General features: G+C 47.8%; 2 protein-coding genes across 5 annotated transcripts; both read left to right on the top strand.

Annotated features, from left to right (window-relative positions):
* Window positions 1-15,237: 15,237 nt before the first annotated feature.
* On the top strand, window positions 15,238-57,520 carry med13a (mediator complex subunit 13a). 2 transcript variants are annotated; one of them, XM_023832965.2, is made up of 30 exons: window positions 15,238-15,982; window positions 20,551-20,785; window positions 28,768-28,936; window positions 38,935-39,080; window positions 40,549-40,746; window positions 40,842-41,036; window positions 41,119-41,281; window positions 41,630-41,749; window positions 43,103-43,807; window positions 45,305-45,521; window positions 46,429-46,501; window positions 46,629-46,750; window positions 47,104-47,194; window positions 47,876-48,087; window positions 48,420-48,628; window positions 50,434-51,329; window positions 51,420-51,587; window positions 51,666-51,889; window positions 52,038-52,224; window positions 52,569-52,968; window positions 53,072-53,288; window positions 53,382-53,573; window positions 53,670-53,893; window positions 54,179-54,321; window positions 54,508-54,666; window positions 54,983-55,168; window positions 55,262-55,413; window positions 55,503-55,667; window positions 56,154-56,254; window positions 56,459-57,520. In XM_023832965.2, exons 1-30 carry the CDS (start codon window positions 15,917-15,919, stop codon window positions 56,589-56,591), a joined length of 6,468 nt encoding a protein of 2,155 aa, XP_023688733.1. In that variant the 5' UTR covers window positions 15,238-15,916; the 3' UTR covers window positions 56,592-57,520. The 2 variants fall into 2 exon arrangements, with proteins under 2 accessions (XP_023688733.1, XP_023688734.1); XM_023832966.2 differs by lacking the exon at window positions 15,238-15,982 and adding an exon at window positions 16,043-16,621.
* A 2,632-nt stretch (window positions 57,521-60,152) lies between these two features.
* ints2 (integrator complex subunit 2) lies at window positions 60,153-78,486 on the top strand. 3 transcript variants are annotated; one of them, XM_023833137.2, is made up of 25 exons: window positions 60,153-60,553; window positions 61,099-61,399; window positions 62,137-62,275; window positions 65,827-65,929; window positions 66,046-66,159; window positions 66,596-66,726; window positions 67,208-67,378; window positions 67,615-67,838; window positions 68,504-68,629; window positions 68,946-69,017; window positions 69,223-69,337; window positions 69,638-69,706; window positions 70,548-70,682; window positions 70,778-70,954; window positions 71,734-71,842; window positions 72,378-72,482; window positions 73,159-73,323; window positions 73,810-74,011; window positions 74,498-74,623; window positions 74,806-75,007; window positions 75,439-75,726; window positions 75,939-76,046; window positions 76,146-76,251; window positions 76,452-76,628; window positions 77,782-78,486. In XM_023833137.2, the coding sequence occupies exons 2-25, from the start codon at window positions 61,107-61,109 to the stop codon at window positions 77,937-77,939; spliced, it is 3,615 nt and encodes a 1,204-aa protein (XP_023688905.2). In that variant the 5' UTR covers window positions 60,153-60,553; window positions 61,099-61,106; the 3' UTR covers window positions 77,940-78,486. The 3 variants fall into 3 exon arrangements, with proteins under 3 accessions (XP_023688905.2, XP_023688904.2, XP_072569835.1); XM_023833136.2 differs by having other exon boundaries at window positions 61,095-61,399; XM_072713734.1 differs by having other exon boundaries at window positions 61,017-61,399.
* The last annotated feature ends 46,146 nt before the right edge of the window (window positions 78,487-124,632 follow it).

The raw sequence follows: 124,632 nt of genomic DNA, 5'->3' as shown, positions 1-124,632 counted from the left end.
TGATGAATAAGCTTGTGTTTATTTACCTTGATGACATGTTAGTCTGGTGAATTAGTCCAGATGGACCCTGAGAAGGTCAAGGCAGTTGCACAGAGGCTGCAGGTTAATTGATGGGGGTGAGGCATATATGGTCCATTGCAGGGGTCTTGGGCTGCAGTAGTTCATGGATTCGGAGGATCGGTCTTGGGCGCCGGCGAGACACATCCTGGGCCCTTCTGCCATTGCTGATTTCCTGCCTGTTTGCCCATTTTTCCTGATTCCATTTCTGCCCTTAGATTATGAGACCTCCCTAGCCTGCCACCTGACTACACACATTGCCTGACCTTTTCCTGTCCACTGACCACCGCCATTACCTTCAGATATGGATTCTTTTTGGATTGTTTTGGAACTGACCTGGACTGTTGAATTTGAATTTGCAGTGACCCCAATAAACCAGGTTTTTGGGAACCTGATTCCACACAAGTGTTCTTCCTATTGTGCACTCTCCTCACATGTTTAGGATAAACCAAATGGTGATTGGCATTACATGTGGTAATTCTGTGCATTGTAGGTTTTGAAATTTCCTTTTCCAGCTGGCAATGATAAACCTGAATAAACCTGCACGTGATGTGGGTGCTGGGTCAGGTCCTGATTCAAGCATCTAGTCACCACACATTTCCTGGGCAGAAGAAATAACGTGAAAAGAGGCTATAGACTTTGGAAAAAGACTTTGAGTAGATATCCTCACTAGACTTTCAGCACATTTATCATTCATTTGCCAGAAATTGGAACAGAAATATTCTAAGCTCTTTTTTCCCAGTGATATCTCATCAACAGACTGTGTGTGTGTGTGTGTATCTTTTACAGAAGGGTTTGTTGATTTCTGGCTTTGATTCCATAAATGTCCCCCTGTCTATCACTAAGTGCGAAGCAGTCACAGAAGCGTAGAGGGCGCCACCTCACGTCCATGCCCATGCTGCGATGCGGTGGCCCCATCTCACCTGGGCGTGGAAGCCTGAACACAGGTCTGAGGACATCTTGTGTATTTCTCATGACTAATCATGTAATTGATCATCGAGGCAGGTAATTACTCTCCTGCCAGAAACCACCAGCTACGAGAGCCTGAGTAATTAGGATACATCTCCTCTAATGCAACTTAAAAAAAATGAATAACAAGTCCTAAAATATCTCTTCTTTTTTACTAAAATAGTGCAGTAGAACAGGAGCTCCCTGTACCATAACTCTTTAAACACTGTGAGGCTTCCCTTCCAAATCAGATGTTTATTTTTAATGCGGGTCGCCTTCTGTCCCCATAAGAATGATTTGTTCTATAAGCATGGTCGTTCAGATCGATAAGGAACTACTCAGGTATTACCATGACGAAATGGCTACAGTGTAATCCTTATATTTTTTTCTTTTTAGTAGCTAATTTGAATGTGGCCTTTGTTGCTGATTTACACAGAGACCAATGGTTTTCATCTTACGGGAAGCTTTTCTGAAGCTATTTAGTAAAAAAGACCAGAGGAATTTGACCGCCAAAGGCATTCAAAACAAGTTCGAAAATTTGAGAGGGAAGTTTAAGGAAATTATATGCATGAATGCAGTAATCAAAATAAAAAGATTAAAATAACACACAGTGTCCATCGGTTCTGTCATGATTTATGCTGCCAGGGTTCTGGGATATATAGTTACAGGGAGAAAGAACAATATTAATGGACCAGTCAGACTGTAGTTCATTATGCTGCGAATTGCCAGTTTCATTTGCCAAGACTGGGTTCTTTTTGCATGCTGTCATTTGGCTGAATATTTTTAGTTCAGGGTAGTGTTTTTAAATCTTATGCTTCTTTTTGTTTGTATTTGGGGAATCTGTATGCAGAGTCTGTATTTTCAGGTGCTTATTTTGGGTTTTGGAGAGTTTATGTGTTTGTTAAGTACTTCTGTGTTTGTGGTTTGATAATCTAAATGTTCACTCTGGCTTTCATGAAGAGAAACATTTGGACAGCTGAAATTCAGGGGTCGGACTTGGCTGTTTGTTTTCAAGTCTAACTAAATGTTTACAAAACCGTCTTGTGGCACCTGATGGGAGATGAATTTCAAATTGAAAAACATTACACTTGCTTGGCCAGACAAGTACATTACCCCAGTCTAGGAATTAGACATTCAGAAAATGAGCAACAGTACTGTAAATCGGAGGTTTGTCTGTTCCAATTTTGAATTTGCACTTCTGTTTGTGGTAGTAACCGCTATGTGTGTAATTTAGTACAGTGCTCGGGATTATTTGAATACTGGATCATTATTTCTCAAGCTGCCTTTTTGGTTCTCATTGTGGGGGGGGGGGGTGAACCTGCCTTCTGCTCAGGTGTTGTTTAATATGGTGCTCTGGGTCATTTTATTATTTTTATTTTATTTTATTTTATTATTATACTATTGTTTCTGAGGCAGCCCTTTTTGGTCCTTAACATCGGCGGTAAACCTGCCTTCTGCTGGTTCAGACCTCTAAGCTTCCTGGGTGTCATTCAGGTTTATTCTGGGTTACTAGGTAAACCAGTTTTCTTCTACAGCCTCAGTTTTGCTGATGCCTTGATTCCTGACTTGCTGATAGTCAGTCTGTCAGGAGGTGCAGTTTATTTTCTGTCATCAAGACATTCTGTTCTAACGTATTGCGTGTGTGGGTGTGCACACGTGCGCCTTATGACTATTGATTCGATTTTAGGCTGAATGTTGTGTTTATTGAAAGCTGAAGGAAAATCTCCCCACTGCTGTGTTTGATTCCTGTGTAAACCGCCTCACTACACACTATGTTGGTTATTCTGCTACTTTTTTCCTGCTAAATTTGCCTGATATTGCAGCCCATGTGTTATGAGAACCCCAGTGTTGCCACAGCAGTGCCGTGAATAATTTTTCCATATTTTTGAATTCACTTTCTTCCTCCCTTCTCCTTCTCCATACCCATCTGTCTGCCCCCACCTCACCTCCCCCCCCCCCTTTTGCTAAGTGACTGTGCAGATAGAGACCCGTAAGAGCAAAGCGCATATTTGACTTCAGGATGAACCAGTCAGCTGTCAGATGGAATTGCTAACTCTGGCGTGAAACCCAGGTCATAGGAGACTAATCAGTTATTGAAATGCAACAAAAATAAAGGCAACGGCACAAATTTCATTTAGCCAGCCTGCAGACAGGCTGCCAAAGATGTGGCCTGAATTTAATATGCAGGGAATACCGACGCTGTCGAGGTGAGGGCGGTGGGGGATTCAAAGCTGAAAGGATGAAGTCTCTGTTCTTGTAAAAAGACTGTAGACTTGTCATTAATTATGTATTTCTCCAATAGAAATCCTTCTAATTACGTTCGAAGGACACGCCATCAAATTGGTTTCCTCTGAGCTTTATAAAAAAAATAGAATGAAAAAAGAAAGACAAGGAAGGAGGAAGGAAACAGGAAAGAGTGAAAATCAGCCAGAAAAGTATTTTCAGGTTTTACATAATGGTTTTCTTTTGTGAGTCTCTTAATTACAGGAACACTACTTTTGTGCAAGCTGAGGGTATTTTAATCTTCTTATTTCTGTGAAAAAAAACGGCATTTAGCTGCATGCTGAATACTTGCCACGTCTGAAAAGAGCACCATGGGTGAGACGCAGCTGTGGAGTTTGTATCTGCTGGAGGTGAATCGTATCTGACACACTTCAGCACTCAACTGAATGTGTGGTAAATACTGTATATAGGTAAATATGTATTGTTCTATTTACTACTAAATAAAACTTAGTTAAGTCTGGCCTATTTCAAAATATTTTTTTTTACAGAAAAACTAACAAAACAATCTTTGTTAATGTCTTAAATTTAGCGCTTTCTCTCTCTCGCTCTCTCTCAGACGTCCAGAAACCGCAGGCTTCCGTAATGTCCAATTTCCTAATTCCCAGACGCTGGAGAGCCACTGTCTGCCAGCCACTCCAGGATCTATCTTTAGGTCGCACTTCGGCAGAAGGGCTCAGAGTGTAAGGAACCCCCCAGGGCTCGGGGAGTCGGGCAGCATCAGACAGCTGAATACCTGCCAGGAAATGGGTGGCCTCTCCGCTGCTGGTCCCGCTGCTTAGTGGCCACTCCGGGAGCCCCACCTCAGCCCTGCTCCTCACTGTCGGCCTCGCCTATATTTATAAAGCGTCTCAGAATCACTACAAAGAGTCACATGATGATGGTGATAATGATCACCTGCAGCTGTACTGCTTCTGTAACCAGTATGTTGATTTCGGCAGAGAGCGCATGGGCACAAAATAAATAAAAATGCACCCTTTAGCTGAAAAATCCTGGGGCCTCATTTATCAAACTTTGCTTAAAATTCATCGTGAACAAAAGCATACGCGCCAAAAGAAAAAAATCTGTACGCACACAAAAAACGGATTTATCAAATCAAGCGCACGTAATGATTTATTTATCACTTGTGTATATATTGCACAGCTGTTCCTTGCACTTTTGCACTATTTTGCACTTTTGGATTTTTGCTGCAACTGCCTAATTAGATTACTAATTAGAGGACTGATTGGCTGAAGAGTCCTCACACCTGGGTTTGAACAGCTGAACTACAGGTTATCCCAAAAAGCTGCATACACCCCGGCCCTTTGCGGATAAGATTGCCCACCCCTGGTTTAGAGCAATGATAATGAAGCTGAAGCTGAATCTGAAAAGGTGTTGAATGGCAACACACTGCCGCTGCACTGAAATAAATTCCAGACCCCCCCAAAAAAATGTACAAAAAAAGTACACAAATAAACGGAATCCCAGCAGAACAAAATAAATGTAATTACTAAATTTAAAATAAAAATACATACCAGTTCATGTTTTTAGATTTTTCACGTGACGGCGGGGGTTGATTCTCCAGCAACTGTGTTTCCGTAAATGTACGCATTTTTTTAATGCGTACTGGGCATGCGTTAATAATGCTCTTTTAAATTTTCTTTGATAAATATGGCATATTGCATAAAAAGTTGTGCATGCACATTTCGGGCCACTTTTTGTACGTACACAACGTTGAGAAATGAGGCCCCTGGATTGTATTTGGAGAAAAGTGTCTAATGACACCTAATTCACCTAATGAAATCCATCACAGGGCACAGGGCAGGGGACACCCTGGACGGGATGCCAGTCCATCACAGGGCACAAGGCAACGAACACCATGGATGAGTTGCCAGTCTGTCACAGGGCACAGGGCATGAAACACATTGGATGGGATGCCAGTCCATCACAGGAAACAAGGCATGGGACAAACTGGGCCGGATGCCAATCCATCACAGGGCACTAGGCAATGGACACCATGGATGAGATGCCAGTCCATCACAGGGCACACGCACGCTCATGCCAACACACTATAGGTAAGCATATGCAAACTCCTCCCCCAGACAATGGGGACAGGATTCGGTCCCCAGACCCTGGCGGTTGAGGCCACAGTACTGCCCTTAGTTTAAAACATATGCATAAGATTTTCATCTATGGAAATATGGGAATCATTTGGAAATTGGCTATAAAGGTAATACTTTTCTTTTAAGGAATGTAAGTAGAGACAAGCTGGCCCTGTTTGTCCCAGGTCTCAGTGTCAGAGGTTTCCGTGTCAAAGTGAAAGCCTGCAATCAATGCCTGGCCCCTTCCCCTCCTGCAGCCCACAATCAATTATTGAAATACTGCCTGTCATTGGCACCCGCCCCCCCCCCCTGAACTAGACAAGCACAACTCTCTGAGATCCTCCCCGTCTTGCTCCGGGATGCTGGTGCGGCGCTCCGTGCTCAGGAATGTGAAACCCCTATTTGTTTTCGGCCCATTCGCAGTGACACAAGGGCCCATCAGTGTTCAGGAACAGAAGCCAGCCTACCTTTTTTTGAATGGGGGTATTATGCAAACTCGAGGATACGCGATACCTCTGAGTGCCCCCCCCCCGATTTGCAAACCAAATTGCCTGGGAATGAGCAGTTTACAGTCTCAGCATTCCTGAATTCATTCACTGCCCTGGTATTTGTAGACACTCCCTTTCTAGGGTAAGTGAAATTGCTCAGGTGACGATACACAGTGCAGTGATGCTAATTGACATAAATCCTTTTTTTGCGTTTATTCTTCAGAAAATACAGGCCTCTGCTTGCAGGCCTTATAAACAAAGGGAAACAAATATCAATGTTGTGGATGACTTTATAATTAAATGGTCAGGCCAGCTTATCTAGGAATGGTTCCCGTTATTGAGGTCAGAGTATAAGTTAGCAACGCAAAATTTCAGGTTCGAAAGGTTGTAGAGGTGATTGTGTTTGTCTCTTGGCTGGAAGCTTCTACGATCCTTGTTATCTAAATGACGGTGAGGATTTCATTACCACAAACCCCCCTCCCACCCCCGTGTGCAATCGCTGCTCCTGCCCGGATTATACAGCGGGGAAAATAAGTATTGAACACGTCAACATTTTTCTCAGCAAAAATATTTCTAAAGGATCTATTGACATGAAATTTACACCAGATGTCGGGAACAACCCAAGTAATCCACACATACAAAGAAATCAAAACAAATAAGTACATAGATTAAGTTATGTGAAATAAAGTGAAATGACACAGGGAATAAGCATTGAACACATGAAGAACAGGAGGTGCAAAAAGGCACGGAAAGCCAAGAAACCAGCTGAAATCTGTCAGTATTTAGAAAGAAATCCTGCCCCCTATAACTGCAAATTAATATCAGCTGGTTTAGTCCTAATTGATGGCTTATAAAAAGGTTTCTCATTACCAAGGTGTCACACAAGAAGCATTTCATGATGCATAAAACCAAAGAGCTCACTCAAGACCTTCGCAACCTGATTGCTGCAAAACATGCTGATGGCATCGGTCACAGACGTATTTCTAAACTTCTGGATGTTCCAGTGAGCACCATTGGGGCCATAATCTGGAAGTGGAAAGAACATCAGTTCACCATTAACCGGCCACGACCAGGTGCTCCTCGCAAGATTTCAGACAGAGGAGTCAAAAGAATGATCAGAAGAGCCAAGGACCACTTGCGGGGAGCTTCAGAAAGACCTGGAATTAGCAGGTGCAGTTGTTTCAAGGAAAACAATAAGTAATGCACTCAACCGCCATGGCCTCTATGCATGCTCACCGTGCAAGACTCCACTGCTGAAGAAAAAGCATATTGAAGCTTGTTTAAAGTTTGCCGCACAACATCTGGACGAACCAATGAAATGCTGGAAGAATATAGTCCGGTCAGATGAGATAAAATTAAACTCATTGTATGTTATAGCACACCATGTTTGGAGGAGAAATGTCACTGCACATCACCCCAAAAACACCATTCCGACAGTGAAGTTTGGGGGTGGGAACATCATGGTGTGGGGCTGTTTTTCAGCATAAGGTACTAGTAGACTTCATATAATTGAAGGAAGGATGAATGGAGAAATGTAGCGAGACATTCAGGGTCCCGAAGATGAAACAAGGGTGGACATTTCAGCAAGGCAATGATCCCAAACACGCAGCCAAGGAAGCTCTCAATCGGTTTCAGAGAAAGAAAATAAAGCTGCTAGAATGGCCCAATCAATCACAAGACTTGAATCCAGTTGAAAATCTATGGAAAGAACTAAAGATCAGAGTTCATAGGAGAGGCCCTATAAACATCAAGATCTGAAGACAGTATGTGTGGAAGAATAGGCCAAAATCACACCTGAGCAATGCATGCGACTAGTTTCTCTATACAGGAGGCGTCTTAAAGCTGTCATTACCAACAAAGGCTTTTCTACTAAGTATTAAATAAATTTCAGTAAGCGTATTCAATGCTTATTCCCTGTGTCATTTTGCTTTATTTCACATAACTTAATCTATGTACTTATTTGTTTTGATTTCTTTGTATGTGTGGATTACTTGGGTTGTTACCGACATCTGGTGTAAATTTCATGTCAATAGATCCTTTAGAAATATTTTTACTGAGAAAAATGTTGACGCGTTCAATACTTATTTTCCCCGCTGTACCTGTCAAGCCTTGGTGGGCTTTTGGAGTTGGGGAGGGGGGACATGATGAGAGCAGGATGGCAGTCACATTCCTGGTCATGACGTCTTTCCTTGTGCCCCTGGTTCGAGCTTGTGGTTTACATCACCTTGCGGAGCAGATGTTCACACAAAGCCAATCTGCCACAGAGTGCTTCCCCTTTCTGTTTGCCTTCTGGATTTTCCGGCAACGCCCCCCTCCCTCACCTGTATGTTTCATTGCTCTGATGGGGTCCGAGGGACCGGTGGGATGCGGCCGCTCGTTAAATGGGGCTGTGTTCATGCAAAGTGGCGTAGGCGTGCTGAATGCCGGCTCAGGATCCCGGGACATGTCTGCACAGATCACATGATCAGCTTCTGGGCATGGGTTAATAATGCTCTTCTGGAAAAGGCCTCTTAAAACAAAAAACAGCATGCAGTAAATAAATCAACTGTGTCATCCGAAGGGGAGGCCTGACAGCGGCATGAGCACACAAGCAGGCAGGTCCTGGCCACTCCGCCCCATAAGGCCCGCCCCATAAGGCCCGCCCCATTTGCAACTCCTCTGCCAGGTGTCTGCCTCTGGGTGCTGTAGGGGTGGCCTGCATGACTCAGTACACTAGCTTATTGTTTGGCAGCACGGGAAACACAAGCGCAGCCCCTGCCTCCGGAGGAGATTGGAGCCTCCTCCCTGGGTAGAGGCATTCCTCTCCCGGCTGAGTTTGCCGACCTATCAGCAGTGATTACCATGGCTAGCGGGTGCTAGAGATCTAACTTCAAAATGTGTCCAGGGTGGACTTTTGGAAAAGGTCTCTCCTAAGTGCACCTAAGATGTCACAGGACAACAATGTCACGCAAATCTAATAGGACCCCTGTGAGGGAGGGATGAGGAAAGTGTACGCTGTGAGTTTATTTATATTTTTGTTACCCGAAACATCCCCCAGTGTCCCTGGGAAGTCCTTGATTCGCCGGGCACTTGAGTAGATTTACGTGGATTAGGTGGGGAAGTTAGCAGCAGGGCTAATGCACTGTTGGTGTGGGCCGTTTGGTGGGTGGCTAGGCAGGCTGGGTGGGAGGGGGTGGCAAACGGGGAAGGGACACAGAGTAGGACAACAGGAGCTGACCCTGACACACCCTTGATGGGATGCCAGTCCATCACAGGGCACAGGGCAGGGGACACCCTGGACGGGATGCCAGTCCATCACAGGGCACAGGGCAGGGGACACCCTGGACGGGATGCCAGTCCATCACAGGGCACAGGGCAGGGGACACCCTGGACGGGATGCCAGTCCATCACAGGGCACAGGGCAGGGTACACCCTGGACGGGATGCCAGTCCATCACAGGGCACAGGGCTGGGGACACCCTGGACGGGATGCCAGTCCATCACAGGGCACAGGGCAGGGGACACCCTGGACGGGATGCCAGTCCACCACAGGGCACAGGGCAGGGGACACCCTGGACGGGATGCCAGTCCATCACAGGGCACAGGGCTGGGCACATAGCAAAGCAGATATAGATTCCTAACTTGATGGACCCTGAATTAAATTCCAGGAGAGGAGAGGTAAGCAATGAGACAGAAAGAGCACATTCTCAGAAAAAGCTCGTACCCTCAACCCGCATTTTAAATACTTTGACTTTCTGCATGTTTAGTTACTTTTTAGGTTAAATCATTGTACTGTTGAACTTTTTTTTACGTTGAATGAAAGGGTAGTAAACACCCAGATGACAGCTCTTGGGGGTATATTGTGAATTATTGAAAGAAGTGTAAATCCACTTTAATAAGCGTTCAGGAAACCAAAACCAACTGGCAAAGATTAATGTAGTTAATATTTTAAATTACATGTCGTTCCTTCATGCTAATGACTAAAATAATGCTTTCCGGTGACAGGAGGGAGGACACAGAGGTCACGCAGATTCTTTTTTATACTTAGAAAATTAAAAAGTGCCGCCATCACGATCCATCAGAAGTTGGTCGCCAGGGAGCTGGAGGAGTTGCGTGGGGATCCCGCAGTCTCGTGGTGATGGTGCGTCCATGACCATTTATCCAACTAAAATAAAGAAATAAATACCCACCCCATTCAGCACAAATGTGAACGCAGCTGCCCAATCATAGAGCCCCTCATTAATGTAATGCAAGCAGCGTCCAGTGGGAATAGGATGTATTACAATGCATCAAACACGCAACCCCAAGTTGATGTTAATCATGTCGTACGGGGCGTTCTTCTGGGTTTTGCAGCTGTTTTTTTTTTTTATATATATTATTGCTGATCGAGACGTCATAATCTACAATCTTGCCCTTAAAAATAAAATAACAATTATGCAGGTGGGGTGAATTATGATGTACTAGCATTGCAGGGCTTCTTGGGAGATAAGATTCTGATCTCTGTCCTTCTGGATTAAAGACATGGATTCTGCACGCCTTCAGCACTGGCTAGCATGCCCCTGTACCCCTGCAGCTTCCTGATGAATATCTTGGTGGACTTGGATCTTATACCGGTGACCAGGCACTACAACAAATAACAAACCCAACATATGCTTTGTCGACCACAGAAGCCGAGGCGATGGGTTGGATAAATGTCCTGGGTTGTCCCCTGCCTTGCTCCTGTAGCCTCCGGTAAAGGCTCTGGACCCCCTGCGACCCTGAATAGGATAAGTGATTTTGGAAAATGGATGGATGGATGGATGGATGGCTCAGAAGCACGACCGCATTGCCCTCTACGCGTCCATTATGTTGTTAAATCTCACACATCAGGCACCGACGAAACTTTGCTGTTTCTCTGTTTTTTTTTATGGTGCTGCTATTTTCTGACGGAAAGAAATAAGACTCATAATTTTCCCTGGTTCTCCTGCTATGGCAACAAGCATGGCAGACTGGCCTCATTACCTTACAATTTGCACAGAATCTTACTGCATTTATTAGCCCCATGCTGCTACACGCTGGAGGCTGCTCTTAAGAAACGGTGAAAGAGAGAGAGAGACAGGGAGAGAGAAAAATAACTCGTTACAGACACGTTTTCTCCATCTGTTCGCAACTACCAGGGAGAAGGCGGCGGCCTAACGAAGGGGGTTCGGCGGGGAGTGGCGGCATGGGCTGCGCCGGATAATGCAACAGCAGGATGCGCTACTTGGGCTTTTCTGAGGCGCCGGTGCTGCAGAAACACCCAGACAAAGGAGTGTGTGTGGCGTTAAGTTTGCCCTCCATGTAGCATAAATGAATTGTAGCTCTTCGGATGCCCTTGATGTGACTGTGGTTGGGTTGCACCCCCCCCCCCCCGGGTGACCCCCAAGGGCTGCCAATCAGGTTTGCTGTTTCTGGGGCCCCACTCAAATACTCATTTTGGGACCCCCCCCAGAATAGTGACTGCTTGTGGCCAATAGAGGGCCCCACACCCGTGGGAGCCCAGACAAATGCCTGGTTTGAGTGGTGGCAAAAAGTGCTGCTGAGCTCAGCACTGTGGTAGAGCTTTAAGGTGCAGGGAGGGCAGTCAGAAATCCCCCCCCCCATAGCCCCGTGACCTAGGTCGGCTTTATCCAAAATGACAGTGATGAGTTTTGTCCCTGATGACAAGGTGGCAGTGTTTCCATAAACTTGAATAAACCTGAAGCCTCTGCTGTGAAATACAGAACAGAAGTGGGATCCCTGGGATGAAATCTGGTAGCGTAGTGCGATTGGAATCCCTGCCCATGTCCAAATTGTGGACTTCAAATCCCATACCCAGCTGAGTGAGGGCCCTTGGGCCCTTCAGCATTGCCCTTAAGCCCAATCGCTGACCCAACTCTCTGATACTCACTTGTACATCGATTTGGACAAACATGTCTGTTAAATAGATAAAAATCTGAATCTAAAATGCACGGCAAAGGGAGGTTCAAATCCCAAAGCCAGCAGTGAGGCAGCAGCGCTACCCGCTCAGTCACACTGCTGCCCTTTGATAATTAAATAAAAATTAAAAAATAGGACTACAGAACACAGATGGGTACAGTGAACAGACCTGGGTCTGTGCTTCACTAGGAAAACGTAAAACACACCATTACAATGTGATTATGAGCTGAGGGCTGAGGGGTGCTCTTAGCATTCAGCCACCTTCAGCCACTCTCCCAGCTAGCACGTCTAAACAGGCTTTGTTTAAGAGGTGCATTTTAGAGCATAAACACAGATTCAGTCCCTACAGCTCATTTTTGTTATGAGATTTTCAGGCTAAAGCCCAGTATCATTATCTGTGTGTTTAGACAAGATAATTGCTCACTGTGTTCAGCCCGACAGAATCCTCTCAATCCACTCTTATATATTAAATGAATCTGACCTGCACAGGGAAGGTCAGATTCGTCGCGGTTGCTGCGCTATTTAAGCGTCCTGACTGCGGCCGGCACCTACAACCACAGAGCTGTTCCGATGTAACTGAAAGTAGGATGCATATGACCTCACACTTACAGGAAAGTTCTGCCACTGGACTGTTGTCTTCTTGTTACGTTGTCTTGGTCTGGTAGATCCTAGGCGACTTCTTTTTCCCTTTTTAAAGTGCACTTTTGAACTCTGCAGAGAGAACCCCGTCCTGATAGGTCAATGCCATTGATCGGGAGAGAGCTTTTGAAACGGTCACATGACGAGTAAGTAAAGGCAGTAAAGGCAACATCCATTGCAGCTGAAGGTTACCGGTCCACTTGCCAAAGCCCCTTTTGAAAAACAAGTGGAGGAATACTCCTTTGAAAGCCAGGACTTGCTGCACAGTAGTTTGCTTATTTTAGTACAATCTTGTTTAGTAAGTTACAAATGCCTTCCATTGAAATGTGATACAAATCTTATAGACTTGATGAATTCTAGTTTCGTTCCCAAATTAGTATAAGCATGATATAATTGGAATGGCCTTAATTCTGGGTAAATAAAACAACATAGCTTAAGCAAATAATTTCAGGCTAAATTCCAATTACAATTTTGCTTTCAATTCTGAACCAAATGATATTGTCATTGAAATTACCAACACTGTGCTAATTCAATCAGATTTAATTTCCTTTGGACATTTTCCTCCCTATTAGATTTATCCACAAATAAAGCTTCAAGGAATATGACCCCATTTCACACCCTATGCTGCTGTAATTAACTTTACCATTATTTGGCACAGAAAGTGGCTGCGAGGCACAACCAATCAGATATGCTGCAAAAATGGTCATAGCAATTTTTTTGGTAATGAAAGACATCAACTTCTGATGGAAAAACTGGTTGTTCTCTCAAAAGTCTAGCACCCCGACCCAGAATGTTTTTAATGTTTTTGTCTTTGAACTCCTTTGACTGGTACTGATGTAATTCTGTTGGAGGTTTTTTAAAACACGTACATGCTCATATTTAACTAAAGTTCTATCCAGGAACAATATTTTTGTCTAAAGGTTTGTGGCATCATGGAAACAAAAATAATGTCCTTGTTACTGCAGGAATTTGAATTTTGAATTGAAACTTGATAACCTATTGTCACCTTGGACATAATGCTGGCTACTTTTTTCTGCCCCTCCAAACACTTGCAATCAATGATGATACATAATAATAATAATAAAAAAAATAAACATTGTATCAACATTTCATCCAGCACGGATAATGAAATGTATGCTATTATACAAATGGGTCAATCAGGCTGACTGAAAACTTCAATTATTTTGATACTATTCATGTTGATATGCAAATACAATGCCTTCTCAATCATGACCTTAGAAGCAATGCAAGGACATATTCTTCATATAAATGGCTATTCCATTACACAACGTAGATTTTTTAATCAAATAACCAAATGAACTCAGAAGCCCTAAAGCAGACTCAGAAAACTGCTGCCAAGATGTATTTTGTCTTTCTTTTCATTTATTCATGCCATCCATTTAAAATCAAGGCATTTTTCTGTTGATGTATGTGATTTGGATACATCTCTTTATATATATTTAAAGAGCTATTTCCTTTTTGGTGGAAACCATTCCAGGCTGATATTAACACATTTTGTCATTTGCAAACTATCCTTCTCTCATGTTGTTGACCACAACAGATTGAGATTGCAGAGATATAAATATCAGCTATAAAAAGTTTTTCCTTTGATACATTTTAAATATTTAATGCTTAAATTTCATTTTTACTATGACGTTTTTTTTCCTCAAGCTATACCAAACTGTTTTCAGTTTTATGATTTTATAATGCATCCTTTCAACAATGTATAGTTTGATATAATTACACAGTCGCACAATATTGATTATCAGTACATTGTTCTCTTATAGTTTAATAATCATATAACCAGAATAAGTCATTTAATTCAAGAAAAGGCTAAACTACACTTAATAAGTATGATAATGAAAAGATATTCAGATGGTGCATCAGTACGATAAAAATAAAAAATTAATGAAGGTAGGAAATGTAATCTCTAATGCTGAAATAACAGTGTGTACATCAAAATAATTTTGGAATGGACAACGACAATGAACATGCTTTTAATTTTTTTCAAGACAATATTTAATTCTATACAATGGCACTTAACACAATAAATAAATTAAGGCAAAGTTTCAGCATTGTTTTCATAAAAAGAAACTAAAGGCCTTTGGATATAGGCATATTTTAAAGTCAGAAAGAAAACAACTAACTCGAGAAGTCGAGAAGGCAAGAAAAATATCCCTGAATCATGACATTTTTGCATCACTACATTTGGTCATTATTCTTTAGTTGGCATGGTTACTGGAAAGGAACAAGTGAAACTGGTAAATCTACTCGGCAGTCATCCGCGTCCAAGGTGGCGCTAATGTGAACCTACAGATTACTGAATTCCAGAATTTGATTACAAATAGACTAAAAGTAAAGGTTTGTACTGGACTACAACTCAGACACAATTAATTACATAGTTGTAAATGTTTCATGTATGCAATGCAAAATACAACGCATGCAAAAATGTAATTGTTGGTGATAGTCACAGTGCAACATTTTACACTAGTCGTGATTACATAACAATATATACTTTATAATGTGTTTGACACTTAACAGACGTGCAGTAGTAAACATATTTATGACGAAATGTTTGATAGACTTTTAACCGTCCCGACCCCCCAACACCGACCCCTACAGCTCCATTAGCTCGTTCTCCACAAGCCCCGCGCGTCAGATTGGCGCAGGCGCCTCGCGGCGACCTGACGGACGCCCCGCGCGCCGGTGCTCGCGCCGCCGAGACGCGACGCTGCCTCCTCTCACTCGTTCTACGCCGCGGCGGCCGCCAGGTGGCGCGCCGCTAAAGTTGCCGGCTTTTGAAGGCCCGATCATTAGCGACGGGATCCAGTTGCTCAGTAGCGCCGCTCGCTCTCGCCTAGCGGCAATAGCCATCAGTTACCGTATTATTACACCCCTCATGACCACGAACGAGCCAATAGGCTCCGGGAGGCAGAGTTGTCCCTGTGGCCGCCATTAAAGAAAGGAATCCATGAATTCAAATGGAAACCAGCAGGAACAGGCACCGAAATTACACTTAAAATGATCGAGAAAATATAGCCCCACACCAGCTTTCGATCGTCTTTTTCTCCAAGATGCGTTTCGTTTTTAAATCGAATTTGGAGGCGGCAGAGGAATAGGGGAACGTTTTTTTAAGCAAAGACCGTTTTAAGCAAAGGGGGAGGGGGAGAGTTGCTTCTTTGCTCTCCTTTTCTTTTTTGTTTTAAGAGCATTTTTGCTTCTTTTCCCCCTCCGTTTTAACTTAACTTATTCGCGGATTTTAGCCGAAGCAGGGCGGCGATCGCGTCGCTTTTATTTTAAAAGGCGATACCTTTGGCGGACGAGCGGAGCCGAGGGGGGTTGTTGAATTACATTCAGCCAACCGATTGTTTTAAAAATAATTCTCCGCTGTTAGCCGAGCTAGCTATATTCACCTCAGGAGGGGGAAAAACACATATATGCGTTTGAAATTTTGTTCTTTCTTTCTCGGGAACTGAAACGATGGAGTGTTTGACCTCGCTGTGAAAGGATGAGTGCTTGTTTTGTACCGAACGGGGCCAGCCTGGAGGATTGCCATTCCAACCTATTCTGTCTGGTAAGAGATTTAAAACTAAAGGGAAAGCAGCCATTTTTAACTAGCTGAGAGGAGCTAATGCTAGCGCGAGGGGGGTAGGCTCGCGGCCTGGTGCGCGCCGAGGATCCGACGCCACCGCTAGCGCAGCTCGGCGTTTATTTCGGCTTTGCGAAGTTTTTTACGGGGTTTTAATCTACCTTATTTTTTGGCAGAATTGGGAGGGGGCCGCTGCATGGCCGCTCGGCCGATCCGGCGTCCTCGCTTTCGCCTTATTTTAGCATCTAAGCTTGTGGCTGCAAGTCAAACTACATTTGTCGCTTTCTAGATATTTAGTATATGCGCAATATCGGGGCGATGTAAAGTTAATTCTTTGTTTATTGACATGCGGGGAAAATAAATAACTTTTGTATGATCGTTTTTATTTTTGGCTAAGGTGATCGGTGGCCTGAACTATTTACGTAGTATTGTTTTACTTTTGTATGTTTGAAACCTAGTTGATGTTTAGTAAACGATTAAATGGTTTAAGATTACTATTTTCCGGGCTGTGGGGTACAGTAAATGGTGGGCACGATTTAAAGTAACAGCTTTGCCCGATTGTTGCGTTCAGCTTGTTTTTTTTATTATATTTTTAGTATCCGATAGTGATTGTCTGTTGGCGAGGTAAGTGGTTTTTGAAACAGTTGCATAACCTTATTTGTTTTGGTTTCATTTCATAGTAAATGTTAAATGTAGTTATTTACTGGATGCATTTCAGTGTAATCGTGCTTCCTTTTATATTCGGGGCATTTGGGACGTGGTGGCGCAGCCATGATCGCAACTAACTTATTTGCCCAGGCAGTTTTTAACATTATGTATTTGGGTGGATTGCGACGTCGGGAAAGATCTGGTCTGATGTCTTGGTTTTTGTCACCCACTATTAGGCCCAGGCAGCTGCATGGCATTCTTTTGCAGACCATTGAAAACTGGGCAAGCTGTCGATGCCATCTTTGTGGTTTCGAGTACTATCTATAAATGGGAGGTCATCCGCCTTAACTGTTTGGTGGCTGTGTATCCAGCCGTGGCAAATAACGCCATTCTCTGGGTATTCAGGAGACCCCCCCACACACACACACGTTTCCTAGAAGTTTATCCTTTGCTTTGGAACGCGGTTTCGTGCGTCCCTAAATTTCAGTTAATTCCAATTACAGTTCCGAACTGTGCTTTGACCCCGTTTTATCCCAGTGCAATTTTAGTGTGCATGCACGACTTAGCTTGGTTTAGCACGCTGGACACTGAAGGAGGCCTGTTAATATTTTATTATACCTCTACTGTAATCAGCTGAGTGGTTTGGATGTAACTGCCATCAAAGTCATTTTACAGTAATTGTCGATTGGGAGGTGTGTGTGCGTGCGTGCTTTGGGGTGGGGGTGAAGCCCGCCGTTACTACACAACGCAAGTTAATTGGCAGCTTTTTCCGTCTTGCCAGTGCGGGATTGTGAAATACTGTCATCGGAAAGGGAAAGGGGGCGTTTACTGCGATCTCTTAGTCTTGGCTGTGGATGATCGCGGCCACATTGATCTTGAATATGTTTTTTTGTTTACGCCGCCTTAATGACAACTTTTCTTCCGCGATCGATGCGTTCAGCTCGTCGTCCTTACCCGCAGCGGCGATCGCGACCAGCGGGGGGCGTCGCCCTCACCGACTTGACAGCATGTTTGGCAGTGATCACTGGAGTTCAGCCCCGCTCCAATCTGTCCTGCAGTTGCATGCTCTAGGGCTTATTTTCAGCAATTTTTTTTCCTGAATAAGCGATTTAAAAAAAAAAAAACGTTTAGATCTGCAATCAGGAAATGGTAGGATTGAGTGGCTTTGTTTGGCCACCGTATTATAATGTTTAATTAGCCTTGTGCACGGTTGAAGGCCAGCTCTTTGGCTGTGAATCTAACCTGTGCTGAAAGCAGATTATCTTTCACACCAGCTGGTTTTCATAAATCATTAATGACTCTTACCAAATTTGTTCCCTGCCTCCAAGACGTCTTCCCTTGTATTGACTCTTTTGCAATCTTGCCACATGTCTAAGGACAAGCATAGAAAGGGACATATTTTAAAATATCCACTCTTTATGCCTTATTTACGTGTTCTTGGAATAGATTTCAAGAAGATTGTTTCTGATTTAAAGTCATCTGTTGCTGCTTCTAGGACAGGGAGGGTGTTGGGGGGGAGGGGAGAGATGAGAATATCACCTGTTGTCACAAAATTGCTGCAGATGGCAGCTGTTTCGAACGTTGCAGTGGGGGCAGGAATGCAGGGCACGCTGTGCAAATGCACACAGACCTGGCAGCTTATGGCAGCTTAATTTGAATGCAGGGGAAAAAAATGAGAGAAACCGTTAACTGATGGAGCCCCAGTATCTCAGAAACCTGCTAACCTGTTCCTCTACCCGGACTATAAGACTTAAAACTTGACACAATTCATTCCCCCTCCCAGCTCTGGCTCAGCAGGATGAGAATTTGCAGGGTCTAACCCAACCATAGAGATGTGGCCGAGATTTATTCTTAAGCGACAGCTTTTGAAATGAGTATGATTTTCATAAACTGGTGGAGTGAATGATCTGCCTCCCTGCATCTGGGAGATAGTCATTTTGGCTTTTTAAAAAGATGTATCCCAGCTAAAAGCAATTGGCTTGATAACTGATGAAAGTTTTTGTTCACTGCCTGCTTCCATGTAGCACTTCCGATTAGCTCAGGCTGATGTTCCAGGACTGTTTTAGGCCTTAATTATTTATTCTGTCTATAAGTATGTTTCCCTTTGCTTTTCTTCCCGACAAACTTCATTGTTATGAATCACAGTGCTACAGGCAAGGCCACACTCTTAGACCAATCACCTGATGACTAATGCCCGTGGCACTTTAACGCCTTCGGTCGAAACACCAGGCCACCGGAATGCCACCCGAACGTTCGCCCGCGAGCTGCTTTCCAGCTTCAGTGCCACATGTGAGAAAGGGAGTTTGTTTTGGGAACCCGTTTCAGTTTTGGCTGATGACGCCACTGAAACTTTTTAATAAAAAAAAAAAAATCCTTTACACTGTAATCAAAGCTTTATGTTTCCTCTGAGAGGAAGGCCTGGATTTGTGGGGACAAGTCGAGTGTCGTCTCTTGTTTACACAGCCGGCTCGTGCCCGGTGAGAACACGCACACGCAGAACGCCGTGTTTTGCTGAGTGTCACTGTGTAGGGGTTTATTTCCTGGCGAGCCCAGAATAACTTGTGCTGTGCTTTCATGTTGCTTCAAATATAGCGTCATAATGGATCGTGGGGCCTTTTCTTGCAGATGAATAGCTAAAATCGACAGTCTTTTCTGCAGCGTTACATCGTGTAGTTGTTTTGATGTTGCTCGTTTTATTACTGTGCCCATGTTTCTTGGGCGCCTTCAATTCCAGGGAAGGGTATGAATACTATGTATTGGTCCCTACCTTATAACTTTCATATGCATCCTTCATATTTTGGCAGAAGGAGGCTATTTAAAAAATGTGTTCTAAACTTAAAAAGCAGCATCGAGTGCTGGTCCTGGTATTGTTTTCCAGAACACAAAATACTTCGCTTTAGGAAAGTATTTGCTGTGTTGGTTTGGCTGGTAGAATGATGGTCTATGGTGAAGGGCTGGTTGTGTGTGTGTTTGGTAAGGTGTGTAGTGTAATTAGTTTCATTCACTTTCACATAAGTGCCCCTTGTCAGTGTTCAGATTTAATTTTGAATTTGCCAGTCCGTGTTCCTTTTACTGTAACTCCTGTCAGAAAGTGATTTTCACTTCTTTGGTTTTTCCAAGTCTGGCTTTGCCAGTATAAACTACTCTTGAATTGTAGTGCAAATAAGTGCCCCCCCCTTCTCACTAGAGTTCCAGTTCAATCACTGATGAATGAACTGTTCTCATAGCTGAAGTATTCCCCTTGTTTTTGGTCTCACGACTCACCCATAGTGCTGTTTGGGGACATCCGGGGGGGCTCGAGATTAGCAGCGCGATTAGGCTTACCGCATTTCATTCATTCTGGCGTGTGAAGGACCTGAATTGTTTTAATCTTTGTACAGGAACATATCAGGACCTGGGCATTATTGTACAACCAGGCCAAGTGAAGCAGTCCTTGAAAATGATTCCTTATTGAAATGGCATATTTTTATTTATTTTCCTTGTCACTAGCAGAAAAAGATGGCTTCCTTTGCTGATTTGCAGTAGAGCGTAATATTCCAGTCTCAGCACCTAATAACAGTGTTGGTGATTTGTCTCTCACCCTCCCTATATAGGCGAAACAGCATTTGTATAAACTGGAACCCCTGTTGTGCGTGTCATTAAAAAGGATTTAGCCTGTCAGTTGCCTTTTGCCACATTGATTTTCACGTTGCCCCCCACCCCCAGCTGGTGAACGGTGGCTGGGTTTCAAATTGCTTCAGCGTTCCAATCGGGAAGTTGAGTCTGACTGCTTGTTTACATGCCTAAGCCCCTCCCTCATCTCCCTCCCCCGTCAATAAGCTGTTTTGTAAGTGATGACTGGCAGCTACCCTTACCGCCGCTTACAGGTGCTGTTAAGCTGACTTTGTCCACCCTTTTCCCCGTAGGCTGACCTGACCGGGATCAAATGGAAGCGTTATGTGTGGCAGGGCCCCACCTCGGCACCGATCCTCTTCCCCGTGACTGAGGAGGACCCCATCCTGTGCAGCTTCAGCCGCTGCCTGAAGGCTGACGTGCTCAGCGTGTGGCGGCGGCACCAGACGCCCGGCCGGCGCGAGCTCTGGCTCTTCTGGTGGGGCGACGACCCCAACTTCGCTGAGCTCATTCACCACGAGCTCTCAGGTAAGCCCCACCCCTCCTCACCCACTTAGATTTTGTGGTATGGCTATTTTAAGAGCTCGCTGCCGATAATAATGATGATTATTGTCTTTGAATGTTGCTGCGCTCCCCATCTCGTGTGTGTGTGTGTGTGTGTGTGTGTGTGTGTGTGTGTGTGTGTGTGAGCGAGCAAGCGAGTGAGCTGATATCTCATTTAAAGGTGCTGGGCAGGGCTGCTTCAGATGGATGCTGTTTGATTGGCCTAATTGAGCCATTTTTGCTGCATTGTGGTATTTTATGGTCGCACATGGTATGAAGTTGAAGCTCAAGAGTCTTTGAGGATGTGAAGCGTTTTTTTGTGGCTTGGTGGGCCTGTCTGCCCAGACTCTCGCCTCCTTGCATCGCCGAGTGCTGGCAGTGTGTGCATCAAAAACTTCTTCAAAATTTATGATCATTGCGTTTCCATAAAACTGACTTTTATCGAGAAAAAGGGCATGCGTAATGACACAATATCCGGGGAAAATATCCAAGAAAAGCTCAGAGGTGTGTTTCCATCCTGAGCTGTACATGTATTGATAAAATGTATACATTTGACTTCTCTTATTTCCATATCCAAATAAGGGTTTCAGGACAAAATGGGAAGGATATACAGGCAGTCCCCAGGCTAAGAACTAGAGATGCACCGATCTGATATTTGTGACCTCGATCCACGTCCGATACTTGCTTATTTAAATTTTGGCAGTCTCTAAAAAGAGAGCTCCTATAATTGTGTTAAATCTATTTGTACAATGAATCATGCAACATTTCTACTGTATGTAGTTGCTATTATTACTTATGCACTGTATTATTTTTTCCGACTTGCATTCCTCAAGTCGAATTTGTAACTTGGATACTACCTGTACAAGCAATTAATGTGCATTAAGAATTTTTTTAATTACTTTATTAGCTCAATTAGTCAAAACTATATGTGTTTATCGTTTAAAGAAGTCATCGTCAAAGCAAAATAATTGCATTTTAGTAGGAAGATGTTGTAAAGGACCACTTTACACAAAGCCTCAGGCTTAGACATTTTAGGATGCCCAGTTCTAATGTAAAATGCCGGCACATAGAACCTTTTATTGGGCCAGTAATCAGTAGGGATGGGAACAACTCATTCATTGGCAAGTCAAGTCTAGTCATTTGTCCTCAAGTCCAAGTCAAGTCCCAGTCATCTCGGGAAACTTTGTGTTTAGCCAGAGAATTAATATACACTGAATTAATAAAATGAACATCATGGTATCGAGTCATTGCCCTTGCAGAGTCCAAGTCTTTCCATCAGTTTTGTCGAGTTGAGTCACAAGTTGTCAAATTTGTGATTTAATTCCTAGTCGAGTCACAAGTCTGACTCAACTCCCCACCTCTGGTAATAGGCAGCCAGCAACCGCCAGTCCCAACCTGAAAGTGCATTGCAGTTGTTCTGTACAAACTGGCAACCTGCGCAGACTATACAGTAGTGGGAGAAACATTCAGTGGCAGTAAGTCAACATTTACAAGTGCATTTACAGCGTGTGTGTGTTGGTTTATTGTAGGAAAGGCACGTGATAAGTCCTGTCACTTTTGCGTAAATGCCATTCTTTCTCGTTATGTTTCCATTGTGGTTTTTTGCTATATTTAAAGTGTCGACAAAGAGTTTATCCGCTAAAACTAAACGGAAAAAGTTTGTACCAGCATTTGGAAAATTTTAGCGTTAAACAATGTTTCAGCATTAGTGCGTTTGTGCATAAAGATGTCTTGGACAAAAACTTGCCTCGTGAGATGTGTAGATCTTCATTGTCACATCGTAGCCCTCACCCCCGGCACCCTACTACTAGAAAGGGACACCTGCCTTTTGCTCGATTTTCCCCCCCACCCAGTGAAGACAAACGTGCTTCCACCCAGCCCCTTTTCGGACATCCTCGGGGAGAGGTGTGCAGTTCGCATTGCTCTGTTCCTGCCCCTTCCCCATTCTGGCCTGAAAATGGAAGTTGGACCTGTAAGGCTGGCTGATTGATCCCTGTTGGTGTGGCATAATGACCTGGGGAGGGTGAAATGGACCATGGTGTATGTTTGTGGTGGGGGGGGGTTTATCCTTTTATTGCCATATGAGTGTTTGTCAAGCTTGTGTGTGTGGGGAACTGGTTTCTTTTGAGAAGAGCAAGATAGTGCCTCTGATCTGCTTTGCCAGGAACCTTCTTAATTTTTTTTATTTACATGTGAATCGTGCCCCAGCTGAGGATCTTGTAGGGACAGATGTCGCCTCTTGCAGGGTTTTGGGGCCTTGTATGGGTCGCATAGCGATCAAATGGCGAGTATCACTGGTAATCGTGTCTGTTGGTTGGTCGGTGGTCGTCTCTGTCCTTCATGCCTAACAGTCATCCACTGAGGTTGGCAAGTGTCGCCTTCAAAGATGTGGTTGGCGCCTGGTGCTTTTGGTCTGCTGGGGGGGGGGGTGGCCCCGCCACCCACTGGGGAGGCAATAATGGATATCCATGGCGTACACACAGCCATGTCTTCCGGCCGGCCAGCAGTAAACATGCGGGTTGAGTGTCTGCCTCCCTCCTTTCCTCACAGAGCACTTGTTTGCTCCTTCATCAGATTAGTGTCTTCTGAAAGTCTTTAATTTTGAGCGACTGCCATTTCTGCAAACAGGCGTGCTGCTAATCCCTTCTCTCCGGGGGGGAGTGTGTGTGAGTGGGACTCTGGATCTTTTTAAAGCCTGGCTTTTAATCGCCACTGAGGGAAGGCCCGGGGGTGGGAGGTGCGCCTGGGCCTGTTACCCACCGTTGGGGACCGAAGCACTTGAGAGGGCCGCTTCTTAATCTGCCCCCGGACATACGCTGGATTTATTCGAATCGGCTGAGTGTGTTGGCCAAACGAAAGGGCGCCCCTCGGTGGACTCTGGGCTGTATTGTCATGCAGATGGACCCCGGAGCTGTAGTGGCCTGCCATCCGTGGCTCTCAGATAAACATGGGTGTTTTTAGCTGAGAGGGCGATCTTTGCATAGAAATTGACATTTGGCGGGAGAGATGGTCTGTCTGTGAAGCTAATCACTCAACTGACTGCTCCAGCCCCCCATCCTATAGGGATGTTCTCCCCCCCACTTCTTCCAACATAGTCATTTTTGTGTGGTCGTAATGGGGACCCTGCCAGTGATGCCATATACACCCCTTCATGAACGGCTTGCTCTCCCAGTGGATTTACAGCGGCTACCTTGATACGAAGCATGATTTATTTGTTGCTTCTTGACCGGTGATGAGGGTGGGGGGGGGGGCCGCAGTGTTGTAAATGCACATCAGTTATTAATAGCATTGGGGGTGCTCTGCTCACCTTATGACTGTGGCTGTTGGAACCGTGACACAGGAATCTGTCCTATACGATAACTCAGCTTGATGAGTCAAACCTGCCTTTGGGGCTGACCTGTGATGGTTTGGGGGTGTGAGAGAGAGTGAGAACTCCCTGTTTTTTTTGGGATGGTGCATCAGCATCTTTTATCGGCAAGAAATTGAAAAAGAGGGTCGGCCGGGGATCGAGTGGCTCTGCAGCAATCAGAAGGTGTGGTGGGGGTGTGCACCTTTAGGAAGGATTGTCATCCATGTGGGATGTTCACCGAGCCCCTGTCTTAATGAGATTGAGATATTTAAGACTGTTAGATGGTCAAGGAGGGTCAGAGTACATCGCTGAAATGGCCTGAAAGAAGGTCTTATTGAGCGGCCAGCATTTGCTTATGTGGGCTCTCCCAGTGGGAGAGTATGGACGGCATCGTTTTTCCTGTTTTGGTTTTCTTTTTAGATGCTGACTGAGGTAATTGATTAGGAAAAAGTGGGTGATAAAGCTGCTAGCAGGAGCCAGGCCACACAGTATTAGATGGGCTGGTAGTAATTATCCATGAGGATTAATTGATAATGCTTTTCCACCACACCAGGTACCGTACTTTTGCTACTTCAAGAAAGTACAATAAGTATGGTACTACTTTGTTGGTTTTCCACTGGCGTAAAACAGGTACCTGTGCTGAATATCATTACACCATGTGGCTGGGTATTGTACTGAATTTGTAGTATATTATAGGGCTGGACAACATGCAGTATTAATATCAGGATTACCTGTTATGTACATGTAATTCTTACATTGGTAGTCAACAAAGGTGGAGATTTCAGGTCCAGAGTCCAAATCCAGACCAAGATTTTTTTCAACCAACCAGTTGTGTTTAAAGAGTCAGTCTGAGTACTCAACTCTGGTAATTAGCTAGATTTAAGATCAGGGTTTTTCATACCTTCAATTCTACATGGACATTATAGTGCAGGGGGTTTAAGTTTCGCTGAAACATTTTTACTGTGTTCTAGGGAAAAATATTTTTTGTAAAGTTTTACAATTTTAATGATTCTTTCCAATATTATCTAATGTATGTGTAAAAAAAAAAAAATCAAGTACCTCCCCTGGGTTTGTGAGATGGGTCTGTGAGAAATTTGAACTGCTTTCTTGCTTTAAAAAACCCATGCTGCCGTAGTATATTTCACAAAACACTTAATAAATAAATAAATAAATAAATTCCCCTCATGCCATCCTGATGTATCTGTTCTTCTGATCAGATCGCAGTTAGCTTGGATTTCTTTTATCATGTGTCCATTATTACTTTTTTTTTCTTCTTCATTTTCTATATTTTGAGTTGGTAACTTTTTTTTTCAGGACACCAGTTGTGTTCTGTTGCAGAAGCAGGGTATTTGCATGACCAATCGATAAAGAAAGCATTTGCAAGTACCACCTTGATGTACCATAAAAAGTTACTCAGCTGGTTTGGCACTTTAGGTACTGGTACTAGACCGGAAGTCAATGGAAAAGGGAAAGTACCGAAAGTATGTTCCCTGGTTTGGTGGAAAAGCTCCCTGAGTGTTCTTGTGGTGGTGTGATTCCTCACCAGGATGTTTTAATACAGCTGTGGGATGCTTTATAGCCCTCCTGAAGCATTAACCTGCCTTTTTTTTTTTTGATGGGGAGATCAGGATTTAATTTGAATTGTCCTAGCATATTCGGAGGATTTTTTTTTTGGCACTAAAGCTGAAAAGTGTGTTAAGCCCCTCCCTTTGCCAGTAAACTTTGAAGTCGCATTGGACATCTTATCGGAATGTCGGGCTGCTTTGTGAATGGTGGGAGCAGGTGTGCTTGTAAGTTGTACTTTGTGGTCTCTGGGAAGATGAGTTGGAAAGGCCCCCACTGATGAGGGCACACGGTACCATGTTGAAGAGGCTTCAATGGCAGGCCCAGTGAATGGGTCCCTTCTCTTTTAGCCCCTCTGTTTTGGGGGTAAATGTTGAGGCTTGGGGATCCAGAACTCTTGCGTGGAGATGGTTGCAATGGATATCATCCAGCTGGCCGTGCCCTACTCTGACCTCACCTGCGGGTGTCTGGGTCAGCTTGGTGGCAGTGTTAGGCCCTCTCTTGCTCCTGCTTCCCGAGCCCCGGGTTCAGACTCCAGCTGGGTGCTGTTGCTTTGCCGAATCTGTACCGTGACCCCTTGACCTGAACCCTGCTCTGAGGAAGAACACCACTAAAGGTCATATGGGATGGCACATGTGCCCCAGCAACCAGTACGGGCCGTAAATCGCCCTTGGGATAAATGGACCCCGGAATGTCACTGAACTACGCTTTTTGGTTTTGATGAGTAATAACCCATCAAATGCATATGCTTGTTTCCCAGAAAAGATGCTGACCTCCATGAAGTCAAACAGGTTGAGTATTTTCCCAAGAAATGAGCCTCTAACACTTCCTGCACCGGCATGTGAAATCGATTCCGGGCCATTGTAGCCTTCAAGGTGGAACTCTTTGGCTAGGCTTCTGTCCTCTGACAGCGTTGGAAATGTGCAGGATGGACGGCCTTTTACTCCCTGTCCTTGCCATGATTTTTGTTTTCCCGCGCTGGTTAGGATATACTTAATGAAGAAGTGTTTCTGGGTGACGCCCACCGTGTTCATTGAACAGGGTCAGGCATTTTCGGGGTGTAACTCTTCATAAGTCTAAGTCAGCAGCATTAGATTTAAACCAGGGTCTTATGGGTTGGTAGGAAGCCACAAAACGTGACGTGCCCCCCACCCCCGTGTATATTTAGGTGTGAATATTTCCTATCCCTCTTCACCAGTTTTCTAGGACCCTCTTTAAAATGTATAGCCAATTGAGTGGTGAAGTGGTTCCTGGGTGCCCTGTAGCTTTGCCCCTCCCCGATGGCTTTGGGGGCTGGTGTACATCTTCGTCTCCAAACACTCTGATGGTCCTCCTGTGAAGCTTGGGGCTGGGGGGGGGGGTGTTGTGGAATTAAGTCTTGGTTTGTGACCTCGTGCCTCCCATGGAACCAAGTCTGTGCCAGGAAAATGGAAAATCGGCATGGGAACTCCGCACTCTGCGCTTTCCCGTTTCCCTGCTTCAGAGGTCCTAACTGCGCTAGGAGGTTTCTGATAATATGACTGAAGGTATTCCGAACTTGGAATGGCAGTTGGATGTAGGGAGGAATTTTCTTAATCCTTCATTACCTGTTGTAAAAAGCCAGTTTGCGTTTCCCTGATAAGCTGTCTCCTTGGTTTGTGCCCCCTGTCATCCAGAACTAGGACTTTTGTTTTGACGTGTTTTGCTGGAAATCGATTGGGACTTATGTTAGGCTGCTGGAGTACTTCATCCTCCAACCTTGAGTTTTTTTTTTTTTGTTTACTTTTTAAAAATCCGGTCCCCCAGCAGTTTGACCTTTTAACAGTGTTGGTTCAGCCTGATTGGCTTCCCTCCGACACTGATCATGATTTTTTGGAAAGTGATGCTGGTGTAGTGTTCTCCATTGCTGCTGGGTAATGGGGGGTGGTGGTGAAATTAATTGCGTTCTTGAATGGTTATTACGTCAGCTGTTGGAATGCTTATGTGCATGTGAAAATGCAGCGTGTGGCATTGCAGTGACATTCCTCTACATAGTTCACTGGTTTTGCAGTTGTCCCTGCTCAGTCTTTGTCAGCAGACAGACGGGGGCACTCGGAATTTGCCTCTTCTCACATCCCCTTGACATGACACTAATCGAGACGTTCCCTGGTACATCAGACCACCATTTTCCCCCTGTAAGAGCCCCATTTTGCACAGTTAGTAAAGATGTGTTGTGCCCCCCCCCCCCCCCAACAAACACACACGCACTCTCTCTCTCTGGTGTTTCTTCACCCATTGCACGTGTGCATTTGCTCCCCATCCTACATCAAAAACATTCCTCTCCCCCAGGTTTACCTTATCGGCAAGACCTTTGACACAATCCTGAGATCCGGGGGATGGCGGCTTAATGGCAGTGGATTCCCTGACTACCCTTAAATCCAGATATTAAAGTTGTGTGGCTCTTGGGATGTACTCGGCATGTAGTCCCCTGCTGGAGCTTCTGTTTGAGTGGCTGCGCCGTTGCTGAACGTGTCAGGAGTGTAGTGACCGGGGAGATGAGGGCACACTTGAGCGTGAACCTGATGCCGCTTTGCTGCGTAAACAGCCCCACCTCGCCCCGCCCCACCCTGCTGTGCCGCTTTGTTTGAGGTTTAAAAATAGCCTGGCCTGCGTTTTCCTCCTGCACCCGGCTCTGGTTTTGATGCGCTGTCATAAACGGCAGCTCTGGGGCAGTCATTGATCGCAGTCTTAAATTTGGTTTGTGCATTTTTTTTTCCCTAGTCTTTTTTTTGTTTTTTGCAAAAATGGCATGCTCAGATTCTTGGTATTAATGTTCAAAAATCTGTTAGTGTCAGTGTGTGGATGTGTAGATGACCTGTCAATTTAGGGATGCTAAATCTGTTGAGCTGATTGGTGATTTGTGTGCCATTCTTGCTCGCCTGCTTGGTTGTGATTGGTTCCCTTAACAAACCCCTCCCCTAACCAGGAAGTGGGTAGGAATTGCTTTGTAAAGCTGTTGTTTGCTGCCTTGTGGTTGGTGGAAGTGCCCCTTGTCCACGCCCCTGATGCCCTCTCTCTGTGTGACCTGTCCCCACAGCCGAGGAAGATGGCGTGTGGGAGACCGGTCTGTCCTATGAGTGCCGCACGTTGCTCTTCAAGGCCATCCACAACCTGCTGGAGCGCTGCCTCATGAACCGCAGCTTTGTACGCTTCGGGAAGTGGTTCGTCAAGCCCTACGAGAAGGATGAAAAGCCCATCAACAAGAGGTAAGCCTCGCCTCTGGGGTTGCCAGGTTATGTCCGTCATCTGTTCTGGACTGGCTGATTGGTCATCGATCAGTGTCCTGTATCGATGGGGATTTGGTCATTCAGGAGCTGCCCTGATTGGCTGGTTCTGTAACGCTGGTGATTTGTCCACCGGGTCTCCATTATATGCTCGTTTCACATGAACGGTTCATCGGTAATGCTGCTAGGGCCTGTGTTTTTGATGGGCTGCCGGAAGCGTTTCGTGTTGCGAGTACAGTGAGGCGATTTCCTTGCTGTGTTCCTGGAAGTATTTGTTAGTGAGCCACCCCCCTCGCTGTATCTCACGGGCAGGATTTGCTTGTGGCGCCTGTGCCTTTTGATAAGAAACTGAAACTCTGGTGCACAGGGCTCAGTTTCATTTCTTATCTCTGCTGGATGCGTGTTTCAGGGGATCGAGTCAAACGCTGCGCTCATGCGTGCGAGATTCTCTGGCCTCGTTTAAAGCCAACAGGATGGGCGGAGTTGGGTGACATGGGTGGTTCCTTCTCTGCAGAACTCTGTAAATGTACAGGCTGGGTGGAGCATTCACCTCAAAGGGCAGAGCTATCTCTATAATGGGGAAGAGCACTCACCTGGGAGCTCAGTGTAAATGTTAAGGCTGCTCTCCTGATGCCTAGTGACGGGATGCCCTCCCACATGGATTGTGTTCTTTGCATCTGGGAAACAGAATCACTCACCTACTTCGTTATTTGACGTGGGGGGGGAGGGACTCCCCTGTGGGAGGCCCTTAGACCCATCAGTTACCTGCCCAAACTCCCTGTTACACCTTTACCTCTGTGCAGTTATTGGCTTCAGGTTAATTTTTGTATTTTTATGCTTTTTATCATGAGTCTGGACAGCTGAGGCTTGTGTGGCTCGGGGCATGATAGCGGGACTCGACCCACTAACCTACAGGTGTTGCTTATCTGCAGCTGCTTCTGCGTTGGAAATCTCTCTTACCATGTGACCCGTTCAGTTGTTAAGGTGCCTGGCTCTTTCCCAAAGGAGGGAACTGGGGTGGGGGCCCCAGAGCTTGCTGGTTGGGATACGAATACATCTGTGGGGAGGGTAGGGATGCTGTTGTGCTGATTCAATCAACTGGCAGATCCAGCCAAACCACTACTTCCCACATGTAAATATGTGCTTCATGAGTGAAGGTTCCACTCGGCATGCTTCACCTCACCTCAACTCATTGTGATCGCCCATTATGTAAACAGTCCCTGCCTTTTAAAAATGACAGTTTTTCTGTGTGAAGTTGAGGTTTACATATGGAAAATATTCCTATATTCTTGTGTGTGTTTAAAAAAATAAAAAAATAAAATAAAATTCTAATGAAACCTGTTTAGTTTTTATGTCAATGATAAATCGAAGTGGTCCCTAATATGCTCTGTAACACACCAGTGTTTCCCCTAGGTTTACAGCTTTGGGGGGGGACGGGGGGGGGGACAGACAGACACCGACAGGACTCTTGGTGTTCATGTTTTTTATTGACAGCAGTCAAAACGCAGATATTTTTGTCTGCTTTTCAGGTAGTCGATGCGACATATTTTCCGACGCGTGCTCTCTGTCCGCTGGTGGGAGTGTGCTCACCTGTGTGTGCGCGCGTGCATCGGGGTGGAACTCCACCAAGCGTGATACAGAGAGCAGAGGAGAATTGTAATCGTGCGACCGTGACAAAAATAACAAGCTGCTGTGTAAATAACATAAATAACATAAGGCTGTTTAGTTTAATAAAAGGACAATGTATAGACCTGTTCTATAGGACAGGTAACCTTAACTTTTGTGTGATCTGGTGCTATATAGAAAATAAAGTTAAATAAAATTAACTTCACCTTCAAGTGGGAGGTGCTGTTGGGGGGGCGGGGCGCCCTCCTTATGGTGGGGGAAACACTGCACACTGTGCAGACTCATGGCAGGGTATTTTATTGAATTGAGAAGTGTCAGCCATGTTGTGTTAATTATTTTACAGTATGAATCGATCTGACCTGTGAGTGCTTCCCGAACACTGGAGGCCCTATTTACGCATCACGTTTAGTGTGAATTGCTTAAGTGTTGTTTTGAAACATTCAGGGATTTCAGTGCCTGGTTGCAGCCCCAGCAGCAGGTTGGCTGCCTGGCCTATCTCACCGCGGTTGCTGAAGCCCTTTGAGCTTCTGGTCCTTCCATTTATGGATGTAGGAGTGTTGCAGGTCGTGTTCATGGACCTTCTCTCTGGTCCTGCATTCAGGGTGCGTGGCAGGATGGTTTATCATGTACCATGCATTGCGGATGGAAGAAGCACTGCAGGAACGCAGCAGATGCCACCTCCATGCACAGCCTCCTGCGTAAAGGACAGGACTGGCTGATTGCATTGCATGGGCGGAGCACATCAGCGCACACCTCAGGCCCATAGGAGGGCTGCTTCCTGGGCTCGGCCTTGCCAGCCAATGGCTGTGCTTGGCCCCGCCCACCTGGCAGTGAGGCGCACACTTGTCCTTGAGTCGATTTAGCTTTTAATATTTACTCTTCGCTGTTATTTACTGACTTGGCATTTTGTTTTTCCCTTTCCTTGCTAATCTCTACAGTTGAAAGTTTTATTTTAACTAGTACGGGGAACTATGAAACATTTTTTCTGAAACTTCCTTTCCAAAAATGTCAGTGAAGTTCAAAACCAGCATGTAATGGAACTGAGGGTGATATGGAAAGGTGCATGTAACTGTAAGTGAGCCAGTTCTGGTAGTGTGGTTCCAGCCGTCATGTGTAAACCCCCCCCCTCGCCCCGCCCCAGCTCACTGCTCTATGAACCTGTGGCATCGCACCAAGCCGTCAAGGTCTGTTCCCGGGTAGTTTGGGAATGCAGGCCGGCTACACGGCTGGTGTTTGCCTGCCACGGCTTGCTGGTACTTCTTGTTTTTGTTTTAATGATAGGGGGCGCTAGGGGGTGTGCAGCACAGGGTTAATGTCACGGGAGCCTAACAATCCGTCAATAGCTTCTGCTCTCTCTGATATTAAGGCTCTAAATGCCCAGCTCTGCCCATATTTAGGAGTAGGAGTGTTGCACCTTATGTGTGTATCAGCATCTCTGTGTTATGATTGGTCGACCTGCCTAATCTGGATCATGTTTAGTGCTCCTTAAGTCTGTATTTCACAACCCGGCCCTTGGGGACACACAGTCGGTACCCATGTTTGCTCCTTCCCAGCTCCCTGCCAGACAGTCCACATTTTTGCTCCCTCCCTGTCTGAGGGTCCCTGAGGACCGGGTAGTAAAACACTGCTTTAAGTGAAGTTGTAGTCCAAGCATTTTTGGGCGCTCTGCAGACTCTCTCTTCCCACCAGGATGAGTGCTTTCCATGGTATCCTGCCCCACCGATCAAACATTTGGAGCAAAGGCGTGCCGGTTCTCTGTGGTGTCTGTAATTTTGGGAGGTGTTTATATTGTGACCCGTTTTGTGTTCCTGCTGGTCGTTCGGTCTGCCTGCCTTTTGCCCTGGGCTGAACATGAGCATCCAGTTAGATTTCAGGGTCTGATGGCTCATGAACACAAATGAAGCTGGATACTGCGGAAGTATTCAGGAAAGATCTTAAGACCTCAAGCAGTGTGGCCAAATCAGCATGGGAATATTGTTTTTTTTTTTTTTTTTTTTTTTTTTTTTTTTTTTAAACATCGGAGCTGCTTCTGGAAAGATTTTGGCTGAGGGTTCTAGATCTCTGTTTATCCTTTCTGTTATCAGATTTGAACCTCTATTTAGGACTTTTCTTTCCATTAAGTTTGTCTGAATGTTAAGTGTACTCTAGGCAAATGTTTTCTGTTTGGTCATCTTAATTTGCCCTCCCGATTTGCAAACTCAGCCATGTTTAGGCATCACAGTATGTGGTGTCCTGTAATTGGCACCTTTGTGTTGTGGAATGAGTTTACTCATGTTGGATGTGGGCGAATGTAGCCGACTGTTAGCCAAGCTTTTTCACTGTCTGTCCCAAGCCCACAGGATCGGTCTGTTCCAGCCCTGCTCTTGTCCACTGGCTGTTTATTTTCAAACTCTGTGCACATATATTTTCACGTATACATGAGGGAAGCTTGGGGTTGGGGAACAGGGTAAGCCAGCATCCCATGCCCTGGAGCTATTTGGGTAAGGGCCTTGCTCGAGGGCCTAAGGGTGATATGCTTCCTTTGCCAGCCAGGAATCAAACCCACAGCCTTATGGACAAGGCAATCCTTGACTCACTGAGCCAGACGTTGCCGTCTTTGGTTTTGGGACACTCTTGTTGCATAAATCATCTTTTCTTAGGAATTAAATGTGACCATTGCCCCATAGAACTATTCTGAGATGAGTGGGCTTTGATTCCATTTTAAATTGCATTTTGAATCCTTTTGGTGTTGGACTACTCCTTGCAAATCTGTCATATAATGTAACTTAATGTCAAGGACCTGTTTGACGTCAGTGTGACCAGGACTGCATGTTTTACTCTCACCGCGGTCCGTACCCGGTGCTGGAATCTCTTGTGCATGGCTGCCTTGGAACGCGCTACCCGCAGTTCTGGCTGACAGGTTTAAAAAGCAGCTTTTCTCCGTGTTTCCTGGCACGCCACTCCATCCTCTTCTGCGGAAGACATCACCTCATCTTTAATAGCCTGCCGTTCAGCCTGTTTTTATGGCTGCCACTTCGGCCCTGCATGACACGGGAAGACGTTTATAGAGCTCTGTGTAATCGCCTCGCGCAGTCGCCCGGCACTCTGCCGTCATGCCCCTGTGGACAGCGTGAGGCATGGTCGGCACGTAACAAAGGTTCAGGATGCCATTTGGCCTCCTCTATAAAAAAATGCTTTATAGTGATGCCATCTCATGCAGTTCTGACCCCGACCTGCAGGGGGTGAGTGGGAAACGGCAGGCTCCATTCAGTCGGAGGGGTGTCCCGGTAATGTTGGCTGGCTATAGGATCACTTTTTACCCATAGCTACAAGCTTCTGCTTCTGTTGGTCGTCACCCCGGGGCTGGGTGAAAACACGAGCAGCTCTGAGCATCTGGTTGGACTCAGCGTGGAGCTATCTGGAGACAGCTGATCCAGTGCTGTGGAATTTTCTGGCTCGGAGCTGCGGCCACGGCTGCGGCCACTTGCTGCCAGGCGTGACGTTTGCGTACGTTGGGAATCCATCACGGGCGGCAAGTGGCGCTTCTTGCACGCTGAGAGCAGGCAGAAAGCAGGGAGCCCAAAGTAGGACAGGGCAGGATAAACAGGCAGAGGCAGGAGTCTGTGGCAGAAGCGCTAAATTTATCCCCCTCGCTAGTCTCTCTAGCAGCACGGATTCCACAGAGACCAGTGTGCCATGTGACCGTCTCTCCGGAATATCATGTTGCTAGTCGGACCGGAGGATAACGGTACCTCTTCGGGAATAGGTCACGGCGCACGTGACAACTTTGACACCCCTGCCCAGCTGGATGCTTCACTCCTACATGTTTCTTAAAAAATAAGCTTCCTGGAAAGGCTGCCCCCACCCCCGATTCTCCGGGACGAGACGCCGTTCGCATTGCCTTGGAGCGGCTGACTTTTTCAGGCCGCAGGGTGACGCTGAGGCTCTTGTCAGACTGCTCTTCCTCCTGGCCCCCGGCTCCCGCTGCTTCTCCTAATGGCATGGCCTGTCCCCGCCAGAGCTGAGCTGTGCTGGATCTCAGAAGGGTCATATGGTTTTCTGTCCTTTTGGCATGACGTCGTGGTAAATGCTTTGTTATAAATATGCCCCTTACCCGGTTCGTGCAGCTTGTTCCGATCTCCGCTGCCGATTCTGTACAGATCCTACCACCACTTCGTCCTTCCCACATCCCCATCTCATGCCTAGGGCAGCTTTCTGACTGGGGACATCTGCGGCCCCCCACCCCGTTCGGCTGTAAGTGCCAGCAGTGTTGCTTTGTTTACCTGACTGATCAGCTTTAATTACACATCATGCTTTGCTTTACTTGCTCCTCCTGTTGACAGACCCGCCCATGCGGCCAGGCTCCAGATTTTTGGGTCGGTTTCTAAGGGAGAGCGATGAGAATTCCGGGCAGTTCGTAGAGCGGCTGAAGTTCCCTGGGTTGTTCCATGTGGCTGATATCATCATTGGGAGAATTGCCGGGAGCTCAATGGTCCAGTGTGCCGTTGAGTGTGCGGTTGTGGCAGCCTCACTCTGACTTTCGGGACACATTTGGCAGCGATCCTTCCATCACACCCATACAACTTGGAATGTATTCCCAGGAATGCAATCGGAAGGGTTTAAGAATGACTGACGATCCAGGCAACCTGATGGCGTGGGAATAAACGTCAGTCCCGATAGGCTCGTTTGGTGCTCACATGGCACGGTGATGCTCTGGTTCGACGCACCCCGTGGGAAATGTCGCCTTGGCATGCTGCCAGCGCTCTCACTGGATGAAGCTGTGCTGTCAGGTGCTTGTCCCCACGCGGTCTCTAGGTGACACTCGCTGGTAGATCCTGGCACATTGAGTGCTGTCGCTTGTGGCACGGTCAGTTTGCAGTGTGCTCATTGTTTGTGGCTTTTTTTTTTTTTTTCCCGGCGTTCTCTGCCAGCACATCTCATCCCCATATACGTGTTCTCTCTGCACAGCCAGTGTCTGGCTCGCTGGCAGCCCAGCATGTGCTGGTATGTTCTGGAGCCTGGGTTGTGTAAGTGGAGATGGAGGGGGGGGGGGGGGGTGCTGGTCACACTATCCTCCCGGCACCACACTAGGGCTGTCATGTGGGGTCAGCAATTGGGGCATGACATCACCATGACTGCGCCAGTGCAGGGAAGAACCCCTGTCAAGTGAGCTGGGAAATCCTGGGCCTCTCACTGCTCGCCTGGCTAATTTAAACTGAACTCGTCACTGGAGCTTGCGCCCTGTGAGGCCCCGGGCCAGTCGCTGGGTCTCTTTTGGCACAGCTGCTATGCCGTGGGGTGGGTGACATGGTGCAGGGCGGGTGGGATAGGTGGGGTGTGGGCTCCGCTCTGCAGTGTAGCTGCGGCTGGATTCTCCTTGTGGCCGTGCGGCGGCGTATGTGTATCTGGCTGACAAGTGGGGCCCTGGTGCTTGGCAGCGGCTCCTACCAGCTGCTCCAGCTCACAGTATTATTAGCTAGAACTAGGCGTTCTCTCACCCTCGAGGAAAGACCCCGACTTGTCTAGGCTCTTCAACATGCATCTTTAAGGGCCATGCACTGATGATATACTGATGTCGAACTTGATTGGTCTGTCATTGGCAGTGGGTGCAGTGGAGGGCACGGATGCTCCTCTGGCCCCCGCTTTCTGCCTGATGCACTGCGGTCAGTTGGAAGTCTGTGGCCAGATAATCAGGATTTTGAGCTCCATGCTTGAAAGCGGTTCAGCGGAAGCCTGCCTCGGGTCTCTACATGCAGGGGACTACAGACATCTGTGGAATGTCAAACCCCCCCCCCCCCCATGGGCTAGGGGGTGGTTTTGGGGTTGTGTGAAAGTTCGCCGTTCAGCTTCACACACTGAGGTAGACTCAGCTGCTGAACACTGCCCAAACGGGCACTGCTGTTTGCTGTGATGAGGAAGGGAGTCCCCAGCTGTGCTCCGGCGCTCCTTTGCTTTTGTCTTCACAGCTGGCCCACTTTTCTTTGATACGCTCGAATCCAGCCACTTTACTCCAGCCGCCTTCAAGTGGAAGCAGAGGTCCAGCCGACAGAACCAATGTTTAACCTCGAACGCATTTTAACTGTGTCTCTGTCTCTGTCTCTGTCTCTGTCTCTGTCTCTCTCTCTCTCTCTCTCTCTCTCTGCTTTCATTATTTGAAACTAGGGAGTGATTTGCTAACTGAGTAACACCTCTGGTAATGGTTTTTGTAATTTGTTCTGAATTTGTGATTGCGGAATGAGAAGATTGAGGCCCTGGTTGCTGTGTAACAGGGCTGCATTTCCCAGTCTGTGCTATAGGTGGCACCGCACAGCAGTATTATTATATAGTGGTGCCTCCACTCTGTTATTCATTGGCCAGGGGAAAGGGAGCAGGATGTTAGAAAGTAGTTACACCTCTTCTACCCTTTATGATCAGAATGCAGCTTTGTACTACAGCGCCTTCCCCCAGGTCTGATGTCAAAGTACGCGGTTGCCTGTCACATTGACTCTACCAGAGAACGTTCAGAGATACTGATGGTCTGGCATGATGTTGCGCATGCCACTGTGTGCCTACTTTCATGTGAAGTAAAAAGCACCCCTTACGCCAGCTTTACAGCTGTACGTTTCCCAGAGATGGGGGTGGACGATCTGTGAAACGATTGATTTTGAAAACGTCCACAATCTGCTTTTCATGTTAATCGTAGAGACCATGATCTTTTACGTCCTCTCAATAATATTTCCAAACTTCACATAAACGTCAGTGGCCGATAATAACATGTCCCCAGCCAATCTCACCTGGCATGCTGATCGCTCACAGAATTGGTTGTCAAATAGGTCACAAATAGAGATCCTGTGATAGATACGTGATATATTACATGGCTAATAGGCACAGCCATCTAGAAGGAAGGAAATCTGTTGGCTTGTGAACGATACATGGATCCATGGTGTAACAACCCGATCCATAGCACCTGCCCGATTTCTACCTCGCATGGCTGTACGTCATGCAGGCAATGCCTGATCCGTTCATCCTCTCATTTTACGCCATTCCGAATTGTCTATATTTACAGCAAACTACAATGGTTTTTTTAAGCGAGAACTGGTGTTAACTGATTTTAGTCAGTGGAATTTTCTTTGCATGCCATTTTAAGTTATCAAAGTGTCTTTCCAGTTTTTGGATCAACACTGCTACCTAAATCCTTTTTATTGCATCTATTGTATTAAAGGCGCTGTTTTCAAAATGGTAATTAAATCCTGAGTTAAACTGTATTTTAAATATTACAGTTGTCGGGTCCTTCCCTTTAAGGTGCTTGTATAGGTTTGTAGTATCACCTCAGTGCCACTGTGGGCCGGCGAGTTTTGTAACACCCTGGACAACTGTTATCATGGAACTCCTGCATTCTAAAAATAGCCTGCACGGCCTCGCCAAATACTGTGCGGCCGCTCAGCCGGCAGAGTGGAGTCTGTACCACCGCCCCCTTGTGTTTAGTCCCGGAACTTTTCCCCAAGTCCCCTTTCTGACCAGTTGTAGAGCCTAAGTGGGCATGATGCTGGGTGCTGGTGTTTTGGTTTGAATTGTTGGCTCCCCATAAAGCCTGTTGTTCTCTGTGCCATGAGCACTCTGCCCCTGCATGTCTGCTTTCAGGTCGCATTACCCCATCTTGCCCCCCCCCCCCCTCACCCCTAGATGATGTATCCTCTTCATGTGAAGAACAGACGGCTAGTGAAAGATCTCATTGTGGGCCTGGGACAAAGGGCTCGACAGGCCGTGCTCTCCGGGTCAGGCAGCATTTGGACACGGCTTCCATTTCAGCACGTTGTGCCCTGCATGTTCCCGGGAGTGTGTTCCGGGACAGCACTGAGGTCAGCCCTGTGTAGTCATGGCGACCGGCTGATACTTGAAGGTCTTATTGGCATGTCTCACTCGTGCTGCACCACCACACCCTTTACCCTACCTGGAGCGCTGCACTCACAGAGCTCTGTGCTGCTGGTGGGAATCCTGACCGCTTTCTAAGTAGTGCCGCTGTTCCAGTTGCGACTCTCACCTTCCCAGTTTGAAGGCACTTCCACCCTCTCTGTTACACGTGGTGCTCCCAGGGTGACCCCCCCCCCCAACATTGAGTGGTGCTTTCAGGTTTTCACGAAGACCACTTGCACAGCCGCTTGTTTACTGAGAGAGTTCGATTTTGGTTAACTGTTCCCGATGATGGGCCTGCTAGCTTTTGGTTGTACATCCAGCTCTTGTTATTTTAGCTCCTGACTGGGATGAGTCTGCCGTGTTACTGGGGGGTGCTTCTTCTGGGCGGCTGGCCCATCGACGTCCACAGACGAATTTAGCGGAGAGGCTCAGCGGGTTGCCGTGGCTGACACGCCCTCTCTCATTGTATCTGTCTTCTGCAGTGAGCACTTGTCCTGCGCCTTCACCTTCTTCCTGCACGGAGACAGCAACGTGTGCACCAGCGTGGAGATCAACCAGCACCAGCCGGTCTACCACCTTAGCGAGGAGCACCTGACGCTGGCTCAGCAGTCCAGCAGCCCCTTCCAAGGTGAGCCCGGCGGCACCCCCTTTGGCTGCTCTGAGACAGACTGGACTGCCAAAGCCCACCGTGGGGTGGCACAAGTCCCTCAAAGCCATCGGGTGTTTGATTCTTCGTTACTGTCACTCAGGTTGGCGTGACAACCAGACTACTGGTTATGCTGCAGCGTGGTCTGATCGTGGTAGTCTGGGATGTCGTTTGGCGTAATCCTACGGGTGGCTATGGGCTTCTACAGGCTCCCTGCACTTCTAGGCCCAGAGTCGCTCTGGCTTGACCCCCTTTTTATGGAGCATTGACATTGAGTATGTGACCCCACCAAAACAGGCAGCCTGGCTGTAATGAGCTCACGGGCATTTCTGTGATCTGTCCACACCATAGGGGGGAATTGTTTTTGTATTCGTGTCAAATCTTTGCCTCACTGGCGTTTTGAGTTAGACGCAAATGAGAATCTGGAGTTTAGAGGTGATACGGCTAGCTACCGCTAGGGCCTGAGAAGTGCCGGTGACGTTCAGTGGCGGTTCAGGCGTGGGCCTGCCTCGTCCCGCTGCCGTGATATGGAACCTTTGCCAGTCCGCAGGAATGGAGGCTGGTACTCCTAAGAGCCCTTGTCTGGTGCAGCTGAACGGCTCATGCTGGTTGGCTTGCGACTACTTGACCAACTGACTGATATTTTATTTATTCAGGGCTAACTTGGGACCCCATTGCCAGTCCTGCTCAGAGGTCCATGTCAGTGCCGTTATGCTAGTCTGGCTTAAGCTTGTTGGCATGTCTTGGAACGTAGTGAGCTTGGCTTGTCTGCCATGACAGTATGGCATGGTAAAGGCAACCATTTACCTCTAGGTACAGTAAACGGTGAAGTATGACTGTGGCGAGCAGTGCGGTTTGGCGAAGGGTTGGTACCATGCCACTTGGTGGAATCCTGGACACCCTGGATACTTAGCTGGACTTAACTTGATTCACCCACAGAGGAGCTGTTACCAAGTGATGGAGAGGTGATTCAGGTGGCCTGCTGACATGACAACCCCTGGGGTGTTTAATGGTAGTCACACGGCATCTCGGGGTTGGATCTCTGTGCCGTTTCCTTGGCTCCTTGTAGCAGAGCCTCACGGTTGGATTCCTGGAAGTTCGGTTTTGTGGATCGATACGACGGCTGGCGGTGAGGTGGCCCAGCGGGGGGGGGCCTCCCGGCAGGCTCTTGTCTCGTTGTTTTGCCTTTAGCTCCTGGGCGAAGCTTTGGCAGAAAGGTCAGCAGTGATGGCTGAGTCTCGCGGCGTCCTTTCGCCCACGGTGGCCCGGAGCGGCCCGATTAAAGCACCCTTTATGCCTGCTGAATGGGGCTCCTGATTGCACTGGTCCTGCCGTTCTCTGGGGCTCTAAAGGGCATCGGTCGCGTGTGTCTGGCGCTCAAAGCTGCCTTGGGGGCTGCAGAGAGCTTGTGGGACAGCCTCACTGTGTGTGTGTGTGTCTCCGCCTCCAGTGATCTTGAGTCCGTTTGGGCTGAATGGGACCCTGACCGGCCAATCTTTCAAGCTGTCGGACCCCCCCACGCAGAAGCTGATCGAGGAGTGGAACCAGTTCTATCCCATTAGTCCCTGCTCCAAGGAGAGCTCAGAGGACAAGATGGAGGACATGGACTGGGAGGACGACTCTCTAGCTGCTGTGGAGGTCCTCGTCGGTAAGGCTCTCTGCAGGGAGCAGGCTTGGGGGGGGGGGGGGGTGGAACAGTTTATCTTGCAGAGCTTTTGGAAGGAACATGTGCGCTTCTTTCAGGTGGCGTCCGAATGGTGTATCCTTCCTGCCTGGTGCTGGTACCTCAGTCCGATATCCCTGCCATGGCCCCCATGGGGTCCTCCCACTGCACAGCTGTCTATTCGTGTGGCCACCAAGTGCCTGCTTCCCAGCGAGACCCTGCCATCTCGTCTGTCACCCTCACACCTCCCACCTCTCCTGAGGAGGCCCAGACAGGTGGGCACCTGCATCTCTGAGGGCTCCCGTGGTTTTGTCTGGGTGAGAGCCCGCTACATTTACCGTGTCCCCTCCCCCACAGTGGACTCCCAGTTGGCGCCCAAATGGGTGAAGTCCCCGTCGGCATCAGACGGCTTCAGCGTGGACTGCACGGGCCACCATGGTGGCAGGATCCCGCGGAAGCTGGCCGGTCAGGTGGTGGAGCGAGTCTGGCAGGAGTGCAACCTCAACCGAGGCCAGAACAAGTACGTGCGAGGGCGCGACTCTGGTCCCGCCTCCCCCACGCCAAAGCAGGATTAGCAGTCAGCCTGCAGTGGGCCCCTGATACTAACGCGGTGACTCACTTGCCAGGCGTGTTCACAGTTCAGTTAGCCCTAGAGACGAGGGTGCTGCCCTCCCTGGGTATTTTTAGCCCCCTCCCGCCTGGCCCCACCCCACCCCACCTTTATTTTAAGCCACTTGTCAGCGTTTTAATTGATGTATTTACGCCGTGCTGTTTTGAGAGTGGTGCCAGCCTAATTCCGCACCTTCGGAAAAACAACACGGCCTGGTCGCTCCGGCCCAGGGTAACGGGAGCCTCTGCTGGTCACCAGGAGGAAGTTCCCAGTAGCCAGCAGTGGTGGCAGCGGTGCCTGCGAGGAGGAGCCAGGGGACAAACTGGGGGCCTGGGATTTTGTGGAGCCCACACAGAGATCCAACTGCAACTGCTCAAGGTGAGAGAGCCGTTCTGTAGGCCAGCTGATTTTGGCGGGTTGCAGCATTTGGGGTCACGGTCAATGATCTCTGGCTTCACACACATGTCTGATTCCATGCTCTAAGTCTCTGTTTGAGGCATCGTGTCACTCCCTGAGAGTGTCCCGTTCTGCTGCACTCCCACCTAAAATAGAGAGCTGTCCTCTGGAGCGTTTAACCTCCCCCAGACCTGACGCAGTTGCCAGCGTGGGTCCTGTAACATCTCTTGGAAGTGGGAGGGTCTTCTTGGGCTGGAACATCACTCAGGCTTGTGGGACATGACTTGGGGATGGGGAATGCTGCTAAAATGACAGCTTGAACTTTTCACTTGGGTGGGGGGGGTGTGTGTGCTGGGAATCCCCTTTCAAATTCCTGTCGTCTTACATTTTCATCAGCTGGGCAGAGGTTAGCGCTTGTGTGCATCTGTGGTGCCTCCTGTCTCTTCCTGGTTCTGTCAAGCAGCTGATCGCTTCATAACCCCCTGATGGGGGGGGGGGGGGATCAGTCACCCTGAGCTGTGAACACAGCCTGCATGACCACAACAGTGTCCCACCCCCGTGTCAGCCCAGCCCTAAGCAGACACTCCCAGTTTATCGTGCCGAATCCAATCGGCAGTCTTCGCAAGGGACTGAAATCTGAGATGTGTGTTTGGGTCCCCCCCCCTTCCCCCCCTTCTGTGATTATAAAGTGCATGGCGGCTGTCAGCTCTGCCTGGGTGTGGCCATCTGTGCCGTGTGCGTGTCAGGCTGCCTCCAGGCAGGCTGTCCCTTCTCTGCCTTTGATCCCCCCCCACAGTAAACAATGTGATAAAGAAAAGAAGCAGGGAAATCTCACCTGTGGAACCAACCGCTGATGTAAAAAAAAATCCCTCATCGTCTGCCATTACAAGTTAGATTAATTGCTAATTTGAGCCAATCAGAACTGGGCTCTGCTCTGGCTTTTGATTGACATGCCATTAGTTTCATAACTGCTTAGATCAGGGTTATTCAAATCACGGTCCTCGAGGTCCAAGCACTGCTGGTTTTCCAGCCTTCCTTTGCCTGTGAGCCAGGTGTGAAGCCTCTGACCAATCAGAATCAGTAATCATCAAACTAACTACCTGGGAGTACTGAAAACAAGGCCTGGATTTGGAATCCAGGTTCAGGTTTGAAGAGCCCTGGCTTAGATGGTTTGGTAAGCCTGCCTCAGTCATGACGAAATGCTGGGTGCCGTTTGTCACAGACGAGATTGATGCATTTTTTAAAATATGCAGGGTGAGGCTTTGTGTGGTCATTTTAAACTTGTCATTTCCTTTTTTTATTAAATTTCTAACCTTTACCCACCCCCCCTTCCAGGCACAAAACCCTCAAGCAGCGAGCTGGCAGTGTTTCGGGGCAGCCCCAGTCTGCTGGCCAACCCCCCCAGCCAGCCCCCAAGCACAAGGCGGCGGAGAAGCCGGACAAGGGCGACAAACAGCAGAAACGACCGCAGACGCCATTCCACCACCGCAGCTCTACATGCGAGGATGCGGCACTGGAGCCCGACGCCACCAGTCAACGGCTGGGCATGCGGGCACCAGATGCGGGCCGTTTTTCTGGCCTCCGGCACACTGACGTGGTCAGTGGCACTGCCACCAAGACGCCACAGCTGCACAATGGCCCTCCGGAGATGGTGGGCTCACCCCAGCCCCCCTCACTGAGCCCCCACCCCTGTGACCGTGGTGACGAGCCTGGTGAGGCAGTGAAAAACCCCTCCACCCCCCACGGCCCCCACTTCTACCAGCCGGCTTCCGAGCCCTGCCTTGCGGCCTCCAAGGGCCCGGAGGACAGTCAGCTGGAAGCACTCGCCCCGTCCTTCCAGACGGCCTTCCCTGAGGCTCTGGAGCCCATCGTGTACGTGGGGGCCGCCGTCAGCCTGCAGGATGACTCTGCACACGTGCCCTGGCGCTGCTTCAACCTGCCACGCCGGAAAGACCTCGAGTTCCCTACGCCACAGCTGCCTGTGGACAAGCTGCGAGATGATACCTTCGGGGGACAGGATGCTGCCGTCTCGGTCACAGAGTGAGTTTGCTGCCCGCCGCTCTTGGAACGTTCTGTCCGACTTTAATGAACCGCCACGCCGACTCGAGGGCCTCACTCATGGCTCCGGGGCCTGCGCTGCATTAATTACCCACCGTCTGACCCATCGGTGCAGTGTGGCCTCGCTTGTGACAGCCCGGGGGCTGCTGGTGGGGGGGAGGCAGAGGGCAGGAGAGGGTGGTGAGATTCACACACGGATCCGAGAGGCCAGAAAAAAACGGGAGCTTGTCCATCTTAGCAGGAATCCTGGTGGGGTTATGTAATTCCAGGATACTCCCCATTTATTTTGGTGCTGTGTAATCCTCCGGATGGAGCTCTGAATGGCCATTAATCTCTGGCCAGGCTCAGGATCAGAACCGGCCCGGCAGCCTGTGTCCCCGTCCTGGGTCGGTGCCTCTGCTCCGCACGCGTGAGGTGCCCACACTGCCCACACTGCCCCCTCGCTCAGCAGGGCTCTCGCCCACAGCAGTCCGTGTGCCTTTGTTGTCCACCGACCTGTGAAGTCAGGCTTAGGTCTGCTATGGTGCCCTCTGTTTGGTAATCGTGCTCGCCGCCCCCAGTGTCTCCATGGCGACACTTTGCCATTGGTCCGTCAGTTGGTCGTGTCGGAATCGAGTTGTGCGCTGACGCCTTTTGGGGAAGTGTCGTGGAGCGGGAAATGATGGCAGTAAAAAAGAGAGGCATTAATGAAGGATCATTCATCCACGGAATGACGTGAACATCCATGTTCTCACTGCTGTACTTTTATGGTTGCATGAGGAACATGGAGAGGTTCTTTCAGAGAATGATTTCAAAGGATCCGCGTTCATGTAGAGTGTGTTCCCTGCTTTTGAAGCACTACACCGCGACAGTATGAGTTCTGCTCTGGTAAACTGGGTCTGTGTGACAGTCGCATTAGATGTGTGTGCTGAGTTACCTGAACCTGCAATGGTGGTGAGCTCCTGCCCAGTATAAGTATTTTCTGAAATCTGTGTGTGGTATTGATCCCTGGCCCTTTCAGTGTGTTTGTGGGGGCTTCCCCCTGTCCAGCAACTGAAATATCCCGGTTTTTGTTCTGAAGTCTGTTTACAGTTTGTACAACTTGAGTCCGCAGCAGCTAGTTAAAATAAAAACAAGAGCCAAGTAAAATTTTAAAGGCAATTACAGCCAGAAATCAGGTTGCTTTTGCCATGAATGTCAGTTTAACGCTCAGCTGCTTCTATGCCGTAATATTACCTAACGGACCCCCTGGTCCTGTGTGGTTTCTAATTGTACGTTTCCTGTGAGTCTTTGCTGCACAGATGGTGTTTAGACTGACACAGAGCTGCACAGAACAGGAAATGAAAGTTGATTCAGTTACTGTCACACTAATAGGAGGAAACTTTTTATTTGGACATGTCCCGGAGCGGTCCAGTATGAGCTTCGTTGGAATTCCCCCTCAGCCCATGATGCGGTGGCCGTCTGTCATATACGATGTCCCCCCCCCCCCCCCCCCCTCAGGTTAATGGCCACATCCAAGAAATCACTGAAGGTGTCCGAGGAGCTGGTGCAGACCTACCTGCAAAGGAAGAACCAGTACCTGGCGGCGGCAGTCGCCGACGGCGAGCACGAGCCCGAGGTGGACCCGTACGCTTTCGTGGACGGCGATGTGGAATTTATGTTCCCAGACAAAAAGGACAAGCAGGGCGGCGATAGGGAGTCGGGGAGGAAACACAAGGTATGCCAGCGTCATCCCTCGCAGGAAACCCGCACTCACCACCCCATTGTTTGCCGTCCTGGAAGATGCCGGCTCTCTAGGTTCTTTCCTGCTATTCTCCTTTTCTCTGCATTCTGTGAATTCTTTTTTGCCAGTCTTTCCCATACATATTGGCTTTTTTATTTTTTGGCCTTTCCTCCTTCAGACAGGCAGCGATTATCCACAGCCTGATGGCCTCCTGCTCTCCGAAGGCCCCTTCGGAGCTCTTGGAGTTTTTGTTTGTGCTGATGGCTGATCCCTGGTCCTTAACCCCCCTTTTCGTTGGCCCAGTCCAGCTTGGTTCCGCAATGACGTCGCAGGACACTCTCCGCTGTTTCTACTGTGGCTCCTTTTTTTTAGGGGTATTGTTATTTAGGCACAGTCCCCTCGTGGAGAGATGAAATGCTGCGAGTCCTTTTAGGCTGCAGGCTTTGAACGTGGGCCAGCTTGGGTTTTACTGGGTTTCGACCTTTGCCCCGGCCTCAACTGACCAGCTATATGTCTGGATTGCCATCTCTGTTTGACCATGGAGAGCAAGTCCTGGTCCCCCAAGGGATTGAAGCTCCCATGCTTGATAAATTAGATGGACAGGCTGCTCTGAAGCACTTTTCCTGGATAGTTCCTCAGATATTAATGCTATGTACCTTTTGCTAGTTCTGTTCTTTTCTAGCAGAAATTGTGCCTTTTTTTAAGATGCTTTGAATATGCGTAGAAGCATCTACCCCTGAGGGGTAGAGTGGGCACAGGTTGGCGCCCCCTACAGGTCCTCTTCTGAACTGCAGGTCCCCCACTGTACATAAAGCTATCTTCCTGCATCAGTGTGGCAAGTTTTATTTTTGCCTAGTTGAAGCAGTACTGTGACTCTGCTCCTCTCTCCATCCCCTTGCAGGGCGATGATGGTGGTGCAGGTTCAGCGGATTGCGAGGATGCCATGTCGCTGTTCAGCCCATCTGGAAAGTCGGGTAAGGCCCCCCATGCAGAGATGCCAGCAAACCCCCCCCCCCCTTTTTACAAACACACCTTTGGCGATGATAGCATTCCCAAAACAGTCCAGCAGGGGGTGCTCACAATGGCCCATTTCCCCCACAGATGCCCAGCGTGCAGCCGCCCACAACCGCACGGCCTCCACCAGCCTGATGAATGAGACAGACCTGGCGGTCTCCATCAACGACCTGGACAACCTCTTTAACTCTGACGAGGATGAGCTCGCGGTCAGTGGCGCAAAAGGATCATGGGGCAGAGACGGGCTGTAATGAATATCCAGTTAGCTGGAAACTCCTTGCCAGATGCGCTCGCTGTGTGCGTGTATGTGTGTGGAGGCTCTGATCTATACATATTGGTACTGAGTGTTAAAATAATGCCATTTTCCCAGTGTACTGAGAAGGTGTCTCAGGCCTTTGTTAGCTTGCCAGGCCCAAAAAATGATCAGAGAGCATTTGTGCAGGGTTCTGGTGGATCCTTTTTTTTTTTTTTTTGAAGCTAAATCTATGTTCCTTGCCGATTATTTGTCTGTCTTCGCAATGGCTGTTAAATGCTTACGCCCTGCCTCTCCTCTCCTCCACAGCCCGGCTCCAGGCGAGCCGTCAATGGCACAGATGAGAAGTTCGGCAACAAGGAAGCGAAGCCGGCAACGCTGGACCCCCTGTCCTGCATAAGTAAGACCGTCCAGCTCCCGGCTGAATACGAGCCATTGATCTGGCTCTTTTAAACCTGTCTAAATGCCCCAAACGCGCAGCCAAAGCAAATTAATGAGGTACAGAAATGCCATTTACTCCCCGCTGGGCCGTCTCTGCCTTTTCCCATGCACGTTAAAGAGCTAGCCGCCGGTTAATTGATTACTCGTCAGATTTCTCCATGGAGTGCCACCTGGTGGACGGGTTGGGTATTTTTGTGTCGCTCTTTTGAAATGGAGCTGGTTTCGGTGTCTCGGGCATCGCTGCAGATAGTTGCCGGTTAACACCTACACACCATAACAGACGCAGCCTGAGGGGAGGGTTTGACATGGCCTCCTGTGTTTATAGCCACGTTTTATTACCTTTTCCTTGTCCAGCCTGGACTGAGAGATGTTGTGCTTCTGAAACCCCTGTCAAGAAATAGAATTTCATTGAATGGGGCATCAATTAAAAAACAGATCTTCCTCTGAATGACTTAAAGTGTCGCCTCTATCGTTCTGCTCTTTAGTATAGTACAGTATAGTTTGTCAGTAGTGTTTTCCAGGGATCGTACCAGTTTTGAAATCCAGAGTATCATGAAGTTTTATCTCCACACTTTTTTTGTCGATAATTATGTGGATTCTGATTAGGCCTGTTTCTGCCCCCCCCCCCTTCTAAATTCAGGCTCTGCTGACTTGCACCAGATGTTCCCCACCCCTCCTTCCCTGGAGCAGCACATCATGGGCTACTCCCCTATGAACACTGGTGGCAAGGAGTATGGCGGCATGGACACCGGGGCCAGCATGACCGTGCTTGATGGCGCCGCCTCATTGGGCGGCCAGTTCAAGATCGAGGTGGAGGAGAGCTTCTGCAGTCCCAAGCCATCTGAAATCAAGGTTCGTCGGCCCTCCAGTCTGCCCTCTACACCCAGTAGCCCACGCCCCCAAATATCTGCACTACACTCTATAAATCACGCCCGACTTTATTAAGGTGTCCCTGAACAGTTTTTTTTTTTTTTTTTTAAATATACCCTACTCCTATTATTTGGCCCAACTGCTTATCACTGAAAACAGTTTGCAAGCTGTCTGCTGGCCTTAGGTCAGCTGCTAAGCATGCGATGCAGGCATTTCTAGCTTTGAGGAACAGGAAATGCACCTTCAAAGGTCTCAGGCGCTGTGAAAATATCTGCCCACACATTGTCACTGATGTGCCCCCCCCCCATCTGCAGGACTTCTCATTCGTGTACAAGCCGGAACAGTGCCAGGCTTTTGTGGGCTGCTCCATGTTCGCGCCCCTCAAGACGCTGCCCAGCCAGTGCCTGCCACCCATCAGCCTGCCCGAGGAGTGTGTATACAGGCCCAGCTGGGCACTGGGGGCGCTGGGCAAGCTGGAGCTGCTGAATCCGGTGCCTGGCCTGACCTTCATCAACAAGGACAGGTAAGGTGCCACCCCCCCCCCCCCAATCTGAGTGTGTCCCTTGTCATCCTTTAACTCCCAGACTGTGTGTCAGCACTGAAAGCTGTTTGCTCGAGGGTGTAATATGAGCTTTACACCCCCACCCTCATGCTCAGCCCCCATTTCACACATTTGTACTCATGGAAACCAGTCTGGAAGCATCAGATGTGTGGTGGGGGTGGGGGTCTACACGTGCGTACACTGACAAGCTTAAACTTAGAGTGTCCTCGCTGACCTGATCTCTTCCGTTGTTTTGGAAGAGTAGCTCTGGGATTTACTTTGGGGCCCTTTCTCAGTTAATGGCCTTTATAAATGACTGAGAGATGGCAATTTTTCCTGCCCCCTAACAATCTCACTACTTATGGTGATAGTTTTTTTTTGTGGTGGTCAAGGCTGAGTTTCTAAATATGCCACTGTTCAGATCTTAACACCTGTAATGATTTCAAATTTTATTTATTTTATTGTTTTTGTTCTAGTTTGTGTGTGGGGAAATGTGCAGGAATGTGGGTTCGCTCCTCTGTGTAAATCAAGCAGTGGAAGGAAAGCTGGTTGCTGCTATACTGGGCAGTGAATTCTCAGCCTGTAAAGCAGCTTGGCTCAGAAAAGCAGCCTGAGCACCTTAACCCTCTGGGGTCGAGTGCATCGTCGGCGACGCAGCGTACTTTTCGCGTCTATTTCAGTTTATATCAGAATCATGAAAAAAACGCTGGCTAAATCGGTAATCTGTCTTCTTTTCATGACGTCCATTGTCGGAAATATTAGTTTTTTTTAATTAGGTTAAATCGGCAAAAAAGTAAACCATGTCACCTTACTTTGTTTTACCTGCATCGGGGGCGTGTAGTACCGCTCTCACCCGAAGATCGCTATTCACATTCTAAATAGCCGCATTAGCGCGTATTCAGATCGCATTCGCATGGTAATTTGATGAACAACGCAGCGGTGAAACGCGATCCACGCGATACATCCCCTTCAGCGCCATAAAAGGGGGTTGGGGACGTGGCCAGGTGACAATGGCTCATTCATACACATGAAAGTTGCTACATATTCAATGGAAGGAGACCAGAAATAGTGACATTAGTTAGGTTTTTCTTATTTATTCATCCAACTGAATGTTGCAACTACACCATTTAGTCATCTTCAAGTAGCCAAGACTTTGGTGATCAGATATCTGGGATCAAAACAAACTGCCAGCATTGCTTACTATGTACTTTTATAATGTTTCTGTAAGTGTTCCAAACTGCATTTTGCAATGTCTATACTTTGATGTCAAATTACAAACTGACATATTTACAATATACATTAAAATAAAGATGAGTGTAATGGCAAAACAAATATATAAGAAATTATTTATTTGCCATGAATTAAGTTTATGATATTTGAAGAAATGTGTGATCATGCCTCAGTCAGTGAAAGTGTTTCCTACCCCTAGACCCCAGAGGGTTAATGACTGCGTGTTCAGGCCGTCTATGCCGTCAGCACAAGTCGGCTCTAATTTTAAGGCATGTAACTGTGGCATTTCGGGGGCCGTGTGTCCACAGCAGCTGGCCGTCTGGAAATAGCACCTCCGCGGGAGAAGGGATGGAACGGGGCGGGGCGTGGCGAGAGGACTCGCATAGCCGCATATTCAGTGCCTCAGCAGGCCTGCTGGCTGCAGTTTCATGTTCAGCTTGTTTTAGTAGCTTGTACGCTGATTTTGTCCTGTGTGCCCACTAGGGGCAGCAGAGCTCCCCGTGCGGTGAGGGTGTATCTCGTACGCTTGTGTAACAAACAACCTGTCTTCCCTGCAGTAACATCCCAAGCGTGGGCAGTGCCCTGGACCAGGACTACAGCCAGACATACACGCCCCAGACCCAAACCCCCTTCCTCTCAAACAGTGCCCCTCCAAGCAACAGCGGCCCAGGAATCCTACCCTCCCCAGCTACCCCCCGCTTCTCGGCACCAACTCCGCGCACGCCCCGCACTCCACGCACGCCTCGCGGGCCCTCCAGTGTGCAGGGCTCGCTGAAGTACGAGGAGCTATACTCACCCGCGTCCACGCCCTCAACCTGCCGGCCGCTCAACTCTGTAGAGCCAGCGACGGTGCCATCAGTGCCAGAGGCGCACAGCCTGTACGTCACGCTCATCCTGTCCGAGTCCGTCATGAACCTCTTCAAGGACTGCAACTTTGACAGCTGCTGCATCTGCGTGTGCAACATGAACATCAAGGGTGCTGACGTGGGTGTCTACATCAGCGACCCCAACTGCGAGGCACAGTACACCTGCACGTGTGGCTTCAGCGCTGTCGTCAACCGGCGCTACGGCAACGGCGCCGGCTTGTTCCTGGAGGATGAGCTGGATATCATCGGGCGTGGCACGGATGCGGGCCGTGAGGCCGAGCGGCGTTTCGAGGCCCTGCGCGCCGCCTCCATAGAACGGCCCGGTGTGCTGAGGGACCGGGTCCCCGACGAGGTCATCCTGCTGCTCCAGGATCAGTGTACTAACCCATTCTCACCCATGCTGGGCCTGGAAGCAGATGGTGCGGCCAGCAGCCCCACCTCCGTGCGTGTGGAGGAGCGGGATTACCACGGAGACTGTTACCTGGCGCTGGAGCACGGCCGGCAGTTCATGGACAACATGTCTGGTGGTAAGGTGGACGAGGTGCTAGTGAAGAGCACTTGTCTCCACCACTGGGCCAAACGCAATGGTGAGCCCCCCCCGCTCAGAGTGCCCTTCCCTCGCCTCCTCCCCTGGCTGTACTGATTTGCTGTCTCTCTCCCCCCCCCCCCCCACCCAGCTGTGGATGTCAGCATGCTTTGCTCCCAGGACGTGCTGCGCGTGCTGATGTCCCTGCAGCCTGTGCTGCAGGACGCCATCCAGAAAAAGCGGACCGTGCGCTCCTGGGGTGTGCAGGGCCCCCTCACCTGGCAACAGTTCCACAAGATGGCAGGCCGAGGCTCGTACGGTAAGCGCATGCTAATGGAACAGCCAGCTGCCCATGGCCTGAAAGAGACTCCAGATGCTGAGTGTCTCCTCCCCTTAGGCACGGACGAGTCCCCTGAGCCATTGCCCATACCCACCTTCCTGGTGGGCTACGAGTACGACTTTGTGGTCCTGTCACCCTTCGGCCTGCCCTACTGGGAGAAGCTGCTGCTGGACCCTTTCGGCTCCCAGAGGGATGTGGGCTACTTGGTGGTGTGTCCCGAGAATGATGCACTGCTCAACGGCGCCAAGAGCTTCTTCAGAGACCTGACTGCAGTCTACGAGGTGAGGTGCCATCATGGCTACAGCCCTTTCTGTGCAGGAATCGGTCTCTCCTTCAGCCATATTGTTTGTCGGCTCGTCATCCTGCTAGTGACTAACTGTCCGATCTGATGGGTAACTACAGCTATGTCCGTTTCGTCCTTCTCCACAGTCTTGCCGGCTCGGCCAGCACCGGCCCATCTCCAGAGTGTACACGGACGGCATTGTGCGTGTGGGTGGCTCCGCCTCCCGGAAGCTCGCCGAGAGACCCGTGAGCGACTGGTTCGTCAAGGCGGCCAGCGACGGCGACGCCTTTGTCAAGCTCAAACTCTACGCCCAAGTGTGCCGCCACGAGCTCGGTACGTCAGAGCAGCCGCTGGCTGGCCGTGAGCCGTGGGATCTATACGGGTCTGTCGCCTCGGTATCTTTCTTTTCAGTCTCGTTCGTCGTGGTTCCCTTTTCACAAGCAATGCGAGTGCTGCCAGTTTAAAGGGAGACTCTTTACCCATGTGTAAATGTACAGATGAAAACTCCATTTGCGAGTTTCATGGCTGGTGATGGTTTGGGAGCTGGGCCATGGATGGGGGGGCCATTTTTATCTCTATGGCTGAAGCTGCCTTGATATCTCTGCCTGATCGGGAGTTTCAGTCCGCAAACCTGCAGGTGTTTCCTCTCGCTCATGGCCACCTTCTCATTCCTACAGCACCCTACCTCTCCACCCAGTCTCTGGACGGCTCCCTCCTCACCCAGCCAAACCCCGCACCTGCCCCCACGCAGCCTGCACAGCCCCCGAACTCCTCCTCCTCCGCGTCAGCCGGGTCGCAGGCCGCCGGCGTCCCTGGCGGCTCCCTGCTCTCTGGTGGCAGCCTGAGCAGTGGCAGTAATCCAACAGTGCCCGGGGCCCCGGGCCCCCAGGGGGCAGGTGGTGTCATGCAGTCTGCCAAGCCGGGCTCCTTCCCACCCTTCGCCGGTATGGCCGCGCAGGGCAGTGGCTCGCAGGGTGCACAGCTGGGGCAGCCAGCCACTGCTCAGGGTACTGGAGTCGCTGGGGATGCGGCGGCTGGCAGCAACAATGCACAGGGGCCCACGGAACCAGCAGAAAGGTAGGCAGTGTGAGCCCGAGGGTCATGGCCCCCATTTGACTGTGATGCTGCACTGCTCCAAAGACCCCCGGTGACCCCCTGCTTGGGCACCCCTCTCTCACAGCACCATGGAGCGTGAGAAGGTTGGCGTCCCTACAGACGGCGAGTCGCATGCCGTCAGCTACCCGCCGGCCATCATGATCTACATCGTGGACCCGTTTAGCTACGAGGAGCCAGAGGGGGGGTCGCACTCCAGCGTGTGGACCCTGGGCCTGCTGCGCTGCTATCTGGAGCTGCTGCAGTTCCTGCCCCCACATGTCAGGAATGCTGTGTTTGTGCAGGTAGGAGGGGGGTGTTCCAGTACACTGGTTTCTTGCTTAGGGTTGGGGCATCCCTGCGGTGTGCATATCTGATGGTTTGCCTGTTTGTGCCAGATCATCCCCTGCCAGTACCTGCTGCAGCCTGTCCGCAGCGAAGAGCGCCACGTCTACGTGCAGCACCTCAAGTCCCTGGCCTTCTCGGTGTTCTCCCAGTGCCGGCGCCCCCTACCTACCTCCACCAACGTCAAGACGCTGACGGGTTTCGGGCCGGGCCTTGCCCTGGACACTGCCCTCCAGAGCCCAGAGGTATGGGCCCCTTGTGGCTTTTTGAGCACTCTATCGTCAGTGCCCTGCCTGTGGGTCTTGACCCCCCCCTCCTCCTCCCCCCGGTGTCATCGACAGCGACCCGAGTGCCTGCGGCTGTATACACCGCCCTTCATCCTGGCACCAGTGAAGGACAAGCAGACGGAGCTGGGCGAGACATTCGGCGAGGCTTCGCAGAAGTACAATGTACTCTTTGTGGGCTACTGCCTGTCCCACGACCAGCGATGGCTGCTGGCCACTGCTACTGACCTCTATGGCGAGCTCCTGGAGACCTGCGTCATCAGCATCGATGTGCCTAACAGGTGCGCTGCGTGCCGGCTGCTATGGGGCCCTGGGGTGCTCTTCCAGAGCGCAATTATTGCTCAAGAACTGTGGTTACCTTATTTAAGGGGTCAATAACTCCTCGATGGAGCTCTTGCAAGATTCAGATTTCGGTCTAATTAGTGCTTCATTTTTACCTATCAGCACTGGGCTTAGTTGACTTACAGTCCAAATAATTATTTTATACTCTGGGTAGCATCCCCTTGTGCCGCTCTGAGACTATTTCCTACCCTTCTGTTTGCATGTAACACCGTTTCCTCACCCAGGGCACGTCGGAAAAAGGGCTCGGCCCGGCGCCTAGGCCTTCAGAAGCTATGGGACTGGTGTCTGGGCCTGGTGCAGATGACCTCACTGCCATGGAGGGTGGTGATTGGTCGCCTTGGCAGAATAGGACATGGGGAGCTCAGAGGTGTGGCTTTAAACTGGCAGCATTTTTAAAGCCTGTTGGCGACCCGGATCCTGTTGACACCCCCCCACCCCGACCCAGCCCTCACATTCCTGGGGGGATTCTGTAGTGTGTTGTATAGCCCGGGCTCAGGTAGGACGGGGGGGGGGTTAGCGGCGCCTCATGTTTGTTTTCTCCTTGCCCCCCCAGACTGGAGCATCCTGCTCAGCAGACGCAACCTACAATCCCTCAGCCGCCGCCTGAAGGAGATGTGCAGGATGTGTGGCATCTCTGCCGCAGACACTCCCAGCATCCTCAGCGCCTGCCTGGTTGCCATGGAGCCCCAGGGCTCCTTCCTCATCATGCCAGGTAGCGAGACTCACTACTGGAGTGAACAATCGTGTTCCTGAGCATCAAACCCTAAGCTGACATCGCGGCCAGCGGTGGGGCATTCTGTTTCAGCCAGAACGTGGCTGTGATCTCTCCTCCATGACTGCATGGAATTTTATAGAAATATAGACATCAGCCTCATCTGTTTTGCGCCGCTGTTATTGGAAGAGAATCTGGGAATTTAATGCTGTGGTTCTTTGCTGAAGCTAATCTGAAAGCAGTGGCCTGTTGCCCTTATACGGTGGCTGCTTGTCTGGTGAAGTCGCATTTAATTTGAGTCTCCCGGCCTTCGCAGACTCCGTGTCCACGGGATCCGTCTTCGGCCGCAGCACGACGCTGAACATGCAGACATCCCAGCTGAACACGCCGCAGGACACGTCCTGCACGCACATCCTGGTGTTCCCCACCTCTGCCGTCGTGCAGGTCGCCAGCTCCAGCTACACTACGGAGAACCTTGACATCGCCTTCAACCCCATCAATGGTGGGTTGGTACTTAAACCTAAACATCGCTATGGACCAAACCAGCCAAATATGCTTCACTGACCCCCGTCCTGATTTCTCCTGCCTCCCCCAGACGGGCCGGATGCAATCGGCATCTTTGAGCTGCTGGAGACGGAGAACGATCTGGTGGACCCAGACATCATCAACATCTTGCCCGCCTCGCCCACCACCTCACCTGTGCATTCGCCAGGCTCACACTACCACCACGGCGGGGATGGCAGCAAGGTGAGTTGGCAGGCAATGCTCTCTGTGCTGCTCTCCTCATGGTAGCTTAATGGTTAATGTACCTTCCCCTGCCCTGCCCCCCCGCTCAGGGTCAGAGCACCGACCGGATGGAGTCTCACGATGAGGCCCCCAACATCCTCCAGCAGCCTCTGGCCCTTGGCTACTTCGTGTCGACCGCTAAGGCCGGACCGTTGCCCGACTGGTTTTGGTCAGCCTGTCCGCAAGCACAGAACCAGTGCCCCCTGTTCCTCAAGGTGAGCGGCTCCTCCGTGTTGCCGCGGGAAACACTGCTCACAGTGCTGGGTGCTACGTTTCCAGACACGGGCATCCCCAGCAAACCTCTGTTAATGGGAAAACCAAGCAGATAGGCAACTCCTGTCCTATACGCATCATATCTGTTACATCTCCATTGCATCTTATGGCTGCCTCTTATGACTGTGCTTCCCAATTGCAAATAATTGATTTGTTCTCCTGTAGGACCGTTTTGAGTAATTGACCAAATGAGCAAATCGTCCTAATCCTCCAGCTTGTGGAGACGGAACCCGAGGGCTTGGATCTGCCAGTCAGGCCGGATGTGTGGTTTAGCGAATGACTCATTGCTTGCTGCTGTTCTCCCCCTCCCGTCCAGTAAAATAACGTGTGGGGGGGGAAAAACTCCCTGACCCTTCTCGTTGTAGTGTGCACTGGTGTTGAAATATGCAGATTCCTCCCATTCATTCTTGTCCCTCTCGTCACCGCAGGCCTCTTTGCACCTCCACGTGTCTTCAGTGCAATCAGACGAGCTGCTGCATGGCAAACACTCCCACCCCCTCGACTCCAACCAGACCTCAGACGTGCTCAGGTATCCCGCTTCTCGTACGACTTCTCGCGAATATGGAACTAACCTGTTAAAACCACAGTGAGCAGTTAGCCCTGGCAGTTAAATAGTAAACACCCTTTTGATTAGATTGAATAACTGAGCCACAGTGTTCTGTATTGTGTTCAGTTGTGGAAGTTTTCCTAACACCTATTTCCACCCCCCCCCCCCCCCCCCTACACTGTGCAGATTTGTTCTGGAGCAGTACAATGCCCTCTCCTGGCTGACGTGCGACCCAGCAATGCAGGACAGGCGCTCCTGCCTGCCCATTCACTTTGTGGTGCTGAATCAGATGTACAATTTTATCATGAACATGCTGTAGCGGACGGAACCGGGCAGCCAGGAGAAGAGGAGGAGGAGCCGTAGCAGCAAGAGGAAGAGGACGGCAGTGGCGCTCGAACGGGATTTACCTGTCACATGACTACAGTGCTGGACTTAATAGGAGTTTGGAGGTCTCTCAATGCACCGAATGTTCCAGAAAGCCAGTACCATGGAGGCAGTGCAGGCCCCATCACTGGCCTCACAGTGGCTCCCCCCAGGGATTCGGCGGCCTGTGGGAGGCAGGGCCAGTGACGGGAGGGCAAGCCCCCACCCCAGCCATGGTATCCCCCACAGAAACACTGAAATTGGCCAGTCTGCGTCACGTGTCTGTATAATACGGATGATGAGGGACTTTCAGTCATGAAACCAACTAATCAGACTCGCATCAAGATCTGAAAGCCCTATCATTGGATGAAATTGTATCCCGTTGAAATGCCTGCATCTATCTTATTTATTGTACGTTTTTAAATGTATAATTTGTCTTATTTCTTAACCTTTTATATATTCAAAAATCTAGAAGGTTTATATTGCCTTCCTGCTTTAAAGCAATTGGTCTAAAATGTATGTAATCGTCTTAAAAAAAAAAACAAACAAAAACTACAAAAATAAAGTTGCAGTAGGTTGCTTTTAGAGTATTATTTTTTGTAAGGGGGACAGATTTGTATTGTCACGATGTACAGATGAAGTAGGTTGGGGGTTTATGTCCATGCCTTGTGTGTGGGGGGCTTACAGCTAAGCTGTAGTGCAGAGTACTTGTACAGCAATGAAGTTCACTGTGTTCTAATAACAGGTACATTGTCTTATATAGTATTTTATACCACACATTTAGACACAAAAACCAAACGGCAATATATATATAAAATCTATATAAATGCTGCCCTACTGCGTGTGGTGCAGCCTCTGTTTTAGGAATAAAATGCGTCAACTCAATTCTCCTGTGCTTGTGTTTTTTGGGGGGAGGGATTGATGTGTAAAATCTGGCCATGGACAACAGGGAAGCCTGGTCTTTCAAGAAATGAAATCTAACCCGTGTACATCTCGGTCTAGCCAACCCTCAGGTTCCCCCACCAGCCTGGTTGTTGGGTGTCAGGACGTGTGCCTACAGCCCTGGGTGAGGCTCCTCCCCCCTCCCTCCCCTCCCCCTCCCCAGCCTGAACCCTTCTTTAACCCATCGACCCTAGTCAAGTATGGCCTTCCTGCAGAGATGTGAAGAACCCCCCCCCCCCCCCCCTCCAGTTTTCTGATACCTAGCCATAGTGACATTTTAAGCAAGTCGCATTGCTTTGTTAAAGTAAATGTGTGGTGTAAATTACCATCTATCGGGATATGCAGTTTTTTGTGCACAGGGGAAAATGAATGGCATTTCGGGTGTTGATCTTTCACTGTTGGAATAAAACCTGTATACAGAGTTCAAAGAACCTGTCTCTCCCCTGGGATTCTAAAATCAGCAGTTTTCTCTGAAATGATTGAATCCATGTCGATACTTTTCACATGAAGGTCAATAAGCTGGCCGCTGTGATTTGTGTAAATATATACATATATAAATATGAAATGTCAGATTTTATTTGATTCTACTGTATAAAAAGTTGTGCAAAGTGGCAACTTTTTTTTTCCCCCCCGTTTTGGATTTTGTAGCTGCTGTTTCTCCAGAATGTGCACATTTAGACAGACTTCTTACAGGATGGTGCCATGCTATCAGAGAGCAAAAGCCACAACATATGGCATCAAGCACAGATTCAATGCAAGTTCTGAGAGACCAGATGGGATAGACGTGATATTTCAAGATATGCTCCGAGCTTCTAGGAGTTTGAAATTATCCAGATTTGAGCTCATTCCCCCTTGACTTCAAATGCAAATGTTTTATGTAATTCTGGTGCCCTTTTAAAATCAAATCAAGTTCATTATTTATTGGTCACTTTCCAATTTCAAGAATTTCACAAAATACAATTAGTACAATGTACTCATAAACCTTATGTGGCTAATACATCTATTAAGCAGAAACTTATTGAACTGAACGATGAAAACATTTAAAATCTCCCAGAATTCTTAACTGAATACATTGTACTAAACTAAAATGAGTAAAAATGAGTCCCCAGTATCTATTCAAGATATGTACGTTTCAATTTTAAATATTATCACTAAACCATGGTGTTAAATGAAATCATTTTCACTCCCAATAACAGAGAAATAGAATATTAAGAATCCAGTGCTTTTTTCCCCTGAGCTCTTGATAAATGAGACATCGCATTGACATGAAATAAATCCCATGTTTGGTTTCTGTGTTAACTCTACTATGTCTTTGCCTCCTCGTGTTTCTGTGTTAACTCTACTATGTCTTTGCCTCCTCGTGTTAAGGTGGTCAGGATGGACATTGGATAAAAAATTCACTAGCTGACCACAGGTTTGCAGGTATTGCTTTGCACTGACCATTGGCTTGCTTGAAGGTTTCAGGGAATATCCAGGTTATTTTTAATAGTACATTGTCCAAAGATTGGCTCTTTGCATTGTTTCTAACTACACCTTAAACATTGTTAATTCTGATTTTGTAAAGAAAAAATATCTGAGTAATAAAGGGGACAGTTTCTCTCTATAAAATCCAGATGACTTTTGAATATTGTGATTAAATATCACTGGAGAGTATTCTTGATACTTTTAAATGTTTCCAAAGGAGGAATAAATTAGATTCCACTTGTTTAATTATCAAGGGTTACTGTGAACACAGAATAAAACCTCACTTGTTTTGTGGAAAAAATGTAAAAATACATATACCTGTGTTTGAAAAGAGAAAAACTTGCGACGTGGGTCCAAGTCATTAAAAATATGCATTGAAGCAAGAAAAAAAATTAAGGCAATGTTCATCGCTTTGTACTAGTGAAATCTGCCCATTTCAGGAACTGAAGCACCTTGTTGCAAATCCCAGGAAAATGTCACCTATGTTTAATTTGCTGCCAGGAAATTTGGCATATTTGAATAGTACAAAGTAACTATATTTCGTTAACCTTTTAAGTTGGGAATAGGCAAAAACATATAACTAATTAGGCAAATAAATGATAATGGATCCTGACCTTGATATCTGCAGACCAGACCTTACACTTGGACTACTGCTGTTTTTCTCATCTTCATATTGATTCTTAAATCCAAATTATTAATCTCTGTAACTTTCTGAGAAGTGCTTGAAATGCTCTTGAATTAAAAAAGTGATCTTAGAAGCTGGTAGACGGTTCAATTCTCGTTAACACAATCACTGTTTTTGTTTGTTTTGTTTCTGATGGGTAGTTATGGAGAAACGATGTTTAGAGCTACAGAGGCCTGAAAGCTGAACATTGTACAAATTGTGGTTAGGAATTTAAACAACAATGAAAAATGTTCATACTTTTTAAACCATTTGGGATGAATAATAAAATAATTTATTCATAAAGTTTTCCGACGTTTCTCTTTTGTTTGAAGCAACTGGAACTAAATTGTAGACTTATCATCAGGTAGCCCAGTACGGAAATGTTATGTTAAGTAATTCACAATAAAGTTAGTTAAAGTGTGTGCGATCTAGAATGCACTGGTGCTGTGATCTTTCTCGTGCGGACGCTCTGCGCTTTCTCCGCGCGTCATGCGGCAGCTTCTTGTCTTTCTCGTTTTTGTCCAGCGGGGTCGCTTCGCCAGCCGAGCTGCTAGCCGTGCAGGTTAACATTATAAACTATCGAGTGCTGAAAGAGAAAGAGAAATAGACAGTGAAAGCCTCGGAACATCCACATAATCCACACATAATCCTCAATTTTTATAAAAACCGATGAAGGCTAAGTGTATGTAGTTACTTGCTTAGTGGAATGGAACCGACGCGGCGAGCTGAGGCGCGCCGAGGCTGAGTGCTTGAAGTACGCTTTGCGGAATCAGGAAATCCCGAGGTTGTTGGGAGGGTGAAGGCCTGTCCCGTCGCTCCAGGAAAAATATCCAATTAAAACTAACAAGGTAAGCAGCGGATGAGAATAGCACAATGGCGATCTTATAATATGTGCAACTAAAGCTCATTTAATAAATATGCATTGTTAATGCTACCTTTATCTAATCGGTATTAAAAATGCACTACATCCTATATACGCTTCTAAAGTATGAATGAAGTGAGAATCCAAATGTAATTTATTTTCATTTACAATAAATGTTTATCTATAATCCGTCTGAATTTTATTAAATTATCGTAAACTCCGTAGAAACTTCGAATTTCGCTGAAGCTGTTCACACTAATTGACTAAAGCCCGGTATCTCGGTTGACTTTCTATGGTGCCGCCGCGACCCGTATCAGCGCTCTGCCGGAGGTTCTCTCAATATGGATTTGTAGTAAGTGGTTTATGAAATAAAAATAAGATGACCACGGGGTTCAGTTGCTTCCGAAGGCAGAGGGTCGTAGCTAGGTGTGCTGCTTGTATTTTTGCAGCAGCTGGACAGTGGACAGACTTTAAGTTCCGGAGGCTTGGCTGCCTGATTCGGCTACCTCTTCCTAAACATGTGCCAGGCAGGTGCAGGGATGTCGGACAGCGCGGGGCTGCAGCATGTCAGCCCGTACGCCTTCGAAGCTATGCAGAAGGTGGACGTGGTGCGGTTGGCGGCCCTCAGCGACCCGGAGCTGAGGCTTCTGCTGCCGTGCCTGGTGCGGATGGCGCTGTGTGCACCGGCCGACCAGAGCCAATCCTGGGCACAGGACAAAAAACTGATCCTGCGCCTGCTGTCAGGGGTTGAGGCCGTCAACTCCATAGTTGCGCTGCTGTCTGTTGATTTCCACGCGCTGGAGCAGGACGCCAGGAAGGAGCAGCAGCTCAGGTAATGTGTCCGTGTGGGTAGTCCATGTGATGCTTGCTGGGGAACCCGTTGTCATTGGAGTTACCGACTGCCCACATCTCCTACTCCATGGTGATGAGGATAGTTGTCCTAGAAGTATCTAAGGTGCTGTATGTCCAAGGTGCTGAATGTCAGATTCAGCAGCAGTTTCTTCCCCAAGGCTGTAAAGACAATAAATACCCTGCTGCCCACCTGCCTATCCATTCCTGAGAAGTACTACCCCACTCCCTTAATATTATTACTTTTACCTATTTATTTAGTTCTCCCACCCTGTTATGCTGGGACCTGTTCTACGAAGCGGGGTTACTGGCTTTTGGGGGTAACTTGTCGGAGTAAAGGTAGTCTGGGCAAAATGTAAGTGAGCGAATATGAAGTCCATTTAAACTGTGGTACCTTAAATCCGACAAGTTACCCCGATAAGCCAGCAACCCCGCTTCGTAGTACAGGCCACTGGTGTATTTGTTTACATACACATTACATGTATGTCCTCCTGTGTCCAGCCTCCTGGTTTTGCACTGTCCTGTGGTTTTGCATTTAAGTTATCGTTAAACCTTCCCCCTGTCACTTGCTGACTGTGTTGCATCGTTTGTCCTGGAAAACGTTATCTCATGCACTGCATACCTGAATATGGAAGGTGTGACAGTACAGCTAACTTGACTGCAGACAATACCGTCTTCGTTGGTACAGCTGAATGTTTCGATGTCCCTGATACCTGGCAGGCACAAGGCTGGCGGGTCAAATGGGGAGAGCGTCTTGGTTTCGCAGCTGCAGCATGGCCTGACCCTGGAGTTTGAGCACAGCGACCCCCTCAGGAGACTCAGGCTGGCACTGAGTGAGCTGCTGGCAATAATGAACAAGGTACAGCAACCTGTGTCTCCCCAGCCCCCTTACTGCTGTCACCCATCTTGCCTTGTCTAATGTTGATACACATACGTGACAGGGGAGAGAGCACGCAAGCGAGTGTGTCTGCATTTATTACAGACAAACAAAGTAAACATTTATTGCGGAGAAAAAGCCTTTTCCGCATTTTACTCTAAAAATGCGCCGGCTTGCACTCTCGTGAAACGCCATAGACTTTAGTGACTGAGCGACGCAAATAAGATGATTGGTGACGAAAAACCCGTGAAAGGCAGGCGGCAAATTTAGTTTTAAAACGTGTCCGGTTGTGTCAGCATACTACAGTGATGAACTGTAAATAAGATAAATAACATAAGGCTATTTAGTTTGTTTAATAAAAGGACAAGATATAAACCTGTTCTATAGGAAAGGTAGCCTTAAATGACTTCTGTTGTGATCTGGCGCTATATAGAAAATGAAATTAAATAAAAATTAACTTGGGGCGCCCCCCTAATAGAATGGTAGGGTAAACACGTTGTGGTATATGTAGCCACATTTGTAGCCACATAATAGCTGATTGTGTTGACAACCACGACTTCCCCTGCGTTCATTTAGACACGTGCGTGTGTGAAGGGACGGGGCGGGTAACGCGGCCGGCAGTAACGCCATTGGTTGCACTTGAAGTTATTAGTTATCCAATCCGACAGTAAACGGCATATTAAGAAGAATATTCTCAGAGTTGTGGTCTCTAAATAAAATCCCTAGTCCATGACAAGAAAGAGTACAAATACGGCTGATTCAAAGACAAGATCGAGACCTTCAAAAACTGGTCTTACTACAACATTTGATATTACTATAAATTTCTATCATGAAGAAATGAAGCAGTGGTGTAGTGGTAACAAGAAATTTAAGGTGGGTAAACTGTATGTACAGCAGTAAAAAACGGTGGGTAACTATTTATATCCTTAACATTAGTGATCTCAAAAAAGGTGAGTAAACGCTGTTTTGCAAATTTAAAAGGTGCGTAAATGTGCATTTACCCTCCACTACACCACTGAATGAAGGATTTGCGAAGTAATCTGAATAATTGCATAAAATGATCCAAAAACTCCACAACGTCACATAATACATCAGTGTCTCTCCAACCTAATTTCAGCTAATTATTGTTAAATTCTGGCAGAATTAAAACAAGACTCTGCTGTGTCCGCCTCCACCATTTTTTAAAAATGTTTTTCAATTCTCCTAGAATTCATCACGTAAGCTACTCAAGGCACGCCATTGGTTCTCGTCACCTTTTTCTTTTATGGCGGTCGGCGTCCAGCTTAATGGTGCTTTACTGCCACCTTTGCTTTGGTTAGCTTACTGCTCCCAAATTAGGAGGTAGCCACTGTACTTGTGTGTATAATAACGTAGATCCAACTAATCGATTATTAAATTAGTTGCCAACTATTTTAATAATCGATTTTAATCAATTAGTTGTTGCAGCCCTAATCAGCAGTAATAGTGGAATTTAATTAATTTGTTTGGAGAAATTAGGCATTTTTCATGTGCTTCATCTTGCTCTCCATGAGAACCTGAGTTTATATACAGGTACAGTGGTACCTCAGTTCTCGAACTCATTAGAACTCAAATTTCTTAAAAGTCGAACCAACCAGTTCGAAAATTTTTTAGCTAGAACTTGATCTGAATCTCAGAAGTCAAACCGTGAACGCGTACAAGGATAACTTGTATGCGTGGGGAAATGAGTCACGCAGCACGTCTCTCAGCGGAAACAAAGGGTAATGCTTCAGTCTCAGCCTCCCATTCGGTGTGATAGCATCTAGCTAGTTACACTAGCCGAATACATATATTTAGACAGTGATAGACAGTAAATATAATTATTATATAACAAAATACATTTAAAAATAAAGATTTCTTATTAATTAATTTAATATTAATAATAAACCATTAATACATTTAATTTTAATAATATTATCGTGCCGAGCGGAATGGAGACAAAGGCGCAGACGTCAGGGTATCGGGGAATACGGGGTTTAATTACAGGTAAGGCAGGCAAAACACAGACGGACAATACAATGACCGACTGGGGAAACAAACTGAAACGTGGACTAAATACAGAGGACTAATGACAACAACCAGGAACAGCTGATCACACAGGGATTCCACATGGGGTTAACGAGGGGGCGTGGCACACGGAAGGAGCAGCCGATCGGGGCATGACACATTGTTTTTTTTAACTTTACACATTGTTTGGATACATTTATTTTCTTACTTTACAAATTACTGTTTTGATAAATACGCTTAGATGTGTCTAGTACAGTATATGCTCTTCTTGTTTTATCTGGTTCATTTTGTGTTTAAATGCAAAAAAAAAACATGTTTAGGTGTAATTTTTTGGGGGCTGGGAACCAATTAATTGGTTTTCCATTATTTCTCATGGGGAAAATTCGATCGCAACTCAAACTTTTTAGGATTCGATCCGGAGTTCTGAACGGATTAAATTCGAGTTTTGAGGTACCACTGTATGTGCAAGTTTTAGGCTCTGAGGACAGTTATTTCGGGTTAAGGGCCTTACCCAAGGGCCCACTCAGCCAACCATGGGTTTCAAACCTATGAACTTGGATTCAACCACAGATCCCAAATCTGTTGAGCTGCTCATTGCCCTGATTATTATTATTATTATTATTACAATAATAATATGTAGCAAGTGACTCAATGGGTTAACATGCTGTGTGAGTGATTGAAAGGTCGCCAGTTCAAATCCCAGTGTCTTCAGAGTGATTTCACTGTTGGGTTCTTGAGCAAGTCCATTAATGCCCACTTGCTCCAGGGACTGTCTGACCCAGCTTTCTCAAAACAAAAACGTATGTCGCTTTTGATAAAAGAAATATCGACAAAAAAAATTTTTTTTTCTATATGCATATTTTTTAAACTGAAGATAAACCCGGTTGAGGATGTAAGCAAAGAGCTGTAGTCAGAATGGATCATTTAAGCAGGTGTTATGTTTTCTTCACATATCATTAGACCACGTTCTGAAGCTCTATGTCTCTTCCGGAGTTCTCGACATTCTCTGTGATGACACATCACTACTGAGCGTTCTCTCCTGGGGAACAGAGTCGTGGTAGCCACTGTCAGGGAAATCTGTTCAGTTTCACGTAAACCGGGGGTCTCGCCAGTATTCTGCTTGTCTTTCGGATTGTCAATATTCTCCCCTTGGGGATATTGGCTCTGTTTTCATGAGGAATATTTGAAGCAAACAGGCCCAACGATATAGGATTTCAAGAAGGTTGTTTGTTTTTGCTGTACCTGCCCATAAGTTGGGAATAACTTATAAAAGCGTGTTTTATTTAACCTCTTTCTACTCGCATCTACAAAAATTATTCATGCTGATTACTATTTTGAATATAAGCCATAACCATAAAGTATACTATTGATGCTAGCTTGACTGTATTTGTCACAGTATTTTTTTTCTATTCATTAATTTTAGCTTTTTATGAGCAGTCAGTATGATTTAGACCGAGGCAGTCTGTAACAGCAGCCGAATCCCTCACTCCTGTCTGTCCTGCTTGCAGGTCTCTGACTCGAATGGCGAGTTCTTCTTGAAGTCCTCGGAATTGTTTGAAAGCCCCGTGTATTTGGAGGAGGTAGCGGATGTGCTGTGCATCTTACAAGCAGGTGAAGTGCTGAAGCACCTGATGATTCAGCTAATGGATTTAATTTGTAAACGATGTGGCGAATTAGGTTCTGGCTGCTGGACGTCCTCGGCGCTAACGCTGCCCACCTCCCTACAGAGTTGCCCTCCTTGCTGCCCATCGTGGAGGTCGCAGAGGCCCTGCTGCACGTCCGCAATGGCGACTGGTTCCTCTGTCTACTCGTCGCTAATGTCCCGGACAGCTTCAGTGAGGGTACATCTCTGCTGGGCGCCGCCTCGTTTGCTGCTCCTCCTCCTCTTTACTCTTTGATTGGTGCCTTTGCCGATAATACAATACAGAAGTGAAAACCATGTGTTTATATGAAGCTTTGTTTAGTTTGGTTGATTTCTAGTGGTAGGAAAAACAATATAGGTAGGTAGTTCAGATAATGGAATTTGTAGCTATCAAGCTAGCTGACTTGTATAGTGAGTTTATTCATTATTGACTGTAGAACAAGGATTGAATTTGTTTAATAATGAATGTGATTGGTGTAGTGACTGTTTGTGGCCAGCCTCGGGTGCCTCGTGCCAGTCTGTGATGTGAGTACTGGTAAACAGCAAACAGCACTAAAACAGCACTGCTCCGTGGGGCAGTCAGCTTGATGTGTTTTATGACGTGTCTGTTATTGGGCCGGCGGGGGGGGGGGCAGTGTGTAGGGGGCTCATCAAGAACGGGGAACGGCAGGACGAGGAGAGCGCGGGCGGCCGGCGCCGCACGGAGGCACTACGGCAGCTCTGCCAGATGAATCCCTCGCAGTCCCTCAACGTTCGCGCTATGGTGGTGAGCTGGCACCCTCGCAGCGCCAACGCTAATCGCCGGGAGTGACTGCCTCCTCTCAAAAGCCTTAATTTATATGTGCTGACCGGTCATTACAAGACACTGACCCAGGAACCTCTTTTATTAATATTCTTTAAGGAAATAGATTTTTTTCAAAAACAAACCTAATAAAGTGAAATATATTCCTTGTGTCATAATTAGTCTGACTAGAATGGTGGTAATTATTATCCTGCACAACCAAAATGTCATTAATCATATAAATTAACCAGGGGCTTTGAACCCATAACATGATTAATCAAATTAGCTTAATTATGGTTAAAGAAAACCTATTGGAAACACACGTTTAAATACATTGACAATTTCAACATATCTTAAGCAAAGCCTTGAAAATAATGATAGTGGGATTTATCTGAATTTAATTGGCTTGTTAGAGGTCTGTTGTTTACCAATTACAGCCTGGTTGTGTTCTGTGACCCCTCCCCAGGTGGAGGAGTGTCACCTCCCTGGCCTGGGCGTGGCCCTGACGCTGGACTTCAAGCCGGACTCGGCTGACGACGCCGTCAGCCCCCTGGTGTCCTTCGTCAGCGGCCTACTCCTGGGCACCAGCGGCAAAGTGCGCACCTGGTTCGGCATGTTCATCCGCAACGGACAGCAGGTGGGTGCTCTGCTCCCCCCCCCCCCCCAGGGCCACCACGCCAAGACAGACAGATATGACGCTCATTTCTGTGTGTTAATTAGCGTGTGATTAACACCTGGAACACCAGGCGGGGCCACTTACCGCCTGAATAATTGCTCTGATTAAGAGGCATGGCGGCCCCCTCTGTGGCTGACCGGCAGCCGCTTGTCCAGTGGGAACTTCCTGACGGGTGGTGCTGTGACTCCGCCCCCTAGAGGAAGCGGGAGAGCAGCTCGGTGCTCTGGCAGATGCGCAGACAGCTGCTCCTGGAGCTGGTGGCCATCCTGCCGCGCTCCCGCAGCACGCGCCTGCCTGACGACGGCGACTCTGAGGGTGGTGGCAGCTCATCAGGGTACTCCGGCCTGCGGGAGGAGCATGTGGTGAAGGCCAGTGCCCTGCTGCGGCTGTACTGTGCCCTCATGGGCATCGCGGGCCTCAGGTAGGCGCCATTGTCGACTGTGGCCAACCTTTGCGTTTTGGGCCACTCCAACACTCCTGTCTGGTCTCGAGTGGGAGCGGCATGAAATTGATGATGTGGGTGTTTTGGTCTTCTGGGATGTCCAGCAGGGGGCGATGGTATGTCATTGGAATGAGCATGTGGCTAAAATGCTACATTAACCCTGAAACCGATATATGTCACAGCTAAAGAGCATTAGCGCATTCCTCATAGTGCAGGGAGCCTTGAGCAATCACGAAATGCCATTAATCTATTGACAGTGATAAAGATTTAACTTAAAGTAAATTCTTATTATTGCAGGATGCTGCTGCAGTAAGTGCTTAACCAAAGGCGAGATTATGGGCAGTCTTTAGCGCTGTATTACTCTCTAACATGGTCTGTTTGCTGTGTAACATGGTCAGTCACAGTTCTGGTCAGTCAGTGGAGATGCTTTAATGTGGGTCTTGAGTTGGCTTTTGGCAGTAATGCAGTGAGAGAGTGTGTCTGTCAGCTCTGTTGTTTATAACAGTATTTCTCAACCTGTGGGTCCCAGAGTGCATCGCTAAAAAAATAATAGTCTGGGATCTGAGGCTAATCCATTTGGGAAGCCCTGACTTACAGAGTCTGTGTGTGGATGCGTGTCCCTGTGTGTCTCCATGACCCCCCAGGCCCACCGACGAGGAGGCCGAGCAGCTGCTACAGCTGATGACAAGCCGGCCCCCCGCCACGCCGGCTGGTGTGCGCTTCGTCTCACTCTCCTTCTGCATGCTGCTGGCCTTCCCCACCCTCGTCAGGTATGCGGGCTCCCGGGCCGCTCCGGGAACGAGGCTTCCGCTCCCTAAAAGCGCTCGGGCCCTTTGACCGCCCTGTGAAATGCCCCCCTCCATGTCAGTCAGTGACACTGTGGATGTCCTTGTCGCTTCGCGGTGACCTGACACCTCTTAATGCTCCTTAATCGCCCTCCTAGTGAAGAATGTTTAAGTGCCTTGGTATCTTGTTTCTGGAGCACCAGACCACTTGCGTGTGGCGCGGTGCGTCACTGAGAAGCACGGGCCGCGGGGGTCCCTGCCATAGTCATGTGATCGGCGGCGCTCGTGTCGCTCCCTGCAGCACGCCTGAGCAGGAGCAGCTGATGGTGATGTGGCTCAGCTGGATGATTAAGGAGGAGGAGTACTTCGAGAGGTGAGTCTGCATCTGTGGTGTGGGTGTGGGTGTGGGTGGGTGGGTATGTGTGTGGGTGTGGGTGGGTGGGGGTGGGCAGGCAGGGTTAATAAATCGCTGCTGCCCTGTCTGTTTTGAGGATGCATTACAACCTCTGTGTAAATCCCTTCTCTCCCTCCCTGTCTCTGCCTGCCCCCCCCCCCCACCCCGGCTTCCTCTGTCTCAGTGCCGCAGGTGTGTCCGCTTCCTTCGGAGAGATGCTGCTGCTGGTTGCCATGTATTTCCATAGCAACCAGCTCAGCGCCATCATCGAACTGGTCTGTTCCACTTTGGGGATGAAGGTAACGTGAAGATGAAACCCAACCTCATGGAGGGGCAGGGCCTGGCTCTCCAATCGCTGTCCTGCTCAGCCGTTGCTGCACAGCCATTTGTTATAGTAATTAAGTTTAAAGCCCTTCAGAATTTAACTGTTCTTTTTTAACTAATTGTTTAATGGTCTCCTGTTTTTCCCCTAGCTAATGACAGGAAGTGATGTATTGTAAAACTGTTCATTTTTCTCTCGGGTGTTGTCCCCCTCCCCTCGTTTGCTGGCCGTCCCGCAACACTGTGATTAATCACTTGCTGGTCCCCCCTCCCCCTAGATTGTCATAAAACCAAGCTCCCTGAGCAAGATGAAGACCATTTTCACGCAGGAAATCTTCACGGAGCAGGTACGCATCAGCATTTTAGAGGGAAGCCCTCCCCCCCCATGTCATCCCTGGCTCCATCCTATGGAAGCGCTGGGCTGAAGTGGCCTTAGAAAATAGTGAGAGTTAGTTTGGGCTGGAGGGGGGTGGATCTGGGCCCTGGATACCACGGTAACCATAGTACCGATTTCTGTAAGCCAATCAAACTCCTGGTTTAAAACTTTGAGCTCCACAGAAAAGCACTTAAGTCTATGACTTCTTACCTTGATGCAGCCCCCCCCCCTCTGCTTTTAGGGTCCTTAATGAATTGCTGTGAAGGGCTTGTTTGCAGCCTGACCCCACTGCGGAGGTCCGACTCCCCATGCGGTCCCCTGATCCCTGTTTTGGCAGAGTCTCTCCTCTCCTGATGGAGATGGTTTCAGATGGTAGACAGTGGCTTTTCTGAAGCGTGTTACCTCCTCTACCCACAGTGTGATGCTTGAATGTGTCTGTCAGCTTGGCCATTGGTCTTCAGTTGTACCTTCAATGTGTTGCCTAATCCCAAAGTCATTTCTACCCATCTTCCTTACACTCTCTCTCCTCCCCTCCAGCCTTTCTGAAGCGATTCATGTTGGCATCTCAGGAGTTGAATTTTATCTCAAACAAGAGCAGTGGGGGTGAGGGAAGTGTGAAGCGTGTGCAGGCGGTGCCTCAGCATGCTCAGCTAAAGGAGAAACACTTTCCCTGTGCTCGTTTTTGAAAAGCTCAGAATAGCCCCATGTGTGGGGCAGTAGTCCAGCAGGCAGCCGGCCTAGCCAGACCGAAATGTGTGCATAGTCGCGGCGACCAGCTGCCCCATAACAGTCATTGTGGTTCGGCAATGTAGGTGGTCACCGCCCATGCTGTGAGAGTCGCTGTCACCAACAACCTGAGCGCCAACATCACCGGATTCCTCCCTATTCACTGCATCTACCAGCTGCTCAAGAGCAGGGCCTTCACCAAGCACAAGGTCTCCATCAAGGTAGGCTGCCCGATGTCCACGTTGGGGTGAGGACAGCTCAGGGGTCCCGCAGTGGGCTTCAGGCCATTTGGGCCATGACCTGTCTTCACCTGCAGGATTGGATCTTCAGACAGCTGTGCGAGACATCCACGCCGCTCCACACGCAGCTTCTGCCCCTCATCGACGTCTACATCAACTCCATTCTCACGCCAGCCTCCAAGGCCAACCCTGAGGCCACCAACCAGCCAATCACAGAGCAGGAGATCCTGAGCGTCTTCCAGGGCCTAACCGGGGTTTGTGCCCCCGCACCTCCCCCATAGCTGCTGTGTAGATCAGGGCCTGCCTTAACCACACTAAGGGTGTTAATGTAATCTGACACACAGGAGCTCTACCAAAGCCATCCTCTTTCCTTGTGTACTGGTTTTTGAGTCACTCATGTAGTAACTACTGCTTGGGAAATTCATATTTTTTCCTTTAAATTATGTCCTCCTCTAATTGAGTGAAGTGCTTATTAGCAGATTAGTGATATTTAGCAGATTGATTTATCCATAGCGCTTTCAGCATTGCTGGTGTTTGGCACGGCCGGTTAAGGCCATGAACAGTCTAAGACTGGGTTCCCCAATTCCAGTCCTGGACGGCCAGTCTGCATCACAGTTTATCGCTACCCTATTGACATCTGGCCCTTGATTCCAAATCCAGGTCTTGTTTTCAGTACTCCCAGGTAGTTCGTTTAATAATTACCGATTCTGATTGGCCAGAGGCTTCACACCTGGCTCACAGGTAAAGAAGGTTGGAAAACCAGCAGTGCTCTGCCATTACGCACCGTGATTTGAACAGCCCTGGTTTACAGATTTGCCTGCTCCAACACACCTGGTAAATGCCAGGTTTATTAGGTGTGTTTGAGCAGGGAAATATGCAAAATGTGTTGCGGACCGGCCCTCCAGGACTGGAATTGGGGAACCCTTCTGAGTTTGAAGGTGGGAGCGTTGTGAAGCATTTAGGGATCCTCAGACCCTAACATCCTCTAATTTAGGGATCCTCTAAACATCCAACTTTTCCCACTACCTGACAGGGGGACAGCGGCCGCACCCGTTCCCGCTACAGCATCACCACTCAGCTGCTGATCCTCTACTACATCCTGTCCTACGAGGAGGCCCTGCTGGCCAGCACAAAGGCCCTGGGTGTGTAGCCCTCCTCTCTTCTTCCCCCCTTCAAGGTGATGCTTACGGTTGGTTCCAGTGAGAGATGGTATCTGGCCTGTGCAGAAAGCCCACCTTTGTCCCTTTTGGTTAATGGAAGTCTTTAGCTCCTGGCCCGTACAACCTGCTCTGTTTTCATGGCCCGGCTGTGCCTGCGTTGTCATTCGCTTCCTGGCATTTCGGACGAGATTGTGGAGCCGGCCGTTCGTCACCTGGCTGGGGGCCAGCGTTCCAGGACCACCTAAGGGTCAATGAGCCCAGCCATTAAAAGCCCCCGCTTGTTTGGTGAATAACACGCTGGCGGTTTCTCATACTAATGGTTCTCATCCGTGTTGTACCACAGTAACCGCCATCTGTTATCAGGTAGACGCTATGCTGGAAGGGGTGGTCTCTCTGGATAAAGAGCTAAAGCTGGGCAAGGGGGGTAGCGGGATGGGGAGAGTCACGCTCTTGATTGGGTCCTGGTTGGCTTCATTCTAAGGCCTCTCTCTCTCTCTCTCTCTCTCTCTCTCTCCAGCCCTGATGCAGAAGAAACCCAAATCGTACTCTGCCACTCTCATGGACCAGATCCCCATCAAGTACCTGATCCGGCAGGCCCAGGGGCTGCAGCAGGAGCTGGCCGGTGAGTCCCATCCCTTAGCTTCTCCTGGTTTGAAGGGTGCTACGTGGTTCAAGTCCTCTTCCCGGTGGACTAGTGTAACCTTTAGTGGTGATTTTGCTCTGCATCCTGTCACACACTTATTCTGCTCTAATAATCCCCAAATTGTCCTGATTTTTACCATAATATCATTTATAACACCCCCATTTCTCTGCTAATTGCACTCTGTGATCAGGTGGCTGAAGTACTCTTACCCGTGTTGTTGAGTACAGTGTGTGTATCCGTGGGTCGTCCCTGTGGCACTGCACCGTCCTCTCTGTTATCATTGGAGTTTTACCCTGTGTTGGTTAAAGGGGCACAGCATATTCTGGAAGCCATTCCCAGTGTTCGAGGACCATCGGAGGATCAAAGAGTCCAGCCATTAAAAGCCCCCGCTTGTTTGATGAATAATGCGCTGGTTTCTCACGATAATGGTTATCGTTTGCGTTGTGCTAGAAATCGCCCCACCCTCCCAAGACAATGGAGCCTGTTGTTTTATCACGCCGCCTCTCAGCCTGAATGGCTTGGCTGGTGTACAGATGGATGGGCCTGTCGTTCCTGTCCTGCTGCAAAGTATTGTGGGACATCAGATTAAAGGACCCACCAAATGTCATTGATCTCCATGCCTCATCGTTGCCCCTGCATCACGTCTCTCCTCTAGGGCTGCACTCTGCTCTGCTGCGACTCCTGGCAACAAACTACCCCCACCTGTGCATGGTGGAGGACTGGATTTGCGAGGAGGAGATCACGGGCACGCTGCCCCTGCTGCGCAGGATGCTCCTCACCAGCCCCACTTGCAAGTACTCCCAACAGCAGCTACAAGAGGGTGAGTGTAGCCATGCAGCGCCTAGCCGCTATCGAAGGCATCCCGGCTTCCTCTGGGTTCTTCATGCTTGCAAAGAGTTATTCCTTAATGTGACAGCCGTTTGAGTGTGACTTCATTTGTCATTGCAAGACAGGTTTCGTCTAACAGAATGACCTTGAGGCAGAAGCTCCCCCTATGGGCTGCTTCCTAGAAGTGCATCGACTTGTTGCCATTGCGGTTGGTGATGAGTAATTGCCTGCCTGCTCTGTTGTGACCAATGCAGCACAGAAGCTGAGATGACTTTTGTCAAATGCTGAATTCAGCCAAATGACACCAGCAGCTACACCAGCAGCTGTAGGACTGTGTGGACTCAGATACTCAGTGTACATGTTTACTTGTTGCAAAGAAGATTATCATTAAATCCTGCCTCTAGGCCTCAGAGTTGTGTGTTGCCCACTCTTAAGCTCCCCCGACTATTGCTCACCACTGTGACACTTCCTCCCCCAGCCTTTCAAGGGCCCCCCTCCAGCAGCCCCCTGCTGATGCAGATCCTCCAGCATCTGACGCTGCTGTCGGCCAGCGACCTGATCCCATACGCAGAGGAGCTGACGGCCAACATGAGTCTGCTGCTGGGTGATGGCGTGCCCCGTAGGATCCTGCAGACCGTCAACCACCTCTGGATGGTGCTCAACACCGTCATGCCCAGGAGGTCTGTGCCCTCTGGTCTTCAGTGAGACCAAAGCTACCTGCTTCCAGTAACTGTCTAGAAGTCGTCGGCACCATATGGGGGGTGGAACATTCTCCGGGAATGCGAACATGCTAATTGTGGTGCTGTGGGTGCAGATCACCCTTTCAAACAGCTTGGTACCGGCGGTTATTGATCGGGCTGCACTGTGAATGTTGGGGGAGGGTTAGGGGGTGGAATCGATAGGCCGGATCTTAACAAGCCTGCACAGGTGGCTGCCGTTGGGTGGAGCTATAACACTTCGATATTGAGTGCGGTTGGGACCTTTTGACAGATGAGAGCATAATAAGGCTACAGATGTTGCCAAGATGTCATTATTGTGAAGTCGTCATCGATTCATGTCAGCACTGAACAGGAGGGCCCTTTCTAAGACTCTGATTGGCTGGACGTCATCTCCATTTTCTGCGCGTGTTCAGAATGTCACTTAACGGGCATCCGTGGTCCCTGCAGGCTCTGGGTCATGACCGTGAATGCACTGCAGCCTTGTGCCAAGCTCCCACGCCTGCAGAGGTACACTCAGAATGACCTGATGATCGATCCCCTCATCGTACTTCGCTGTGACCGTAGAGTCTACAGGTGAGGGGGCAGCAAGTGTGCGTACGGCTTAGATGTCTGGGGCTCCTGTGGAACGGTGATGTCATAGTTCATGTCTTCTGTTGATGTGTCACTGACCACGTCAGGACATCAGCTTCTCTGTTTGGGTAGCTGCGTGCCGGCTCCTCCGCCAGCTCTCACCTGCACCTGCTGTCCCCACCCAGGTGCCCTCCACTGATGGACATCACTCTGCACATGCTCAATGGCTACCTTCTGGCCTCCAAGGCCTACTTGAACGCCCATCTGAAGGAGACGGCCGATCTGGACCGGCAGACCCATACCATCTTGAACCCGGGGCTGGCCGGTCCTCCAGATGCGCCCGAGGTCACCCGGGAGGAGCTGAAGAATGCCCTACTGGCAGCGCAGGTGCCTTGCCCCCCCCCCCCCCCCCCGCCCCCAACGATTTCTTGTTTTGCATGTGTACTTCCATGACTTGGTTTCTGTTCTGTATTATATTTTCTGTTTCAAGTCACAAAGTGATGTTTTATCAGCTCTGAAGTCTGATCTGTGTACAGCCAAAAGGTTCTCTACAGACAGCCTTCGTATAAATTGTTCCTGTCCAACTGCTGACTAAATAATTTATTGGCTGGCAGGGGGGGAGGGGGGGCTAGGTGTGGTTTAAATCCGCTTGTCGGAGGAAGGAACCATGTGGGCATGACCTGGATCCCTCACCAGCATATCAGTTTCTTTCCTATCTGCTGTGGGGGGGCTGTAAATCCCCCTCATTGAGGCCAGGTCGGTTACTATGGGTGGAGCCTCCCTCTCACCCTGCTCCATATGTTCTGCCTCTGTCCCAGGACAGCGCAGCTGTGCAGATCCTGCTGGAGGTGTGTCTGCCCACCTGCGAGGAGCAGGCGCAGGCAGGTGGGGACGACAGCCTACTGTGGGGCTTCCGACACAACTCCGCGCAGGTGAAGAGCGAGGAGGGCGACGAAGACGTGGAGCTGAGGGTGCCCCCCACTGTGGGGGAGTCGTCAGAACGGGGCCTGCTGAGTGACCTGCGTGAGGTGCAGTGCCTCATCTGCTCTCTGCTGCATCAGATGTTCATTGCTGACCCCAACATCGCCAAGTTGGTGCACTTTCAGGTAACAGCCTCTAGTGGAAGTGGTGGAAAATATAGTTATTAACTGGCAGAATACACACAGTAAATTGGTACAAGGTTTTAAATTACCATTTTGAAGCAGTTAACGTTGTGGGTTAGGGACTTGCTGAATTATATAGTGGGAAGGCAACTGAATCTCAATAGCATTAGCTAATGGATAATGTACTCAAGCATGCGTGTCCCTCCCCTCCCTAGGGATACCCCCAGGCGTTACTCCCTTTGACAGTGGCAGGGGTTCCCTCCATGCATATCTGCTTGGACTTCATCCCTGAGCTGCTGGCCCAGCCACAGCTGGAGAAACAGGTGCGTAAATGTGTGTTCACGCTCTCATGCTCACCTGCACGGCTGCACTCCGCCCATGTGATTACAGCCTGTTGGCTGATGGGTGATGTTCTCCTACAGATATTTGCAATCCAGCTCCTGTCCCACCTGTGCACCCAGTACGCCCTACCTAAGTCTCTCAGCGTGGCGCGCCTGGCCATCAGTGTCATGGGCACGCTGCTCACAGGTGATGCCTCGGTTTCGCTGAAGTTGACGATGTGCTGCCCTCATGTGGTCCATTTATGTCATTGCATTCCTGCTTCCATTTTCACTTCCATTTCCAGTAGTACAGAGGAAAGACTATAGTTCAGAGTTGTTGTTGGTGCTGGTGTCACAGAGTAAGCGGTTCGCCAACTGGTTTACTACATGTGCCGGTCTCTCCCCCAGTTCTGACCCAGGCAAAGAGGTACTCCTTCTTCATGCCAACCCTGCCCTGCCTGGTAGCCTTCTGCAAAGCCTTCCCCCCGCTGTATGACGATGTCGCTGCCCTTCTGGTCCAGGTGGGGCAGGTTTGTGCCTCCGAGGTGGCCACCCGGGCTCGGGACGTGGACCCGCTTATCACCAGTAAGTGAGAGCATAGCCTATATGGGACATTTCCCTCTCTCTCATAGCTTTTCTGTGACGAGAGGTGAGAATATTATGACCTAATGAATTGGGGGGTACAAATAATTCTGAAAAGTCAGTGTTTGGAATGAGGATCAGTGTAGAAATGGGAGGATTATTTTTACTTAATGCTGTGACTTTACAGCTCTCAAGGTGAAAACATTACCAGTTTCCTCTCTGCAGTGAGCGGATTTTCTGTGTATTCTGACACTTAGCAACTATATTATGTGCTATAAAGAGTTCTCAGTCATGAAAAGTTGAGCAGAAGTTCCAGCGCTTCCACTAGCATTGAGACATTGACAGTGAGTGTTCTGGTCAGCCGGAGAAAGCAAACTTGGCTTTTATTCGGCAAATATGAACCGTCTGCCGTCTGTATAGCACCTGGAACACCTGCCTGTGCATCCATGTGGTTAAATATCGGCAAAGTCTGGGATGAGAGCGTACCGCTTCTGTTTGTCCAGGCGGAGGCATAACACCTAATGCAAGGACTGGGGTCAGAGCAAGGTTATGGGGTATTTAAGGATAAATTGCAATTAAATGAGAGAGAGATTATGATATTGCCAATTCTAGTAAACAGTCTCTGACGTGTCAAATGACCACTGTTCTCATGACACTAGGAGTTTTATGTAAATCTGTAAGAAAATCGATAGTTACATCTGTCAGTCAAAAGCGAGGTACAGTTTCACAGAGATTACCACTGTGCCTGTGCAGGTGGTGAATGGCTGTAACGTTCATTTAAAATACTATTAAGAGATGCATTGCAGTTAAAAATGCAGTAAATTTCCGAACCCTCTCTGTAGAATATGCAAATTCTTTATTAGAATCTCACTCTGTTGCATGTATGGGATCTGCAGTACAAACCAGCCTGGGTTCATGCTAATGGAAGGAGACCGCAGAGTTTGGGAGGTCAATGCCGGACGGGTGTATATATACTGTAAACACGTACTATAAATCAGACCGACAGAATATCTAAACCTGCACATTTGGTGTACAATAGCTCTGCTGAGCTGTGGATGGAAACATGCTTGGCAGGGTGTTGCCGCGATGTTGCCGTGATGTTGCCATAGTGACTTGGCCTGCCCCAGCATGTGAGCCCTGCCTCCCCCTCTCCCAGGGCTCCAGTACCTGAAAGAGCAGCCGACGGCAGCGGCGGCAGCCTGCAAGCCCAGGGGCCCAGAGGAGCCGCAGTGCAGCGACCCAGCCGTGCAGCTCTGCTATCGCATCGAGGCCACCTTCGTGGACATCATCAGCTCCACCCTGCATGGGGAGTGAGCTTCCCCCCGGTGTCTGGAGGTGGCCAGTGGGCCTGGACACCATCACTGGGGCTGTGGGTATAGTTCCACGGAAAGGAACTTTCAGCAAGGAAGACTGCTCTCTCTGCTCACATCGTGTCTTGCCTTTTTGTTTGATAGCCTCAATGGGTTTGCTACTGGTCACTTGAGAGCCATGATATTTCAGCAGGTATCTGCAAAAACTTCTTTTAACATGGCCTTGTATTTGTGAGAGTCTGCTAACGGGATGTACTACCGTGAAGCGCTTATACCTCGGGGGCGGACAGCTCTTTAAAAATGGACTGCCATGCATTTGTAGACCACACATCATTTTCTGTTTCCCCCCACTGCCTTCTGTAAATATTTGATATGGATGTTTTATAATTCAGGAATCTCTTGCCATCTTTTTAAGTGTTGAGATGCCAGAGGCTCTGACGGCCGGGTGCTGACGACGGGATCAGCCTGTTTGGCCGACCTCCCCGCAAACACGTGTTTTTATAAATTCAGTTAGCATCAACATTTTTGTGAGTAAAAATTATTTTGAGTGATGGACTGTGTCCTGTGTCCATTGTGTTGGCTTTAAAAATCAGCTTTCTCTTGGACGTCTGTGCTATTGTACCCAAACTGTCCGTCCGCAGTCTCATCCTTGCGGCAGTGTGACACGGGTGCTTCAAGGCGCTGAGATTCGCCACGCTCCGTGTTTGGTTGTGGTCTCCGGCCCAGTGTTCGGTCTTCAGGATTGCTGCTTCTCCTAGACCCACAGTTCATGCCGACGACGCCCAGGCCAAGGACAGCGTCGTTTTACTCTCACGTTTCTCCCTAGGGCCAAACACAGGCTTCCTGCCTGATCCTTGCCCTCTAACTAACCCCGGGGATTATGTGCTAAATGGCTTTTATATTTTGCTTAGTACCTATTTGTGTAGCAGTAGTATGTATTTTTTTCATGTAAAAAAAAAAAAAAAACACCACTACAATAGCAATTTTGTTGCTGTTGTAATAATCTTTCAAAGGTCCCACATGAGCGAGACTTCTGAGCCCTGCCTGCAAATTTAGAAGTCTGACCTTAATTTGTCCAGCCAATTCTACAGGCCGCCCCATTAGCCAGGAATCTTGCCTTTTAAAAGGGTTTCTTGATGGTTCACAATGTAAATACCAAACTCTTATCTTAGTTGCCAGGCAACACAGCCTAAAAGCTCCGAGCTTTCAGACTAATTCCCCCACTTGTGTTTATTCCAGGCAGTTTATGTTGTAGAAACCTGTAATAAATAAAACAAGAAAAATATGACTTTTCGATGTGCAGCAGGACACACAGGCAAGTGTTTTCTGGGGCTTTAAGTGATCTCTGCTGAGTCGGCAGAATTTAACTGTAATCTAATTGTGCGCTTGATTATTGGTTCAATTTATATGGGTTGTGTTACCTTTTGCCTTATTGATTAGTCATTAGTCTTTGCTTAAATGAATCCGGTTGGTTTCCATTGGCGCTGAGGCTGGAAGGGACCCAAGTCATCAGGGGCACGGGTGAGACTCTTCAGAAGCACCTTGTTGATGGTAATGAGCCCCAGGGGTGTTTGTTTACAGCTTCTGCATAGTCAAGCTTTGCCATTTTGTCCATGTGTTTGGCGATAACGATCCCTTGGTGAGTTTTTCAAGCAAGGTGGATGGTCCCACTGCAGATTCAAGGAGACCGGGAAAAACAGACAGCCAGTGAGTATGAGCTCCCCCTGCTGGTGGCCCGGCTGTCATTGTGGCAGTCAGGCTGTAGCTGATGTAGTGATTGCAGGCTGCGCGTTACGGCCTGCTCAGATTAGCTTCCTCTCCCTACCCCCAAAAACTTCAGTGCAGCTGGCGTCAGTCTGAAATTTCATTCCCCAATGCCTGCATGGCCTCCACATGGCAGCCCCTAGTGGCTGGATATGCACAGGCACCTTCACTGCATTTATTCCATTTGCATTTAAAAACCATAGTATTTAAGCAAGTGGAAGTATCTGTTTGGCTTTGAAAAAGCAGGTCAGCCAGTCGTTGAAGCAATTGCAGTTGAGGGCCTTACTCAGGGGTCCAATGGTGGATTCACCCTGCCGCCCCCGGGATTTGAACTGGTGACCACTCAGTCACAGGTACAGCATCCAAACCTAGTGAGCCTCTCTGTATTGCACTTAATATACAGTAATATCCAATGGTCTGTTTCTGTACATCTTTGGCACTTCTCTGAAGCTCGTGTCAGGCCAGGACATGCCCTCTGTAGCTGGCCTCTCCTCTGCACTGGGGCTGTATCCCATATCTGGTGTGCAGACCCACACCTGCTACCCGGAGCCCTTTTTCACGGTTACTCTTGGCCTCCCCACTGGTAGGTGCTGTGACCTACAGCAAGGTTAAATGTCAGCCCGTAAATTCCTGGAAGTGGGCTCTTTTGCCAAGAAAAAACTGATTGCAATCGAACGTCCAATCACCACTTGCTGCCTTGATTGATTTAAAAAAATAAATAAAATGAGCATGATGACAAGAGCTCCTTGATTAATAATTACTAAGGAAATGCCTTGAATCAGCTGGATGAATGATGCTGATTGAAGCTCGGAGTGTACTGCAGAGCAGCTTAAATGTCTGCTGTTTGTCTTCTTGAAGACCACTTTCGTTTAAACCCTAATAACCACCCTCAGCCATAGCTGTGGTCCTCCTATTGAGTCTGCTTTACTTGAGGCCACAAGGGGGCACTGTGGTAACATGGATGAATTCATGCATTTGCAACTCGCTCGAGTGCCTCGAATGGCGGTGGTTTCCGGGCCATTGCAAATCCGGTTGCTTGAGTGTTTGTAGATCTTGTAGATGCTAATATCACCTGAACATTTTTACTTAATTATCTTGACCTGCAGGCTTTAGATCACAAGCTGGAGAACATTTAGTGAGGTGTCCTCGTTTATCTGCATAGCTCATTTGCCTGACTGGAGACCCGGTGCCCTCGAGTGAATCGTCACTCTCTGTAGCACCCCCTAGGCCGTGGAGCTGGAATGATCTGCACTGTTGCCCCAGGTCATCTGGTAGTTCCTACCCTGAGTGAGGTGGCAAGATCAGCGTTACCCCTCCCCCCACTCAGGTATGGGGTATGTGTTTAGCGAATTACCCCCCCCTGTCCCCCTGCTACAAGCATCAGACCTTCAACTTCAAAACAGGTAAAGAACCAAACATCCACCAGGGGACTGTTAACCCACACACCCCAGGCAAAGACTCAATCTCTTGTACTTAATCCCTGTGGGGGGCACTGTGGTCCCCTCCCCCACCCGGAGCATTTACTTGGCTTAAGATGAACCCAGTGTGTTAGCAATTCATATGAATTCAAGGCGTCACTAAGAACCCCCAACCCCCCCCCCCCCCACCATGAATGCAGATTTAAGCTGAACAAATCTCGCCTGTGTTACGCAGATAGGCCGTGCCGCTCCGTAGCCCAGTGATGCCGCACAGGGCGCCTCAGGCAAGCAGGAAGAGATCACATAACTGCTTTGCCTCCCTGAAGGCTGAGGCGCACATCTCACACACCCCCTAACCCCCCACCCCTTCTCATGCAGGCGGGGGAGCAGGACAGGCAGAAGATGGTGGAGTTCAACTGCATCTTTAACTGATCCTGCTTCTTGTATGTAAAGCGTGCTTTGACTCTTTATCTGGTGCACACGGTTATTGGATTAAAGAGGCGCATCTTGGGTCCATTATAGCTTGGAACTCTGGCCAAGGTTCTTTTAATATATACGATATGCTGTAAAGGGTCCAGGTTGACATTGCTCATCCTGATGCCTGGTATCCACGGAAACAATCCTCTGAAAACATAATATGAAAAAAATATGCTTTCATGTGCTAATTGACATATGTGATGCATTTAGTCTTGGCAGGTGGAGTAATCTCTAAGGGCTCAGGTGAGTGACGCCCGCTCTGCATGTAGCTGGAGTCGTTAGATCCTCCGATCCTTTGGTCTGGGTTTGTAAACGTCATGTTTGGAGAACCCTGGGGGTGCTGTCGGAATGCTGGCTGCAGAAAAGCCCAGAAGCATTTTGTAATCGATCAGATGAACACAGGAAATAATAAGAGTTCATTGAACCTCGGAAAAGCTTTTTGCGTAAGAGAGCAAAGATTGCGGTTTCTGGTTATTGAAATATTTAAAGAAGTTTCCTTACAAATTGTTTCATCAGTACGTCGACGTGGATCACTAAAGCAATTTACAGAGAATCAATTTAAGTTTTATTATTTTTCAAATCTGCTTCTCAGGTTAAATGTCCATGCACCGTGTTGAGGTGTTTTACAGGATAGGGCGGTTGCAGGGCATTACATCATGGCCTGTGAAACTCTGCCTTCTAAGGGGGGGGCGACCTTTCCATTATGGCCCAGAATGAGGAACACGTGTCCTTCTGAGGACTGATCATCTGACTCGATGATGCTCCCTCTTCACAATTATGTACAAGAGAGACCTGCCTATTTGTTCATCTTTGATACGGTATCTTCCACAGAGAGAGAGAGAGGATACCTGCTGAGGGTTTGATTATGGTAATGTCCACTAATGACGATTATTCCTCATTCTGATCCTTGGAAAGATGAAAGGAGTTGGTTGTGGCCTAAGGGGTCATCATGGTGCTAGTAAGTGCTGCTCCACTAGGGGCCTCTGCAGTCACAAAGCACACAGCACCCCCTGCAGGACAGGTAAAAAAAAAAAAAAAAAAAAAAAAAGACATTGTTGGGGAACAGTTGTGTTGATGTACAGTGAGACACGGAGCCTCTCTGCAAAGCCTCCATCTTCTCCGCTGCCCTGATCTGGTCTCATCGTTCTGTTTTCTCTTCCCAAAAGATGGCATGGTGCATCATCCTCTCCTCTTATCTGAAGTGCCTGGGACAGAATTTCCGTTTGCCTTAGGGACGATGGGGGCCACCAGCGTACTTGATTTTAGATTGCCACCGCTGCTTGTGGCCAGGTAAAGCTCTTCTAAAACCGCGCTATAACCATCACGTGGCAGATTAGTGACAAGGGGTTTGGGGGCATATGGCACGGAGCCGTGAGCAGTGAATGCAGACGGAGGCAGAGACGCCGGCAATGAACTGTTAATCCCCAGTGCAGCCATTTTAATAGATGCAGCATTTGGCCTAGTTATAAAACGGCCCTTTTTCCTTCTTGGCAGACATTTCATGAAAGGTGAGTAATGTGGTTTACACTTTAACACTTTTACAATCCATTTATATAGATGCCTGTGAATTGGAGTTAAGCGATGTTTAAAATGTGCACCGGCTCACTGGGATTTTACATTGTAATCCTTTGTGCGCATGTCCCTTTTATCTGATATTTAGATGTGCACCTACCATAATTTTATCAATGAACACAAACTGGGAAAATAAGACATCCATCCTGCAAAACTGTGGATGAGGGTCTGGACATCTGCACAGGTTAAATATGATACTGTGTGAGTGTTTCCATATCTAAAGTGACCTGTCATGCAGCCTCAAAGGTGTGACCTTCACTAAATGCCATTCTGAGGTGTTTACTGCGAAAGGTTAAGGCATCAGCCATTCGAACGTTCTCCCTGTCAGCACTCCAGCATCTGCGTGGAATGCAGTTTGAGACCTTCACCCGTTGGTTGAATGGAAACTTCTCCTAGGTAGCTTAGCTTTTGGGTTCACCGGTGACTAGAGGATGTGGTGGCGTCTGCCATTTCAGTATTGATGACGGTCTGGGCAAACATTTTAGATCCTGCAGACTGGTTAAGCTCATAATAGCTACCGTTTTTAAGCTAGAAGAGTGAGGCTGAACCTGATGGACCAACCCACAATGGTCCTCATGGGAGTCAGCGTGAGCTGTGGCTGGAGGCCTGGTGTGGGGGTTCTGGCGGGTGGTGGACTTGGGGGGGCGGGGGGGCTGACAGCACCTGGGCACAGATTGGCTTCTTGCTCGTTATCCAGCTGGGTGCATGAGGTCTTCCAGGCTGGGGGGGTGTTACAGTCGGGCACCATGGGAGGGGTCCATCTACCCTGCAACGCAGGAACCTGGTCCTGTCAGCTGTGGACCTACCGTACCTCCAGTGGGGGTGGGGGGATGGTAATTGCACGGTGCCTGGGAGGTGCCAGTCAGACGCGACAGCCAGCTGCTGGGAGCGGACACCTGTCACAGCGGCCCTCCCTCCTGGCGAGGAAGCGTGGGGTAAGTGGAGAGTGGAGGAGAACGGCGAGTCTTTTTGGGAAGCCGTCTGGACGGGCTGAAGTAAAATCGATGGCCCACTGCAGCTGCCCAGGAAGCGGCGGCTGGATTCCTCCACAATTAGGAGACATATTTTTCTTGTTATTTCTGGCAGGAAGCTCTGGGAAGTGTTTCAATTTGTAGGGTCCAGTCGGAATCCCATCCAGCGCCTTCGGGCTCATCCACTACAGCTCTTATAGTGTCTGCCGAAACTTTAAATCGAAACCCCACAGGTCTGTAAAAAGCATTGGAAATTAATAGGCTGGGAATTAATTGGCAGCACGTCGGGGCTGTATCAACATTTTGTTCTTGTAAAGATGTGATTAATTTCGACAGATGAAACCGTAGTCGGGAAATCTAAGGCGAGATGAGCCGTATCTCCCGAGTATGAAAGGAAAAGGTGTCGTCCTGTACGTGCAGACAGGTAGACAGGCTGAGATTTAAATTAGTGTGTGGGGGGGGGGGGGTACGGAAAAGCGACAGCATAAACACGTCCCCCACAATGCTCTCTGGGACCTATTTAAAAATCAAAGGACCTTTTGTTGTGTCATAAAACTTTTGAATTGAGGACAGGAGCATATGTTGTTTTGGAATTTCATCTTCTGGTTCAGTAATTTATCCCTATCTTCCTTCTGTTTAAAAAAAAAAAAAAAAAGAGGAACACCTCTACAGAAAGAGACATCGAGGCGCAGAGAGCTGGAGTGAGGGGCTGCGTGTGATTCCTGTGTTTGATGTAGGTGTTTGTTGGCATGTTGGATTAGGTAATGATGTTCTGCCCATCAACTGCCAGCCCCATCTGAGGTATTATTAAAAAAATGACCTTCTGGGAGACGGAAGGAAGGCCCCCCTGTTTTCACCGGTGGTGGTGTTTACCACCAATCAAACATCTATGGCTATTGCCAACAAACAGTCACTACACTTGAGGCGGCCCAGAAACAACAAACCCGCCCCTGGTTTTCCGCATAAGATTCAAGGCTCGTCTTTCTGACCAGAACAGCAACGGGCTGTGAACCTGATTAAAATGATCCTTAACATGACACCCCAATGGCTGCAATTCGGTTGCGAGTCTACATCTGCTGGGATGGTTTCATACTACCGTGGAGTTAAATTAGCGTTCCTCTCGCCAAAGTGTGTTTTTTTCCCTGACGACATTCGCAGCCCCTGGGTTTGCGGGGAGACACGAATGATCCATCTTATCGCAGCCCCCGGAGCACAGCATTTCCACGGTAATTCCTCTTTCCTCGGCGAGATCTTCTTAAGAGCGACGGCACTTTGAGGAGTCATGTTCTCACTTTAAAGTGGAGAGCGTTCGATGTCTCCTTCCCGCCGCCGCCTTCGGTGTAGCGTGGCGCTTCCGGCAGCTGATAGAGATTAACATTTCACTGGAAGAATCCATTTTGGGAGATGTACTGGGGGGTGGGGGGCACTGATGTTCATTTGTTTTATGTACATTTTTGGACAGGCCCTCATTGACATGCTAATGCTATTCCAACGTACATTTACAACCGCGCCGCTCACTGACTGTTTGGGAGCTTTCAAACGAAAAATGAGATTCAGGGGCCCTGGAGCCAGGGAGACGCAGGCGGGAGAGTGGGTTCAAGACTGATGCACCCCCCCCCCCCCCAGCTTTCTGCAAGGGCTTGCCTGTGCCACGAAGAGTGTCTCCCCAAAAGTTGCCCCGCACATGGTTCTGAGTGGGAGTGAATGCTTTGACCAGCCAGCTGGGGGGCAGGGGTGGTGTTTTCCAGCATCTCAGCACGCAGACCGCAGTCTGTAACCTCTGATATCCTGCCTCCGTGGAATGTAGATGAGTGGAGGAGGAGGTTCCGCCATAAGCGAAGTGTGTCGCCGTGAGAGAGGAAGAGAGCGAGAGCATCTCCTTGAAGTCAAGCTGAAGTTTATTGCCCTATTTTTATACTCCCTCAATGCAGGGAAGTTGGGAGAAAGACAGAGGAAGTTTTTGCTGCGAACCTTGAAGAGGGAATGAGATTTTTCTTCAGGGAGGATTCTGCATAAATCTGCATGCAGACCTGAGATTTTTCAGTCATCTATGCGTTTATTATTTCAGCAGATGTTTAAATATATAGAGGCTAACACTACTGTATTTACTGTGAGCTTACAGGGGACCAGGACAGGAGGGGCTACAGGGTTGACGGGCATACCTCTCTCTCCAGCACAGCGCCATTTAGAGGCTACCCAATGAATTGCACCCTGGAAACCCTTTGCAATGACACCAGGAATAGACAATCTAAAACAGGGCCCCTAAAAAAATAATCTGCGTTGGATACTTTTCCCTTGTTCCTAGCCATAGCAGATGGCCTGCGATTCGGGAAAGACTTCCATATTAATAGCGTAATTACAATACTCTACATCAAGATCTTGTCATTAACATTGAGATTTAAAAAGCAATTATGGTTTTTGATTAGTATCAGCAATTGTAATATAGTGTTTGTTGCCTGCAGGGTTTAACAGCAGATTGATTTCATCACCAAAGATGCTGCTGTCTGATATTCCTTGGTGAGTGACACTTAATTAGATAGCAATGCATTAGCATTTTTTGGGGGGGGGAGGGTGTATTTGGCAGTGGGGAAGTCTTGAAGGGGGGGTTGTCCTTCTGTAACCTCCATGTTGCAGGACTTCTTAGGGACCCCAGAGGAAGCCTGTGGTCAGCTGTGGTCCTGGGAGGGCGGGGTCAGCCTGACCTCCTGCGTATGTTAGCACCCCAATGCTAATGCTTCTCTATTTATAAATTGGATTTCATGCCATCATCTGCCTGGTAAGAGATTCATTTGGATCCAATCTGGGGGCAGGACCTGCTGGTAAGTCAAGCCCACCTGTACATGCTCACGCCTCCGTCTTCACACTAGCTCCGCCCCTCCCACCATGGAACGTGGCCCCCAGGATGGGTGAAGGTGACTATTTCGGCACAGACGCATGAAGTTCTCCAGGCTCCAGCCAACGAGGGGGCGGTTTCTCTCCGAGTCCGGCAGTCGTAGACAACAAGCCTGGCAGGTGACCAGAAGCCAAGGAGAGACGTAGAACCAAAGCAAGAAGCACTGAGGGGCTAAGGATTAATAAAAATTGTGAGGGGTGATAAACGATATGATATGCTCGGTGGGGTCTGACAAAAGTACAGACAGCGGGAGGCGGTCGGTCCAAACCCTCCATAGGAGCGACACGGTGACATACTCCAGACAGAGATCCTGAACTGAGCAGCTTGGGATCAGAGGATAAGGCAGTTTAGAGAAAAAAATTAGATGATCACCATGTGTTTTAAAAAAGCCGGAGGCACTTGCAGACCCAGGAGCTCGACCCACTCCATGTGGTTTGATCTGGTCTGGCTGTTGTTATTATGTCATGGTGCCAGGTCCCCCGCCCCCGCCCTCGCCCTCGTGCCTGAGAGGCAGGTGTGCTCGTCTGTGAAATTGCACCTTCGCTACCCCTGCCACTGGCAATATGGGGCAGGTGGAATCGGACGCCTGCGAGGGAACGGCCATTTCCCCCCCCCTGAGTGAGCGTCCCCCCGCCATTGTGCTGTGGGAGACCGGTCAGACCCTGACACGGGACCCAGCATGAGATACCTCCAGGGTGGCCTGCACTGAGGCCCCTCCTACATTCCATGATTTTACATCTCTGACAAGAAAGTGAAGTATTTCTTGGGGGGGGGGGGGCAGGTTTCTTGAGGGGCAGTGTGTGGCTCTGTGGGATTGGCATCTATGCCTGCAATCAGAAAGTCAACAATTTGAATCCCATGCTTGGCAAAGGAGTCACACATCCATTGGACCCTTGAAAAACATCCTTAACCCCCCTCCCCCCCCCAAAAAAATGCACCAACTGGATAAATGGCTGACCCTGCACTGGAACCCCACACTTCAGCACCACCTCTAAATGTGTGTGAATGTCTTTAAGAAAGAGAGCAAGATAGAATATGCAAAAAACACACTGGTGCTAAATAATAAAGCTTCATCTATTTTCTGATCATTTCCTTGACCTCAGCTGTGTGGCTTGCTGTCTGAGGTAGAGCTCGGGAACACTTTGAGAAGTCGGTATGCTGTCCGTGTCAGCTGTCTGAGTTTTCCATCCGTTTTCTAAAACTGCTTGTCTCTCAGGATTGCAGGGGGTCTGGAGCCTATGAGCACAGGGCAGGGAACCACCCAGGATGGGGTGCAAACCTATTGGAGGGCACCGTCACACACCATCCGCTCACACATGCAATTTGGTAACTCCAATTAACCTCCACATGTTTTTGGACTGTGGGGGAATCTGGAGTACCTAGAGGAAACCCCACACACGTGTGTCCTGGGTGGAGACTTGAACCCTGCTCCTAGAGGTGTGAGGTAACAGTGCTACCCCCTGCACCATCATGTCACTCCCCACTGTCTGATCTTTAAAAACCCTAAATGTATAACATCATAATACAATGGGTAACCTTTCACATGGACAATGTAATCTAGGTGATTTGGTGCTCCGTCTGTGTACTGGGGCGTGTTTAAAAAGCCTGCAAGTTGCTTCCATCATCCTTCCTGCTTTTCCTGCTGCCAACTGAGTGATGCTCTGTAAAGTTCACCGCGCTGCAATACCAAGTAACGCCGCACATGTCTGCGGCTCATCCTTCTGTCAGACGTACAGCTTCATCCTGACCCCCCCCCCCATTCTATTCCCCGAAGATCCTGTTTGATACGCCGTGGGCTGAAACTACAACAAGCCCGGCCTTCACTGCTCAGCCTGACCACACCACCGTTCTCGTGGTGCCGCCGCCATGCCGATGTCTCACTTCCTGTAGATTCCAGTGAAAATCATAAATATTAATATCTGTAGCCTGGCATTTGATCCTTCTGCACTATCACTCAGAATTTGACCGAGCTGCCGACTCTCTCACCTTTCCTTATGCTTCTTAAATCCTGTATTTGAATTTTTGTTTTTTACTTCATTACTTTCCACATTTAGGCTTCCGTTACATTGGCCAGTCTTAGTTCAGTCTTTACCAAACAGCTTATGCAACTTCCTGTGTTGATATTTTGCCCATTTATACAGCTAGCTGTGTGCTGAAGAAGCTCAAGATGGACTTGCTATGCACTGACCTCATTTCATCATTTCCATCCTAACCTTCCTAACCAGACTATGAACCTTCAACTCAAATCCTATCCTTTAAATCAATATCTGGTGACTCTCGGAGGGGGAGTCTTAAGGTCTTAGCAAGACTCCCTTCCCCAAGATGGCTGCTGCTGCGTTTGCCTGTTATTAAAGAGTCCAGTGTGCCGGTATATTGTCCCTGTTCTGCTGTCCCTGCTTTGCCACCTTCATTTACAGTCTCCTGATCCAAGCAGCTGCCATTTCTCATCACACCATCTGGAATTAAGCTCATTTCACCTGGTTTAACAATAAGCTATTCGTTCTCTCTTCTATACCACGACTATATAGGGTTGTGGGGGGTCCAGAGCCTATTCCGGAACCAACGGGTGCAAGGCAGGGAATAACCCAGGATGGGGCACCAACCCATTGCAAGGCACACTCACACACATTTTCACTCACACACTCACACCTACAGACAATTTGGCAACTCCAATTCACCTTAACATATTTTTGGTCAATATCCTAATATTCCTTTATGTCCAGATAAGAATTCTGCAGAATGAATGCATTTGATTATGTATGCTATTTCTGATCTAAGTTTTAAGTTAGAATTAAAAGGAACTCAAGCACAGTAAATGTGAAAAAACTTGGTCAGCCATGCAATTAAACCATAAACGTGTGAATAAAATGCAGGCAGTAAATGATTTCCCGAGACCAGAGTTTGTTTGTGACACGCAGGGCTTAGATTCAGTGCTGACTCGGGCTCTGGCTCCTGTCCCGTGATTTTTAAGGGGGAGATCGTTCTCCTGCTCTGGCCCAGTAAGCATGGAGGCTGGGCCACAGCCTGTGGGGGTAGGGGCGGGGGCGTGAGCAGCGGAGCCTGCAACTCTCCGCAGGTCCCCGGCAACCCACATACCGCTTTGGTGCACCGTGGCCGGCATTACGGTGTGACATCATCAGGACCTGATAGGGAGTCAAGTGACCCGACAGGTGTGAGAATGCTTTTGGACGGACTCAGGAGAGCGCGAAGCATCCAGATCCATCCCTGAGACGTCCCGGGGAAAGGCGCTTTTACGATCCATCGTGACGCTTCTACCAGCATCTTCAAGAAGGAAAAAAAAAATCCCAGCTGAAAGATATAAATGGGTGTTTATGGTGGAGAGGACAGTGGTGAGGAAAGGCAGGATGCAGGGGGTGGGGTGTGGGGGGGAGGGTGCTGCTCGTTAAGGGCTTTATGGAGATGGGCTGCGTGTGCGCCAGAAAATAGCCCATCCCCCACTGGGGTGGGGGGGGGGGGTGGGGGGTGGGAGTGTCATATTATTCCAGAAGGTTCTATAAAAGTCTTCCATTTTTCTCCAGCTGCCTCTATTACTGACTCAATTGATTTTGAGTCCATGAGTGATAAAGGACCCCCCCCCCCCCCCATCACATGGGGGTATCATAGTTGGGGCTATTCGCTGAACCGTCATTAATCCCTCTGCCCTGCATTTTTACAAGCCCAGAAACATCTCCCTCCCTGTCCGCTGGTTAAAAAGCTGGGCCGCCGTGCTGCTCTGATGATGTTCTGGAACAAGCCGGCAAACACGACAATGCCATAATTATCACTTAGGTCATCTTAGTCACTGACGAGGGGCTGTCACTTTGCAGTGGTCACCGACTTCAGGAGCCGTCAGGAACGTTGGGGTTGGCGTCTGTCTCTCAGCGGCATTTAAGCACTGTGGCTGAGATCGCCCCTCCTGTGGGAAACTTGAGGCAGGATGAAACTCACGGCGATCGATGCCACCAGAAGCAGATTCAGAGGCACAGCAGGTGGTCTCACACTTTAATTAGCACAGGTAATAAATCCAACAGGAAGACACTTTGCATTGTTGTTCTATCACTGTCTCTGTTTCATCATCATGTAGCTCATTTTCAAAGGCTGTGAGTGGTAAATCAGCCACCGGGGGGCGCTGGAGGACACCATGTACAGAATTTCCTGCTTTGTTTTCCGGTGGTGTCAGAGTGGTCAGGAGCATCCAGCCAGCTGTGTCCTGTCACTGGTAATGGGTTCTGAATGTCACAAGAAGTGACATCATCAGCATTGTGGCGCAGGAGGTGAACTGGCCAGGCCGAGCCTCATCTACATTTTAGGGTTGAAGCTGTGATTGTTTGAAGGATTGTGTTTGCGGACACCATGGAAAACAAAGCTGAATGGGCAACTGGATGTCGTACTGCACACTTTGTAATTATTGGCAGGCTCACCAGATGTGCAGAGGGCAGATGTGCCCCTTTGTCGGGATGGGAGCCCAGGATGCCATGGGCCTTCCAAAGCCTTCCTCAGATGGCCTTGCCGTGTGTGATGCTTGTAGCCCTCCTGTTGCACGCGATCCCCTTCTCCACATTTTGCGACACACTTGAATATGCACCTCTGCTCTCCGCTGCCTGCTATTCCTGTGTGCAGTTCTTGTGGGATGAAGCAGCAGTGGATGGGCCCTTTTCAGAGGCGTGCACTGCTGTGGCAGATCATGAAAGCGGGCAAATTGAATTCCCAGCGAGTGTGTAATGAAACTCGGCTAATCCCCACATCTCCCGCCCTCCACGTTTCCAGTCAGGAGTCAGGCCAGCGTGTAATTGCTGTTTTGACATGGATTCAGCTATGAGATTTTTTCGAATGGTGCCAGAGGGCACATTTCTGCAGGAACGCCGAACAGGATGACGTGCGTGTTGCAATTAGACCCGTAAAAAAATGGGCACTCTAATTATTTGTTTGAAGCCACCACAACAATGGTAGAAAAAAGGCTTGAATTAAAAAGGATCGTGTTCATTGTCATTTGAGGCCTGATATTTCCACCAGATGCGTTACAGAAATATCTGTACCCATCCAAAACTGCAACATGCATTCAGATTAAAAAGAATTGCTTAATAATAGCTCTGAAGCCCGTCTCCGTCAAGCGTGGAATTAGGCAGAAAAGCACGAGGAGATAAATGACACACTGACAAAGCATCTCTAGCATTAGGAAGTGAGTACAGCCAGTAATTTTGCCAGCAAGATGTTGGTTAGTGCCTTGCATGGCTCCATACTGCACTACCGATCTCTTCTGCGTCTCCTCTCAGAATGATGGGGATCCCGGTGCTTCTTGTCAGCTGCCAAGTTTTTTACAGAATGCATAGAGCAATTGGGGAGGATGAGGGAGGCAGGGTGTGGTTGGAGAATCAGACAAACACAAGGGGGCTTTTGCTGTGCTCCACCAACGTTGTGTAGATATGGAGAGAGCCTTACTCCCTGTGTCACCCAAATTCCAGCATATACTCCTCCATTTCCAGAGCAAACGTGGCGCCCAGCAGATGGATGCCAGGTGGGTGGTCCCGTCTGCCCTGGCGAGCTCGTCCAATCACCTGCATGCCCGGCTTGCCAGATGTCCTGTCCCCCTCGGACCCATACTGGTAATGATCCCAGTCTCTCAGGTCTCCTGGGTGGGGTAGCCCCGGTGTGGCACAGGAAGCCATCGACAGCATTAGCGTAGTCAATTTGACCTAGTCAGGAGTCATGATAGGACGGTTCCCTCCTACGTCCGGAACACTGTGGCACAGACAGGAAAAGCTTTATTACCAGCAAACAGGCTGGCCTCCATCTGCAGCAGAAACCCAAAACACCGCAGTAAACATGGGCCAGTAGAATTATGTTTTTACATAAGATGGAATTTCTATTCATCATGTCCACGGTGTAACCGCCCCCCTCCCCAGTGCTGGGCCGGTTAAGCTGGCGGAAGATGGAAAGGTGGATAGAATTTGCATTACAATTTCGAAACAACAAAAGTGCTTTATATTTAATTTTGTCAGAGTTTTGTCTCCCTGAAATCTAAGCGTAGGGGTAACGGATTTGACGCATGAAATCCAAGCGTCCCAAATTACATTTATCTCCAGAAGGTAAGGAGCAGTTTTCCTTCACTGCATTTTGGGAGTTTGTTCTCCACTGAAACTGCATTTCTGCAGGGGGAGATTTACTGCCCCCAACAACAGGTGAAAAATCTCAGCCAACATGAACCCAGAGACATATGCAAGAGCCTCTCTCTCCTCTGGCCACATTGTTCCAGGAAAAGCACAAGGCCCATCCTACAAAATAATGCAGGGGGGTTCGTTAGAAAACGATCGAAAACTGTCAAGGTGAATCTGACTTTGTTACGGCTATGATCATCTGCGAGTCGCTGGAATTAATTGAAAATTTTTAAAATATAAAAAGTACTGAACCGTGAAAACTTGCCATCAGATGATGTATAAATTAATAATGAGGAAATAATAGATCAAAAAGGTCCATCTGGTTCAGGGCAGGAACTGTGTGACTGATGTTTGTCTGGAACACAAACCTGATGGAGCATGAAAGTGCAGATGAACAGAGATAAATGTGTTTTTGGGACGCCTCTTTAAAATTGTCACCTTTGATAAATATACAGCTGGAGGCCAGTAACGTCTTAACAAATGGTGTCCTTTAGCATCAGAGAGGTGATACCAATTGTGGCAGAATAAATAATTGATCTAAACGGCAAGTGTGATGTTTAATGTGTTTTTTTAATCAATAAAAATAGGCTTTTAAGCGTCACTAAAGGTGCCACTTGCCAGGAATTAGTTCTATAAATTCGCTAAGTAACTGGAGCTGGGCAGATGGGCCGTTCTTCACTTAAGACTGAGTGCCGGTGCCCGCCTGACCTCAGTGACCTCAGTGTCATGTGACACCCACAGGAAGGCGCTCGGGTGAAGTGCAGGAAGTTGTCATAATATTTATTTCAGGTGTGAACAATAAAAAAGCTGCAAACAATTCCCGAATGTGGTTCCTAAGGGTGCCGTTCCCTGCTGCCATGATTGGGTTCTTGTGGACACTAAGCGTGCTGTTATCCTGGAAAACAAGTTTCATGTTTTTGACTCCAAATTACAGCCGGTGTCACAATGAGCCCCTTGTATCCCAGTCATCTGTGTAAATCCACTCAGCCAGATTATTTTCCCTTGAAATTATTTCTGTGAGCCGAGGATATCCTATCTGTGCCGACCTCGTTTAAATCACGTCAGGGCCCGTGGAGCTGGCCAAGGGCGGCTGCGTTTGTGTGGTATGGCTTTCAGAGCCCCTGTTTCTCTTGGCAGCTTGGCTGGGGGCTTTTCTGTATATTAACTGCCTCCTGGGTCCAGTGAAGTTTAACGAGATCTTTTCTTTTTTTTTTTGTAAAAGCGATTCAGTCTCCAGATGTTGGAGAGAGGGAACTTTGGACTCTGCACATCGAGGTTTCACTGCTCTTTATGTAAAAAAAATGCTTGGCGCTGGTTTTTCAGTGGGATTAAAGGCAGAGGGTGAGGGCAGGAGGGGGTGACATTGTGCCGTGAATATCTGTCCTCCATCGGCACCGCCTCACTGTATCTGAATCTTACCAGATTCTCTCTAAGGTACAGTATCTGTCTGCTACTTGAAAACATCCATGAAACTCGAATCTATTAACAACAGTAGAACTTTGTATACCGAGTCAAACAATGAAATATTTGGGTCCATTCGCTGTACAGGCCATCCCCAGGATGTGAACGAGTTCTGTTCCTTAACTCTGTCTTTAAATTGCATTTGTAGGTCAGACGGAAAAATAATAATACAGTACATAATAATAATAATATTATACAGAAATAGTAAAAGTAACTACATACAGTACTGTACTGTACCTTGAGCCGACAAACTGCTGAAGCTGTCCATAGTTTTCTTGAGCATCACAAAGTGGTGTGTGCCTTCGTTATTACGAACCATTGCATCTGACCCAGATTTTTTATATAATAATCTTCATGGCAGTCTGTTCATAAGTACGAGTTGTCTGTAAGTCGGACGTTCTTAACCCAGGGACTGCCTGTATGTAACAGTCGGAGAGGGTCAGGGCCGGAGAACGTTGGTGGCTGAAGAGTGTGTCATCTTCTGAGGGGGCACAGACTTAGCAAGCCGACGTCACTTTGTCGCAGGTGGGGGCCGCCAGTTATGGAGATTGCCTAGTGCGCGTTGGAGGCGGTGAGGGCACTGCCAGGCATGAAGGTGGCACGGCATGTTCTGGGCCAACTTTTCTGCACAGACAGCTGGTGACCTTTAATAAATCCTCAACCAGCATGACCATCAGAACAAACTTCACGTTCCATCAGGATCACAGTCGATTGGACGGTCCTTTGTTCTTCAGCAAAATATTGAAACAAAACACACAAATTCGTGAAGAACCGTCTGGCAAAACAGGAAGAGGAGAAGGGGAACTCAAAATAGTGGCTTATCCTGTCCAGTCACCAGCTCAACCCCACAGAAATGAAGCCCCGACTAGCACCTACATCTATGAGAACTCCTGCAGGGATACCAGGTAATGCCCCCCCCCCCCACGACCTGACCAGGATAAGTGTGAAGGTAGAGGGAACTTTTTAAATCTAATGCTTTGTATTTGTGAAGGTGTTATTAAGAGAAACAATGTAGAGAACATTTTTCTGCTTTGATACTACTTATGTTTTGTATATTGTAATGTGTTTCCATTTACTGAACATGGGTGCTTCAGTAGGTCCAGAAAGATAATCAGAATTGGTTCTACTACTCAGAATTACAAAGCTTTGTTTTTGAAACCCAGCAAAGGTTTAAATGTCCTCTGTCTCTTAGGACTGAAAAGGCATGAGGTCATTATAAGGCAAATAAACACGAAACCAAGAATCTCCTTTGCTGCACCTCTATGTAAGGGGGCATAAATCAGAACGGTGCAGACTGTCACTTAGATCTGAATGCAGTTATTTGTTTGGATATCAAGCGTAATAATTGACCACTAAAAGAGGAATAAGGCTATAATCGAATCATTGTTTCACTTTTTAAATGGGCCCAATTAGAATGACAAATGAGTTTTTCTTTGGCAAATGTCCCGTGAGAAAATTAATACAAGGCGAAAACAAACGCAGAAATGGCGAAAGCAGGCGGAGTGGCCCTTCGCCACAGCCCCGCGTCCTTTATCACTCCTGATGCTCCGCTCTATTCCCCCCGGTCTGTTATAAGGCTCCGGCACATAATGGATGGCGGCTGAAGCTGGTGTCTTGCAGGGTGACAGCGACGCGCTCCGCAGCTCGGTGCCTCTCATTCTGCAGCACTGGATGGCGGCTGAAGCTGGTGTCTTGCAGGGTGACAGCGACGCGCTCCGCAGCTCGGTGCCTCTCATTCTGCAGCACTGGATGGCGGCTGAAGCTGGTGTCTTGCAGGGTGACAGCGACGCGCTCCGCAGCTCGGTGCCTCTCATTGTGCTGCACTGGCTCCTTGCGCCGCGGTGAGGCTCGCTTCCTGGGGGAGCCCTGCCACAGCACGCCTTAAATCCAGCAGTCAGGAAGTGCTGTCAGCTCTTTCCCACCTGTCGGCCGTGTCTCGCTTTCCCAGTTAATTTTTAGTTCCTTGAACTCCATCCGCCTCAACATATGTGGCCTGACAATTTGATGGGCCAGTATGGATTGTCACTTACATCTGAAGGTTACCTATATCCTTTAGTGAACAGATAGATAGATAGATAGATAGATAGATAGATAGATAGATAGATAGATAGAAATTTCAAAATAGTGCTACTATGGCATACCTAGAAAGGCACATTATTATATAAAATGCCCAAAATTAGTTCTGGCTTTCAGAACCTATTACATCTCTAAAATAAATAAAACATGCACACGCAGATTATTAAACGCACACCCAGAGGACACTGGTATCATTCTGTAATTTTCGTATTTATTATTTGGTTTTGTGGGGTTGAAGCTCGCCTACAGCATATATAATTCAAAATCAGGATAATAATTAAGGTGAGAGGTAGTGCAATACATCACTAAAGCTTCACTTTGTGAATTATAAATGATGTTAATGTTTATTTTATGATTTTAATTCCCCTTCTGATGTTGCTGTATTAATCACACCTGTGGGACAGACTTTGGTTTCTGTGTTGCGCTCCTTGTTATTCGTGTAAAACCAAGTGGGGTTTGACTTCCAGTTAGTTCGCTGTTATATCCAAGACATGCATCTGAAGCACTAGATAACGTGCGTTTTAAAGCAGTGTTGCCTTTCAATATGTTTCTGTATTGGCTGATATGTCTCTCAGTGCGCTCAGAGTAATGTCATTGTTATAGGTTTTATCAGATATTCATTTTTAAATGTCATTTTTAAGTGCAAATTAAGGTGAGGTAACTGGCAAAAAAAGAAATAGTTGCAGTGAAAAGGGAATTTCTTACTGCATTGCTTACTGTGTTCTCATGGTGCGATCCGCCTTTGGGTATGGGCACATTTCAGGCCCCCAGTGCTGGCTTTGCCCTTGTGACATCTGACCCTCCCCCCTCTACGGGCAATTACCCGTCAAAACCAGTCAGAAGGCTATTGGTCATCTCAGCTTTCCACATGTTACGCGCCCAAAGCCTTCAGTGAATGCAGCAGGGATGTCAGCCTGGCGAAGCTGTGATGTGTCCTGTCCAGGTACCTCGATGATCGGCTGTTCCAGGGACTCCGGCTGAATTGATAACTTTAGCTTGCTGGGTAATTGGAACGGGGCAAACTGGGGGAAATAACACAACAGTATCAGCAATGTACTATGTTGGTGAGTGCCCGGTTTGTCGGCAGTGATACATATTTCTTGTTAATCTCCTGGAAAATTCTGCGAGAGTTATGCTTAAAGCCATAGGATTTACAGAGAGGAACCTTTTAAAATTCCTTCATCTCCCAGGAGGCCATTTAGAGACCCTGGTGGGATTACAGCCAGTCCGCAACTGGGAGCGGCTTTGCCCCCTGTGTTTGTGCCCCCCCCCCGGGCCTCCTGCAGTGGCCAGCTCCGCTTTATCTCTCACCTGCCTGCACCTCCCTGTCTGACATCGACGGCGTGCTCACTGGATGATAATAGAGACGTTCAGAAATAAAACCCTTCGCTGGGAGATGGAGGGATTTTCTTTTCCCCCCCCCACTCTCTTCCTTCATTGTAGGAGGGCAAGGCTGCCACCGCGGAGCCACCATCAACCATCCGGAGCTCACGGGCCACACTCCTGATAAAAGAGTTATGTTTGGTGATGACAAGAATTGATTTCCAATTTCCTCCACAATGGCTGCATCATTGCTGGAGAGTCAGGCAATTTAGCCTACATTACCACGTCAGCCGGGGGGCTGTACATCACGGTGACAGCTGTCTGCCTTGTAAGGGTGCTTACACTGACAAGAAATTGAAAGAGAGATTTAACGCAGGTATTTTTTTTCATTCCCCTATGGCACAGATCCAGGATATTTTCCAAGAGAATTCCACAGGCTCAGAAAAAATCCTTTCATGCATGTGGACTACAGCAAACGATGCTTTAATATGTCCTTGTGCTTGGGTTTGTCGGTGGGGAATGCAGGGCAGGGCAGGGCAGGGCAGATGATTTGTGTTCAATGGCATATTTTTCCTGTCCTTTTCTGCACTCTTCTCATGCCCTGCTCGTCCGATCCTCCTGTGTGCCACGCCCCCTCATTTACCTCTTGTGGAATCCCGGTGTTCCCAGCTAGATGTTGTTAATTGGTCTTGTGTATTAAGTGCGTCCTAGTCAGTCTTACCCCTGTCCTGTCATTGATGTCAGTCTTGCGTGTGTCTTGTTATTTTATTTTTTTTATATCTTCCAGATAAATCACCGTTTACCCGACCTCACGGCTTCTGACTGTTAAGTAAATAGTTAATTGGCAATGTTGACACACCAAGGACATGTATCCTCTGCATTTAACCCATAAGTGACATTATGGCATAGCAGTGGGCAGCTATTATTTAGCACCCGGGGAGCTGTTATGATGTGGGGGGGTGGGGGGGGGGGGCACTTGCTGGTCAGGAGTTCAAACCAGCAACCTTTCAATCAAAAGTGAGCTTCACTAACTGTTAGGCTACCACAGCCCCTACAGCACAGGCTCATCCAGGATTTGAACGCGGGACCTTTCACACCCAAAGCAAGAATCATACCACTAGACCAACAAGCCAGTCATTGAGCCTTAATGCCAGATTTTATAAATTGAAGGGAAAAAAGCATTTAAAAACGTAGCTTTTAACACCGTCGTTGATGTGCTGTCGCCTGTAAAATACTCCCATGACAGCATCAAATGCTCGTCTGTAAATGGCAATAAAACTACATACAGTTGTGTAAAGTGGGTTAAAATGATATAGATGTTTCAGTTATTGATGCAGTGGTAAGATCACTGCATTGTATCACTTATCTTCACACCTGTTAAGGTTTTAGAAATTACATGTTGCCTTTCTGCGGAGTCTGCAGAATGTTGTCTGATTTATAATCCCTTTACAACCACGCTAACAGTGCATGTCCCTGAGGTCTGATAGTGATTCACTTCGGGGATAAAATGTAAGGACATAAAGGGACCTGTATGCAATTGTGTCCAATGCAATTAAGAAGCTTTGAGACTGTATGTCTATCTCACTGGCTGTCTGTCTGTCTGTCAGTCCGTCCGTCCATCTGTCCTCCCACTTTACATAATAGTTTAAAAAGAATGATTTCCACTGGTCGTTTAGCTTAATGGTGCGTTGCAGTATTCTTCTGTGAGGGTCTTGTCACATGTTTGGGTACAGATCACACAATCTGACACCTTTGCACCTTGTCACACCCGAGATAGGGACGGAGGAGCCCCTGCTTGCTGTGGTGTGCTCTGGAACAGCTCGACAGTGACCCCATATCTGCAGAAATCAAAGCCACCCAGGATGCACAGCAGATAGGCAGTTCTGGGGTTTAAAGCCAATTAAACACTTTTATTTGATTGTAGTTAAATTGGATGAGCTAAATGGTTATTAATAAGTATATTTAACTTTAATTTAACCTTTATTTAAGCAGGTTTGTCCCATTGAGATCACAGATCTCTTTTGCAAGGGAGACCTGGCCAGGATAGCAGCAACACAGTGTCAGTACAAAATCTTACATAAAATTACATACAGTATAAACATACTCAAACCAGGCACTTGCACACAGACAACCTAGACTCCAGAGTTTTTACCAAAGCTTTAAATTCATTCAAGGGTATTAAATTTTGCGGTTCTAAGAAAGCATCTTTTTTGACTGTATCACCAGCCAGAAAATCTGGCTGTCAGTGAAGAATCTCAGCCCTTCGGTCAGGACCATCATTACTGGGAGGATGTCACTGGGAGGATGTCACCTCGCTGTGGTACTGTCACTTTCCGATAAATATAACTCTGACCCCGGTGCTGCTGCATCCTGTCTGTCAAGGCGGGTCCGTTTGCCGCAGCGCTCCTGGCGATGCAGAGCGGTTCTGATGGGCGAGCCGCGGTTAAACGGGCACGAGGCGGCTGGCGAGTGTCACCGCCACCGAGCGCCTGTCAGCAACTGACGGCTCTCGGCCGCGCCGGTTCCTGCCCATTAGCCTGACGACACTCGGAGGTGCTGGATGGGGTGGGGTGACAGTGTGGTGACGGCCGCGGCCTCCCATCGGGCCGCTGAGATGCCGACCCGCCACCTCCGCCCAGCCGCCTTGCAAGAGGTTCTCCAGGTTTTGCCGAAACTGCAAACTGCCAATAACTAGAGTCCATGTTAACTTCTTTGGTGTCCTTAAGATTCCCTCGATCAGTTGAGATGTTTGTAAGTGTAGTAGAATTTGGGATCCCTGTCATACAGTACATCAAAGCCGTGACTTGCTTGGTATTCATTTTTCAGGCAATGCCCTCCGACAGTGTGAGGAAATCACTTGGATATGAGGTATTACAGCTGAACTAGGCACCATTCCAGCAGTTCATGTGTTGGACCAAAAGGACACTGGCCTGCTCTGAATTTGTGACTGGATGTTAATGAGGTTTGTGTGAGTGCGTGATTGGTTAGGTAACTGCATCACATTTGGCTTATTTATCAGATGCTTCAGCAGGGTCAGCCAGTCCCTAGAGCAACTGAGGGTGAGGAACCTTGCTCAGGGGCCCAATGGTGACATCACTCTGGTGACATCACTCTGGTGACTTTGGGATTTGAAACAGCACCTTGACCCGCTGATCCACACCAGCAGGGAAATGAGCTGCGTCAGCTAATCCAGGTAAGGGGGGGGGGGTAAAAACAGTGTCACCATGTGGAGTCTTGTTCGGCTTCTTCCGAGCTCTGCTGGCTGCTCCGTCCAGGAGCGAACAGGAAGGTCCAGGAGCGAACAGGAAGGTGTCTCCTTAACAAGCACGCCCCCTATTGGGGTCCGCTGCTCCAACTCTGCCGCGACTCAGAAGCCCTTAAATATAAGCCTGAGCACCATTGCTGGTGTTTTCTGGGGAAACAAAGCATTTGTTTAATGGAAGAAAGTTTTCATTTCGATTTGCTGGTTATCGCTTTTATCGTACAGAGAGAAATGTTTGAACTTTGGTGGAGAGCCTGCTTTTTGGAAGGAGAGGCCTTCCAGCCGAAGAGATGCGGGCTGCCATAATCTCTGCGCCAAAACAATACTCATGGAGAGTAAATTTTACTTCACACTGAGGTGCTTGTTTTTTTTTTTACTATGATCCCTAAAGGAAGCTCTCCCAGGCAAAGCTGGTGTCAAGAGTGATTCTAAGACTCTTTAAGGGTGGACGCATAAGAGGAGCCAATGATATGTCTTGAATTGGAGAGTGATAGGCAAGGGGGTACTCTGTGGACCAATCAGCTTTCACCAGGGGCTAGTGCCGGTGACGTTGACCCTAGGCGGTCGCAGAGGTCAGCCTGAGCATGAAAATGCGCTCGGTGTCTTGCGCAGTAAATGCAACTAACCACCGGTGAGTCATACTGAGGTACATAATCCGATCACTCTGTTCAATTTCATTAATCACTTGAAAATGGAGTCTTTTGTAGCCGACGCGGGATTCTGGTATATTACTATCACCCGTTTTGACATTTAAAATAAATGAAGGCCATTTGTCTTCAATACTTTTGCTGCTCAGAATATTTTTAATCAAAGTTCAATTAGTGACTTTGATGAATGGCCCAAGAGTTTAATCCTACAAGCAGGTGTTAGTGTGCAGTGAGTCACACCATCCATCCATTGTCCAACCTGCTTATCCTACTGGGTTGTGGGGGGTTTGGAGCCTATCCTGGAAGCAATGGGCATGAGGCAGGGAACAACCCTGGATGGGGGGCCAGCCCATTGCAGGGCACACTCACACCTAAGGGCAACTTAACAACTCCAGGTAGGCTCTGCATGTCTTTGGACTGTGGGAGGAAACTGGAGTACCTGGAGAAAACCCCATGACAACATGGGGAGAACATGCAAACTCCACGCACATGTGACCCAAGCAGAGACTCGAACCCAGGTCCCAGAAGTGTGAGGCAATAGTGCTAACCACTGCACCACCATGCCGCCCCCGTGAGTCGCACCATGTTTATATTTTTTAATGGACTAACCGGCTTCTTCCTGGCTTAGTGGTTCCTGTCCTAACGTTGCTGGGAAGTTGTCAAGGTCTGGATGTCTGATGATTGAAAGGGCAGGAAATGGCCCAGAAGTGACATTTGCTGTAGAGAAAATGAGGCCAGAAAGGTTCTGTGGGGTAAATATGATTACCCGCTCCTGCATTTTACTTTAACAAAGTGTGTTTTGTGTAATTAATGCAGACAGATTATGTTAGAGTTCAGACATACCAGTGCTTCAGGGATATGAGTCAGGATGGATCTTAATTACATTGTTTAATGTATCTGTAGAAATCTTTGAGGTCTTTTTGGCTTTGAGACTGTGGAAACTGACACAGGAGGAAGTGTGTCTCTTTGGGAGGGTAAGGACTGCAAGCTGCTAATCATTGGGGGCAGCACTCTGAGGGCAGGACGGCACCTGATCCACTGCTGTGCTTAAAATTACACACTGGGGGCACACCTCCAGAGTGGGGGGGAGGTAGGGGAGACCGGGTATGGTTGTAACACCACCAATTCCACCAATCAGGAATAGAATGAGAGTCATGTGATCATTTCAGTGTTTAAATACTCCCTCCCTAAACCCACATGATGGATATCAAGGCTGGAAACAGGAACATGCAGATTTTACAATAAAAAAAACAGATTTTGAGGTAAGAAAATAATTTTTTTGACCAAGACTATATTTTGTTTAGTATTTATACTATTGCAGATAAAATAATATGACTCAAATAAGATTAAATTGTAGTTTCTCAGGTGAACTGCGATGTATTTTTCCTCTGCTAAGTTCAAACCACTATCCTACTACAGCTAGCTGAACGATGGGGTGGGTTGTAACACATCTTTAAAAAATGTCACAACCATCCCCTTACATACAACTGAGGACACTTTCTTGATTTTAATAATGTAACAGAATGTCTAGACAGTGGAAAAGAAAGACTGAAAGAGGTGTGTCTGCCAGTGTTTTAAAAAAAAAAAGCATTTGATGAGGTCACAAGGAAGGGCCAGTCAGTCAGGTCAGCTGCGAAGGCACATGGGATCTGCCATGTAACACTGCGCAGATACTGCAAATCACTGCAGAAGCTGAGAAACCAGGGGTCCAGTGATCTTCCCAGTGTAGGTTACCACAGCAGGTGCAGGAGAAGGTGCTGGCAGACCTGTATAATGGCCTGACAGCTTCTGGGCCCACCAAGCCTGTACTCCAGGGATACCAAGATTCATTTGTCAGCATAGTGACTCTGATTAAGAATACACACATACACACATTATTTTTATTAGACTTACATGTTTTTTTTTGCACAGATGCATTGTAGTAGAGTGTTGATTAAGCATACATACCATTAAGGAAGTTTGTTCTAGCAGACTGGTGGATTTGAGTTATGGTAAGTCACAGAGACATTGTTCTGGATTGTTCGCTTATTTCAGTAAACCTTTCTGAAGTATGTAACATGGGGCGGCCAATGTTTTTGCTTCTTTTGTCTGACTGTTACAACTTACCCCAGCATGTGTTACATCCTACCCCGCTAGTGGGGCAGGTTGTAACAAAGGAACACCATGTATTTGGCATAAACTCACGATGTCTGTGATATTCTTGCAGAGGTTTGACTTGGTGCAGTTTGTAGCAAGCAAATGTGGCTACTTTATATAAAAGTTTCAAACCTCTAGCTCAAAAATTCAGTGAGTTATTGGTGGTAAAGCAAAATGTGTTACAACCATACCCAGTCTCCCCTACTGAGATATTGTAATTATTCCCCTCCGCTTAGAGTCACCCAGACTGTGTTTTGATAAATGGATCTTCTTTTACTTTTATCACTCTGGTCTTTTTGAATTAATAACACCCCCTTGTATTTTTATAATATAACCAACCTCTTCATTAAAGTTAACTGGCAAATAATTTTTCTAAATGTGCAAAATTATATAACATTTTACATGCCTTTTGCCCCCGTGTTCCCTGTGGTGTGGTGCTAACCCTGCCTCTCGTTACACCCCTCGTGTGGATGAGCCCCAGGTGCCTCTCGTTACACCCCTCGTGTGGATGAGCCCCAGGTGCCTCTCGTTACACCCCTCGTGTGGATGAGCCCCAGGTGCCTCTCGTTACACCCCTCGTGTGGATGAGCCCCAGGTGCCTCTCGTTACACCCCTCGTGTGGATGAGCCCCAGGTGCCTCTCGTTACAGCCCTCGTGTGGATGAGCCCCAGGTGCCTCTCGTTACAGCCCTCGTGTGGATGAGCCCCAGGTGCCTCTCGTTACACCCCTCGTGTGGATGAGCCCCAGGTGCCTCTCGTTACACCCCTCGTGTGGATGAGCCCCAGGTGCCTCTCGTTACACCCCTCGTGTGGATGAGCCCCAGGTGCCTCTCGTTACACCCCTCGTGTGGATGAGCCCCAGGTGCCTCTCGTTACACCCCTCGTGTGGATGAGCCCCAGGTGCCTCTCGTTACACCCCTCGTGTGGATGAGCCCCAGGTGCCTCTCGTTATACCCCTCGTGTGGATGAGCCCCAGGTGCCTCTCGTTACACCCCTCGTGTGGATGAGCCCCAGGTGCCTCTCGTTACACCCCTCGTGTGGATGAGCCCCAGGTGCCTCTCGTTACACCCCTCGTGTGGATGAGCCCCAGGTGCCTCTCGTTACACCCCTCGTGTGGATGAGCCCCAGGTGCCTCTCGTTACACCCCTCGTGTGGATGAGCCCCAGGTGCCTCTCGTTACACCCCTCGTGTGGATGAGCCCCAGGTGCCTCTCGTTACACCCCTCGTGTGGATGAGCCCCAGGTGCCTCTCGTTACACCCCTCGTGTGGATGAGCCCCAGGTGCCTCTCGTTATACCCCTCGTGTGGATGAGCCCCAGGTGCCTCTCGTTACACCCCTCGTGTGGATGAGCCCCAGGTGCCTCTCGTTACACCCCTCGTGTGGATGAGCCCCAGGTGCCTCTCGTTACACCCCTCGTGTGGATGAGCCCCAGGTGCCTCTCGTTACACCCCTCGTGTGGATGAGCCCCAGGTGCCTCTCGTTACACCCCTCGTGTGGATGAGCCCCAGGTGCCTCTCGTTACACCCCTCGTGTGGATGAGCCCCAGGTGCCTCTCGTTACACCCCTCGTGTGGATGAGCCCCAGGTGCCTCTCGTTACACCCCTCGTGTGGATGAGCCCCAGGTGCCTCTCGTCTGCTCCTCATCTGTAGCATATATAGTGCCTCCTCGTACTGAGCTCCCCAGTCCAGTCATTGTGATGTTACGTTGTTGCTGCTTGTGTGTGCGCACATTTCTTTAGTTTACTAAATAATTAATCCATTGCTGAATTATTTTAATCTTACTGACTTTAATCATTGGTGAACATTTCCCCAATAAGCTAAACAGACCATTTTGTGACTATTTCTACATTTACAAGTCATGTAAAAGCGTAATATTTTAATAGATGGTTTCTGTATTAAATTAAATGAACATATATTGTAAATCTGTTCAGTTTCAGGGACCAGTTCTGTGTTTAATTGCATGCTTGTTGAATGTTTTTATATGACTACTGTGAATACCCTTCACACTATTGTGAAAACTCTGGGTGCTTTAAAAAAGAGCATTTCATTTAAGTTGAATTTTAAGTAGTTGATATTTATACTTACAGAAAAAGGCATGTCATCTCACGGGCTGTGAGAAAATGGGAAACTCACTCCAAGTTAAGCACATGTCTCCTGCAAATGTGTTTTTGTCAGGTGTCACCCCAAAAGGGTGTCCTCTGGGCTTTCATTTGCTTTTATTATTAAAAGAAATACGTGTTTAAACAAAGCAGTGTTAAAGGTCAATATTTCCGTTTAATAACATTCAAAGGTTAATATTCCAAGTTATTCTTTTCAGATTGCACAACTCTTTGATTTTGTTGCTCTTAAACCGCTTCATGAGAGATGAAAGCATTGAGTGTTTATTTCTTATTACTTAAATGCCAGTATACAAGCTCATTATTTATTTAGGAATATTAATGTCCCCCGTGACCTTTGAATCTTATTATTCTAGACATTGAGGATTCCATCTGTAAAACTGTGAGTGTATCACATACAGCTTTACGGGAATATTTTATTATGTCACTCCGTTAGTGAGGATAACAGAGTGATTACTCAGAACCGAGTAAAAGTAATAGTGAATTTGACCTTTCCTTTAGCGGCGAACAGCCTATATTTAAATGTTAAAGGGCAGCAATGGCGTGGGACCAGTTTCAATTTGTGAATCTTTTCATTTAGCACCTTTGGGCGGAGAAGGCTTTCGCTGAAATCTCTCCGGTCTGACGCTTCTATAATAAGCAGCCCCCACCTTGACAGCCCCCTCCCCTCGCTAGACCGCCCATAATCCACCACCCCATCTGACTGTCAGTTACAACGTGCGCCCCCCCCGATCTCCGCTGTGCTTCTGTGCCTCAGGTACGAGGGCTTGGCAGCCTGCCAGATTGCCCATAGAGTCCATGCAGCTGCTGCTGGACTGGGCTGGGGGGAGGGGGAATGACCCACTTTTTCCTGTATTGTATTCCAATACTCAAGCTGCGGGTTATGGAGGGCGGCCAGTGCACCCCCGACATCCTCCCCATCAGCGCTGAAGTCCTGCCAGCTTCACACACGCAGAAAGCGCCAGCGTGTCGGCCTGCCGGGGCCTTCATGTGCCCCGGGACCCCCAGCCTTACTGTTTACGTCACGTCTCCTGCCCCCGAGGGGTTCGGACAATAAGACAGTTGCCACCTGAATCACATCATCAGGCTTTTGTCCTTTCCGGCCTACTTACAAAATTAGCGTCATAATCTCCCCAGGACCTGCCCAAATTCTCACGTCGTCCACAGTCACTTGGGGTCTTTATCTCGGTGGCATGAACGTCACCTAGGTGCTCTATTTGTCCTGCGACTGATCACGTGGACAGATGGGTCCCGCTCTAGGAATTGGTCCAAACTTGTAATCATCTCAGATTCTGTCGTTTTGACCATGGGGTCTGGGTGAGGGTGGGTTTGTTGTTTCCAGGTCCCCATTAAAAGTCAGTTTGGGTGCTGCTTCAGCATCTTCTAAATAATAAATGAATTTGTTTAATATTTAGTGTAGTGACTGCTTGCTTCTGGATCGAGGATCATATTGTTTAACACTGACAGGGGCCCTATTGAAGTATCCTGACTGCCACTGTCTCTGTGGCTCCCTTGCGATGGATTTTGCGCTCTCTTGCTCCGTTTCATTCGGTCCCATTTAAATGCATCCTCCGGGCTCTAATTGCTTTACAAACTCAGAACAATGCCGGGCTCAGGGTTAAGAGTTTGTATTCTCCAGATGGGAGGGGTGTAGCGGGTCTCGATTTAAGTGACACCAATTGCCTTGTGAATAGAGCGGCGATCGCACTTGAGCGGGAATGACGGGGGAGTCCAATCGCCGCTCTCGAAAACGCCAGGACCTCTCAGCCTCCCTTTGTATGCCCCGCACAGTGCCAGAATTCAGATGGAGTGAAAATCCATTTGCCTGGGAAGGGCTTTCATCAGAACGTCCTGGAGAACGCCAAGCAGGGGCAGATTGGTGAGCGTCATGCTGCTCCTATTATTTTAAGGATGTTAGTTTGGTGAATTCTGGAATAGTCTCTGCCTGGAAGCTGATTCTGCTCTGAAACCCGCTTAATAATCATGAGACACGAGGGGGGCAACCCAGAGCAGGGTATACATTGGGTGTGGTCTGCTTCTGCCAGGGGAATTCTAGTCTCCTGTGAATAAAAATCCCTCTCCCTCTTGTGATCGTTGTCCCACTCTTGGGTTGCAGTGAAATCTTGTTCTCCAGTACCAAGGTCCAGCGTAATGCTTTGGTTGGCTGTTCCTGCAGTTGGAAGTCCAAATGTGAAATGATATTAAACAGCGCTTTGGCATGAGTCAAGATGTAGGGAAATGTAGGCACTCATAAACAGACTATGTGCAGTCCTGGTGGGGGTTACAGTTTGTTGGCGGAATCAATGCATTCTTTGGGGCCAGCCTCTTAAAGAAATGGTCCAACGCCGGCGTCTTGAAAGCCGTCCCTGCCGAGGGACGAGCGAAGAGCGTCGAGGTGACTTATAATGACATGAAATAATAAGGGGACATTCTAAAAAGGTCACATTGTTTCATTTTCTCCATTTATTATTTATGTCAAAGGGATACAGTGAACAGGATGTCTGGCGTCCTTAGAATGCTAGTATAACCGGCGTGATGTCATTATGCTGTCAGGTTGCTTCATGGCTAAGGTGCTCCATCATCCGAGACTTACGTCGGAGGCCTGAGACCCTGTAGGAGCTCAGGGCATCCGGCACTACATCACAGCGTAACTGACAAGACCCAGTCCACGCTAGACCACATCTTCCGTGGGCTACAGTGTCATATCCGACATAGCCCGAAAGGACCTTAAACAATGAAATGACTCTGTGGTTCTACTTAGCCATGGACAATCAAATACTAACTGTGTAATCTGAAATTTGATTACACACGTCTGGAATTCCAAGTTCTCGTTTAAGCTGTGTGATCATATCTGCAGCAATGCTTAAAAATGAGTAACTCTTTGGCTACAGGCAGCGCACAGTAATCGTCCATAATGCATGAGCCTGTATATGTAATATTTAAGACCCTTGGCCTGTTTTCACATGAACTCTTCAGGTTCTGTGAGACCGCGTGGTACGTATTATTTTTTGTGGGGCCGTGACATGGATTTGACCCACTCACCTTGGTGGCCTGCTTGGATTCCTCACGTATGGTTGGCATTGCTGTGATGAAAGGGATAGTTTGAGGGCCTTTCTGTTTACAGTCTGGCCACAGGCGGCTGAATCCGGCCAGGGGTTCTCTAAAATGCATCCATGTGTTTCCAATTCACCTTCCCATGCAGGCCAGCCGGGGCAGCGAATCCTGGGGGGCGGGGGGCAGGTTGAAGGAGGCTGCTTCACTGTCGTAAAGCACCATGAAAACCCTCCAATGTGCCAGTGTAAGGTTGGTTCATCCATGTGAATCAATATAAAATAAACCGAGCTGTTAAGCTGAAGGATGAGATAATCTTGCTGTGATAAAAATCGACGCACTGATTCATGCCTTTGACGTACTAATGTTGTTAAGTACTTTTTACTTCTTTGAGCATTCCAGAAATGGTCAAAGTGAATTCACACATAGCTCAAATCCATTACGGCCTCCCCCTGTTATTAAGCCACGCCTCCTCCCCCAGTTCAGCGTCCACTGAGTCACGTCCATAAATGTGAGCGAGTGCTTTCTCGGGGCAGCTTGTCGAGGACTCCTGATGACATAGATCCAAAGCTGGCCTTTCGCTCTGCCGCAGTCTGTGATTTATGCGTTAATAAAAACTAGGACTTGGACCTGCTAACTGCAGGACCCCATGGTCATGTTGGCAAATGAGCTCATGATTTATTCAGAGCAGGGCTCATGGACCGTCTGGATTAATTAAATAAATTCTCCTCCTTCCCTGCCTCATGTCAAAGGTTTGTGCGTGTCTCGGGTTTCCCAATACCTTTCAAAGTGACACGTGTTGGCTGAGCGGTTAGCGTTTGGTACAGTCTCCTGGCGTCAATTGACAGTCAACACTCAGGAAATGCTGGATTTGTCAGAAGATGCCTCTCCCTGGCCTTGTGAAGAAGGGTTTGGTCCATGGGTTCCTCCTGCATCAACACATTCCATTTGGTCGGACGGGGTGTGGCTTGGGGGTGTGACTTGGAGGTGTTGGTTGGGGGTGTTGGTTGGGGGTGTGACCTGGAGGTGTGGCTCGAGGGTGTAACTTGCCGGTGTGGCTCAGGGGTATAACTCAGGGGTGTGACCTGGAGGAGTGGCTCTAGGGTGTAACTCAGGGGTGTGACCTGGAGGAGTGGCTCTAGGGTGTAACTCAGGGGTGTGGCTTGGAGGTGTGGCTTGGGGGTGTGACTGAGGGGTGTGGCTCAGGTGTTAGGCCTCTGTGCTCAGAAGGCTGCCGATTAGAATCCTGTGCTCAGTAGAATAGCCACATCTCCACAGGAGCCTGAGCAAGGCGCTTAATCCCCTGAAAATGGTCCAGGGCTGCAGGATGGACAGCTGACCCTGCACTCACACCCCAAGCTTCACTCTCACCCGTATATATGTATATTTTTTTAAAAAGAGGAGGGCAAGACAAGATGTGTGAAAAAACACATTCGATTGTACCTGTTTTTGTAGTTGTACAAATGGCAGAAAAAAACATTTAATTTCTATAAGGTCATGGGTCCTATGAGCTTTCTATAGTCTATAATCTAGGATCAATGGATCTATAGCATATAGCACTACATAATAACAGAAAGGAGTAGCCTGGATTTTTCCCCCATTGCCAGTTAAGCAGATGAAAAAAGTGTATAATTTCAGTTGTGAAGGTCATTTCATTTCACAAGTAATTGGACTTCAAGGTTCTTAATTTTAATGAGATTGTTAATCATTCAATTCCATGCCGTATCAATAAAGACTGTCAAGATTTTTCTTTATTAACCTTACAATTGTCAAATCTCATTTGTGGATGGTGTCTAATAATTTTGAGTCGAACATACATAATAATGATCAGGATATTATGTGGGCATGGGGCATTTAATTTTTCTCGTGCTCTTCACGGTTTGAATTATGGCCCCTGCGTGGCGAGATCTTAATTTATTTCTGCTGCATTGACCACAATAAATTGCTGTTATTAGAAACCAAATTAAAATCATTAAACCTTTAAGTTTACGTCAGCACGCAAACATCCCTCCTTGCTTGAATCTGTTTACTGCGATGGACAGTTAATGAGGTGTTAAATGTGTCTCATAATATGGATATAATTTTGCTGAAAGCTGTCGAAACATTAATCAATGTTACAGAATGATCATAATTTCACTTGACATTTTGGACGTGTGTCTTGTAAATAGCTTTGCCATTGCAACTTGTTTTGGTATTTTGGGCCACGTGCTGGTGTCCAGACTAACCGATTGTCCCTGGTGATTCTCCAAAAAAAAAAAGCATCACCTTCTGAATTAACACCTGAAATTGGACAGTTTGCTCCCATTGGAAACAGAATAAAACGCAAATCTGGCTTGTGAGAAAACTGAGGGTGTAACTGCTATTGTCAGCACTTTTCTGTGCAATTTGAATTAGAATAGAATACAATAGAATGACTTTATTGTCACAGCACATTATCCTCATACATATAGGCTTGTTCCACAATAAAAATGTATCATTTTGCATTTTCCTGTGAAGAATAATTTATTATTCCAGCTGAAACACATTTTTCCTTTAAACCTTAACCTAACTGTAATGTCCGGCCTGTCGTCCGTCTGACCCTCCTGTCTCCTCCCTGACGTGGCCCTGATGAACCTCATCTGTTGCTTGTTACCTCTCGTCTTGTATTTACCTGTTTGTCTCATCAGGCCCAGTCTGGTCATTGAAGTCAGTCCTTTTGTTGCCTGTGCTCCCGTTTTTGACCCCTATAAAACCCCTTTTTGGTTCTCCTTCCACGACCCTTGAGTCTTTCATCCCTGTAATAGTAAAAAAAATTTAATCAAATGTAAAGGCGTGTCTTGTCATAACTCTTATGAAAATCATATATTAACATCCCCTGACGCTTCCAGTTTGTAGACTTGCTGCCTTTATTATGGTTTTGACTGCATTGTCGACTGCTTGCAAAGAGTATAAAGAATACTACTATTCCCAGAAGTTGAAAATGAAAGCCAAATTCGAAAATAAGTCAAACAATTCATTTGCATTAATAATACATGACAATTTCCCTTATTGATGCTACCCCATTAAAACATTCTCGGTATTTTAATAAAAATCTACAATTACAATTATGTCTCCATATTCCTCTATATTGAGCCTCCTTATAGACAATTATATGAGAGCTGTTTCACAATGGCTATATTTTTATATCTCTGCTGAGGAATGATTTATATTTCGAGGACGTAAATTGTTTTTATTGCCGCCTTTTGGAATGGCAGTCCGTTTTATTAAAGAATAATATGTAATATCTTAAAAATTTACAGCATATTCCTCATTCGCCCTGCAAATCTGCACGTATTTTCAGTCAACACTCATCATCGTGGCACGGAAATAAAAATAACCTTCCCTCAGCATGCGCTTGCACAGCTTTGCATGCTGTTGTCGTACAGTCCAGGGTTTCAACGATCAGCCATCGCGTGGTGACATGCTCGCTAGCGGCGGGGATTTCTGCCAGTTATCCGACAGCCTTCTACCCATTATTTTTAATGCAGGTTAAAGTTGGCCGCCATGCCATAAGTATATACCCAGTTTATAGGTAATCAGTTTGCTTTACGTTTTACTTGCGAATCTTGGATACGCCCCAATATACGTGGACCACAGTCTCTAATTGTATTCATGTTTATTCACCAGTAATTATCATAAGATATTGAGCCCAGCCTTGCGCACGTTAGTGCTTTAGATTATTATCTAAATAGGACACGAGTGAGGATTTGTTGAAATACCTTCGGCACAAGTGCGGACTAAAACAAAGCAGGTGGGTTTAAATGAGTTATGAGTGTGGAGCTTAAGTTTAAAGCCGCATGAATTTTTCCCATCTGATCCCATAGCTGCCCCGGACATCCAAACCTTCGGCCACAGGGTGGCACTGTTTGTCAATAAATGTGCTCCCTCGGTATCCTACGACGTGACGAGCCGTAATAGTACAATATTGTCATAATGAAATTACCCACCATATGGCTTGTTTTTTGAGCATTTGGACATAAAATGCCGAGCGAAAAAAATCGCCACCTGTAAACCTGTCAGGTCTGTCAATTAGCTCATTTATTCATCCTTCCTCTTGTCCCGCGGGAGCAGGGCGAAACGCCTGATGAGTTGGGATGTCGCGGACAGGTGTCCGTCGTTCTGCCTGTCACTTTACACGACACTGCTCCAGGCTGAGAAACTCACCTGTTGACGTCGGGATGATTCGCCGTACAGCTAAAGACAAGGCTGCACTTTTTGGCTGTTAAATATTACGGAGTGTGGGAGTAAGTTGCATCCTGGGCGCTGTTCCCCGTTCGTACCGCTGTCTCGTTTGAGCCAGATGATTCCTGACACCGCAGTTAATTTAGTCAGCAGCTTAACCCGTTGTGATTGCTCTGGCATTTTGTTACCGTCCCCCGCTGCGGACATGAACCTGGCGTTGATGATTATTGCGCTCGAATGCGCCGACCCGTGAGTCTCTCTGGGTGAAGGGGGCAGGCAGGCAAATAAAGGAATAAGATGCGAGAATGAAAATTAGCCTGCCGGCCCCCGTCTGCTAGTAAACCTCAGCAAATGCACACCCTGTAAAGACCCACGCTGGTTAGGGTCGGGTGTGTTGATTCTGGGCCCCCACTACAAAAAGCTACTAAGGGGTCCCTGCTTCTCCCACCCCCATATATTTCAAAATCTAAATAAATTGCTAGCAAATAGAATCAGTAGATCGTAGCTAGGTTAGTAGAATATTTGTGCTGCGGCATCTCCTTAATAAGGAACTGGTTTATTTAATATTTAGTGTAGGGACTGTTTGTGACCAGCAGGGGGCCCCAGGGGCAATTGTGTGGTTTGAGTGGCGCTAAACACCACCGCCGTTCACAGATTTCACAAAGATCAAACTGAAATTTATTTGGAAGGCTGGTTGCTTGTAGCTTTAGGCCTGAAATTCTCTCCCATCATGCCTGGCTTTACATGTGATACAGGACATTCCCAGAGACATCCTTTAGGTGCCCTGCCACATCTGTAACACCTGTGTGAAACATTCTGCTGTTTTTTTTCTGAGGATTTTTTTCCACATCTCATATGCATGAAATGTTGTAGCTTAGATTATGCCTGCAGCTGTTCAGCTGGCCAGGGGCTTTGAAGGCGAGCGGCATCGTGCTGCAGAGCTGGCTGCTTTTTTTCTAACTAGTTTTTTAGGGGTTTTCATTTTTAGTGGATAGTAAACGGCAGAGTCCCATCTAGGGAATCCAACCACATTCCTCACTCTCTCTCTCTGCTTCCTTTCTTTCCTCCTAACCTCTGGTAAGAGAGACACATGGACTAAGGAGAGCAGATGATGGCACCACAAATCCCAGAAAGCTTTGACAAGGCTGCTGAAATCTCCCAGTGGCCGTGCATTGTGGTCGAGCGGAGAGAAGAGGCCACCCAACCGTGACCTCGCTGTGGTTGGCCCAGGTCTGGACCGGAGGAAACTCTGCAGCCCTGGTGTTCACCACCACTCAAACCACATTTGAATGGTCCCCCTGTGGTTTGGACACCCCCTGTTGGCCACATAACTGTTGCTACACTGGGGGGGGTACTGAAACCATGAACCCACCCTTGCTTGTGACCAGATTTTTTAGAATCTTATCTTTAACTAAATATTTTCCCCTCATTCCACCCACATTCTGCCCCCTAGAGTCAGGGTGGATATGGCAGGGTGAAGTCCTCAGTGTGCCAGAGGTAAGGGAGCGAGAGGGATTCAAGCCAGACCCTGTGGCGGGGACGTCAGCCTGCTTGTCTTGGCTCTACCAGGGTTTGTTTTGGAGCAGAGAGCAGCCCATCAGAAACTCAATTAAGCATGTCAGCGTGGGGGAGATTCATGTCGGCACTTGGGCCTCTGGGAGCAGGCCGACTGTAAAACACACCGCGGGCCCAGATTCTCGCTTTCATCCGAAATTTCCACAGCGCGCTGATCTGTTATGCAGACGTTCAGGTTGAAAGAAAGCAGTCTTTCTCTCCCCCCCTCACTGCCCCTACCTCTCTGTTTCGCTCTCTCACTTTTAAATTGCATGCAGTTTTAAAGAGAAATGCAAACACACCGGGCTGGTTAATCCTCCTAAATCCACTCCAAGTGTCTCCTTCAAAAAAATCTCTATAAACCAGCTGCTTGAACTGCTTGAGTCCTCCCAGTTGCTTTCTTTCAGCCTCCTGGTAGCTCTGTATTGTAACAACATGGAACTATGCATACCCAAATCAAAAATTTAGAATGTTTTCTGGATCTAAAAAAAGAATCTCTGCAGGGGAAGCATCTATGGTCTCCAAGTCCTGCACAGGTCAGATTGATCTGGCCTTCTGGCATGTTGGATTCACAGTTCAGGCAGCTAATCTGTCATTTGTCCTGGACTCGTAACCTGTAGGTTGCTGGTTTGGATCCCGGAAGGCGCCCTTGAGCTAGCTGCTTAGCCTCATTTGCTCCGGTAAGAAAATCCAGTGGTAAAATTAGCTTTGGAAAAGGGCATCTGTGGAGGAGCTATATGCAGAAAACTTTAATACAGAAAATACTCGGTGAAGTTTTTGGTTCCCCGGGAGCGTTGAAACAAAGCATTGCTCATGGAAGACAGTGCGTTGAGGCAGCGTGGCTGAAGGCGACTCGGGCCAAATCCCTGGCTCTTCCTCATCAAAAGCCTCCTACCTGCTCTCCATCTCATTGTTTCACTACGGTACGCCCCCCCCACCACCCTCTGTCAGGGCTTTTTGCTTTATGCAAGACTCTGCACCTTATTTCCTAGTCTGAGGCTAGTGGCGGCTGCCTCTACAGACACTCCTGGGAGGTTTTCTGGCATCGACAGCATGGTTTTCGCTATGGGATCCCTTTGAGGGCGTTGCCGGCATCGGGACGAAGCGTGATGGCGAACAGAATGGAAAAGTGGCAAAAAAAGACTTGGCTTCGGTCCTGCGATGTACTAAAGCAGCTCGGCGTAACCGTTTTTCAAGGACCAGTGGGCGTATGTAATCTGCCGAGTCGACTTCATGACCCCATGTTGAAATGCTTTCCTCGTTCTAAGCCTCAATCTGCTTAATGACAGATTGAAATTATAAATTCAGTGGCTGTTTCTTCCACCTGGATGCCGGTGATGGGGGCAACTGTTGGTGAGATGGGGGTGCCACTTCACTCTGATTGTAGGCTATGAATAATACTGACTGCTTAAAGCACTCCGGAGGGTGGGAGATGCTGCCAGATGACAGTCTCTGGTTGCCAGGAGTTCTCCTACCCACCTGTCTCTGCCCTGAAGACCGTCCTCCGCCATTTATCGATTGCCCTCCTTTGACATTAAAATGTTCCTGTGCAGAAAGCTTCCTTTCAGAGCCCGTCCCCCCAACTCTATGCAGTCAGGCATCATCTGGGCAGCTGCCATAGATCTTCAGGGTTTTAACGACATGCCCGAAGGTTGAACTACCTGTAGATCACCCCCTGGCTGCCTGATCCGTCAATACACTGCAAAACTGTAAGTCACTGAGTCTCTAACTTGTGCAGTGGCTGGGTACTCAAAGATGGCTATCACTGAAATTTGGTTGCCTGTGTCTATAATGCTTTGAAATTCACAGTACAATTACAGTAAGTGCAGTGGGGTATTTCGACATTTGCCATTTTGAATGGTAGCTCATAGCAGGAAGCGCACTTGGGTGTTAGCCTAAATAAGGACAAAACGGGAATACAAACTGTACTTGGCACGTTGGGGGTGGGGGGGGGGCGGCTGCTGGGGGGACCTCCTGCTATCGGATCAGACTGTGTAAGTGAAGACCATCCATCAGAGCCATTTAACAGCTTTTGAGTCATTACCAGGGAGCGTAATGGGCGCCGCAGCCAGGCTGCATCGGCGGGTGATCAATCCCCAGCGCTGTTATTGATGTCCTACTCAGTGGACATAAATTAGCTGTCATTAATCCCCCACATAATTCCTGTCATTCCCCGGATCGATTCCCGGCCAGCTAATTGAGATTGAATGAGTGGAGATGTACTGGCTCCCAGCGAAACGGATCCAGTAAGTGGCCTCCGGGCTGGGAATGCACACGCTCTGGCCGGCCCAGTCTTCCCGGACGTGAGCCCCCACGGCCAGAAAGCAGTGTCCAGGCATGCTTGGCGAGTCGTGATTCGTCCCCGGTCCAGGTATCGAACGCGATTTCAGTTCTTCCAGGAAACCACGTGGGGGGGAGTTCTGTTGAGGGAGGTGACGTGGTTGAGACAGAGAGCCTCCATATAATGAAAAGCCAGCAATACGTGTAGGTTCACTCAGGGGCTGCTGTAATAGGGGCCCTTCTCAGAAACTCACCTTGGGACCATCTCAGGTGGTTAGCTGGTTAGCAGAACATGTTGCTTTTGCATTTCCTACATAATGAATGTGTTAATTTAATATTTAGTGTAGTCACTGTTTGTGGCCAACAGGGGGCCCCCCAAACCTAAGAGCCCTGTGGTATGAGTGGTGATAAACACCATTGGGATCCGCTCCTACCCTCCTGTTGTTATTCTCAGGAAAAAAAAGTTATTATACTGTACTATAAAAAATGTGCTTGGCCATCCTCCGAGTAGAAAATAATGACCTATTCCATGACCTCACACTCTGCCACTCGTTGCACGGAGGAAAGAGCAGAAAATGAGCACAAACACTGACAAGATAATTGCTGCTTCAGTTCTAACGATATTGCGGGCGTGCATTCTGGCTAATGTGATCTTAATAAAGGGAGGTGCGAGGCTATTGAGATATAAATGACCCGCTGTTTCAGAGCTACACCTCTTAATACATACTAATGATTTACTGTCTGGGCTGGTAGTGTTACTGCAGGCTCCGTGTGGGGGGGCACGCAAGGGGCAGCCCCACTGGGATCGTTTGCTTTCTCTGCATAAGTGCGCCCCTCAATGCCCTTGTGATGAATAATATATGGGTTATGGTCTGGGTGCCTGATGCAGATCAGAGTGCCCCCCCCCCCCCCCCCATGACAGACATGGAAACGGCAGCTGCTTCTGTGCAGAATCAGGGGTGTATACTGCTTTTATCGGGGGTGCGGTGCATGGCAGGAGCAGTCGGCAAATGGATACTGACGGAGAAGTGGGGGATTAGCAAAGTGCCCCCCCTCCCCCTGCAAATGCCTTCGGCAGTGAAGCTTGCCTATAGCAGCGCTGGGTGGGATCATCAGCCCCTCACAGTCAGCCTGGTGGACAAATATCGCAAACCTTTCTAATGTTCGGCTAAGGGGGGGTAGGTGTCTCAGTGGGCAAATTAAATCCTCCTAAATTGTGTGTGGGGGGGGGGACACAGCAAATAGAGAGACCTTTAAGGACGTACTCTGCGAATGCTCAAATTGAAACAGGAACGCCAGGATGCTTGAGAGAATTTTATGAGTTGGATCAGCAGCTAGAGAGCATCAATAACCCGCTGACACAGTAAACAGAAGATTGGAAATGTGACAACTAAACATTCATCTTTACAACACACTGTTAACAAGTGACATTTAAAACCGCATGCGAAACCAGCCAACGTGTTCCACAGGATGCTTTTAATATCAAAATAGCAATTATCTTCCTCGACCGCGATGTGGTAATTATGTTAGGGGAGCTAATCATGTGAAATTGGCAGGAACCCAGAGAAATGGCACCATACATATTGATGCATGACAGCTGTGCCCATCAAAAGGGTATTCTGCCTCGAAACGGTGCCTCTGGAAGAGCAGGAAACAGTTTGATTCCTCTTTCAGTTAGCCTGAGCTGGAACACATTAATTCAGACGATTTGTCATGCAATCCTTTTACCAGATGGAATGCAAACAAATGCAATCACGCACAAATTAAGCTAAATGAGATCTGACAGTCGTATTGAGCTATATATTAGCCATGATTATGCATCTGCTTGCCAAACAGGAGATGTAAAGAAAATCATGTGGATTATTAGACGTGAATGTTATTAATGGTGAGAGCCGGTGCCCATGGCGTGTTGAAAACCAAAACACACAGCTTTGCACGCTCGCCGCAAACGTGGGATCACTCTCTCACATTTGATCCAATTTATGGCTGTGTAAAGATTTTTAAGAAAAAATATACAGTAGTGTTTTTTGTGTGTTGCATTAGCAGAAGTACCAGGACAAATAATATGGCCGCAATAAAAACGTGTTATATTTAGCATTGAAAACAACACATAAAAACAAATCATTACTGAAATGAGAGAGAGACAGAGAGAAAGAGAAAAAGAGAAGGTACAACCTCTGTAGCTTTTTTTGCAGGAACTACTTTACTTAAGTTTCTGTTACACTAAATTTTACTTGGATCGAAAACACGAGGCCAGAAAGCACCACCCAAGCGTCGGTTGCCATTAAACCTTTCCCGTTTGTTTTGCCCTCGGGTGAATTCCTGTGGAGGAGAGCGGCACAAACAACCTGCTTCCTGAAGGGGGAGCTACACAAACTTAAGAAGCAGCCTTGAGGGAGTGGGAGTAGTCTTTGGTATTTACTGTGAAGTGGGCTTTCGTGCTGTTTGGTGTCATCCTTTATGTCAGAGTTCACCCCCCCCCCCCCCCTGCGTGTATAATAATTAGATTTGTCGGTCAGTGAGTGTAATTTGCATTTAACTATTTAAACCCTCCTGATTGGATGGCTAGTCAACATTCTAGAAGCAAGCCTGTTGGAGGGTCATGCATGAGCTGGCCAATAAGGACAGAAGGGATTTGCACGTGTGTCACAGTTTCTTTGGTACCGTTTTAGCTGCTGCTTTTATATGGGCTTGGACACCCGGCCTTCCGGCATGTTCTGTGGAGGATTCATCAGCTCTCATGGAAGAGGCACTCCGGTCGCTGCCAAGTCCTCCGCCTGACACTGCTCTTTTATAAACTCACACGGCCTTAGCCACACGTGTCCTCAGGGTGCCTGGGAGCGAGGACTCCGGCGTTACGCCGATAAACATCTCTGACCCGTTTACTCTGAGCAATTACGGAGCCCTGTTCTGCGTTACCCCTCTGTGTCGCAATTAACGTTCTTTCAAGCGGCTAAATTTAGAACGAATTAAAAATCAATCAGCTGACTAGCGCGCGGCGGGGGCACTCAGCAGCCGGTCCGCATGAATTAAGCCTGATAAAGTGGCGGAGAGCGTCCTGATTGATCTCCAAGGTGACATGCTGTTCGCCTTATTGATTGGCACTTGGCGCCTGCCTCTTGAAGGCTTTATCTTATGAAAAAGATAATCTGACTGTAGATGCTCTTCCCCAGACTTTCTTGCTAGGCTTTTCGCCTGGAGCTCAGCAGATACGATTTTGGCTCCATAATTGTGGGGGGAGCGGGGATCCCGGGGGCTGACACACAATATAGTGGCCCCCACGGCTACTGGATTTGAGGGGTACCTGGGGCTAAGTCAGGATCCCTTGAGTGCCTCACGGCGCTACATCTGTTCTTACACACTGTGTGCAGCTGAGGAAAAAAACAAAGGGTCCTTCCTGCCTGCAGATTCCTCTTCACCTTAGACGAGGTAACATCTCCACAGACATTCCTGCCGAGAATCCACAGTGCGTTCACACAGTCTGTACGAGACCAGTGACATCACTCCTGTAATTAGGCCAACTGCTGGCCATTTACATGTGAAATAATGTCGGCTTTATAGATTTTCTTGATCCTTCACGCTTGGCCTGCCGGATCGTTGATTTAAGGACTATTAATTGATATTATGCTGTTTTCTTTTCACACACGTCTGCTAGAGACAGCATCGATTTTTATCTCCATTTACAGGCTGACGCTAATCATTAATCTCCTCCGTGGTGGCGAGGGGCTTGATTTCATACTGTATTAAAGCTAGAGTTGGCCTGTCAGTCTCGCAAAGGCAAATATTCATTTATTGTCTTTATCAATATTCAAGGCTGTGATTGCTGGTGGTTTTACGGCTGCGGTAAATGGAGATGATTAAATCATTGTGAGGTGTGTGGGGGGGGGGGGTCTTCTCTGTCACTCTGGGTGTGCAGGAAGGGTAATTGATTTCTCCATAGAATTCCTCCATGCTGAGGGTGACGAAATCGAGATTGAAACAGATGCGATGGCTGATTACAGACAAGATGGAGGACAGGGTAGTAGGAGGTTCCTGGTAAACAATCGCAGGGCTTCTCTCTGAGGGATTGCCACTGTTTCCACATGTTTGGATAATTTTTTTGCAGGCATCCTTGGAGACTAGATGGACCCCAAACAGGGTGTCCCACTGAGTACTGCAAAATACATATTTTACTCAGAGTTTAGGGTCCTGATCATAGGGTATTTTAGAAGTGGTTACTTTCATATCCCATGTATGTATGGTGACTCCTGTCATTTGTGGTTCTGGTAAATTACCAAAATGGTCTGACCCAATGCGAGTGATTCTGAAAGTCCTCTCAGTCTCGGTGAAATGTTAAACCATTTTGTTCCCTGGTCTTTGTCATCCAGCACAAGGTGCTATATAGACTTGGACGTGTGATCACTTCCACCCTGATGATTTCACCAGACATGTATATGTAGTCAAACGTTTATACAGTCAGACCTTGAAGCCTGTGAAATCTGCTAAGTGTTTAATATCTAGCTGCTCTGTGTTTTCAAAGTCACCATAGTTACAGTAAAAAAAAACACAATACCACAAAAATTCAGCTTGGCAGTAATTGTAAGAAACATCAAAGTGTAACATTTTGGTTAAAAGCCATTCCTTATATTTTTAAAATGTTTGTGTCTTACTTCCCACCATAAACCATATTTATGTTCCACTATTCTTTTTGGACTATGTCCAAAAAAAAAAATGGAATCTGTTTTGAATATAATTGGAAGTATATATTATCCATATATGGTAGCAATAATATTTAATCTGCAAAATTAAAGCTTTGTAAAGCAGAACATGAGGTTTGTCTAAAAATAAACTTAATGAGGGCACTAAAAGGAACTTCGTCTTAAATGATAAGATACTGAGAAATGGTTTGAAATGCATTTTTTTCTTGGTTTCTTGTTGAAACTCTTTCTTTGATTGTAAGGCTACTATGTCACGAAACAAGTTTAACAATCATAATTGAATTTTAAGGGTTATCTGGTTTGCAGCGCCTTTTGTATGGATGTCTGCTTTTTAATGCTTTTTAGTGTTTTGCACCTGTTTGTTTGGCAAGGTGTTCAGTTTAGCTGCATTAACATAATTGCACGTTTAAAGACTCAAACAAGAACAACAAACAAATTGCATTAATTGCAGTTTTTGAGAGCCGTACTAATTGCTGGTGCTACTGCTCTGAATATGTAGCGTAAATGCTGAATGGCGGCATAGACTTGATTTCCAGGTTAAGCGTTTGCACGGATTGGGGGTCACTTTAGATGCCTAGATGAACATCTTTCACTGGCGTAATAAATGCACAGATGTTTGGTTTAAAAGGGTGATGTGGATGTTTGTAATGATCCACTCATTTATATACTGAAGGTCATGCTTAGCATCCCTTTCCTCTCATCATTATGTCTTTAACGATAGGCTGAGGCACACCTCCATCATATCGAATCCTGTTACCACCCCAGTTGTTCATCTGGCTCCTTCGATGATACTTTCTTCATATCTCGTTCGCTTATGCATCTGTTGCTTCACACTTATGTCTCGGTGGGTGATTCTACAACAGGTTTCTTGATGAAAGGGCCATCATAAGCCCAGGAATGGAACCTCAATATCCAGCTCCCACATTTATAATTATTTGTCAGATGCTTTTATCCAAAGCGATATGCAATTGACAAAGCAGGGTCGCCTAGTCCCTGGAGTAATTGCGACCTTGCTCCGGGACCCAATGGGATTCGAAGCGATAACCATCCGCTGAGCCTCACTCCACCACATGCTTTCTGCTTGTTACCGTTGTGTTAGCTGATGCCTTTTGAAATGGATTATATTTTAAATACCTTGGATCCATAAATCGAAGTTAGGGTCAGTTTGCACACTAGCTGTACACATTTCACTGTGTGCTAACTGGGGCACGGCCACAGTTTCGGTTCTACAACCTGGGATGTGGGACTGGCCAATTTTAGGTCAGCTTTGGGTCAAGCTGAGACAAGGACAGACTCATTTTCAATACCTGAACTCTGCTGGATATCAGTAGGGTCAAACACAGTGACAGAGATCCTGGCTATCAGGTCACACATGTATTGAAAACTCCTCTATGATTCAGGAATCATTTAGCCCCTCAAGGTGACCCCTCCAAGAGGAATTCTATCCCTTGTGTTGCTTCACAGATGGCTTTAATGATTGACTGTAATAGTTTAAAAAAGTGGAATTAAATTTTTTTTTTTATCCTGATCTACATTACCCAGCGTGACGTATGAAATCACTGGTACGTTCTCTCCCTGTTAATCAATAATGAGCCTGTCACAGTGATCTCAACATCCATTAAACGAGCTGATGGTGTCAATTTAACATGGTAATTGAATGTGACTCATGGATCTTGATTTCATCTGCACTAAAATGGAAATCAGTCGCAAGGCTGCGCTGGTGAAGCGGCTGCGATATAATTAGGATACGGCACTTCAGTCACAACAGGCAAACATTTTTCACTCAAAGGAGTATTAAGAGTTTGAGTTCAGAGGCGTGCTGTCTCCATCTAATAAGATTTGCTAGAGCGGAGTGTGGAGACCACGATTTCCCGCTCTGATCCAGAGATTCCGCTTTACGCTCCTGTCCGTCAACAGTAAGTGAATCTAAAGAGACTTCTTTGATCTGGGAACATTCTCTCAATCCTCTTGACTGCATACAAATGAAAAGATGGAGTATTTTCAAGAACAAATCACATATTCTCCAGTTTTCCTTTTCCTACCAGTCTATCTGGGACGGTTATGCGACACCAGGTGAATTGGTCTATGGAAACAAGCTCTTCTGAAGTTCTTAAAATGTGGGGTATGTGTGCGTGGTTCAGCCTGAATGCTCCTGTGTGGCTCTGATACAATGACCTACGCTTGCTTTTTACTGCCATCATTTACATGTCTTTTGAGATTCATTCAAGCTAACGGCTTATAAAAAAGACCCAAAACTTTGGAGAATAATACACACTCAGATGGATTCCCACCCAAGATGGAGTTGAAACATTCTCCTTGCCTTTGCCTCTCCAGAGTGCAGTCCCAGATGCACCTAATTGGAGAACACAGCCTGTACCCATGACAGCTGGAAAAATGGACTTGCAGAAAACCGCAACATCACAGCAGTACAATATTGCGCAAAAGGGCAATTTTAAGTGGTACAGTGAGTTGGGGAGACAACAGGGTATAATGTGTAACATTTACTGGTGAGAAAGATGAAAGCCTTTGTGCTTCAAATTAGCTAAATGGCCTGGTGGTGTTGCATCGTACTGGATCAGTGGTCCAGTCTGATATATGGTAACTGCATTTTACACTACACATGATCAGGGCATACAGTACTGCT

This window comes from Paramormyrops kingsleyae, chromosome 6 (assembly GCF_048594095.1).
Source record: "Paramormyrops kingsleyae isolate MSU_618 chromosome 6, PKINGS_0.4, whole genome shotgun sequence".
Lineage (NCBI taxonomy): Eukaryota > Metazoa > Chordata > Actinopteri > Osteoglossiformes > Mormyridae > Paramormyrops > Paramormyrops kingsleyae.
Note: the sequence above shows the minus strand (reverse complement) of the source record. Positions and strands in the feature narration are given on the sequence as shown.

Excerpts from the sequence above, each read along its gene's own strand:
- med13a (XM_023832965.2), top strand. The coding sequence starts at position 15,917 with ATGAGTGCTTGTTTTGTACCGAACGGGGCCAGCCTGGAGGATTGCCAT. Across the intron at positions 20,786-28,767 it reads CATTCACCACGAGCTCTCAG|CCGAGGAAGATGGCGTGTGG; the intron begins GTAAGCCCCACC and ends CTGTCCCCACAG. Across the intron at positions 45,522-46,428 it reads AGTCGGGGAGGAAACACAAG|GGCGATGATGGTGGTGCAGG; the intron begins GTATGCCAGCGT and ends ATCCCCTTGCAG.
- ints2 (XM_072713734.1), top strand. The coding sequence starts at position 61,086 with ATGTGCCAGGCAGGTGCAGGGATGTCGGACAGCGCGGGGCTGCAGCAT. Across the intron at positions 74,012-74,497 it reads AACACCGTCATGCCCAGGAG|GCTCTGGGTCATGACCGTGA; the intron begins GTCTGTGCCCTC and ends TGGTCCCTGCAG. Across the intron at positions 74,624-74,805 it reads TGTGACCGTAGAGTCTACAG|GTGCCCTCCACTGATGGACA; the intron begins GTGAGGGGGCAG and ends GTCCCCACCCAG.